Source organism: Tauraco erythrolophus, chromosome 6, assembly GCF_009769465.1.
Source record: "Tauraco erythrolophus isolate bTauEry1 chromosome 6, bTauEry1.pri, whole genome shotgun sequence".
Taxonomy (NCBI): Eukaryota; Metazoa; Chordata; class Aves; order Musophagiformes; family Musophagidae; genus Tauraco; species Tauraco erythrolophus.
In genome coordinates, this window is record NC_141470.1 from 67651692 (window position 1) to 67791531 (window position 139840).

Here is a 139840-nt window from a genome sequence, read left to right on the forward strand (position 1 = left end):
TTTCAGGTCTTCTAAGATTGAATCAGAATAATTAGTTACTGTCTGTTTATACTTTCTGTTTTTGTTGCAGGGTTTCTAAAGGGCGTATTTATCTTCCAGAACGCCGCCTAAGTGTCGCTTAATCGTTAAGCATCTGATTTCCTCCAAGTTATCTGTCATGCTGCTTATGTAAGTAAAATAAAAAAAAAAAAAAAAGAAGAGAAGGTGGGGATGGTGTTGATGGATTCTGTTTGGGAGCGGGTTGTAAGGATTTTTTTCTGATTGTCACGGGTTTAATTGCGAGCTGTCTTTAGTTCCTGGCCCGTCATGTGGCAATCAGAGGACTTCGTGTTTGGATTGGCGCTTAATGACCCAGCCAGTTTAATGAAGTTACTTTCAGAGAAGCTTTCATGTATACCCCACTAAACTGGCAAGAGCTGTGTTACTCCCTGTCATTTCGGAGGAAGGGAAAGGAAAAAAAAAAAAAAAAAAGACTTTATTTCCATAAAGGGCTTTTGCTTTCACTTGTACGGTTACACCTCTGACTCCTTAACCTGGTGGTATCCCTTATAAAAATCACAGCTCTGCCTGGAAATAAATTACCACTATAAGTTTGCCAGGATTGGAAAGTGGGTGTTTTTCAGCCTGTATTTGCATGTTTGGTCCAGGAAGAGGAACTGCTGACGCACACATTTCCCCTCCCCTAACATGGGAGATGAGAAAGATGCAGAAAAAGCACTGCAGAAGAGGATGGAATGGCTGGAAAGCCTTGCAGGGAGACAGATGTGCTGAACCTACCCCTGGTTCATGCTTGGCAGCTACATGAATCGCATGATATTCTCCCTTCAATATTTATCACCGAGAGCAGCTGAGGGCGGTCGCTGTGCTGATGGCAGCGTGGGGCTGAACCATTTGCTTTTTTCCCCGTGGTTTCCCATTCTTCCTGTGCCGGGCTGGTAGGAGTTGGTAGGGATGGGGAGCTGGGATGCTGGCTCGTCGACTGCCCTCACCACCTCCATTTATCATGTCAGATGTGCAAACTCTAGGGGCGAGAGTTCGGAGTGTATGCTGCTTCCATGATGGGTTTAGATCCTTTTAAATCCAGAAGCAGCCGTTGCCATCCGCTCCTCTGCTCTCCCGTGTGATGGGGACCATAAATTTTTGATGTCAGAAACTTCACGTTAGCCCGTGTTGGCGATTACGGATGCACAGCGGGGCTTTCCTCTCCACGTTTCCCAGGAGAAGCTTGTTACAGGGAAGGGGCCAGGACGAGGACAAGATGGGACTATTGGGATCTACGGGGCTTTGATAGTTTCAGTAGACCCAGCAAAACATGATTGCATGGGTGCTAAGGTTGAAGTCCATCTCCTCTCTGCATTTGCTTGGGAGAGTGAAGACGAGCCACAGCACTGGGGCATGTGTTGGACTTTGTGCCATGGCAGAGCTGACGCCAAGCAGTTTTCCCACAGCCAGTCCACCTCACCCAGCTCCCGAGCAACATTTTGGGGAGATGCCAGGAAATCGTCTGTCCCCTCTGGGACCAACGTGGCAGCTGTCACAGCTGGCACTGGGTTGCCAGTGGTCCCCGTTCTTTCTGCTCCGGTGTGCGTGGGAGTGGGAGAAGTCTGATTTGATGGAAATAATATTAAGGAAGGCTGTCAACCTCACTTTTTCCTTGATGTTTACACAGCTGGAAAGCTGGTGGAGGTTCAGACACCACCTCCTGAAGTGCTAGGGATGTGCGATGTGCAGCGCAGCGCGGCCGTTGCTCCTGCCTGGCATGGCCCCTCCAGCCGCAGCGAGGAATGCCAGAGGGGGTGGCAGGTCTCTAATCCCCATCCTCCTGGCACGTGCCTGCCTGCTTTGCTCAGTCTTTCACAGATCTCCTTGGTTTGGGCAGAGGGAGAGGTGAGGAGGAGTAGAGTAACTGGGAGCTGAGGAGGGTGAAAGCACGGAGGAAAATGAAGGTGGGCAGCATCAGGGAGATGGATGCTGCGAGTAAAAGGAGACAATGTGACTCGTTTGCCTGGTGCTTTGGAAGCTGCTTAGTTAAATGAAGCATTCACTAGGAAGCTACTTTTGGCTTTTAAGTAGCTTTGGAGCATGTGAATGCTCCGTGTTGCTCTCTTCTCCTTTCTGTGGCAGGACTCACCTCCTGTCCCCGTCTCTCTTTGAAGTACATCCCACTCTTAGAATTCCACCTTGGGACATGGGAGGTGTGGCTTGGTGGTCACGTGCTTTCAGAAAGCCTTTCCAGTTCTTTCCAAGCTCCTTGTCACTCCAGACTATCTGTCCCTTGACTTCTCCCAGTCTGACCACTGTGAGCCTTGGCGAACGGGACTGACCACAAGTCCCCTCTGCTGCCGAGGGCACTGCACGCCAGGAGGTTTGGTGCTCACCACGCGGCACTGGCTGGTCTGGCCTGAGCTGGCTGGTCTTCCATCACCTCTCTTTGAGCATCCCGCTTAAGGCAGAGCTGACTCCCCTTTGGCTTTCCTATGCTTCTGCAAGGCTGTGTGTTTCTTCTTTCCTTTCAGCCGCCTGAAACACTCCTCCAAGAGACTGGAGAATTATCTTTTTCCTGGAATACCTTATTTCCCCAGTTGTCTCTTGGTGCAGAACTTCTTTGTGTGCTTGGATGTCCTGCTACTGGTAAAGGAAATTCATGGCACTTAGTTTTATTTAATTCCTGTAGAAAATGGAAGTATTTCAAGCTGTTTCCGCTTCTTGGGCCTCAGAATGACGCACCCATGTGATGGAGGATGACAAAGGCTGACACAAATCCTAAGGATGGGGATGCAAAAGATGCTTATTCTCCAAATAATTCATCATCTCAGTCAAGGATGGGGAATATTCCACCACACCTTAGCCATCCTGGGAGGACAAGTTGTGTCTGCCCACGCAAGTGGACCATGAATTGGGTGCCACTGAAGTGCTCCCAAACACAGTTCCCCCAGGACTGGGGCCACTTCCCTGCTCTTACCCTCCACCACGTGCCCACCAGCGACTTCCAGACGTGGCAGGGGAAGGTTTGGGAAGAGCGCACTCCTTTTCCTCATAAGACTCTGAACATGAGGGTTGGCCTGGTTTAGATTTTAAAAATAACTTGCACATTTGCAAGCTGAAGTTTCAGAAGGGCTCTGAATGGGATAATGGCTTTGATTGTGGCAGTCTGAGATCAAGGGAGGGCCTTTTAAGTTTGCTAGATCAGCTGGAAAATATATTGTAGTGTCTAGACTTTATCATCCTTGAGCAAGGTTGGTTTTTTTTTTTTTCAACTCTACAAAAGGTCTAATCAAAAGCCCACATAGAGCTGATAGGAGGGCTCCTGTGGAGAGGAGCCTGCTCTGGGTTTTGATTGTGTCCAGAAGCAAGTTGAAAGAGGTGGAGATCAGGATTGGACTTTGAAGGACCTCTGAGACTCCGTTTTACAGGCACTGCCATTTCTGATGAGGCCATTGGTGTGGGTGGAAGCTGCTGTGTCAGCAGCGGGGTGAGGAGGCTGGGGACGAGGACCTGCCGAGGTCCCCAGAGCGGTTGGCTCTTACAGCTGAGCATTGCTGAGGAGACCTCACTGCTCGCCCTTTGGCTGCTGCGGTTGGAGTCAGCTGCTAAGACCAGCATCTCCCACAACTGTCTCAGTTTGGCTGTGTAATAACTGTAAATGTTCACCTTTGTTGGTGTTTGGACAGAACTTCAACGTTTCTTACTTAAGTGTAGAAAACGTATGTTTTTCTCTCTCTACTTTCCAAAGTGGGTTTATTTAAATAATTTCCTGAGCGATTTCTTAAGGTGCTTGGAATAAACTCAAAAGCCTGTGTGAAGGCGAGGACATCTGGCCGTGTGCATTCACTGTCTCTCTCTTCCTGAAAGCCCACGTAGCGACCGAGCTGCGTCGCATTGGAAGATGCCCCATTGAGAAAGAAGAGGCAGTTTTTCATCAGAACACTGTGTTTTCTGCACAAGGGTCTTGGGTGTGTTTTGGCACGTGTGTCATTGGAAAAGTCATCGCCAACCATCTCGTCGGCACACTGCAACGCACCGTGATGCCGCGCTCAAATAGCGGCATGGGCTGCGACCGTAGGCCAAGGCTTTGGTGCAGTCACAGCCTAGCTGTGAAAGCTTCAGCTGGAGGCTTTGGAAAACATTTGGAAATGTTTTGGAAAACATTTGGATCGAGGATGTCGTAGCTCTGCATCGGGTTGTTTTCCTTTGCTTTATCCTAGAGAGAGGGGACTCCTGTTGAGTTTCAGGTTTTTTTTTTTCCATCAATTACTCTTTTAGACATATTTATTTCCAGGGATGAATCGAGTAAATGCCAGCATGTAAACAGTTTGCAGTGTAAAATGGTATTAAAATTGGGCTGGAAGGGATCTATAGAGGTTATCTTGTCCCCAAGACAGGGTCAGTTGAATCCATACGTTGAACAAGAAGGCGATCGTGTTTGCTGGGAGTTGTTTTCTTGTAAGTTATCTGAGGAGCAGAGGCGAAAGTCTACCAAATAATGCTGTCAGTACGCGTGCGCAAGCCTCCCTCAGTTTATTCAAATTGTTTGCTGAACAAGTGTTGAAAATGAATGCTGGGTTTGTTCCCAGAGCTATTCAAAGTAATATTCCAGAGCAACCTTTTCCATCTTGGCATTTGCCAAAATACTGCAACTTTCATGGATGAGATGCATTTAACCGTAGTCTGTTTTTGACGTGGAGCCATCCCTAGTTTGCCCCATTTCTGAAACAACCAGACCCCGGAAGCCCCGCTGGAACAAAGAGCAGTTTTTAATTTGTTTCTTGTGAATTAGATCTGACTTTTCAGTTCTCCACATGATCCCCGCTTGAGCTGGAGGGGCAGCAACAGAAAGCCCCCAGACCCACCTCGACAGCACCGAGTAGCTTGGGATGCTGTGGAAATCAATGGCAACCTCCCCCCTTGACGTCTGCAGGTTCAGATAAAGCTGCAAGACCCTGGGCAGTGGTGGGAGAGAAGCCTTGGTAAAAATCTTTGTCTGCTTTGAGATCAAGAGCCAAGTGATGACTTTCGATTAATTTCTCCTGCGTCTTCCTTTGTCCCAGCTTTATGTCTTGAGCGATGGGTCGGTGTGATAGTTTGATGTGTGGGGGGGTGTTCTGGTGGCAGGGGAGGGGATTTGCTCCCTGTGCCACCAGATCTGAGTCCCATCCCCCCCGGGGGAGGTTGAGCCAAGGCGGCGCCTCTGCGAATTGCCCTATTTAAGTTGGGACAAAGGGGCGGGAAAGGGCTTTTTGCTCAGGAGCGAGGAGAGAGCAGGAGGGCGCGGCCCCTCGCTCCCGGCTCCCGGCCGAGCGGCCGCTCGGGCCCGGGCCCGGGCCGGCGCCATGTGCTCAAGATGGCGCCGGGGAGCCGCATGGGGGACTCGGTAAGCGCCCCACTCCCGGGGTGCCCGCCGGGCCGAGCTCCCCCAGAGAGGATTAATATCTAAGAGAAGACAACCACAACGACCGGGTCAGCAAAGATGGAGCAGGAGGAGGTGTACTGGAGCTGAGGCTTCCCTTGCAATCGGTGTGAGATGGCAGGCGGCCCCCCTGCAGCCAGGGTGTACTCGGCGGAGCAGCGGCCCACTCGTGGCCTGTGGAGAAACCCACGTCGGGAAAGAGATGCCTGAGCCCAGGAGAGGTCGTGGAGCAGGGGATGCGCGACCAGGTACTGTTGATAATGGGGCATGGAATGCACGACGAGGTCGTGGAGGCATCTGGAGACCGTGGGAAGACCCACGCCGACGCGAGTGGCAGCAGCTCCCTAAGAGACCGAGACTGGTAAAGCCCGAACTGGTGCGATCCATGGGGAGGATTGCAATCCTGCGGGCAGGACTTACTTTGGAAAAGTTTGGGGACTTTTTCTTTGTGAGTAGGGGATCCACCGAAGCAAGGGAAAAATGGTGTAAAGACTCCTCCTCCTTTAAGAAAGGAGCGGCAGTGAACAACATGGATGAACTGACCTGTACTTCCCCATTCCCTGTCTCCCTGCGCCGCTGGGGGGAAGGCAGAGCCAGGAACGAAAGGAAAATAGGGGGTGGGGAGGTGGTGTTTTAAGATCGGGCCTTGTTTTCTCTTTTCTCCTCTCAAGTAACCGGTTTTCTTGTTCCCTTGTGTCTCTTGTAACTGTTAATAAATTATTTCGTTTTAAGAAGTAAGCCTGAGTCATGTTTTGCCCGAGACCATGTTTGGTGGGTGCTCCCTTTTCGGTTCTTGTCTCGACCCTCAGTCCAAAAAAAAAAAAACCACGACAGTCGGAAAAAACTATATGCCAGAGCCCTAGCTTCAACTGCTCGCCTTTTAAAGGTGCTGCAGAGGTCCAGTGAGTCTTTTTTTCTTCACTTTATAGCTCCCTATTTCAGTGATAAAAGGTTTTGAAAGACGTTCACCTGTAGCCAGCTGGATGCTGGCTTGCTCCCCAGCCAGCGTTCCCTTGGTATTAGCATCCACACAGCCCAGACAGTGACTGGTTTTTCTTCACCTGGTCCCTTTCCCCAACCAGTTTATAGAAGGTGATAGCAAAATTCATCCATCTTTGGCCATGTGGCAGGCTCGGCGAGTCCACCCCCCAGCCCATCTGTACGTTTAAAGTCAAGATGACTGGCATTAGCGTTACCGTTTGGCCAAACGTATGCAGAGATATCACGGCTTAGATTTGTTACAGATGGGTTTCTGAATATAGTCTAAGGCATTCTGCCAGCCAATTTTGTATCCGTGTAAAAGTGATTGGCATCCCTATAAATAAAGCTGCTGTGGGGTTATAAATCTAAATATACTTATTCATTAAATTATTTTTACATCTCAAGCGGGTTGCCATCCTGGGTTATCATAAGTGAACCATGCTCTTCACATGTGTGTTATCCACAGCTCCAGAAATGCAGCTTCTGAAGCTTTGAAATATTTTTTTCCCTCGGAAATGTGTATGTGTGAAGTGTCCGTGAGTTCCTGTGCCACAGTGGAATGAAAGACCTCAACACTGGGGCTTCTTCACAGTCATCAGTGAGAATGAGCCTGTCCCGGAGACTGATGTAGACAGAGCTCCAGAAGTGGTAGTGGCTGTAAATATGAGAACGTGAACTCTTTCTTTTTTTGGCTCACAAATGAGCATGACTTTGCTGGAGTATTTAGTCCCTGTGGACAAGTAAATACTATTTGCCTGGCTCCTTTAATGCTAGGAAGGACTCCCCCTGCTAGCATCTCCATCCACACCCTCAAGTAGGGAGTCTCAAAAAGCTTTCTTCCCTCTGTGCCATGGGCTGGGCTGCATGCGAAAGCAGGGCTTTCCACCTCATTTAACCATCCCTGCTGTTGTTTTGGCTACAGGAGTGAGGAAGAACATGCCCCAGACCCGCTCCAGGTGCTGCCAGGAGCTGGGGAGGTGCAGAGCCAGAGGGAGAGCCCAGCCAGCCACCCATGCAGCTGGGCGGCGATGCAGGCACTGGTAAATCTGGCCCAGTCTTTGAACAGGCTTATGAAAGCACTGTGAGCTGCAACCTCCGGTTTCTTTGGGTTTGCTTTCCTTCCCCTTTCAAAGCGTTTGCATATTCATTCAGTAAATGATGAAGGATACAGCACACGTGCCTGAGAGGCAGAATATCAGCCGCCTCACTTCCCTCAGTAATAATGTGCATCGTTGAAAGTTAACCGACTATTTTGGCTTGTTTCCTAATGAAAGGAAGCTTTAAAGTTGATCTGTCCATCTGCTCCTTGTCTCTCATCACTGACAATTCATCAAGTCCATTGGCTGGTTTTGTCCTCTCTTCCGGACTGATTTTTGTCTCAAAGATGCGGAGCTGCTACAAATTTTGACAAAACCGACACCAGGTAGAAGGATGTTGTGGAGTTTTTTTGTTAAGGGAGAGGTTGCAATTAAACCTCAGTCTGTGCCAGACACCAGGGAATACACATAAATGTTATGAACATCCAAGCCATAAAGAGTGCTTTAGTTGGATTTACCACGTTACGAGACACCAGAGAGCCCACGCTGCAGGACTCCGCGCAGACGCGTAGGTGTTACAGGGGGATGTTCGCCTACGTGAATTCTCTGATGCCCAATAAATGTAAATTCATTCTGCAGCCTTAATATAAATGTAGCTTATATTGCTTAGGTTCACAGAGGGAAACCTCTTCCTTGTAGCGTTGGTATTCCTAGTGCTGCTTACCCCACCAAGCGTGGTTTGTGTACCGTAGCAGGGTCCGTGCAGTCCTGTAGGGTCTTCAGAGGCTGGTAGCAACATTCTCATGTCTTGACCCTTTGCTGGAGCTGGTTGCAGGTCTGTGTGCCATTCGGCGTTGTGGAGGCAGGGGGTGACAAGGTGCTGGGATTTGGAATCCTGAAGATTGGAGCTGGATGACAGTGTTGAAAACCTCACTGTCTTCCACTGCTGGAAAGCTTAGCGTAGCAAATGAGCAGCAGATGGAAAGGAGAACCTGTCAAGCCTGAGCGGTGGGCCCTTGTGTCCCTGCCTCAGGGTTATTTCTGATGCGTGGTGGCTGAGTTGTAGCTCCATGGTGGAGGTGAAAGGTTGGCATCTGGGTTGTATCCTGGAGGTAACATGGTTGGCATATAGCTTGGACAGACTGACTGTTTGACAGACTTAGAAGTGAAATGAATCACCTTATTTGGAGCAGGTAAGAGCAGAGATGACCTTGGCCAGTGACATGAGCCCTGCTCTGTGGCTAGTGCCAGCAAAAAGGGAGGTGGTGGCCTCCAGGAGTGATATTCCCATGATCCCTGTGTCCTGCTGGCAGACCCTGATGCAGTAAAGGGACTCCTTCCTCCCCAAACCAGCAGACAGCTCCTAGTTGGCACGTGCTACCCAGGCTCTGGAGGTCCTGGCGTGGGTGTGAAGAGCATCCATAAGGTAGCTTGGAGATTATTGCCTGACCAGCTGTGCTCGGTGCTGCTGGGAGCTACCTACTGGTAGATGGGTCCTACATGGGTATGTGAGATCCTTGCATCACCCTGTGTCTCACAGGGGGAAGGGAGAGACTCCAGAAGACCAGCCACCTACTTCCCTGCAGGGATACGATGAGGTGTGAGCAGGACTCGACATTCGTTGTGTTCTTGGTGAGCTGCCAAATGTTTGCATATCTGCCTGGCTTTTACTGGTAGGTGTCAATACTTTTTTCCATGCCTGGTTTTTGTTCTCTACTTTCCACCGGAGCTTGAATTCTTTGCAGTGTTGTGTTTTTTTTTCTCCCTCTCTTTTTTTTTTTTTTTTTTTTTTTTTTTTTCCATTTAGTGCCTTAGTAAGAGCACAGCTGAAGTACTGGGAGCCCAAACAAAACCTGTCTATTGTGCATTACCCGATTAGACGCCATGGTAATAAGCATTTGAATGTAAAGCTAGATTAGACAGGGAGCAGTCTGGGGCTGGATTTGCATAGCACGAATTCCTTCTCCGTGTGACGTGTTGGTAAATCTACTGAAAGTGAATTTATAAAGCGCTGGCATGCTTCAAGTGCCCCTGTTGATCTGCACGAGGCACTCAGCTGGGCGAAAAATGCCTGTGATTGCCTGGAAGATGCTTTTTCTCTCCTCCCCCTGCTCTCTCGGCTCATGTTGCAGTCAATGAGGACAGGTAGCTCTTGACAGGTCTAAAAACCTGCATTAACGGGGTTTTGAAAGTTGTTGTCTGTAGAGGCAGGTAGTTCAGAGTGTTTTCTCTTCCTGTGGCATCTCTGGCAGTAGTGGAGTGAATCTGGAGTTTTCAGGTACCTAAATCCAGTGTGCAGCTTCTTCAGGCTTTCGCTGCAATGTTACAGGTCTTGTACTGGAAAATGCTGTGAGGATTTGTTATCCAAAAGCTATTTAATTTCCTTCCCCTGTGGACACTCATGAGGTTGTAGGTGACCTCAGAGTCACTCTCTCTTTAAGTTATTTCATTAGTGTGTGTTTAGGGTATCCAAACTGCAGAGTTAATTTGGAGCGATGGGCTACCAAGGTTAGACAGGGAGGAAAATGTTTTACAAGGTTTAGGGCAATGTCTACACAGCAAACCTGCAGGCTCTCCATTATAGGGAGGGGTTTGAGATGGAGGTTGTAGACGTTGGAGGTTGTAGACGTTGGAGGTTCTGAATGTCCGTGTTCCATTGTAGAGAGGGTTTGAGATGGATATGCTTATGCCAAGAGCTAAGCCCGAAACAGCCTTACCCAGCTCATTTTCATGGCGACCTCTGTCTTGTGGCAAAGCATAGAGCAATGGTACCTTTGGGTATCTCAGCAGAGATGCTCTGACATTGTTGCAGTTCTCGAGCCAGCAGCTTGGCTTTGCTTTTTTGTTGTCAGGGCTCTGCTTAGCTACTTTGGGAGCCCAGTTGAACATGCCTTGCCCCACTTGAAGCCTTTGCTTGCCTGGCTTGTGGCCCTTGTAGCATGGGCATGAGGAAAAACGAATTGAGGAACACTTAGCTCACTGGGTTTCAAGCTGGGTTAGACCTGCTGGGCTCCGCTTTGTTATCAGTGGTGGTGTCAGGGCCATGTTGAAAGATCTGGCGAGCTGATTAATGGAAAGCTGCAACCCTGAGTGGCTCCTATCAACAAATTTAGTCGCCACCTCTGCTGCTAGAGGTGTTTCAGCTTCAAAGCTGCTGAAGGAAAGGGGGGATGTTTAGGAGTAGTGAGGACGTGCTGTGTCACTGGAGAGCTGGGCAGACCTGATGCTAGTCAAATATATCACCTTGAAACCAGGAAAGGAGGGGAGCTTTGAAGGAATGTCACGAAGGCACTGATCACCAACAGTGCCATGAAGCCTTGCCCAGGTGGCAGATGTGAAGACCTCTGCAAGACCCTGCCACCACCAGGACTTGGGAACCCTCAAGGAGGTGAAGTTCTCCATTGCTTCGGATTGTGAGTAAACTGGACCAGTGGCGATGGAGAGAAGTACTTTCACTTTGCTGACCTAGAGTGGTGGACTCCAACCCCAAACAAGAAATCACCTGCACAGAGTTGTGAGCTTGGAAAGGGCCAGGAGCATTGAGGACTGGTTCAAAGGCTCAGGAAAGCAAGCGAAGTGATGGTGTTGAACCGTGGAGCATATCTGCAGTGATAGGAGTGGGCATGTGAGAGGGAGCTGGTGGATGGAATTGGGCAGAGTGTGATGCTGTACTCCAGCAGGAGTGGGCTCAGAAAGCTGCAATGTCACCCGTGTCATGTCTGTGATGGCCACTGAGAAGGTACGTCTGTGCTTGTGGGTGCGTCTGGACTGTGGCTACTCCCAAATATATGAACATCCAAACTGCGCTCCTGCAACAGATGAGATTAAGTTAAAAACTTCAAACCTGGGTATCTTCTCTCAGGATCCTCTTGGGTCACTTTTGCGAGGCTGTTTTTTTCCCTCTTTTTTAATGAAAAGAGGGATCATTGCATAAATATCTACAGGGATGGGAAGTTCCTATTGCAATTTGCGGTGGGTGCAGTGTGAAAACCTGCAAAGCAGAGGAAATCGCTTCTGTATGTAGCCCTGGCAGGGAGGTGGCCACTGTCGCTGCGATGTTGCACCTTTGAGGCAGGGTTTGCTGCAGCGGGGTGCAGAGAGGCTCATTTTTTTAAGCAAGGTATAGAGATGGAGGCAGGCAAGATGCCCAAAGCATTAGTGATGCTGCAGATGCCCTCTTTGGACTTCAAAGCATCTGGGGAAAAACAGAGTTGGTTAAATAAGTGCACAAAAGAAAAAATAAAAATCCTGTCCGTGTGCTTGGTGTGTTTAAATTTGGTTTATATTGATGCTGCTGATGCTGCTGCTTTCCTGGAGTAAGTATTAAAATAGCCTCTTGGTTTTTAAATGCATCCTCCTGGGATCTCCACTGGACAGACATTCTCCTCTGGATGCTCCTGCAGGGCAAGAGGGATCTTCCTTCGGTCCCTCCCTGGCCGCAGTGGGTATTGCCGACTTCGGAGCGAGCCCCTCCTTGCTCCCAGCCGTTGGTGGGAAGCAGGATGGTTAGGCGATTAAAACGCCATGCCTTCATTAAGGCAGCTCCCCCAAATTGCTGGCGGTGGGTTTGAGCAGTTCTGCTGGGAAAGCCAAGTCTCGCTGCCCGGTGGCATGGGGCTGGGCAGCTCTGTCCTGGTCAAAGCGTGGCATCTGCCGTAAGCAGCATCATGTCGTATCTACGTAAATAGAACTATAATGTAGCGTTGCAATTAGTCTCGCCTGCTGCGCTCGCCTGCTTTTCTTTATTAAGTTTAAATGCAAACAGTCTTTTAGTGTAACGTGATAAGAATTGCTGCTTTTTCGCAGGCTGGGTGGGAGCAGGCGTCGCGTTGGAGCTGTTGGGATCGCGTGTGCCCGATGTGAGCTCGTGTATACTGGTTTTCAGCGTTCATCTGCTGAGGCACGGGGAGGTATTAGTGTCATACTGGAAGGAAAGCGGCCAGTGGGCCATTTCTGCCATCAGATATATTTGTCAAGGAATTCTCAACCCCAAGTTCGTACTTTTAGGGGGAAAAAAATCACTCTAGATTAACATCAGGGTTTAAAAATCTTTCAAGCGAAATCAGCCTTGCAGATGGGTAGGCCAGCTGAGAGATCTGACAAATGTGTTTTATTTGCTTTGGCACTTTTTGGACTAGAAGTTTAATGATATCTTGAAGTTTAATGATATGGACCTATCAGAGGCCCTGTTAGGAAGGACTCCTATTTTCAGCAGCCTCCTCCCAGTTTCCATTTTGAAAGAGATAAAAACAACTCGCTGAACGCCACAAGCTGTGTGAACACTCGTGGTTCCAGTAGCCTCACCTTAAGCATGGATAATCCTAAAAATCTCCAAACACAATCCAAAACTAGCCTTTTGGGACTCTGCCGGTAGCTCGTGGTTGCCTTGCCGTGGTGGTGGCCCCACAGCAGACGTTGCTGTGCTGATGGGCTGGAAGCATCTGCTGCTGAGCAACTTGGAAACTCCAGTTTGCGAAGCCGAAATAATTAAGAGACTTTAAGAGTGGAACAACCTGCCTGCCCACCCCCTCGGTTTTACCTTCGGAGAGCCTGTCTCACCCCGGGGATTACTGCTGAAATGGGGAGCAGTGAAATGGAAAGCTCAGCAGTGAGGCTTTGCATATGATAAATAAGTCAGAGCCCAGATACTCACTGGAGGAGCAGGGCTTGAGGCTGGTGGGGGTGGGTAGGGGGAGGAAAGATGGAATTAAAATAAAGGAAGGTTTTTATTGAACTATTGTTCTCCAGGAAAAGGCTAATCTGCAAACAAATATCCTCCTCCACTGGGAAACACACCTCCTCTCTCGCAGCTTGCCAGGCTGTTGAGTTTTTATTGACAAAAGCTTTGCGTAGTCAAAGGGAGTAGTGGAAGCTGGGAATGATCTTGGAAATGAAGCCGCTTAAATCCACATCCTTTCAGATGGAGAGGGAAATATTGAGAGTAGAGGTCTCCTTCCAGCAGCTGGGCTGGGAGGTGGTCCCAGTGCTACATCTTGGGAGGTTTCTGATCACTGGAGCTGCTCTTCCTGGCTAATCGTATGTAACTTATGATGCGCTGGGGTTGGATTCACAGCTCGGTATTATCAGCTTCTTAGAGGTGTTTTGTGCTTTGTGGGAATGTTTTCCCCCTTTTGGGGCCAAAACCAGTGACAGAAATGGACTGAGGCTGCGTATTGACTTGTGCTTGTTGCCGGGCGATGGAGATGGAGCCAGGATGGAGGAGGATGCTCGCCCCGGGATGCTCGGTGGTGCTGTAGCAGCCCCCTGAGCTGCCCATGGCATCTCACATCCCTCTCTTGACTGTTGTTGCCCTTGAGGGCTGCCTGGCCAAGGCTTGGCCTTGCCCAGCCCGGACACCTGCAGAGGCTCCCTGAGAGACCAGGTTCAAGTGGCAAAGGACAGCTTTTGTGAGGGTCTTCTCTGCAAGGCTGCAGCCTTTCAGGAGAGCCCCGGGTCGGTGCTAATCCCTCCTGGCGCGTGACCTCGGCTCTGAAAGGGCCATTTCTGCCTCTTTGAGCCCCGCCACAATGCAGTGCCGGCAGCTGCCACCCCAAAACAAGAGCAGGGTGAGGGGAGCGCCGGGAGGGATGGCCCCTCACGCTGCCTTTCCTTTCTGCTGGGTTTATTCTGTGCTGCCTTTTGAAGCCGGGCCGGGGCACGGGGAGGGCAGGGGGATGCTCCAGCATGCATCCCTGAGAGCCTCCCACTACTTCTGCCTCCCTTTGCCTTCCTGGGAAGTTTCTTGGGCTTAACCCACCTCCAACAAGTGTTGTGCCTGGGTTTCGGAATGCAAATCATTTAGGGTATCTTAGGGTAGGAAAATGCAAGTTGAAAACTCTTTCTTCCTCCCACCACCAACCCACCTCGCTTTTTAGTTGCTAAAGAAGGACCACAAATCCGCCCGGCTGCTGGAAAAAAAGGCACGTGTGCATTTTAGAATCGGGTCGTTTAGCACCCTAGTGAGTATTAAGAAATATATATATATTTTTATATAGGTTCTCAAACTGGGTCCTGTCTGTGGTTCCATCCTTGTTGTCCTTGTTCCTGAAATAAATGGCATTTGCCTGAGCTGATCTGCTGGAGCTCCCGTAAGAAGCGGTCTGTAGTGGTTTAGCGGATCTGGCGCCGGCGCTTAGCTCGTCACCGATTAAGTTCACCCTTTTAATGGAAAACTCGTGACCTCCTTCAGTGTTACTGTGCTGCTCGCTGTCTGACTGACTGGGAAATTTCCAGCAAGGTTTGTTTTATTAATTTTCAAAAACTAAATAAAGTTTTACTCCAGCAGCATCTTTCCTGGTTGGATTCATCTGTGCATTGAGCTGTGCTGGTCTCTGTAACTGCAGGAGTTGAAGGGCTATGTGGGGATTGCTGGGGCAGTGGGATGCTGCAGTGTCTTCTGCTTGGACCCAAGCTTGTCTTCATGCCCTGGGACAGACATGGTCCTGCAACACGTTGGCAACCATCCCCTGCTCTGGACTTTTGCTGGCTTGCCAAACTGAGCAGCGCTGCTCCAAGGATTGATTTCAGCTGGAAAGCACTAAGACAGATCCCGTCTTACCCTGCTGTGCACCACATTCTTCCCCCGAAAACTGGATTACACAGTCAACAGTGCATGTGCTTCCCGTGACAGGGAGCTCACTCGTGTGCCGGAGATGTGAACTGAAGCCGGGCTGTGATATTCTTGCAATGCGATGGAGGTTGTTGCTCTTTTCCCTGAGTAGCGTCATCAACACCTCCAGCTAGAAGCCCCATGTAGACACGTACCAAAAAGTGTCTCCCAGCGCTTTTGCTGCTTCGAGTAGGTGTAAATTTTGTTAAATGGAAAAGGGAGGACTTTTTCTGGCGTGTTACAAACTTGTGAGATGATATTTTTTCATGCTGGTGAACATCCAAGTGTTTACTGGCTCTGTGATTAAACTGATTTGAGTTTTCTTGCTGGGTTTCACCATTGAGCCACCGAAGCTCATGTGCCTTTGAGCGATGTAAAATGCCTTCTTGCAAGACAGCAGGCCCAGATGTACATTTCAGGTTGTGATGAATGCCACAATAAAAGGAAAGAATACAAAGAGGAGGTGACACGTTTTAGGCGAGCAGTGGGTTTTTGACAGTGCTGGCAGATGGGACTTTCCAGGAGCAAGCTGAGAGCCTGCGACTGCAGCCAGCTCCTGCCAGCATCTTTTGGGTACCGGGCAGCCCGAGCAAGACTTGGAGATGTAAAACCCTCTTTGTTGGGTTCATGGAGTATAACAGAATTTCTGGGAAGAGGAAGGAGGATCTGGGGTAATTCAGGATTTGGCAGATGTATTTAGAAATCTGCAAAACTTAAGTCTTTGAGATTTGCTTACGCTGAGAATTGTGGCTCTTGTGATTTAGTGATGAGTCAGGCTCCTTCTGGCAGCTGATTCTCCTGAGGCATCGCGGGAAGGGTCCTGTCCCCATCCCCTTTTGCAGCTGCTGTTTCATGGGTGGATGGAGGGGGAAAAGGTGATCTTCCAACATTTTAAAGCCTTTTATCTGAGCGCTTTGAGGTTTTTTCCCCCTCCTGCCAATACGCACAGATTTCCACCAAACGCAAACATTCCTCTCCTGTGCACCCTGTGCATGAAAACAGCTTTATGCCGAAGAAAAAGGGGGTTTTGGAAATCTGCGTGTGAGCTAAGTAGTCTTGTTTGCTTTTAACAGGAATGGCACCCTGCACAGCGCGGGGTCTTTGCTGGAGGTGCTGGTGACGGGCTCCGGGCCTCCAGGCTCCTTCTTTGGAGGGAAGGTGGCTCCTGCTTAGCAGAAGGCAATCATGTTTCTGAGCTTTTCATCCCTACAAGGGCTTCATTTTTGAGGTTTTATTTTTAAAATTAAATAACGCTTGGATCCCCCTCATTAAAAAGAGTTTCTTTGCACTGGATTTGGTGCAAACATGAAAAGGAGCAGCACTTCTCACTCTGGAGAGGGATGAGCCCAAACGCTGCTGCCTGATGGGATGGGCAGAGCACCGCGCACACGTTTTGGAGGGCTCGTGATCGGGACCGAACCCGAGAAGAGGTCGGGGTAGCCGGTGAGGCTGAGGAGGGTGTCAGCTGTCTTGGGTCCATAAGGTGAAAATGAAAACACATCCAGGGAAGGCTTTGCTGTTTCCCAGGGGATGCCTCAAACATACAGCTGGTCGGAAAAATGCCATGGGAGCACCTTGCTTTTATTGCTGTAGAGATCTGGACAAGAGTTATTGTGGGAGGAAAATAATTTACAATTGTTTGTTTAAAGAAATGGTGCAAAGTAATTAGTGGCTTTGATGCGTGCTTGGCTCTGTGCCATGCGCTGGGTGTTATAGGCTTGGGCAGAAGCACCGAGGGAGGGTGCACCATCGCTTAGCAGTGCCATGCCAAATTTCTGCCTTCTACACACTGTAAAAAGTGGTCCAGGACACCCGGCTCTAGCACTTGGTGGGGGCGACAGTGTCTTCCAAAACTACCCACCGAGACAGAGTGCCTCCTGACCACTGCCAGCCAAGGAGGTCACTTCATGACAGTGGAAGAGAGTCAGAAAACTTCCATTGATTGGGAGCATCCCTGGCTGCGCCGAAACTCTGTGGGGTGAGAGGGGGCAAAGCTTGGTGTGGCCCAAGATGCTGAAATTGGTCAGGGCTTGGAAGAGATGGTCAGTGAGCGTTACTGCACTTGCGCAGAAGTCCTCTCCCCTTGTGCAACACGCTGAAATAAAGCTCCCTGTTGAGAAAGAGCTCGCTCGGGATCTTGCATCCTTCTTTTGGGAGGGGATGGGAGAGGAGCCAGAAAAACAACACGCCAGTATTCATATTTGAGGATTTAGCTCCTGGCTTCTGGGTGGGTTTGGAGGCGGGTGTGAAGGGGAGCGTGCCCGCTCCTTTGCATGCGTTTGTACCCTCGCTGGGTATTTTTAGGTTGCAGACCGCAATGCTGCGATACCAGTGCTGGCTTTAAACCAGCTTGTTGGGGCATCGGCCACAGACGGGCTTTGGCAGCATGTTGCTCCACGTGGGCTAATTTAGCTTGCTGAGGAGGCTGTTGAATATGCAAGCAGTAATTGCTGCTCTCCTTTCCTTAAAGCAAGGCGGAAACGACACCAGGGTCTAATTTTCTCCTAATGACTGATTTCATTTAAGCACTGCTCAGGGCGATGGAGGCTTGGTGGTTTTTTTTAGGGCTGGGAAAAACAACGAAACTTGTATCTCTCTTCATCGCTGAGCTGCAGCCTGTGGCCTTTGTCCTGTGTGGGGACCCTGGCCGGTCTTGGTGGCACACGTGGGCTAAGCTCCTTCTCCTCCTCCTTCTTCTCCTCTCCCTGGGCTTCCAGGCTGATCCTGTCACACACACATTTGCACCCTTGTTTCTGTGAAAGAGAGGTTGTTTAGGAATGATTCAGCCCCATCAGTCCTTCCTTGGGATTTGGGATTTGGCTAGAAGTTCCCTCAATGGCCCTTCCCATCCTATATTCCCTGGCTCTGTATGTACAGAGGCAATTAAACTTAAATTAGTCTGGCCCGCTCCGTAGTAAAGGCCAGAAGACACCATTAGATCACAATCTGGCTTAAATTTATTGATCTAATTAACTCTCAAACGTAGAAATGGGAGGTGGGAGCAGGACACTTAACATGTGATGCTGCGTGGAACTGGTCCCTTCTACTCTCTGTGGCACAAGCTTCCAGGTTGCCAGGGTCTGTCAGTTTTTCTCCATGAAGAAGTGATTTCTGTAGGATTTGCAGGGAAGGAGAAGGCTGTGTAGCTGGACTTTGTTCTGATGATGCAGTCTGTGCTGTCTGCAGCTCCCGGTGACCTGCCAGGGAGCCATGTTTTGATTTGATCCATCACATCAATGAATATTCATCAGCCTTCTGAAGGTTTGATGCTATTTGTCTGGTAGCTAACGTATTCTTTCTCTAACCCTTTCTAGACTTGGTTGCTAATAACCTACAGCCCACTCAGCCTGCACTATAGGGTGGTTTGGGTTTTTTTGATTGTTTATAGATGAAAATTAGGAAAATTAGGAACCTCTATAGCTCCAAAGCTGGAAGCAGCTCAAAAATACCTCGTCTTGGTTGCTACGTGACTGTCTGCTTTAAAACTCAGAATAAAATCTTACCTTTTGGTCTGTCATTCAGACTCCTCGTAAAACATTGTCAGGAGCGTGTATCTCTGAAGAGCAGGTGTTCTGATAAAAGCTTTCCATACATTTTTGCAAGCCCAAGTCAGAGCTTGTACATAGCAGGAGGTTTCAAGGACAAGGTTGATGTGGTGTTGAAAAGGGAATGGAAAACGCCCTATGGGAGAGGAGCACGGGTCCGTTTGCTCCAGGCTGTGAAGCACTCTGGCTGTGGGAGCAGGATCAGGCCCTGCTCTGGGCATGGCATGGCTGTACCCATAGACTGGGAATGACCAAGCCACCAAACTATGCACAGATGAAGACATGCAGATTAGGACCAAGCTCCTGTGCCAGGCACGAAGCGCTGGGCAGCCACCAACATCTCCATCTGCACCCTGCTTCTCATGGGTCTTTAAAACCCAAACCTGCAACGTTTTCCTCCACGTTGAAGGGGATAGAGATCTGTGTGCCTTTGTTTTTTTGTTTCCCTCCCTCCTTTAGAAAAGAAACTTTCCAACAGGTCCCCAAACCCTCCTAACACTGAAGGGATGCCAGCAAGCTGCTAATGGATTTGCTGTGCTGCTGGCTGCTGAGGAGCCGTGATGAGAGACATTTCATGGCAGCTGAAATTCCTCCAGCGCCTGCATTTTTTCTACGTCTAAGATGCTAAAATGTGAAGTGAGATTTGGTGCTCTTTGGGAAGGGGGGGGACCTTCCGTACTGGGCCCAGAGCAGTTGCGCAGCCTGGGATTATCCCATGTGAAAACCCAATAGCTGTTTCCCATCGTTTGTGGTTCAGCAGATGATTACATCATGTGCTAAAAACATGCCATTGAAGATAATTTCAAGGGTCAGACCCTCCATTATAGTAATGTGGGTAGACCCTGAATTTTCTGCAAGGACCCTGTTTTGGGAGGGCAATGTTTCCCATTGAAGCAGTGGTGCAGGTCCAACCTCAGGTCTACCCCCGATCTGCCTCCGGTGCTGGCTTTCCGTGGAGCACGGCGGCCATTTATTTGGGTGTATAAATCCATAGTCAGACGGGAATGATTGGCTCCAGGGAGATGAGATGGTTCTCTCTAAATACTGACCTTTTTTTCCCAAGTCTCTTCATAGCTTTGTTGATAAATCTGAGTCATCCATGTTTCAACCTTCTCCATTGACCTTGGCTGTTTGTCCTGTCTCTTAACATCCTGGCGTTGTGTTTCACCGAGATAAAATGTGTGGGTGTGCGACTTTATAAGACAAATGTTTAGGCTTTTTAAAAATTTCCCACTTTGCTGGTCAGTTTTTCTCGTTAGGGTGTTTCTCTGCTGTCCTCGTTCCTGGTAGGTGGCCCTCCTCTTGTATTGTGTTGACTTGACGGTCCAGATTTTGCCTGGTCCTTCCCATTATTGGTTGAGCATGTGTCTCTGCCCTGAACTTTGCTCCCAACCTGAGTTTCAGAAATCAGCAAAACCCAAGCAACCGCTGGCGCGAGCAATGCCCCACGTAAGCGCTGCGTAGGAGAAGTCTGAGCTACCAGCACCGTGTGATTTTTATCAGCTGAAATTGCGTCTTGTAAATATTTACTGGAATTTCAAGTAGGGTTTATCTAATTAAAGCCAAGTAAAAATTTCCATGAAAAAGAGTCGCCCAACCAGTGGTTGCCAGTGGATGTTCAGAGCTGGGGGGAGAATATAGGATATTTTCTCGGCTCTGCTGCTGTCACATGAGGTCTTCAAGCACCAAGTCACCCATGCTGGGGACCAGGTATCTCGTGGCCCTGAGCACATCCAGCTGTTCATGGCAGCAGACTCCCAGATTCGACTTATCCTTGGCTGGACTGAGACAGGGATTGGCCTGGCTGCCATGGCACGAGGAGGTCAGTGGGGATTTGTTGAGATTTGCAGTAGTGGTGGAGGTCCAGTACCCACAGGGAATGGCAACGCATCCCCGTGCTGCTGCCGGCTTCAGCACTAGGCGAGCAAATGCATCTTTCTAATTTTCGCAGTCATCGAGGTTGCCAGGACCGTAAATGTCAAATCTGAGCAGAAATATTTGGCACGTAAACCCTCTCCGCTCTTCCCCTCCACGCCGAGTGTGTGGGTGGCTTTGATTCCTCCTTCTCTCGGTGGGACGAGAGCGCAGCGCTGAGGGGCAGCTGCTCGAGCCTCCTCCTCTCTTCTCTTCCCCCCAGGATCTAGTGCCCGGGAGGGAAGGACGCAGAGGATTTTGGCCATGGCCCCAAGGAAGAGGAGCAGTCGGGGGATCTCCTTCATCTTCTGCTGCTTTCGCAGCAGTGACCACCCTGAGATCACGTACCGGCTGCGCAATGACAGCAGCTTCGCCCTGCAGACCATGGAGCCTGCGCTGCCCATGCCGCCTGTGGAGGAGTTGGACGTCATGTTCACCGAGCTGGTGGTGAGTAGGATGCTTTTTTTTTTTTTATTTTCCTTGTTGTTTCTTTTCCCCCTCTCTCTTTCTTGTCTCTCCAGGCTTGGTTTTGAGTTTTCAGGCAAGCTTTGGTGTGAAGGGAGCATCAGGGGCTGCTGATGGGAGCAGTTCTGCACTGAACCTTGAGCTCTTCTCCTCCCTGAAGTCCTGCCAGTTTGGGGTGGTTTCTCTTTCTCATTAGAAAGCCTTGATTACTTAGAGCAGGGTTTGGGGACTGGTCTGGCTTTGTGCCCCTCCGGGATGATGCAGGGGTGTCTGAGCTAGTAAAACAGGTTGTCCTCTGTAGGTGTGAAGTGACTTTACTTGCTGGGTGCTCTGCTTCACAGAAATCCTTGATTTTGGGCTAAATGCAGGTTTGAAGAGTCAGAATATTGTTTCTCTGTCCCTCAGTATCAAAACTCTGAAATCAGACATCAAAAAATGTAACAAAATCAGCCAAAAAAATGCTTTAATTTCTTCTAAGCAAAACCATCTTGGTGTAGCTTGTTGGATGGATCCAAAAAGCTTCACCTGGAGTTGATTAAGCAGTGAAATGGGGTGTCTCTACAGTGTTTTGATGTACAGAGAGAGCTGGGAGCCACAACGCTGGTTGGTCACACCTCATGGTATAACATGTCCCATTAGATGCCAGGCAGCATGGTTTTGGTGAGCCAAGCCACTTGGTAGAGGAGAGCTCCAGGTTGTATTACGAGAGCTGGTTTTGCCTAGAGGTCCTTCTCCGTGGGTGGGATGATATGGTAGACTGGGACACTCGACGAAGGACACTGGAGTTGAGACATCCCTGCAGCAGGACCCTTTCTTGCAAAGAAGCAAAACGCTGCCAGTCAGATTTGGTTTGTTCAGGTGAAGCGAACGCTTCTGTTCCACGTTTTTCTACACTGATAACTTGGCCAAATCTGATTTTCCTGTGGAAATTCTTTCCCATGGAAAAGTCCCGCTGTGCCCTGACCAAAGGCGGTGTAAGGGCTTGTTGCGCTGCGGCTCGACATTGCCAGCTGGGCTGAAGGAGGCAACCACGGTGGCTCACATGCTGGAGCCCCATCAAACCTACGCACCCGTGGTGCTTTCCTCAGCCCGGGATTTTCAAAGCTTCTCCCCCAAATTCAGCCGGGCGCCTCGTGCAGAGGCCGTGCCGCAGGGGACCGCCGCATGTGCGGCGAGGCAGGAGCCCCGCGACGCTTGCAGGGACCAGCTGTGCCTGGGCAGTGCCCTGGTGTGGCCCTTCTGCTCTCCATCCCTTGCTCCGTGCTGCTGAGATTTTGTTTTTTTTTTTCCCCCAGCCAAGGGTGAGAACAAGGCTTGGAGGCAGCTGCTGCTCCAGGGCAACAGGAGCTGTGCTGGCTCCCTGGGGAGTGAAGTCATTTATGGAGGGGGATGGTGGGTGCCCACCGTGCTCCTGTGTGAGCAGCTGCAACCCCTTGGCTCCCCAAAAAAACCATCAGGCAGATCTTGACTCCAGCCAGCACCAGGCAGGAGGAAAGGGGAGGCCGAGCATCCCTGTGGATGCAAGAGGGCAGATTCCCATTCAGGGGTGTGAAGTTGCAGATCCCCCAACCTCCTCCATTACAACAGCTCCTTCTTGCTCTCAGTAACCTGTTGGTGTCGGGTATTAAATTTCAGCATTAGTGAAATGGTTTGGAAAGCATCCTGCTGTTTCTGTATAAACCCACTGTGTCATGTTTGGAAGAGAGACAGAGAAAGCGCTTGGAGGCGCTGGGCTCAGTTTTATGCCTGCGGGAGCTGATGCCACCCGGCCCCTCGCACTTGACTGTCCGGAGCAGGGTGGCTTGTGCCTGCTCTGTGGGACCAGGGCTCCCTCCAAAGCCCTCGGTTGTCTCGGTCGATCAAGTTGAGGGAAGTCAAAAGGACTGGAGAGGATCTGGAGGCTTTGCCAGCTCGGCTTGGTCCTTGGCCAACTCTTCTCTCGCAACTTAGTAGTGACTTTTCTGGCCCATTTGTTCCTGTTAGGGACTTGGAGTGACAGAGGTGGAAGATTTCAGGCCTGGGATGGGCAATATCTTTGGGGATATTGCTGCACTGGGTTTGGTCACCGGGATGGACAGTCCTCCCACAGAGACCAACAATCCAGCAGCGTCCCTGCTCCGCAGATCCCAGCCTGCTGCATAAATGAAAGGGCAAAACCTCTTTCTTTTTGGAACCATCCCACAAAGTATTCTCTGGGTTTTGTGTGTTTTTAAGCGTGCCTGTTCGTCTGAGTCAGGAAACATCTGTAGCGTGAGAAATCAGTGACTGTCCCGTGGCAGAGGACGAGGGCCTGAGCTGCAAAGGGACTTGGAGAAGCTGATTCCAAGGTCAGCTACAGGCTTGATCTGCTCTCCTGGTGCGTGTTTCATGGCCTGCTACGTGTTATACAGCCACTTCGGATTTTAACTAGAATAGTTCGATAGAATAGTTAAATACTTTGGGTTTTATTCTGTGGCCGTGCAAGTGTTTCTCAGGAGGAACAACAGGGAAACAGACGATGGTTTTTTTTTTTTGCCTGGGCACAAACAGAAGCAATTAGGCTGTAAGAAATGCCCGATTTCCATCCTGGGCTGCAGGGATGATACAGCCTGTCGCATCCAGCGGTGCAAAGCAGGCGATGGCTTTTTCCTGGCGTAAGGCAATGCAGGTGGTGTTGCTGTGATCAATGACTGATCACTGCATCCTCCCAGAGGGCCTTTTTCCCTTTCCCTTCCTTTCCTCTCGCCTGGGCTGAATAGGTTTTTGTCAGAGTATTGTTGGGATGTCGCTCAAGCGGGCACCGGCCCCGTCTGAAAGGCTTTTCTTTGTCCTGTGTCCCGCTAGGGCTCCGGCCAGGCTCAGCCACCCAGGGAGGAGCAGGTGCTGGCAGGGAGGCGCAGACAAAAGTGGAATATTTCAGGAAGATTTACTAATTTGTAGCTCCCCTGGCTGGGAAGAGGCTTTGTGATTTTGTGCACCTCTCCTTTCATCGACACCAGTGCGTCCCACCGGCTCGGCTCGGCTCGGCTCAGCAACGTTTGCTTCCTGAGGCTCGTGAAGCGGTGTGGTACCTGCCAGGCAACTCCATTGGATTTAAGGAGTTTCAGGAGCCGTCAGTCCTCCCATAGGATGCCTCAGGAGGATCTCTGTGCCGTGGGGCTGCTCAGCCCCAGCGAGGGGGAATATCTGGGGCTGCACGAGCTGCCTGCAACCCAAGAGAACAAAGCTGTGCCATCTGCCACAGCTTCTTTCAAGAGGCTCCTGTGTATCCAGGCTAACAATATGGCGTTTCTTCAAAGGCTGAAACCTTGCTCGCACGCTCAGAGAAAGCACTTGCAAAGCTCCACATAATGGTGCCATATGGTAGATCTTGCCGTAACAATCCTCTCTATTTTCTGCCAGCAACTAGACTTTCCACCAGATGGGTAAATGACTGATGTCTTTTATATCTCCTTAACACTCCTTGTCACTCCGAGGTTTGTAATGAAATGCTCTGTGTGTGATGGTGTGCGTCAGCCCTGCGGGACTTACACCAGGCAGGGGGGTGGGGGAACAGGGAATTTTGGGCCAGAGAGGGCAGCGGAAGCCCCAGAATGACCCAGAACCCCTCGCTGGCTCTCTTCGTGGTGGGGCAGGTCACAGCAATGTCACCATCACAGTGGTATGAGAGCGATGCTCCGATGGCTCCTCAGACTGCCTGGGTGCTTGGAGGAGCTGCTGGGTCCGGCATGGCTTTGCTTGCCCCTGGAGCACGAGGTGCTGCCTCTCCCTGGTCCTGCACCTCGCTCCTAGCCTGCATCCCCACCAGGGGAGGGATGGACTCAAGGGAGATGCTGCCCCTTGAGGCTTGTCGTCCCAAATACCTGGGCTTTGAGGAAATTCCAGTTACTGCTACTGGTGGGGCTTCTCAGACTTCTCATAGAATCATAGAATGATTTGGGTTGGAAGGGACCTTAAAGATCATCCAGTTCCAACCCCGCTGCTGTGGGCAGGGACACCTTCCACTAGATCAGGTTGCTCAAAGCCTCATCCAACCTGGCCTTGAACACCTCAGGGATTGGGCATCCACAACTTCTCTGGCAACCTGTTCCAGTGCCTCACCACCCTCTGAGTGAAGAGTTTCTTCCTTAAATCTAATCTAAATCTCCCTTCTTTCAGTTTAAAGCCATTTTTCTTTATCCTATCACTACATGCCCTTGTCAAAAGTCCCTCTCCAGCTTTCTTGTAGGCCCATTTTAGGTACTGGAAGGCTGCTAGTCGATCTCCCTGGAGCCTTCTCTTCTCCAGGCTGAATAAGCCCAACTCTCTCAGCCTGTCTTCGTAGGAGAGGTGCTCCAGGCCTCGGATCATCTTCATGGCCCTCCTCTGGACTCACTCCAACAGCTCCATGTCCTTCTTATGTCGGGGACCCCAGAGCTGAACGCAGCACTGCAGGTGGGGTCTCACGAAAGCAGAGTAGAGGGGCAGAATCACTTCCTTTGACCTGCTGGCCACACTTCTTTTGATGCAGCCCAGGATATGGTTGGCTTTCTGAGCTGCCAGTGCACATTGCCAGCTCATGTTGAGCTTCTCCTCAACCAGCACCCCCGAGTCCTTCTCCTCAGGGCTGCTCTCAATCCGTTCTCTGCCCTGCCTCTATTCATGCTTGGGATTGCCCTGACCGATGTGCAGGACCTTTCACTTGGCCTTGCTGAACTTCCTGAGGTTTGTACAGGCCCACCTCTCCAGCCTGTCAGGGTCCCTGTGAATGGCATCCCTTCCCTCCAGCATGTCCATCCCTTCACTCCTGACTTGTCATTAGCCGTTCAGAAGTTCAAGCAGCCTCCACCTAGCCCTGCATCTTGTTTGTGGTGTGCAGCAGCCCATTTTCGGCCTATGAAACTAGAGCAGGTAACTTTCCTTTTGCCCGCACTCCAGCAGCCAGCAGATCTTAGAGACCTGGGGAGGTGACGCCAGGAGGTGGGTGGCTGCGCAGTGTCCCCAGCCCCCTGGGCTCAGGACGGATGCAGACCCTTGCCTGCTGATGTTGCATGGTGCTAGGGGCTGCCTTCGCTGGGATCTGCCAGAGGGGAGATACTTGCACACAGTCTTCGAAGGGCTGGGCTTTATGCCTTCCTCTCCCACGACATGGAAGGCTGCTCCATCCATCCCTGCTGCTTTATGAAGTAGTGGAAACTCAGGAGCTCAGAAAACCGAAAGAAAAAAAAAAAAAAAGGCCTCTGGCAGCTTACAAGATTTATCACAAAGTTTGTTTTTGCAGTACTTAGGGCAGCTCATGCATTTCTTCGGAGCGGCTCTTTGGATGCTGCCTGTTAGGAGATAGCACCCGCTGTCGCACAGACTGATTCTGTGTCGCCTTTGAAGCGCTTTGCGGCGGGCGATCGGCCTGTGGCTCCCTATGTGGGATGCTCCATGTGTTCCTGCCTTGCAGAGCTGTGCCTTCCCACCTTCTCAGCATGCCAGGACGATTGCTGTTTTATATGCTGCTCCAACGGGGAGCAGAGGACAACCCCAGTGCGAGGAGGAGGCGATAGCGTGGTCAGCGTGAGCACTGGTACGTGTTGACAGCAGCACTGGGTTGGGAACTCATTGCTAGCGATAGCCAGTTTTACTTAGGAACTTAAGCAATGTGCTTTTCCCTGTTTCTAATTGAATAAGGAGAAAGTATGAGATTTTGGGCTTTGCAAAACAACGCGGTTTTTAAGTAACAGCTGAGGGATCAGCTGCAAAGCCAAGCTTTGCATTTCATGCTTGCAGGTCAGCTGTTGTTTTTTGCCACACGGTCTTTGCAGCATTAAAGATTTCAGGATTTTGGGAACCACTGAACGGTGGCCGAAGCCATTTTCCCCTACACCTGCAAAGAAAAGCATGCAGTTTGGACGCAGAAAAAAAATAGGATTGCAATAGCCCTTGTGTCCTGGGCAAAACAGCCCTTTCTGCAGAGACTATCCAGGGCTGAACATTCAGCACGGGGGTCTTGACCCTGTCCCACCATTGTCTCCCAAGACCAAGCTCCCTTGAGCTGATGAATGGCTTTTAAGGAAGAAAACCAAGGGATTTGATAATGTCTGCTTTAAAATTCACTCTACACGGAACCACGTGGACTCTTGTACCGGGCTGCCCAGGTTCTCCTTGTTCAATGTGAACAGCCTGGACCTGCCATGCTCCCGTCCCAGCCCGCCGCTCACAGCACTTGTTTTCGTCACCTCGAGGCGTTACGCCCTCACAGATAATCTCTTAAATGTGTGTTTCGATAGGTAAGCATCAGATGTAGAAGTCTCACACCTCCTCTGTGTGAAAACAAGGATTTTCTGCCTACACACGTTCCACCGAGGAACGCTCTATTCAGCTGCAGCGTTCGTGTAACTGCGATATCTGTTACAGCTGCGAACCAGTGCAGGGGCTTGCCCAAAACCCATGCTGTTCCCGACCCGTAGTTCTACGAGGAGCCGTGTTATAGCACAATGTGAACCTCAGCTGAAGGCAGGGAGCAAATAAGAAACCCCTTTGTTTCCAGGAGAAGTACAGCTGAAGTGGAAAAATTACATGGTCTACCTGCCAAGTGCTTTCCACTTTGCTCTTCATAAAAGAGGAGGCCACATCCCTGGGAGATGCCTGGATAGCTCATTCAGTAATGCGTCGGTGACCTTCACTGAGGCGTTCAGGTTTTTGGCTTGTGCCAGCTCCAAGTTTTTCTTGCACAGGTTTTCACAGAGGGTACTGGTCTCATTGGATGGACAGCTGCTCTGGCAGTGGTCTTCTCCTAATTGCTCAGTGGTTGGGTGGTGGCGTTGGAGTTGCAGGCAGGATTGAGCAGCACATGGGTTGGTCTTCATCACCAACCTCAGGCGAAGCATTCCTGCTGGAAATAGCCCGTGCCTGCCTTGTATCTGTTTACAGATGTGAGTAGAAGCTGGTCATACTGCTGCAGTATCTGACGCCAGCAGGATCTGGGCATTCCTCGGCATGCAAGCATCACGGAGGTTGGCTTTTGACAGCTGAGGCTTTCTGCAGCACTGTGGGCAGGATCCTACCTGAGTGCCCAGCGGTCTTAATTCCCATCAACTCCAGTGTTCAGATCAATACTGTTATTTACAGGGATCAGCTTACCTTCCCCCACAACACCTAACATCTATAAGCCCATCTGGTGCCTGCTTGTTCCAGGCATCTTGCTGAACGTCATACCTCGGTCAGAAATTGCCTCTTCACAGGGTGACTCTCTGGCTTGCACTTGCTCAAGTTTTTAAAAATCACCGTAGGATGACAGGTGTGACCACAGCCAGGACTGTGGGGAAATGAGGACCACTTGTCCCACCCAAGCCATGGGTATGCAAGGAGTCCATTTCCATCATTCCAGCAGTCCAGGATGTGGAGCTGTTGGCGTGGGTCCAGAGGAGGGCCACGAAGATGGTCTGAGAGCTGGAGCACCTCTCCTATGAAGACAGGCTGAGGAAGTTGGGGTTGTTCAGCCTGGAGAAGAGAAGGCTCCAGGGAGATCATCTATTAGCCTTCCAGTACCTGAAAGGGGCTACAAGAAAGCTAGAGAAGGGCTTTTGACAAGGGCATGTAGTGACAGGACAAGGGAAAATGGCTTTAAACTGAAAGAGGGGAGATTTCCATTTGATCTAAGGAAGAAACTCTTCACTCTGAGGGTGATGAGGTGCTGGAACAGGTTGCCCAGAGGAGTTCTGGATGCCCCATCCCTGAGGTGTTCAATGCCAGGTTGGATGAGGCTTCGAGCAACCGGATCTAGTGGAAGGTGTCCCTGCCCACGGCAGCGGGGTTGGAACTAGATGATCTTGAAGGTCCCTTCCAACCCAAACCATTCTATGATTCTATGATCTTACATTGCACATCAGCATCAGCCTTTAGCTGTCTCCTGCTTCCATCGGCTGCATCCTTCGGGTCCCACGCACAGAGTGGTAAATCTTGGGAAGCTTTCAGGATCGAATTGGCGTGGGGCCACTATTTCCCATCTAGCCATTTTTGGAAGCCCTTCCCAAGGTGTTATCTGTGGAAACCTTGGAGCGATTTAGCCCCAGACCAACCATGAACAGTTTTCCTAAGCTGTTCCTCCTTCCTATCGGGCAGGAGACGTCTGACGCCACTCTCGATCCTTCGGCTTGACTTCCAACTTCAGTAGCTGTCAGGGTGCCAGCAGTAGAGGTGGTACATAAAAACACATTGAAAAGGGAGCTGATTCTTTGGGTCCATAAATAGGTGGGAAATCCACGTCTGAAACCTTTTCTTATTTATTTGCCAGCTGTGCTTTATTATGGTACAAGGTGCACCCACCAAAGAACAGTCATTCCCAGATGTGGTTGATTAAATTCTAGTCAATTTTAGCCATCTCAGTAGTAAATAATGGGCCAATACATCTCTTTTTTTTGTTTGTTTTCAGGGTTTATGTAAAATTGTGTGGAAGAAGCACATTGGTGATCTGTTTGCAGGGCTTCTCGATCTGAGAGTGCTCTTCAGGGTAAAACCACATAGATCAATATCTCAGGCTGTGAAAATACCCTGTCTTTAATTAAAATGGGAGAAAGCTTTTCCAGATGATGTCGGTGAAAAGGTCACAGAAGACCGGGCTCAATAAATTAAAAAAATATATTTATGTGGTTATAAGTATATAATACAGCAAAAAAGATTGAGAAACCTAAGTAGGTACTTCTCTTTTAAAATATATTAGTACTGGAATATGAACACCTTTAAAACCTTTAGCCTATTAAAATAATGAATTAAATGAGATAATATTGAAGCAGTACGTGCTATCTGTCTCAGTTAGGTGTTTGAACTGATGGGAGCATGAACCAGCTGCAGCTAGAATTTATTGAGGAGCTAAATCAGCTATTGATGGCCGAAATCTTTCCTGCAGAAGAAGAAAGGAATACGGATTTTATTTACGTCTGTTGAATGTGTTCAGGTCAATAACTGAAAGCTGTAGAGCAGGGCGGATTGGGGTCTTTCCTCTTCCAGTCTGGGACTAAAAATTCAGTATGGGAAGAGGTCGACTAGGTGTAAGCACTTCAAAGAGCTTACATATCATTCCTTGTTGGTGCTGCTAATTCCCTTGCTATGGGCCATTTCCTTTATTAAAAAGATTCGTTACATGATAAAGGCAAAATTAATAAAAATCTTCTATCTGTTATGCTTGTTCATTAAGAAATATGAATAGCTGGGTTTTGTTCATGTTCTGTAATTCCAGCTGCAGGTTGTCATGAGTAAATTAAAAAAATACAGTGATAATATCAGCTGGGGTCAGTTTAGGGGGTTGTTTTTCAGTTCTCAGGGTACTACAGCTGAAAAGATGTACGCTAGGGAGGAGGTATTTTTATTACTAATACTAAAAATAAAAGACTTCATTCACTACCTTCCTATTCAAAAAAACCCAACAAGATAAATCTGCGTATGTGAATAATTTTAATCGCCTAAATACATGTTGCAGATAGAGGAGTTCCTCCTGCGGTGGAGGATGTGCTTCAGGGCTGTTGTTGCCTGCACTGTAACAGCTGCTGATTAATAAGTCCATTTCTTGAGGAAAACGGCTTAAAATGAAAATAACGAACTAAGTAGGATCGACTGTGAGGTGGAGGTTTGTCCTGCACTGGTGGTGGGCAGCGCCTTCGCCCAGCGGAAGGAGATTAGATGAGGGACGCGGAAGAAAATGCCGATTGCCGTTTCCCTTCACGCTGCAGCCTTCTGGGATAAATCAAGTGGATAAACTTGGAGAATAATGCCTGGAAGAGAGTGAAAAAGCGATATGACCCCTGAGAAGGGAAGCTGATGCAGGCTTCAATAGGCCATTCTTGATTTAATTTTTAATCCCTGTGCTGTACCAGTTAATGCCAGATGTACCAAAAAGTTCCTGCTTGTTTCTGTGGTTTTTTTGTTGTTTTTTTTTTTTTTTTTTGAGCAATCTTGGATCTCTCCTGCTTTGTTTGAAGATGCAGGAGATCTTGCCTTTTCGTGCCGTAGTCTCACTGGTGTCCTTAGAGAAGTTTCTAAACTCTGTGCATCCATCAGGAGTAAATTCACTTGCTCTTTATTATGTTGGTCATTTATTGATCCAGTGAGGTCTTTCTGTATGTGCATGTGTGTGTGTATGCACACCTATGTATGCCCTCCTTTCTGAGGGCTGGAAGACAGGCTGAGAGAGTTGGGGCTGTTCAGCCTGGAGAAGAGAAAGCTCTGGGGTGATCTTATAGCAGCCTTCCAGTACCTGAAGGGGGCCTACAGGAAAGCTGGAGAGGGACTTTTTTACAAGGGCATGTAGTGATAAGACAAGGGGCAATGGCTTTAAAGTGAAAAAGGGGAGATTTCGATTGGATATAAGGAAGAAATTCTTCACTCAGAGGGTGGTGAGGCACTGGAACAGGTTGCCCAGAGAAGCTGTAGATGCCCCATCCCTGGAGGTGTTCAAGGTCAGGTTGGATGAGGCTTTGGGCAACCTGGTGTAGTGGAGGGTGTCCTTGCCCATGGCAGGGGTGTTGGAACTAGATGATCTTTGAGGTCCCTTCCAACTCTAACCATTCTATGATTCTATATAAACCCAGAATAAGACAGCAAATTTTAATTAATTTTTATTTCAATTATGACAATGGACAACCTCCACGTGTTACGGTTACATAATTTATCAACCAGAAAGGTACGTTGGACTGCAAAGTTTTTAATCTTTTTTCCTACCCTCTCTGAAGATATTTTGGAGGTGCAGACCCCTGTAAAGGGAATTGTCCCTTAATATCTACTCCCCAGCTGCTACTTGCAGGATTTTTGGTGGCCTGCAGGACCTGGGAGCTATAGGGGGAAAACCAACGGTGGTTGTGCTGGGACATTGCAGCCATGATTGGGCAGCATGGGGGCTCATCCAGCTCCGAAGTCCATCCTGGAGCGTGTTTCCGAGGTCAGAAATTTGCAGCATCCTGCTGGCTTTCTGCCATTGCCTCTGTTAAAGCCCATGGTTCTCAGCCTATGGAAGATCCTCATTAAAACATCCACCACGGCATGGGTGAAGCAGCAGGGACAGGAGCTTGCACTGGAGGACTGCATCATTGTGATGTGAGTGTCCCTACAACAGCCTGGGGCTGGGCTTGATGCCTTCTCTCTGGAAGGGTCAAACATTTCTTCCAGAGACAGTGCCTCGCTTTTCTCCTTGATCTGGCTTTGCCTTTAGAACGTGGTTGGCGACTGCCTTCACTGCAAACCAGAGAGGTGGTAGACAATGTCAGAAGCTGTCTGGACATTGTCCTTGGTAATGGCTCTACTTGGCCTTTCTTGGGGGTTGGACCAGTGGCCTGGGCTCCTCATACCACCCAGTTGCCAACTCGGGGAGTTAGGGACTATGAGAACATCACTGCTCTGAGCGCCTGAAAGGCAGAGGTGTAAGGAGGGATGAAAACTTGTTTGGCCCATGGGATCCTGCTCACAGCGTGCTGAGCTGAGCCACGTATTTCTAAGGTAGCTTTAGGAGAATGGCCTTCACTGGAGCTCGTGCTGTGCTTGGAGAGAGGAGGAGGTTGGTTTGGCTTGAGTGGTGAAGCCATCAGCAAAGCAAGGCACACGGAAGGGTTTTACCTCCTAGAGGTAAAATACACACTAAGAATCAAATCTCCCCTATGAGTTTTTTCAAAAATCATATTCAAATGAAGATTTAATGTTGAAACATGTTTCCTGATCTAAAGGTGAATAGTTTAACTGTAGGGGATAAATATTTAAGAGCAGTGTATCTCTCTTTCCAGTAAAAACACTCTGGGCAGAGACTTCCTTTTGGTAGCAAAATGAGGCTGTTATTTTACGTGTCTTTGACCTGATTCCAAAAAAAATACTTAAAATAGCGAAGTTGGCAGATGCTGCTGTGGGAGGCAGCCAGGTGGAAGGGGCAGAGCTGTGAAAGGTGAGGCTGAAGTAAGGGGTGAGGGACACTGATTCACTGGTTGTTTCCTCACTCTTCGACAGTCGCCAACATCGCAGCGCTGTAGCGGGAGCGCATGGCTTGCAAACGGCCTGTAAAATTAATTGGCAGTTGCAATCACCTAATTATTGAGCTCGTGGTGATTAACTGAAGGTGCATATGGGTTTGAGGTTGCGCGCAGCGTCTCTGCCGCGTTACGACTCCACCGTGCAGTTGCGAAAGGCTCTGCCAGAGCTGTGTTTGTACGGCGGTCCGTGAGCCACCAGGAAATGACTGATGTTCCTGTCCTCTCTTGATCTTTTGGAGTTTGAAGGGCAGTTTCTGAGCAGCCTGCCTGGGGCCAAGGAGTACCGAGATATCCATCAGTGAGAGTAAACGAAGGGCTGGAGGTGGGTGCAGGAATCTCCATGCACATAAAACCAGCGAAGACGTGACTCTTCACGGTTAAGTCGCTGTTACAACTGGGAATAACTGTCGTTAGTCACTGTTTGATTATGAGGATTTTTGTATTCACTGGGTGCCACGTAGTGTTTATTTAAACACCTCTCCCAAGCATCCTGCAAGACGTTAGGTAAGTGTTGCTGAGTGATGCAGGGCTGTGATGACTGAGCATGTTGGAGCCGGGGCACAGTGAACCAGGCTGTGTGGGGCCCAGAAGCGTTTCTGCACCATTTTTGGATGTGTTTGCACGTTATCATGTACCAGCACCTAATATGTTCTTCTGCTTTATCCCTTCTTGCTCCCATGTAGGCTTCAGCTCAGTTTAGGTTTTTCTTTGCTTGCTTAATAAATCTTCACATTTGCACAAGTTGTATTTTTAGGGTATGGATATTTTGAAAGTTTCAGTAAACAATTTTCTAAGAACCTAAGTACAGATGTGTGTGACTGATGCTTTCACGCCTGAATCCCAGATTCAGTGGCAGGGAAGCGGGGTCACGGTGGAAGCATGTTCCTGCGCTCACTCAGACCCTCACTGCAGAGGTAAATGGTCATCAGGAGACCCTCGTCCTCTCCCATGCTCCCAGATGTACTTTTCCAACGAGCTGAATTTCAGCCGGTCCCTGTGTCAGGTGTCATCCTGTTGGCTGCTGTTAGACCTGCAGAACTGGGACTGAAGCAGAGCTTGGGTGTCTGACCAGCTCAGAGCCCGAGGAGACAATGGTGAAGGACATTGAATGCAATTACTTACATGTTTTGAGGCATGGAAGGGTAACAAGACTAGCCCAAGGCTGGGAAGGAGATCGATTGCTGAGTATGAATCCCTGGCCTCCCAAATTGTAAGGACATAGGGAAGTTTGAAAGCAGTGCTCGCTGGAGGAGTCTCTAAGGCAGGTTCTCCCTGGGGAGGAGAGGTGTCTCAGATTTGGCTCAGGCTTTCTCGGTCCTTGCTTTTTTCCAAGCCTCTGTCACAGCAGCACATTTATTTCTGTTGTAAAGGTGTCTTGCAAGTCTGCTTCCAAAGCTGCACCAATGTCAGGTCTGTGCAGCACTGTGGTTTGAAGAGTCAGTCGATATGGGGGGAAAAAGTCAAGGAAGAAGCAAAGCTCCTCCGTGCGTATGTAACGGAAGAAGCACCATGACACCTTTCCTTTCGAGGAGTAATTTTGTCGAGAAGTGAAATTAATACCTGAAGTGGATGTATAAGCCTCTCGGAGATGTTTAGGACTGCCAGCAGCCCTCTGTTGCTGCGAGTTGTGCTGGAGAGCCCGTGGGTTTGGGTTACGAGATGGCTGAAGGCTTTCTTCCTTGGCTACTGGGTGCCACATGAGCTTTCAGTAGATCAGCTGAATTTCTTGATGGCCTGCGGGCTTGCTGATGCAGGGACCCATCTTTCCCCATAGGCATCTTTTTCAGCCTTCACCAAATGGGGCTTTTACCTTTGATTGGGGTACCAGGGGCTAGCAGCTTTAGTTGATAATTGTTATTATTCAGGCAGGGAAACTTTAATGGGTCTCCATGTGGTTTCTTTTTGTTTTTTTCCCCTCGTTTTTTAGTTGCTGGAACTAAGTGTGTAATTTTTCATGGAGATCCTCTTAATTAAATCCACTGACTGGGTGGGATGAGTTGGCTGGAGGTCATGGCAGGGATCTCCTGTGACCTTCTGCAGCATCTACAGCACTCCCACCGCTGCACCAACACCCCTCCAGCACGAGGGTTTTTACCAGCGGTGGTGATTTTAAGAGACACCCATGGTTGTGAGATCAATGTTGACTTTAACAACGAGCCTCCCAGCCTTGCCTGAATGTTTTATTTGGTTATTTCTCTGATAAAAGCTTTGGCCTACATCTAGCTTCAGGAAGCGACGAGGCTTTGATAATACTCAGGCGTCCCGGCGGAGGGCACGCTGCTAACCGAGCCTCCTAGTCAAAAATGGATGTGTCCTTTAAAATAAAATCAGATAAACCAATAAAGGTTTCAGTCAGTAAACAGCTTTATCTCTGCCAGGCAATACGTGGTCCATGGAGAGGATGTAGCTCTTCATGAACTGTAGATGTTAGGAAAAGCACTTTCTATTTTTAGTTATAGGAAAACCAACCAAAAGCCAAAAAAACACTGGAATTTTTGATGATACGAGAGTGTTGGCAATGGAAATGGGCTGGACCACTTGAGGTGGTGAAGCCGTTATCTGATGTGGTAAATAGGAAAGATCCTATTTGAATTTTTGTTCACTGTACATGTCAGATGGGTTCCATCATCCAGAGCTCTCAGTCCTCTACACGAGGCTGTCTTGCAGGCAGCTGGACCAGCATCATGGATGTCCTTTCTAAAACGCTTGCTGCTTTTAAAATCAGTGAAGGCAACATCTGAGGAGGAGGAAAGGAGGAACGAGGCAGAGAGGCTTTCAGCCTTGTCCTCCTGGCAGCCAGCTGTAGCCCAGGAGTCGGGGGGAGGTCAGCGACAGCAGGATGAGAATGAGCATCATTGCCCTGACAAACCGATAGTCACGGGGCGATGCTGCAGGACCACCGCTGCGCTTGGTGTGGCCCCACATCAATTTACACCACTTATCTGGAAGGGTTGTGTCTGTGCCATCAACCGTTCGTGTACTCATGGCGCATGTTTTGTTTTTTTTTTTTTCCCTTTCTAGGATGAACTTGACCTCACGGACAAGCACAGAGAGGCCATGTTTGCGCTGCCAGCGGAGAAGAAGTGGCAGATCTACTGCAGCAAGAAGAAAGTAAGAGACCCGTCCGTGCTGTGGTCAGGGGCTGAGCCCCTTCCTTCCCGTGCAGGGTGGGGAGCAGAGGGGGGGAGGGACACAGCTCTCTTGGGATGCCAAGGGGTATTTAGGGTACCCCAGAAACACATTTGTTTCCCAGGGTGGCCCTGGAAAGCAAGGTCTTCAGTCTCCAAAATACAGAGCCCTTCCTCCCGAGCCCATTCAGGCTGGAGGAGGTGTCCCCACAGCCTGCCTGGGTGTCCTGCACCCCGTGCTCGTCCCTGCCAGCACAAGCAGGGCCATGTGCAGCTCTGCGACCACTGAGGTTGGCATCCAGTCACCATCCCTCGTGGCCCCGCTTTTCTCTGCCAATGGCTGAGGTCTTGATTACAGCCTGCCCAAAAGCTGCTCTCTCCCCTGGGTTTCCAGTTCGCTGCCGTAAAACAGGCTGGGGCATCGTTTTTGTCCTCCCACTGGCTCTTCCCGGTGATTGCATCACCCTTTAGACAGAGGTCAAGAATTGAGGTTCGTTTGTGTTTCCGCTGGTGAATCAATGCCCTGGTGGCCAAAGGCCATAGTGCCCATCCGTGGGCAGGTTCACGGTTGCGGCATGCAGCGATGCTGGTGCCAGCTCTCATGGTCGGTCTGAGATGGAGTAGACTGTCTCGCCACCCTTCTCCCTTGGTTTGTTTGCTTTGGCTCCTGGGGACAGGCACCCAAAGCGGCGCGAGGTACCGCGGGCTGGCCACCTGCGAGGTGGCCAAAATCACTTTTTTTCCCCAGTAAACTGAATGGTTTTGCCCCTGTATGTTGGCACAGGAGTTCCCCCCAGCTACGTGTGCTGGGACTCCTTTTGCCTTCCAGCCTTAGCCAAAGCAGAGATCCTGCAGGACACAACACTGTGGGGAGAAACGGGGCAAAAATTCTCAATTGCACAGGCAGATGAAAGGACGCCAAGGTTTGCAAGGGAAATTCTTGCAGTTGGAGACATGAAGCTGTTGGAGCAGGTCCAGAGGGAGGGCCACAAAGATGATCCAAGGGCTGGAGCACCTCTGCTGTGAAGACAGGCTGAGAGAGTTGGAGTTTTTCAGCTTGGAGAAGAGAAGGCTCCAGGGGGACCTTGTTGTGGCCTTCCAGTACTTGAAGGGGGCCTACAGGAAAGGTGGGGACAGACTTTTTAGCAGAGCCTGTTGTGATAGGACAAGGGGTAATGGTTTTAAACTAAAAGAGGGTAGATTCAGACTAGATATAAGGAAGACATTTTTTACAACGAGGGTGATGAGACACTGGCACAGGTTGCCCAGAGAGGTGGTAGATGCCCCATCCATGGAAACATTCAAGGTCATGTTGGACAGGGCTTCGAGCAACCTGATCTAGTTGAACATGTCCCTGCTCATTGCAGCGGGGCTGGACTAGATGACTTTTAATGGTCCCTTCCAACTCAAACCGTTCTATGATTTGGTTCCTAAATTTGCCACTGCATCCCCTGACCTGGCTGCAGGAGTTGGCTCGGTAGTGCTGGCGGTCGCCCGGGCGCTCGCTTCCATTAATGCCTCTTTTCTCCTGCTGTAGCAATGGCACTGGATTTTCCAGCTGCATTTTAGGCCAAGAGCAGGCTTACCTTGCTCATGTAGGATTAAGTTTTAAGCCTCTCATAAATACCCCTGAAATCCCTGTATTATTGTTAGACAGAGGCCTGCCATGCCCGAGATTTAAATCGGACGGGGAGAGGAGATGTTAACAAATTACAGGCGCTGGTCTGAACCAACAACGGGCAGGAGATGCTCGCTCGCCGCTGCCCGTCAGATAAGCAGAGCTGTGCTCTGCTGCGTCTGGATAAGGGGAGACAACGGAGACTTAAATCAAGCAAAGCCCTGTAATTATTATTGTGAGTGGAGATTACGTGCTATCTAATCTCCCAGGGAGAGGTTTAGATGGGGCTGATGGTGCCTCTTTCCCATTCCAGCACCTCCTTATGCTCATGGTTTTTTAAAAGTCATTCTGAGAATCTCCCTGCTCCTGGGGGACGTTGAAGGAGGGAGCCACAGAAGTGCCCCGTTGTATCCTCAGAGGTCCTCGGAGCAGGCACCCAGCTGAGGCTGGATCCTGGTTGCTGTTCTGCTCTGGTCCTCGTTCCTCTGGCTGCTCCCAGCTGCTCCTTCCCTGCTCGTGATGCCGTCTCAGTGAGCTGCAGAGCGTACATGCCTCTGCTTGCTCTGAAGGAGATGTGCTGGGGGAGATGAATGCTTTTCTCCTACTTTTTAATTAAAAATGAGCAAGACCATATCAACGGAAGCTCCAGTAGTGGAGGAAACCAGGAATCACATGAGCTGGAGAACATGTCTCTACGCACAGTAGGCTCTAGGCAGTCCTGCTCTTATGTGTTGAGGACCAGGAGGCAGCAGAAACATCGATGGCTTTCCCAGCAGCTCATGGTAAATCTTACTCATGTTCCTGTGGTTTTATGAGGACAAATCACCTACGTGGTAGCCTGGCATTGAGGAGAGCGGCTGGGCTTCTCCAGCTGAGAGCAATGGCTGGGTTTTGGACAGGGCAGTGGAGCTGGAGACAGGGCACAGGGGTCCTACCTCCCTGCCTTGGCTGCAGATTGAGTGACGGTGATTTGGGAAGTCCAGGATGCAGCCAAACCCTTTGGCCTGCCTGTGTTTAGTAGCAAGTTGTGGCTTGAGATGCTGGTAACACCCAGGTTCACCTGGTGGGTCCCAGTGAGTTGGCAAAGGTGGACATCAGTCGCAGGCAGCTGCCTGACTTACCAAGGATCCAGAATTGTCCCCTGAGCAGTTTTCGCCCTTTCCTCTGCTGCTGCTTCTGCCTTCTGTTGGAAACAGACTGTTCAGAATTGGTTGGACTTTGAGTCCAAAAGCCCCAGTTTGGGGTGTTCTGAATTTTCAGTGTTTTCCCTGTTTTCCTGCTGGTCACAGTGCTCCTCGCCGCAATTGCAGAGTCCAGTTACAACAAGCTCCCCCTCAAAAGAGCAACACGAGGCAGGACAGAAACGCTGCCCAGCCTTCTCCTGGGGATTTTCCTTGAAAATCAGCTTTGCTGGGCTCCAAAATATCTCACACTGTGGCCACAGCTGGAGCACTCCCCTGCCTCTATCAACGGCAAAGATGTGTGCGGCACAGGAAGCATCTGAGCATCTGTCCTTTCAGTGCATTCCCTGCTGCTGTGTGCCGTGCCTGGCACTTTGGCTTTGCCATCAGTGTCACCCACCATACTCAGCTCTCCAGAGCTTGGTGCATGTTTTATATATTCTCATTTTTAAAAGGGCGTGTAGTGATAGGGCAAGGGGCAATGGCTTTAAACTGAAAAAGGGGAGATTTCCATTTGATCTGAGGAAGAACTTCTTCACTCTGAGGGTGGTGAGGCACTGGAACAGGTTGCCAGAGAAATTGTGGATGCCCTATCCCTGGAAGTGTTCAAGGCCAGATTGGATGAGGCTTTGAGCAACCTGATGTAGTGGAAGGTGTCCCTGCCCACGGCAGAGGGATTGGAACTGGATCATCTTTGAGGTCCCTTCCAACCCTAACCATTCTATGATGGGCAATATTTGGTAAAGGGTAACCACACTGAAACATTTTGTTGTGCTGGCTTGTCCTGGAAAGGGACTTGACCATGGCAGTGCTTGTCAACAGGAAATAAGGGAAAACCAGCTATTCCCCAGGCATGTTTTCCTCCCTGGGATGTTACCCCTGGCCTGCAGCCCTGTATCCTGGTTTCTCTACCCTGCAAGCAACTGGTTTTATCCCAGCCCATGGTACCAGCTTGGCAGGGCACAGGGTTTGTCCTCCCTGATTCTCCATCCATGGAGGTGCTGGGTCTGATCCCAGCCCTGACCCTACTCGGAGCAGGGGGTTGCACTAGATGAAGTCCTCATGGTCCCATCCCACCTGCATCGCCCTGCGATGCTTCAGGGGCTGGTGGGGCAGTGCAGAGGGATAAAAAGCATCTCGTGATGGGGGCTGGCGAGTCTGTCGGCAGAAACCCAAGCAGGAACTGAAGTCTTCATGAAATCCAGCAGCCGTGCAGTGCTCGGGTCAGGAGAGAGATTTAACAACTGTTGGAGAGACACCTTCTTTGAAGTCGTCAGCCCCCCTCTACGGCTCTAATAAAGCAGGGCGACGCAAAGGTGGAGATGCATTAACAGCGGGATGAAATCTGCTTTTAGAAGCGGTATTTCTGGACGATGACTCGTTTCATACCTCATCCTGAAACATTTCAGTCCCTGCTGGCCCCGCTCTCCAGGAGAGGATGTTGCTCGGAAGTGCAGGGAGGAAGAAGGAGGGTTTCCAGCTTTTACTGTTTCTTTGGCTGCAGGTTTGCTCCCGTGGAAGAGAGTGACTCAGGATGGCCTTTCTCAGGAGGCCACGCTCCAAAGGGGGTTAATAATTAACGCTTTGTGCTTAATTCTGCTGTACCTCTTAGTTACAGGAGGTTTGGCTCCTGCTAGTCAATGTATGTAACGTCAAGCTGTTAAAGCAGCTCGCCGGGTGATTTTTATGAGCCTCCAAATATGGATGAATAAGAGGTGTTCAGGCAGAAGCTCGGCATAAATAACCATCTGGAAGGGATCAGTAGCGAAAACCAGCTCACGTGAACGTAGGATCTGGCTCTGCCCCCCTCCCTTTCCATTCGGCTGAGCTCTCTGAGCACCTGTAAAGCCAGGGTAGGGGAAAAGCGACCTGGAGGGATACCAGGAGATGCTGCACTCTTGAAGCTTGTGTTGAAAACCCGTTGGCATGGCTAACACTGGATGCGTAGCTCTCGGCAGTGTTAAGCTGTCCCCGGCAAGCAAAGCTTAACATCTAAAATTTCCTCAGACATCAGATATGAAACCAGGATCCCTTCGCATTAGGAAAGGGCAGCAATGGTGTGTTGGCAGGGGAGAATGGGAAAAAAACTTGATAAATAGGGAAATGAGTGATGGCTCTCCAGTAATACCATTTTTCCCAGCCAAACAGCCTCTTTCCTCTCTGACTGCACCTTCCACCCGCTCCCTACAGACAGCTTTGCTTTCCAGCTCACTCTTCCACTTGTAGCTCAGTCCTGCGGTTCATTCATGGGGCTTGTGTTTCCATCTATTGCCTTCATTTAAAAAACATCAGTTATTTAAAAAAAAAAAAACTCAAGCAAAAAGCTGCAGTAGCAGAACTAAGAGCAAAAGCTGACAAAGCTGGCATGCAAGGAAAGGAGGAAAAAATAACTCGGTGTTTTGCTGTGGTCCTGGGTTACCTGGGATGGATGAGGAACGTTTCATGGCCCCTGGGCATCCAGATATACCTGCGGTTGTTGCAGCAGCAGGTTGAAATATCACCTCGAGTGTCATTTTCTTGGGCTGACTGAGAGAAACGGGCTGTTTGCATGGCTGGAGAGAGTTTTTAATAGGAAATGTTGATGGTTTTTATCTTTAAAGGTAATTCCCTTTTTAGTTCCAATCACAACACACTTTTGTTTAAGCAGGGTTTTTCTCCCTCTCTGGCCAAAAAATGCATCTGTTAGCAATCTTTTTGGATTTTGGAGCGAAGCTTTTCAAACAGTGAACCAGCTGACTACGAAAGGCATCTGGTCATGCTGTATTTGCTTATGGGCAGCATGATTTTTAAACCCTGGGAAAAGCATACAAAGGCATTTGTGTGTTTGTAGAGGAGAGGGTATAGGGAGTGTTCACATATGGAAAACCGGAGTGGTTTGGGATGAGATGGTTTGGACCCCGAGATCCCAACTTGGGAAGAATCCGATGAAATGACAGCCCTTCGCGGCATCACTCCGTGAGCCTTTGGCGAGGCACAGGGAAGCGGGGAAGTGGCTTTAGTTGCATCCTTTAGTTTTTGTTGCGGGGATACCTGGGTGAGCCGAGCGGCTGGAGAGGTGAGGAAAGCCTGGAGAGCTACGGTGGGCCAAAACCTCCACCGCTGCGTGCCTGGCAAAGGCTCAGCCATGTTGGCGGAGCTGGGCTGGATTTAAAATTCCCACGCAGGCTGCAGACCCGTCAACTTTGAAACCCATCCGCGCCACTGACTGCTTCTATTTTGACCTTGCAAACAGCATCCAGGTGGATCATCCGCAGCAGGGTTGCCGAAATGCGGTGGGCTGCCAGCCGCTGCCACCTTTCCTTTGCTCCGCTGTTTCAGAGCAGCAAGGAGGGGTGGAGAACACTGTGCAAAATAAAAATGCAGTCAGGAGGATGCACAAAAACAAAGGGGGTTGGTTCTGTTTTTGCAGCAGGTGCCGACTGAACAGGATTTTTTTTAAACCCTTTGCTGTGACTTTCCAGATATGAAGTTCTCCTGGGGCAGATCAGCCTTGCAGGTGGTGCCAAGAGGGAGGTGAACCATAGAATCATAGAATGGTTTGGGTTGGAAGGGACCTTAAAGATCATCTTGTTCTAACCTCTCTGCCGTGGGCAGGGACACCTTCCACTAGATCAGGTTGCTCAAAGCCTCATCCAACCTGGCTTTGAACACTTCCAAGGATGGGGCAACCACAACTTCTGTGGGCAACTTGTTCCAGTGCCTCACCACCCTCAGAGTGAAGAATTTCTTCCTTATATCTAATCTAAATCTCCCCTCTTTCAGTTTAAAGCCATTTTTCTTTATCCTATCACTACATGCCCTTGTCAAAAGTCCCTCTCCAGCTTTCTTGTAGGCCCATTTTAGGTACTGGAAGGCTGCTAGTCGATCTCCCTGGAGCCTTCTCTTCTCCAGGCTGAATAAGCCCAACTCTCTCAGCCTGTCTTCGTAGGAGAGGTGCTCCAGCCCTCGGATCATCTTCATGGCCCTCCTCTGGACTCGCTCCAGCAGCTCCATTTCCTTCTTGTGTTGGGGGCCCTAGAGCTGGACACAGTATTTCAGGTGGGGTCTCACAAGAGCAGAGTAGAGGGACAGAATCCCCTCCCTCGACCTGCTGGCCATGCTTGCTTGGATGCAGCCCAGGATAGGGTTGGCTTTCTGAGCTGCAGGTGCACATTGCCAGCTCATGTTGAGCTTATTAACCAACACCCCCAAGTCCTTCTCCTCAGGGCTGCTCTCAATCCATTATCTGCCCAGCCTTTACTTGTGCTTGGGATTGCCCCGACCCATATGCAGGACCTTTCGCTTGGCCTTGTTGAACTTCCTGAGGTTTGTACGGGCCCACCTCTCCACCCTGTCAAGGTCCCTGTGGATGGCATCCCTTTCCTCCAGCGTGTTAACCACACCGTGCAGCTTAGTGTGGTCAGCAAACTTGCTGAGGGTGCACCACTGATGTCCTGAGCGTTGTCACTAAAGAGCTCTCTGAGATTTGCTTGGAGCTGGCTGCTGCGAGCCAGCCTTTCCTTCTGACTTGGTTTCACCTTGAAGGATCTAACCTGGTGTGTTGAACATCAGACGGTTGGGGAACTCAGCCAGTTGCCCTCTGAGGCTCAGTTATTGCAGAGCAGCTCCAGATCCATCACCATCACCACAATCTACGGATGCGAGAAGGAGGCTGCTGGATCAGACAGAGACATCACCCACAGGCTGGGCACCTGGAGGGCCTTGCCAGAAGCTTGATTTAGAAGCAAAGTGGCATTAACAAAGCACAGAGGAGCTTCATGGACATCTTTCTGCCCGCTCCCATGGGGACATGCTGTGAGCAGGAGGGTGCATTGGTCCAGGTGGCTGCATTCCTGCAGGTCAGAGGGGCAGGAACTTGTGGAGATGTACCTTCCATATTAATAATGGGAAGAGCAAGGGCAGTCTGGCTTTGGGAGCTGCCGACACCCCAAGGGGGAGGCACTTGAGTTGTGGATGTGTCAGGCTTGTAACCAAGACGTGGCAGGGCTGGGGAGTGTGAAATCTTGCTGGGAAGAGCAAAAGGATGGCTGGAGCTGGCAGATCGGTGACCTTCGCTTGGAAAAGCTCCCGCTAATGAGGCATCTTGACTAAGCACTGCTTCCCCTGCGGCATCCGGTGCTGACAGAGGGGATGGAGCTTGTTCGTCGGGTAGCACACCACGACACCCCCTCCACCACTGCCACCACGGTGCAGAACAGCTGAGTGGCAGCGTCCGTCAGCCCCACACATGGAGCCCGGGGGCGAAGGGGTAGCAGAGGCGAGAAGAGGGCACAGCGATGCCAGGGCCATGGCTGATGTGATTTGTATTTTTACCGGGTCCTTGGAAGGAAGACGTGGGTGCTGGGGGGAGCAGGTGGGAACAAAGTGGGGGATGGGGCGAAGATGGCCCTTGGCTGCATGACTTCAGCGTTTCCTACGTTTTGGAGCAGAGCACGTGTGTGGTGGCACATTGGGGCCACTTCCCGGCGGTCAGTGATGGACGTTGATGCAGATGTTACAGATGAGAAGGGATACTCATCCCTGTGCCGTGTGGTTACAGCCATCAGCCTGTCTCTAAAGGAGCAGCTCGTAGTAAGCCGCAGCACGGCACCGGGCTGTCAGTGGGGTCCGGATCAGCCCTCGCTTCTGTGCTTCTTAAGAGCAAACACAGCAAAGACCTAAACACAGCCCAGATAGGAAGAAATTGGGAGATATTTGTTTGCCCAGTGCCAGCTGGGCAGGACATGATGGAGCAACCTGGAGAGCTGACGTTGGCAGTACTCAGCTCCGCGTTTGGGCATCCCTTGTCGAAGGCGGGCTGCAAAACTCACATCCCCAAACCCACCCTGGGTGCTGGGAAACCATCTCACAAATTCACCCTTTCAAACTGTGATGCCCGGAGAGGATCCTCCTCCCTCCTCCTGGCTCTGAGCGAAGCCTTGTGAGTCACTTCCCTCCGGGCTCGTCGCTTTGTCCGGAGATTTCTTTACCACCACCGCACGCACTATAGGACACGTATCGGTGTGCTGTAGACCATTAGCCACAGTAATTACCACTGAGCAACTCTTGCAGGGAGCTGAGGGAAGGCTGTGCCCTGATCCTTGCCTGCTTTATTGTGCAGTCCCCCTTTGCCTGGGAAGAGCTGCTTCCTGGCGAGCCTGCCCGCCTGCTCATCTGAATTAATGAGGTTCTGCTGCACTTAATTGAGAGCGCTCTCTAAATTGGGGGTTTCAGGGAGGAAATGCAAGAGCCCGAGGGAGCCGAGCAAAGGGAAATATTTATAATGCAGCATGTTAATTATAAATGAGCAGTTTAGCCAATTTTGTTGTTCAACCTTCCCTCCGCCCCCCGGAGACCTTTAGTTTTTTGCTCCACCGCTTCCTTTCAGCCCCAGACGAGCAGCAGGTCCGGATCCCTGCCCACCTCGCAAGCGTGTGCATCATGCGGAAAAGCCCAGGGATATAGGATGACCCAGCCTCGCTGCCTTCTCACCCCATTCCTCAGCATGGGTCTTGCTCCCTTGCCCAAACCTTCTGGCTGGGTACAGCCCATCATCTCTTGGTGCTGTGTAGTGATGGAGACCTCACCACTCTTCCCAGCCAGTGTTGCTGCTGGGAGCACTGGTGGGAGAGGGATACTCCTTATAAGAGGTGCCAGTGGTACCCTAGGGTGATTGAGAGGACCTCCAGTGACATCTCCAGGAGGTGAGTCACAGGAACTGGTTCCTTTTTGGGCCATGTTCAAGGCACACATGGGTGCCCCAACCCTGCTGTTGCTCAGGGCACCGTTTGTGTTCCAGCTTCTAAAGTGAGTCAGGAAACCTGGGAAAATCACAATCTTTGCCCCCAGGCTTTGCAGGGTTTGTGCAGAGACTTCCCGTGGCAGAGCGTAGGATGGCTTGGAGGGGTGGGTTGGCAGACATCCCCAGCCTCCCTCCCTTCTTCTGCAGTGCCATTGCCACGTGTACGTGCTCTCCTGTTTCTGTCACATGTAGGTGGTGTGCTGCATGTGGCCAAGTGTACCAGGGACGGGTGTGCTTCTGCACACATGAGCACATTGGAGTGTCCTTTAGGAAGGCGTGTGATGTGAGCTGAGAAACCGGAAAGACCTGGCTGCCTGGGTCAGACGGGATGGTCACCGAGCAGGAAAGTGGCCTGAGACTCAGCCCAGCTGCTTGACACCACTGAAGAGCCATGGGGTCATCCAGCAGGACAGGTGGGCGGCCCTGAACAGGGCTAGCACCAAGAAAATGTCCTTTTGATTGCAGGAAAATAAAGCATGGGTAGGACAGCATTTTTTTTTGTTGTTTTTCTAACATTTCAGAAAAATTCTTGCTTTTTGCTGATTCCCACTTGATTAAAAAAAAATGAAATGTGGAGGGCAGGTAAATCAAGTGTGTCATTCAAAACCTCGGTTCTTGGCAGGAAGAGAGGAGGCGAACCCAAAGTATTAAAGCAGAGGGCAGGGAGGGCTGAATGCAGTCTTCTTACTCAGGAAAGTCATTTTATTTGCTTTAAACTGGACCAGATCTATAGAAGATTAAAAAAAAGTGGGGCTCACAGATGTACTTTCATCAGCGGGAAGTGTCCTAACCGCACGCATGGGCAGCCGTCACGGAATGCTTCTCGGGGTGAACTGGTTACTGCCAGGCTGGACCATGGCCACTCGGAGAAGACTGGAGGTGGCCACAAGGGTGGACAAGCAGCTTCTTGTGGCCCTCAACATATCACAGGACATGCCTGAGAGTTTGCCAGGTCCCTTGTTGCTCTGAAACTTCTTTTGTTCCCACCACAAAGCCAGGCACAGCAAAGGGTCAGGTTTGTGGGGATGGGCCACACTGTCCTTGGAGGAACTGGATCCCATCCAAATTATCTACGCTAGCTCCATGTGTTCTCAGCTTGGCAAGCTGCAGCTTAGGAAGTTTGGATGCACAAACGTTTCCCACGTATGCCTCTTGAACTGTAGTAAATATTTGGGACTCTGCTTCTTGGGCTTGCTGAAATCAGACAGAGCATTGGTAGCTGTCTGCATGCACGGATGTGGGAGCAGAGGAGTAGGTCATCTAGCTCCCACCATTGCAGGCGATTGTGGGGTAGGATGACCTTTGAAAACATATCTTAAAGTTCGGAAGGGGGCAAAGCTGGGCAGCAAGTCAGGCTGTGAACTGAAGGTGGTTAGTGAAGAAGATGCCTGGGATTTGTGTAATATTGGTTGACTCTACAGCCTAGACCTGGGTGGCATTTCTGCTGTGAATCCTTTTTCTTCTTTTGATATAACTTTTTAGGAAAATGCAGTGGGGAAAAAGGTTGATTTTGAAGTATTCCCTCAAAGCCTGCTTACATGCCCTGGGGACATGCAGCGTTATTTATCTGAGCTGGGCTCAGAGGTACTTCGGTCATAGAATCATCCTTTAGATTGGAAAAGACCTTTAAGATCATTGAGTCCAAGCACTAACCTAGCACTGCCAAGTCCACCCCTAAACCATGTCCCTAATCACTGCATCTACACATCTTTTAAATACCGCCAGGGACGGTGCCTCAGCCGCTTCCCTGGGCAGCCTGTTCCAGTGCTTGACAACCCTTTCAGTGAAGAAATTTTTCCCGATATCCAATCTAAACCTCCCCTGGTGCAACTTGAGGCCATTTCCTCTTGTCCTATCACTTGCTACTTGGGAGAAGAGACCAACACCCACCTCGCTACAACCTCCCTTCAGGTAGTTGTAGAGAGCGATAAGGTCCCCCCTCAGCCTCCTTTTCTCCAGACTAAACAACCCACGTTCCTTCAGCCACTCCTCATAAGACTTGTGCTCCAGACCCTTCACCAGCTTCACTACTCTTCTTTGGACACATTCCACGTACAGGGGACACCTCCCTAGTCCTGCTGGCCATGTCCTACAAGAACATGGCAAAACCTGAAAACCCCTTGTGCGTCCCGCCAGGCGCAAGGTACTGTAGACTGGGATGACCAAAGGAGGCTGTGCATCATTCAGTGTCATAGATCATGGGCCCAGGGGTGACATCCTTTAACATGGGCATTGCCAGGTACATGTTCCATCCTAATAACTAATGAAGCCTTCAGAGGAGTTGTGTGTTGTGCCTGAAGTCTCTCCTAGGACATTGATAAGTCCTGGTCTTGCTCCAGGAGTGGAGCCTACTTCGGGTCACATTTGTTCACTCTTCTTTACTTGTAAGAGATTCTTTTTTTCCCACCAGAACACATTCAATCAAGGCTGTGAAGCCAAAACTTCAAGGGCACTATAGAGTCAATACAAGAGAAATCTGGATGTAAAATTTCAGTCTGGTTTCTCCGAAGCGGATATAACCACAAGACTCATGCAGTATCCTTGAGGCAGAGTTTGGTCACAGGCAAATGGTGAAACATAGATCATATATAAAATACGCTAGTTCAATAAATCAGGTAATGTTCCTGTAGCTGGAGCTGTTGGTGGTGAGCTCAGAATGTAGAAAGTGGAGCTTATATTTATATAAAGTAAAGCAAGAGCTCCAGGGCGCTTCAGAGGTGGCTGGTCATGAAGGGCAGGGGATGTCAATACTATTTCTACTAATCTGCTGTCTTTCTTTCACTTTTTCCGCCCTCCATCCAGGACCAGGAAGAAAATAAAGGAGCCACCAGCTGGCCGGAGTTCTATATCGATCAGCTGAACTCAATGGCTGCTGTAAGTATTTCCCCAACGCTTTGGTACTTGTGACCCCCGTACGGTGGGTCACAAGCGCAGCGGTGACAGCCTGCGGCACGGCCAGCATCGTGCCAGGAGGGCAACGAGTGGTGTAGCCACAAAGGTGTGACCTGGCCGTTTTCAGCCTTTCAGGAGTTGGCAGTAGCTTTCAGTTTGTCCCAGCAGTTCAGAAACCCTCAATGGAAGGATTTAAGGATATCCTCCACTAGGCCAACAGATACAGCTGGAAAACGGAGGCGTTTTCCGTGGCAGGAAGGGCATTTCATCTTGCCTCGCGCTGGGAGGCTGTGAGATGGATGACGAACAGCAGCTTTCGGTATAAAGAACCAGACTGGTTTTTAAAGGCCCCGTTTGATTGTGCAATGCTTGTGGGGCACCAAGCTGCTGTGGTTGCTTTGAAGCTGATAGTTTCAGTGCTTTTCCATGGATTCCTTCTACCACCTTGCTCCTGAGACACCCTTCTGTGCTGGGCGGCCGTGACAAAACACGACGCTGCGGGTTGTCTGTCCGACGAGGGATGTGCTTAGATATAATTTTATTAAACACTTTCTTTTTGATGTCGTGCCAGGTGAGACAGAAATAGCACCGTTTTCTGTAGGAAATACAGTTTATTTCCTGCAAAGCCGCGCAGTTCAAAGCCCCTCCATCCTCGCTCTTGCTTTCAGAGTCTGAAAATGCTGAGGTTCTTGGCCACTGCACTAGGGATGAGACCTGCATGGAAAATGAAAAAGAAAATCATCATTTTTCTTTTCTGTTGCCCCTATATTTGCCCTGCTGTTACAGGGCCAGGTTGACAGGGGAGGTAGGGCTGGGTGGGGGAGTGGGGACAGAGGAGGGCAGCATGCTGCTCCCGTTCAGGAAGGCAGGGATGCCCAGGGCTGGCCACGGGCTGCCAGCTGGGCAAAGTCCTGAGCTTGAGCAGAGCTTGTAATCAAAGCTTGCCAGATGCCTGGAGGGTGGTTTTGATCTCCCTAACACGCTGCCGAAGAGGAGCTTGGTTAAATGCGGGGCTCAGTGCAGCCGTTTATATCTGCTGGGACCCTTTCTCCCTCCTTTCCTTTGCCTCAGCTGGTGCTGAGGCAGACACCTCCAAGGGCCCAGCACCACTGGATGGTGCAGGAGGCACCAGGGTGTTGCTTCAGCTGTGGCCTTGGTTGCATGAGTTGGGTTGAGCAAACCGTGCCCCATGCATGCCCAGGGTAGAGCCGTGGGAACCAGGATCCCGGTCCCCAGCACCAGCCTGACAGCAAAATCCAGTGTGGGAGATGCCAAGGGCATCCCGTGCGCACAGCTGCTGTCTCCAGCCGCAGTGATGGGGTTGGCAGGACCCACCCTGGCTGACCCCAAGTGTGGATGCAGCATCCCATCCCCTCCAGGCTGCAGGGTGTCCCCTGGGCCCCCCACCTCCTCTGCAGAGGCACGTGGGTGCCTGTCGAGATGCATGGGTGCCAGGGAAGACTGGAGGACCTCTCCGTCTCCCCTGCCCCGGTTTAACACCTTCTCTCTGTAGATACCCCAATTAATGTTGGCTTAGTCCCCTGCGTCCTCACAGCCCTCTCGGGCCCTGGGATCGTCCTCTGGAAACACATCACGATTCACGTCACCCAGGTGTCACCTGCAGCATCTCTGAGAAACCTGAGCAGGGAAGCAGGGTTCAGCCGGACATTTTCTTATGGGATACTGTGATGCACTTACCTCTTCCTTTTACAAAGTGTGTTTCCTGGAGGGTTGTGGGCTATGGGGAGCATGCCAGGATTTACATCCAGAGCCCATGGAGTAGGTGTGCTCCTTGCCTGAGTTGCAGCCTTTTCTTCTTGCTGCTCTGAGTCTGAGGGTTGCAGGGGACAGTCATGAGCATCCTCCAACATGGGCTTGTCTGAATGAGTTGACAGGAGAGCAATTTGGGGTGACACCACTCTTGCCTGCAGGCGTTAGCTCTGGAGCTTAATAATCACACAGGACAATGCTAAATGTGTCGTCTCGAGGTGATAATCCAGCTTTCCCAGTCATTTTGGGGCTGTAGATCCCAGTGCCTTGCCAGGACTTGCTGAGGGGTGAGGACGAGTTTGGGGAAAAGGGTACTGGATTCCTTTGGCCATCACCAAAGCATCAGCTGATGTTTGTTTTCTGCTGCTTTGAAACAAAACCCGAGTGGCCAGGGAGACACAAGGCCCTCAGCAACGCTGCTCCAAAGCATCCAAAGTTTGGGGTGTCGCTCACTTGAGGACGCGGTGAGGCAGCGGGTGCTCCTGCTCCTCAGGCATGAGGTTCACAGGGAAACCTCCCCTCTCAAATCTCCCTTTCTCCTTTTGCAGAGGAAATCGCTGATCGCTTTGGAAAAAGAAGACGAGGAGGAGAGAAATAAAACAATTGAAAGTTTGAAGACTGCACTGCGGACAAAACCGATGAGGCAATTCCCTTCCTTCTGGCTTTACCACCGCGGTCATGGCTCTTGATTTATGTCCTCTGTTGCAGGAGGGGTTAAATAGAAATATAAGTGGGGGCTGCTCAGGACAAGGGGGCAAGGACCCGGAAACGCCACTTGCTTTTTTTGATTCACCTCTTGTCATTTTGTTCCTTTTCCTCGGTCCTTTTAGTGGCCGAGAACCACCAGGACCTTCACATCTGTTCAGGCAAATCAGGCAACTTCTTTTTTTTTTTTTTTTTTTTTTTCAAATTTGCTTTTGTTCTCGTTGGAACAGAATGTGAAAATTGAATGTAAAAAAAAAAAAAACTCCAATTTTTGTTAAAGGAATAAAATCATATGAATCTTCAGGATTTTATGAAAGGCAAAAAAAAAAAAAAAATGTTGCTGGGAAGTTTTGATGGGGAGGATAAAGAAAGGGTGGAACTCTTCCTGAATGTCTGTAGTTTTTCCTAAATTCAGTTTCTCTGGAGTCTGCATGCACACATCTGCAAAACCTTTAAGATGCCTCAGGTCAGCATTTTCTGATGGGAAAACGTTTCATTGAGAAATGCATGACCTGTTCTGGTTATGGAAGAAACAAATTTGCTGTTGCTTGCAAATACATTCCCCTCTTGCGTTTCTCTTCTACAACGGTTGATGGTACTCGGTAAGAAATTCCCAGGGTCGAGGGTGAGCACCCAATTTCTGTGAAGCCTGAACCTCTTGGGTGCTGTCTCCCCACAGTGCCCTGGGAGCAGGGCTGATACCCAGCCACGAATCTTTGCAAAGTCCTTAAAAGTGGTTTGTGAGTGTCTCACTGCAAGTCAGAAGGATCCAGCAGGCTCTATAGAAAATTTTACCTGTCAGACCTGCTTTTGCTTCCAGGGACGTGAACATCAAATTTCCTATTGGTTTTGGCTGGAAGAAGAGCAGGCTTTGAAGCAGAGAAATCAATTTTCCCTGAACTCGCAATTACCCCTTTTGTTGCTGCGCATCGGCACGGCTTGTTTCGAATTAAAATCATACCAGTGCTGGGATGTTCTTGGCTCGTTTGCTTTCTGAGCAAGTGCCTTTTGCCAAACCAGAATACACCCAGCCTGGATGGCATCGGACAGGGAGGTCCTAAAATGCTGGAGGAGCGTGCAGTGTTATGTCTGCCTGCTCTAGTGAATCTGCCTGGGGCACTGCTGTGCGTTCACTGTCTGCCTTCTACTTAGTGGCGTTAGAAGTCATCATAAAAACCCGAAATCCTTTTAAATTGGTGAGATGTGCCTAAGGGAGGAGAAGGATGTGGGTGATGAGGCAGGAAAGGTAGCACGAGGCAGAAAGCCTGGCAGGCAACATGGGCTCAGCTAGTGTTAGGCTGTCTGCGGCTGAGGAGGAGGCAACTCCAGGGCTTGAGAGCTTCTTCCAGTGCTGTGCAAAACTTGTCCCAGGCAAGTGAGATTTAAGACTCAGGTTGGGGACTGGGAAGGTTTTGCAGCAGCGTGGCTGCAGACTCCTAACCTCCGCCCTGGGGCTTGTGCTGGCGGCTGGGTTAGCTGGTCCTTTTCCAAATATCCCAGCTCTGGACAGCCTTGTGCAGATGATGCCTGGTTGCCTACGCTAGTGGACACCTATTAAGTTGCTAAGATTTTCACAAAGTCAACTCTGTGCTCTAAGCCTGCAGGCATTTTGCTATCCAAAGTCCAGGAAAAAGTAGATGAGACGGTTCTGGGTTTACAACAACAGACAAGTCAGACCTGTTTGAAGTTACAGGAGTCCTTCAGCATTTGGTTTTAAAGCTAAAAAGCCTCTTTCCTGCAGGTTTGTAACCCGGTTCATCGACCTGGACGGCTTGTCGTGTATTCTGAACTTTCTCAAAAGCATGGACTACGAGACGGCAGAGTCTCGAATACATACCTCGCTCATTGGATGTATAAAAGCACTAATGAACAACTCCCTGGGCCGGGCTCACGTCCTGGCTCATTCGGAGAGCATTAACGTAATCGCTCAGAGTCTGAGCACGGAGAATATTAAGACGAAGGTGGCAGTGCTGGAAATCATGGGCGCTGTGTGCCTGGTTCCCGGGGGCCACAAAAAGGTACTGGAGGCGATGCTGCACTACCAGAAATACGCCAGCGAACGGACTCGTTTTCAGGTAGGTGGGGCTCAGCTCGCCCCTCGGCTCCTGAAATTCAGCATTCTTGTCCCTTCCTCTTCCTGGATATCCAAATGCCGCTTGCAAATGATTTATTATGGCCGTTTATAACTTAGATACTCTGAGAATTACCCCAGAACCATGTCTGATGAGGTCTGCAGCTGAGCAAAGAGTGAGGAACCAGTTAATTAAGGCAGCACCCCCAAAAAAAAAAACCCGCCAACGCTTGCTTGTGCAGGGTCACTGGGACTGCAGCTCTGCAAGGCTGTAGCACATGTGAGTGGGCTGATGTTAGCTGAAACGGGTGCTGGGGTGAGCTGCGTTACACGGGACAGCAACTGATGGTCCATCCCCAGCAAGTTGCTACAGGGGCTGTAGGACCATCACGAGATGTTCCCGCATGTGTTCTCCAGCCGTTTGTGCAGCTCTGGGGCTGTTGCTGGGCATTTAACTGACGTTGCGTGTTTGGCAGACGCTGATCAATGACTTGGACAAGAGCACAGGGCGGTATCGGGATGAAGTGAGCCTCAAGACAGCCATCATGTCTTTCATCAACGCAGTCCTGAGCCAGGGCGCAGGAGTGGTGAGTGCCGGGGGCTCTTGGAGAGGGAGGTGTTTTGGTGGGTTTGGGGTTGTTTCATTTCAAGAAGGTTTCTGAGGATGTGCATCTTGCTGTGTTGACCCCACAAATGTCCATTGCAGGAAAGCCTGGATTTCAGACTCCACCTGAGATACGAATTTCTCATGCTTGGGATCCAGCCAGTTATTGATAAACTACGAGAGCATGAAAATTCAACCCTTGACCGGTGAGTGGTGACCCATGGCCTGCCATTTGTATTCGGCCTTCCCTTACATCCTTGCCTTCCAGTTTTTGGACTTGGCCTTTGGGGAAAGCACGTGGGTTTAGGCTGTAGATTTCCCTCTTGAGGAAATTCTTTGCCAGAGAGGGAGGAGAAAAACCCCGGCGCTGTTTCACTGTGCTCTAACGTAGGGTTGAGCCGAGAAGGATGTGCCATCAGGGGCCTGGGGAATGCTGCCAGCCCTCCTCCTCCTCTTCCTCTTCTCATCCCAAAAGGCTCCTTGGACAGGCTGAAATGACTGGAAGCTTGAGACTGAAGATCCCGTTGATGTTTCAAGCCCTGCTTGTCTCTGGGCCGCTGCTAGGCTGGCTGCCTGCAATTTACTAGTTGTCGCATTTGTATCTGCTTTTAAGAGTCTTTTTTTTTCCCTTTCTTCCCTCAGGCACTTAGATTTTTTCGAAATGCTTAGAAATGAAGACGAACTAGAATTTGCCAAAAGATTTGAGCTGGTGAGTACGAACATTGCTGATGCAGACACTGGCACTCGATGTCACGATTCCTTTTAAAAGCACCCATGTGACCTGGGACAAAGTGTGGTCTTTGGGATAAAATTTAGAGGTTAGAAATCTGTCTCCTGTTGCCCTGCTCTGTTGCAGCCTCCATCCTACAGCCTGCTTCATCCCTGGCTGCCGACCAATGCTATCTGCCCCTTGCAAGGCAGCGGAGCTTGTCTCTCCCTCAGGTGTGGGGTGGCTCGTGGGGTTTGGAGCTCAGGCTTGGTCTGATGGCCTGACCTCTCTTCGCTCCCATCCGCAGGTCCACATCGATACCAAAAGTGCGACTCAGATGTTCGAGCTGACGAGGAAGAGGCTGACGCACACCGAGGCGTACCCGCACTTTATGTCTATCCTGCACCACTGTCTCCAAATGCCTTGTGAGTGCAGGGGGAGGCGAGGACACCCACGGCTTGGCAGCCCACATCTCCTCCCCAGGCGCAGCAATGACCTCCCTGCTGCTTCCCTCAGCCTCTCCCCTTCTTCCCCTCCAGATAAAAGAAGCGGCAACACTGTCCAGTACTGGCTGCTGCTCGACAGGATCGTGCAGCAGATCGTCATCCAGAGTGACAAAGGGCAGGACCCCGACGCCACTCCCCTGGAAAACTTCAATATTAAAAACGTCGTCCGAATGTAAGTGCTTGCCCGCCTTCCCTGGTGCTGAGCAGCACCAACACAGGTGTTGTGGTTCAGCTATGGCTTTGCTGCCTCCCACTTTGGCGGGCAAGAGGGCCTGGGCTGGGGGTTATCCCTGCCAGGTTGGCATCACTTGGACCTCTTGAGCACAATGTGCAGGTGTATTAAGCTCAGCCTCTGTGTCCCCAGTGAGCTATTTCCCCTGACTGCTGCTGTCACTGTTCCTTATTCATCACTTACTGTCACCCGGTGATGTTTCTGCTCCTTGGTTGGACATGCCAGCATCCCTGGAGCTGTTGAGGCAGCACTGCATCCATCCCAGCCTGCAGAACCCTGCCAGGGGAAAGCAGAGAGGAGGTGTTAGAAATACCAGTTTGGGAGCCTTAAATCCCACTACCTAGGCTTGCTCAATTGTGTTTCTTGCTGGTGAGGGTTGCTTGTTTGCTGCGGTAGGATTGTCTCATCGCATTACTTGTCTTTTCCTTTTAGGTTAGTCAATGAGAATGAAGTGAAGCAGTGGAAAGAGCAAGCAGAAAAAATGCGAAAAGGTGAGGGACGGAGAGAGATACAGCGTTAACTTCAGCCTTAGCGTGCACAGTAAACCGAACAGATAAGGTGTACATGTATTTAGCTGGATGGACTCTGCAGGCTTCACTGAGTGGCTGAGATAGTATCACACTATGGGGTCACAAGGGAAATAAGCAAAGCAGATGTTAATTTTTTCATGGGTTAGCCCTGGCCGGGCCATTAAGGCACAGCACACGCTCTCCTTTCTTAACTGTGCAGCTTCTCTGCAGGGCAGCGCGGGAGTTAGTCCCCCGCACGCTGCCATTTGCCAAAAGGGAGCCTTTGTTGCCCAAACGTGGTCTCATGGGGCTGTTTCAGAGCACAGCGAACTTCAGCAGAAGCTGGAGAAGAAGGAGCGAGAGTGCGACGCCAAGGCCCAGGAGAAGGAAGAAATGATGCAGACGCTGAACAAGATGAAGGAGAAGCTGGAGAAGGAGTCCAGCGAGCACAAGCAGGTCAAGCAGCAAGTGGCAGATCTCACGGCACAGCTCCATGAGATGAGCAGGGTGAGGCCCCGAACCTCCTCCCTGTTGTGGCCCACTCCCAAATTCCCTGCAAACGCCACGGGGTGATTTCTGGAGGCTGAGCTGCACAGCTGGCTGAAAAAGGTGCTTGGTGGGAGGGCTGCCACGATGTCCATCCCTGGTAACAGGGTGATTTTGCCTCTCCAGCTGCATCAGACCTCTGTCAGGAGTGCTGAAGCCTTTGGGTGCTTCCTATACTGGTTAAATTTTGGAAAAAAAAAAAAAACATTGGCATGGGAGCGTTTTTTGGGTGGTCTTCCCCTGCTCCGTATGTCCGATCCCTCTCTCTTTCTCTCCCAGAGGGCGATCTGTGCTGCTGGCCCCGGAGGACCTCCCTTGCCACCAGGAGCTCCTGGTGGCCCTTTACCCTCTCCAGCTCCAGGATCCCTCCTTCCCCCTCCACCACCACCGCCGCTGCCAGGGGGTTGTCCCCCGCCACCTCCCCCACCGCCACCCCCTCCAGGTGGCCCTCCGCCCCCCCCTGGCCCCCCACCCTTGGATGGGGTGATGCCTCCCCCTGGAGCACCGCTGGGCTTTGCCCTCAAGAAGAAGAGCATCCCGCAGCCAACGAATGCCCTCAAGTCCTTCAACTGGTCCAAGCTGCCAGAGGTAAGCCGGGCAATAATTCGGGTGGTGAAACTGGAGGTGCCGGACAGCCACCTGGTGCCACAGGGGCAGGTGATCAGGGGACCCCGCAACCTGCAGTCCTCCCGCTGTCTTGCAGAACAAGCTGGCAGGCACCGTGTGGACCGACATAGATGACACAAAAGTGTTCAAAATCCTGGACCTCGAAGACTTGGAAAGGACGTTCTCCGCCTACCAAAGACAGCAGGTAACAGCTGACCCAGGGCGCGCACGGGCATCTGGGCAAGGTGCCGCCGTTACGAGATGGCGCGGTTTCTCTTGTGGTCTCAAACACATCTCCCATCATTATTTCATCCCAATGCCTTGTTTGCCAAATGGACTCGATCTGCTTTATCCTCTCATCCACGCACCGGTGCCTTTGCATTGAAGTGGCCATTGGCGGCTCGGTGTGCCCCTGCCCACGCACCTGCCCACATGTGTCATGAAGATGGATCACCAAAAAAAAAAACCTACCCCAAAAAAGACAGGGAGTTTATGAAAATAGCCCCCAGATGTGGCCACAATTGGGTGATATTTTTGGATTGCTCTTAACAGCAGTCGCTTTGTGTCTCCGTATTGGGTGGAAAATTTGTATCCCTCTCTGGCCAAGAAGGACTAAGTTTTGCCCACATCTACCATGGGTGGATCTCTTCTTTTATTTTTGTAGTGAGCCCAGAGCAAAATGTGAACTTTGAACAAAAAAGCAAATCCCAAACCAAAATAATGACACTGCAGGCAAAAGTCTCTGCTTTTTAATCTCCTGCTCAAGCAATATGGCCCCACTTTGGAAGGCATCAAAGCACATGAAGAAAATTAGACATTTATTTTACCCCAGGCAGGACCACAAAGGACAAAAGCAATGAGTTTTTCAAGAAGGCAGGAGAAAAAGCAAGGAGAGAGGCTGCAAAAGTCATGTTCACCTGCTGAACGTCTGTCTTGTATCTGGGAGGAGAGGACAGCTTGTTCCGCTCAGGCACAGGGATGGTGCCGGCAAGGAGTGGACCTGACACATAAGCTCCTTAGGCAACGTGAGAGTTTAATCTCTTCCAGAGGCTAATCAAGGGAAAGATCAGGGTGGATTAAAGCAGGGCAAATATCAAGAGTAACCCACCAGACGTATGTGCTGCTCCAGTGTGTTTCGGGAACGCACGGTGCTCGCTCTTTCCCCTGGTGTTTTTGGAGCTTGACTCATACCTACTGAAGGACGTGTCTGAAGACAAGAAATGGAAGTGGAAGAGGAGCAAGAATAGAAACCTGGTGTGTCAGCGGGACAGTTTGCCCTCTGGCTTGCCTGCCCGAGTCCATGAATCACCTGGTGTGCTGTGGATTATTGCCAGGCAGGAGTTTAAAAATAATTTGGCTCAGCCGAGCTCCTGCTGGGTGAAGTGGCTGGTTAGGTTCGGGGCCAGCAAGAAGGAGGAGATGCTGCAAGGAGAGCTGCACGGGCTTTCGCCCCAGGTGGGATGAGGACTGAAAGGGAGCTGAACGTGGGAGCTAGGGTTTGGGGTGGGACTGGCAGAAGATGCTGCGAGAGTGTCTGGAAGGGAGATTGGGAACGAGGAGGTGAGATCCCAGCCGTGAGATGCTGCTGTGGCTGGAGCCATCCTTGGGAGCATGACGCACAAGTTCCTTGTGGCTCACCCAGGCTTCACGGTAGCAGCGTTTTGTGGGAGTCGAGTGATGGCACCCATGCCCTGGGACCCGAGAGCACATGCTTGCTCACCTGCGAGTCCCCGGGGTGCCCCCACCTGCAGCCCCAGCGTGGGGAGGGGCTGCATGGCTGTGTGGCCCCGCGTTGCCGGCAGCACGGCTCTGCGGACAGCTGCTGTGCACACACCAGCACGTGGGGTTGGATACCCTCCTGGAGATAACACGCACACACCACGGGGCTCTCGGCACATGGTGGGACTGGGGGAGCTCCGTGCGAATGGCCTGTCCCTGCAGGGAGGAATGATGAACTAATGCCTTAATAACTCGCAGCGTTTTCAAGCTCTAGTAAAAGTTGGTTTCTGTCCTGAGCAAGCAGGGGAGGAGCAGGAATTTCTCCTCCCTGCTCCCTGCCTTGAGCCCTTGGCCAAAAATCACTTGCTCGGTGATCACACCTCTCACTTGTCCTGAGACATGACATCTGCAGGACCTGGGGCATCGGGGGCTGCCTGCCTGCCCGTGCCCCGAGCAAACTGGGGCTCCGGAACTACATGGCCAAGCGGGGCATCACCGTGGCCGGTGCCCCAGCAGGGTCTGGGGACAGCGTGCAGAGGTGGGCATCTCTGAGCCCCCCAGAGTGGCTGTTGTGGGGCTGCTCTTGATGGAATTTGGCTGGTTTTATTGCCATAGTGCCTGGGAATCCCTAAGTAGTGCACAGACCCGACACTTAACGATGTACTTAATTTTAAGCATCTCTTTAAATGCTTTTCCTACATTGCAGGTTGAAAAGTAAATGTGTAAAGTGAGCTCTGCAGCTCTCGGGAAAGGCCCTTTCCCCACGGGGAGGACAGGAGCTCTCTGGGCTTCCCAGGGACTCTGCCTGGGAATGTCCCTGCCCCGTGCTGGGCAAGGCACGGGCGCTTGCCTGAGCTCTCAGCAGAGCCTGTATCCTCCTCGTCCTCCCTGCCAAGGCTCTGCAGATGTCCCTGTCCCCAGAGGAGGGCTCAGCCCCACAGCTGTACACAATACCAGCATTTACCAGTCTTGCTAGATGTAACAGACAATCCGACAGGAGCGTGGTGTGTCAGACTGTGGTGTGAGAACCCAGCAGGACTGGGGGTGGCTGCTTCAGGACGTGCACACGGTGATGGAGGAGAGCAAGTCCAGAGCCATTAGGGCTTGCATGTGCTATGCAAGGGTCTGCACATCCGTTGGAGATGTTTTGAGAGCCTGCAAGGGGGAAGAGGCTGGGAGTGATGCTGCCAAGTGGCAGTAACACAATGGGGGCAGTCCTGGCAGGTCCCACAGCAGTGAGTGATGTAAAAGAGCCAGGGCCAAGTGGAAAAAATATGTGCTGTGGGTTTAGCAGCGAGCTGGGAAAGAATCCATCTCCAAAAAACAGGTGAAAGAAGAAAAGCCCCCAGCTCCTCCATGCAAGCGAGAGTGACCTGTGCAGGGGCCGGGGGCAGCAGAGGTGGGGAATGTTTGTGGGGCTGGTGACAGCAGATCTAAAGCTACTCCTTCTTACACCACCATCCTGCAGGAGAGGCTGGATCATGGTTCACGTGAGGGAAGGGGGCAGGGATGGGGCTGGTTTGAGGCAGAGAAGGAGTGGTTTTGTAATGAGCCTTTTCTCTGTCTTAAGGCATAAGGAGCCTTCCCTCTCCTGGAGCAGGAGGCTGCAGGAGGACCACTGTGTCCTTCTCTCCAGCAGTGTGGAGCAGGTCTGAGCATCATGGGGCAGGTCTGAGCATCAGGATAGAAGGAAGGCTTCCTAATTAAGGAGCAGTTAAACGAACAAGAAGATACCCATTGCAGCTTGTGGGTGTGCTTTGTGCCTGTCCCATGAAGGAGCCTGCTGGGAAGAGGTTGCTTTATGAAATGGTGATCCTCAACCTTGACTGATCCACGGAGTTAAATTCTGCCTTTGCAACAGCCTCATGTCCAGCTAAATTGTACTGGTTTTCATCTAACCTCCCTGAAGTACAGCAGTGGCAGCTTGGGTGTCCTTATTCAGGGTCTGCAGGTCCCCTTTTCCTTGCAAAGCCCCTGGTGTGGTGGCATTGCCGAAGCTCTGCTCCTGGTGATGGTCATGGCAGCTCTTCAATGCGTGTTTCTACGCAGACAGGTACAACGCTGCCTTGGGGAACTGCTCAGCGCCACGCCGGGGTGCCCGTACCACACCCCGTGGGCACCCATTTCTCTGCCGAAGGGTCGGTCGCTCCTTTTCTTGGCTGCTGTTTCTTGGCCTCCTGGCACGTCTTGTTCTGCTTCTTGGCCGCAGCGTTTCTGTGGGCTCAAGGAAAGCCTGACGCGTTGGTTTTTAGCCACAGGGCTTGTGATTGGCACAGCTCAGTCCCCGGTGGGTGCTGGACTCCCAGCCTCGAGTGTTCAGTGGCATCTTATGGAACCCTTTCCCATCCTCCTGCCCAGAGCCACATGTGGGTCCTGGACTGATCCAGCCTCGGCAGTCGAACAGGGGAAAACCTGTGTAAACAAGGTTTCCTTTAAAAAGGCAGCAGTGGTGGGACTGTGTTTGAGGATGCCCGACTGGAACCAGGCACGTGCGCCATCAGCTGCCTCAGCACAGAGGGGCTGGAGGGAAGCACCTTTGTAATACAACCAGCTGCGTTTGGACCCACCTACCTCCTCTGCTCACTGCCTGCCTTCTTTTTTATTAAAAAAAAAAAACACAAAAAAACCAACAAAACCAAACTAATCAGTTTTGCACCTTTGAAACCTCCCTCCCCATCATGGAGGTGCTGGATGGTCACTCCAGCCAAGCACACAAAAAAAAGGAGATGCAGCCCAGGGAGCGTGGAGGGAAAACCCTTGTGCGTGTGTGCACATGTGTGCAGTGCCGGCTTTGCTTCGCTTGCTTCCAGTCTGGTGGGGGAAGCCTGGCAGGACAGCCAGGTCTTTGGGGGAGTGTGGTGCTGGCAGGGAGTCGGGGTGGTGTTTGGTGGGCACTGCCAAGCCCTAGAGAAGGAGGGTTGTCCCTGTTGGAGGAGAAGTCAAGGAGAAACGTGTTGCGATGGCAAATGGTAAAGTTTTGCTGCGGCCAGATTTGCTCCGAGATGAGCCTCTCGTCTTTTCCACTTGAAAGCCCTCTTTTTCCTGGCAGCAGCATTGGCATTTTGGTCTCTCAGATTCGCAAAAGCTGGCGACTTTCTTCCCTGGCACAGCGGGCTGAGCGGTGCTGTGCCCTTGGGCCAGCACTCGCCGACTCTCATGCCGAGCAGCAGCAGGGCTCGGCCAGCGTCCTCCCACCTCATCCCATGTCCCCTCCTCACCTCCTTGCACAGAAGCAACCTTGTGAACCTGATCCACTCATGGAGCTGCCTCTCCCTCTCCCATCTCCATCCCCTTCTGCGCATCCTTTAATCCTCAGTGCGTTTTCCCATGCATCCCCCCAATTTTGGCACCGGCAGACCCTGAGTGCCTCCCTGTGCTGCCAAGCCCCCCGTGTTGCGCCTTCCCCTTGACTGTGCTTCGATTCCTTTTGGTTTTGCTGAGATCACTGAACTGCATGTGTTTTTACTGCCTTTTCCATGCTTCTGCTATGGCCGTAGGACTTCTTTGTGAACGGTAACTCCAGACAGGTAAGTGAGCATCTGCAGAGCCCAACAGCTGCAAGCGGCGAGGGCACAGGGCGAGCGCGGGGCTGGGGACGCGGGGGACACGCACGGTGCTGCGGGGGGTTAATGTGCGGCAAAGTGGGGGTTAAATCAGAGAGGTACAAAGATCACCAGGATGAGCAACCTGAAAGTTGATACTGGGGAGGCTGGTAAGTACCAAGTTACCCTCTCTGCTGTCTGGCGGGACCTTGAAGCCAACGTCTTGAAGTTTCAGATATAGTTTAACACAGAGAAGCTCCTGAGCGTTTTTGGTCTTCAAAAGATGGAAATAAATGAACACATACCTATGGGCTGAAGCCCTCTGTTTCATCGCAGTCAGAGGCACACGAGAGGGGCAGCTGACTGTAGGTGACTTGGGACTCACCTTCCTTCACCTGCCACTGCCTTCACTCGATGCCACCTGTCCCGGCAGCTTCCCGCTTCTCATAGCTGGTGGGTTTCTTTATTCAAACGAGAAAAAGAGTGAAAACTAGGAACTCCTGTGCTTGCTCTCAACCCGTGCAGTGGCTGCGTGCCAGGACTCCTGTGCTTGTAAGACATTTTGTGTGGATCTGTAGCGCGTGGGACCTTGCAGCCCCAGGTCGCGTTCGATCCAGAAGGATCGGATAGCCGGCTTTTAATTGATTAACTGTACTAAAACATGCGATCTGGTAAATTAAAACCAGAGGCAACATGAACCCCTTGGGCAGCCCTGCAAAACGGCTGTCGTGTAGATCTGCCCATTTGCCCGCAGCTGCAATTTAGTATATTGTTACTTATTTGAGGGTAACATATTTAAGCCGCTTAGGAGATGTAGGTGCTCATGCCACACCAATTCCTGCTTTCAAATCCCGTATTTGGGGAGAATTTCCCTGAAAGAGCAGCAAATGCTGCAGGTTTGCGTTTGCAAGTCTGGTAGCTTGTATTGGTGAGCTTGCTCGGGAGGACTGATGTGTGAAGGGCGACTGCAGATGTTTGGAGTGGGGGTGAAGAACAAGAGTGATGCTGAGTGTGTGCAGCAGCCCGTAATGAAATATTTCAGGCGAGGATTTAATGAAGTATCACAAATATGTATACTAAGAAAGCCCGGCTTTATTTATTCAGCAGCGCCTGTGTGTTTGCAGATTCTTAAATCTTCCCTGTCTGAGAAAATATTTACATTTCTAACCAGTGGCTTCAAAGCCAGCTCTGGTTTATGAAATGGCTTACTGTGTTTCAGTTACAGGCGATGGGTTTTACCCGTAACCTGTGGTGACACTCCTGATTAATGGGGGCCTGCTGTGTATCACGCTGCTATGTGCTGAGAGTACTAAATGTCTTTGCATCTCCACGGCTTTTCTCCAGGGTTTTCTTTTTTCTTTTTTCCTTTTTTTTTTTTTTGTAGAAGGAAGATGCTATCGATGACACTTTGAGTTCCCGGCATAAAGTCAAGGAGCTTTCCGTCATAGATGGCCGGAGAGCTCAGAATTGCAATATCCTCCTCTCCAGGTATGGTTAATGCCTTCTCGCCCTCCAGGGAGTGGGGGGATGCTTGATACCCTGCCCTGGGCTGGGAGGATGCTCCTTATCCCCAGGAGGGTTTTAATGACAGGAGCCAGCACGGGAGGAGAGCCAGCAACACCTGAACCCAGCTATAGCCTTACACTGTTCATGGCAGGGGGGCACAAGGTGGGGAGATGTGTTTAACCACAGGTACGTGGCAATTCAGCAGCTCTGGAAAGCCCCAGAGGGACTGGGGTACCCGGTGAGCCTTTATAGGGGATGAGAGGGGGATTGATTTCACCTCTTACCTTCCTCAGCCTGGGCTTTGTTTGCTCTTTCATGGCAGTTGAAGAGGGTCTCTGTGAGGCTGGGGAAAACACTGGGTATCGGTGGGGTGCGGGGAGCAGCAGCGTAATTCGGCCAGGGCTTGGCTGCCCGCACGGGTGTCCTGTGCCACGTCTGGATTTCGGGAAGGGAACGTCCCCCTCTTACAGCTGCCCAGCCCCGCTGGGATGGCAGCCTCCCGCACGCCGCTCACTAGGCGGGCTCAGCACTGCTACCAGCAATTCAATCCCATTCCCGGCTTGCTGCAAAGAGGATAAAAAGGGCCTTTTTTGGCAAGATAAACCACGCCAATAAGACTGACTCCCGAGAAGGGAGAAGCCAGGCTGAGGTGGTCTGAAAGGATCAACCGTCAGCAGAGCTGCTTGGAAAAAAAACCCACCCAAATAGCAGCAGATAATGCCACTTGTTTCTGACTCATTCGAAGGAAAAAAAAAAAATTCCTAAGAGCAGTAAAATATAGCTCCATTCAGAAATGTTCACTCTGCTGCCTGGGAGTGCAGAAGGTTTTGTCCACTCTGGTCTGGCCAGGATGGAGTAGCATCGCTGGCAGGTTGGGCTTGCAGCTGTGGTGCCCAACTTCTGTTTTCCCAGATCGTGAATCGGCAGAGCCAGTGCCTCGCCTGGACAGCTGGGCTGCTTTCCTTCCCTGGAAAGCATGCAGAGGCTGGTGCCTGGAAAAAAACCCCTCTGGGTGGGTAACTCAACGGTCCTCGGTGCTGTCTTCAAGCTCTCTCGGAGGTGGTCCGCAGCCCCACGGGCAGCGGGAGCGATGAGTGCCGCGAGCCATGTGCCGCGGCGTTCAGTGGTACAATTGCCGTGTTTATGGCCGTCTCTGCTCTGGGTTGCTTCTGGGGATTTCCGTACTTCCTAGCAGTCCGAATAAAAAGGCTGATGATGAAAGCGCAGTTTAAAGCAGCAGGCAGATGAGAACATCTATGGCAGCCAGCTATTAGCAAGTGAAGCGATGGGATTCGTGGCACTGGCTGGTACTTAGGCTGAGCGTAGTGAGAGTGGGTTTAGGTGTAATTCAGCCAGAGGTTTAAGTGTGTAATTGAAAGTTAAGCACACAAATAGCCCCTTTGGTGGGAAGGGGAGCTGCCCAAGCACTTAACTTCAAAGGCATCTTGCGTGTCTTGCTGAGTAAAGGTCTCAATTTCATCTCGCCACCAAACCTTTCTCTTGCAAGAAAGCGATGGCTGGAAACAAGTCACCAGTGATTAATCCCAGAAAAAGGGCAACGCGGGGGCTGCTGCCTCTCTGCCCTCCCCTTTGGGTCGTTCCTTAGGGGAGATGCGGGATCAGACCTGCCCTGCAGGATGGTCCCCAGACCTCTCATATGGCTTTTCCCAGGCACATCCCACATCATCAGGGCCCTGTGGGGACGAGCGGCTCTGGGGGAGCCACAGCTTGTGCCGGCCACTGCTTTGGAGGTGCTTTGGGGTTCATCCCAGGGTGCTCCCAGGGATGCACGGGTGGAGGGGCCAGTTGGGCAGAGCATTTCTGTAGCACTGCAGCAGCAGCCAAATCTGCCCCTTCTCCCATTTCTGCAAGGGACCATAGTCGAGTTTCTCTCTCCAAAATCTCTTTGGGCAATTTACTCTCGATGCCAAGTGGCTAAAAGGAAGGGCCACATTGGGATGAAGCCCAAGCATCCTCCTGGCTCCCAAGAACCTCTTTAAGCTCAGGTCCAGCCAGACTCCGTGGGACCTTGAGCCAACTCTTTCATCTCTGCCTGCCCCAGTTGCCCATCCCTAAGCCAGGCAGAACAGTGAGTCCCTGGTCCCGGTTTTCCAAAGGGCTCGGTTTAACCTGGTCTCGCAGGGCGGCTTGCTGCACCCGGGCTGCTGCTCTCCTGCCTCTCTCGCGCAGCCACCGTGGGGACAAGCAGACTTTCACGTGTGAAAGGACCTGCAAGCTTGGCCCCTTATTTAGCCCAGACATTTGTAAACTCACCAGGCATTGTCTGGCTTGCAGCATGGAAAGATTACGGCCAGCGAGATACTTTATCTCTCTGCAGATTTATTTTTTTGCCTGTTTCCCTTGCTTTGGGAGAAATTACTGCGCAGTGAGATCACCGGATTTTCCTCGGGCTTGTAATGCAGCACAAGAATAATTTTATCGCTTGATTTTTTTCGTCTCTTCTTTTGGAGAATGCTTTGCCAAAGTCAGTGCATTAGTGGGTCTTCCTCGGTGAACGACCGTGTCCTCGCTTTTGCTCCCTGCGTACGTGTGTGTATTTTTAGTGCTGCGTTCCGCAAGATGCAAATCAAGCCCTTGCTCCATCGCTTTCCGCGCGTGCTGGCGGTGAATGGCTCGTTTGATTCCTCTCTCCGGTGAGGCGGCATGGAGCGTTTTTCTCGAATGAATGTGGCTTTTCAAGAGGGCGCGTCCCTTTCCCGGCGGAATTCGTTTTTCCCCTTCACACTTATTACGTCCTCCGCGGGGCTCTACAAAAGCCGTGCCAAACGGCCCCGCGCTTGTCAGGCTGGCGAGCCGTCACTTTGCATCGGCGGGCTGCTGGCTTTAAATCCCTGTGACAGCAAGTCCTGTGACCCCGTTCCTCTCAGACGGCTCGCCTTCGACAGCTGCTGCCAACAATGATAATTATTGTGGTTATAGATAAGCTTCTAGCTTTCACTGGCCCCTTTCCCATCACATCGTCTGAGAAGCTGTTTTCTTCTGGCGCCCCGCGCTTGCTCTCTGCCGGTGCCGGGGCAGGCGCTTGTTCTTGGCACTGGATTATGACGATGCCTGAGAAAAGTCTTTTCAGCCTCTTTCTTTTTAAATATATTTTTACTGTTCACTTTGCTTTTAATAAGCAGGGCTTACAAAAGTCACCCTCATTTTTCACCACCCTCCTGGAGACGATCACGGTAAAGGTGTGCGCTTTAGGTGTTCACTTTGGATGAGGGGTAGCTGCCTGCCCCCTTCTCCCAGGAGGATTTTTGCCTCTCAGGGATCCCTCTAAACATCCAAACCCAGCCAGTGTCTGCTTTTCACCAGTGTGGGGACCAGCATGACATTGGTTGGCGGTCTCAGCTCTCGTGTCGCTGCTTGGATGTAAAAGGAGTGCTCCTGCAGCTTCATTTCCCACCTCAGGTCACGTCCCGGCCACTGCCCTCGTACTGGGCAGGTTGGGTGTCCCCCAGACATGGCTGCTTGTCACTGAAAGCACTGGAGGGGACATTTGCCACGGATCCTGCCTTTGCTCCTTGTGCAGCGACCATAGGAATTGTCCTGGCCACTGCTCAGCACAATCTTTGAGCTTCCTCCCCTGGCTGAGGTGAGATTTTATCTCACTCATTTAACAGACCCTCGCTTGGGAGGCTCCCTCGAGCAGGAGGTGAGAGAGGACCAGGTACAGGACGAGAAACACGGGCTCATAAGGAACAAATATTTACTTGCCAGGTCTGTAAGATCCACTTACCTCGATAAGGCTAACCCTTTGCTTCCAGTCTTAAACAAAAGATTTCGAGCTAAACCAAGCCCTTGCTACCCTGGTCTTAGAGGCCAGCACCTTTCCTGCTTTAGCTTCATCTTCCAAAAGCCAGCTCCACAGTCTCAGTCTGCTCCCTGAAGAAATGCCAGGATGAAAAATACCTTCCTCTTCTAATTACTGAGAGTGATCAAGTCAGCTCCTGATCTTCTTTTTGATCTGCTGATCAGGTTGACTTCTAAGGTCTCGCATCCCGCCGTAGGGTGTATTTCTGGTTTCAGCTCATTCCTTTGAACCACATCCAGTGTTTCAGCATCCCTTGGCAGCGCCAGTTGCCGAGACTGGGGCGATGGGTTTCCTCAAAGCCCACGAATGGGTCTTTTCAACTGTGCAGCTTTTCCCTGCATGCAAGTACAGGGATTTATTTTTTTTTAACCTGTTTCTATTGCAATGGCTCTAACCATCACTGCAAGCTGGGCAAAGGATGGGATGTTGGCAGATGGAGTTGCAGGAGTGTCTGGGCTTTCCCTCTTTTGCATTTAGATTATTTTATCGACAGCAATGCAAAAAACGTGAAGAAAAATATGTGTGGTTTTGCAATCAAAGTCCTTGCAGGGAGCGGTCACAGGGAGTGCTGCAGGCGTGTTAAACTGTAATTAATGGCTGCTGTAGCCCAGGAGGAGCTGAGGGTGTCTTCTGTCTGAGGGTGTCTTCCTATCTATCTGTTGCTGCAGCTCAGTGCAGGCTGCTGCCGAATAAACCATTGCCAGGGAAGACCAGTCTGGTGTTGCTTGCTGTGATATAGTGGTCTGTGGTTTTAGAAATCTCCAGTTTGAGGCTACGTCTTCAATTCCTGTTATGTGAAGTAGAGGAAGAAGAAGGGAAGGAGGGGCTGGTTTCCAGCCTCTTACACTTTGAAGCACGTTGAATCCCCACCCCTCAAAAAAAAAAAAAAAAAAAAGCTGATGGGTTTCCTGGGATGCTGAGCATCCGCTTTTCCCAAGTTTTGGATTGCTTTCTCTTTTTTCCCTAGAGAGAGACTGCAACCGAAAGTGGCTGGGAGGGGTGAGAGAGACAATGTTCAAATCCAACAAAAGCAGCAGAAATTGACCAAATTTTCCTCAGGGGTTGTGGCGATGGGTTCAGGAGCAGCGCTGAGCTGCACTCCTGAGCCCAGGCTGGGGCTCGTATCACAGATTACGTATCACAAATACATATTATTAATAGACATATAATATACTACTTACGATACTTCTATAAAATAGGGGATGGCAGCTGCACTGTGGATAAAGGAAATTGGCCAGTGGGGTTCGACCCCCCGGTTCACAGCGGGGCCGGCGCTGTGCCTTGGCAGAGCATGGTCCTACTGCGTTTCTCTCATGTCCTTCTTCAAAACACGCTATGTAGTGTTATTTGTGATGCTGCTGCTGGCCAGGAGTCAGGCTGTTCGTGTTGCACGGGTGTGTAAGGAAATGCTCCTGAGCCTTGCCCGGTTTCAGGGCTGGGTATAACTCTCCTTCCCCTCCACCTCCCAGGCTGAAACTCTCCAACGAGGAGATCAAACGAGCGATTTTGACGATGGACGAGCAGGAGGACCTCCCGAAAGACATGCTGGAGCAGGTGAGCAATGTGTCTCGTGCTCCTCCATGGTGGCCTCATGCTGAGACCACACTATGCACGGCACTCAGGACCAAACTGCGGCTTTCAGAAGTGTGTTGGGGGCCTGAGATTATTTACCAACTGCATGTCAAAAGAACACCCAAATGGGCTGCAGCACCAAGAAAGCAGCTCAGTCATAGCATCAGTGCTGGGAGCAGCTTGGTCTCCACATGCCATGCCTGTACCCAGGTCTAGCCCGGGACCCCAGGGCTAAGCCAGTTGTCCATTTTGTGGCCGCAGCTTGAGGTTCATGCTCGGTGGTGTTTTATTTCTGAAAGCTTGTTCAGCATTTGTGCAGTCCTCAAAAAGGGAATCCCATTTTTCACCCCCCCGAATCTCTTTAGAAGCATTTTGTTCACCTGTCCTTAAAGCTGAGGTGGTAACTGTATTTTCAGCAGAGACATGGGAGGATTCATTGCACAAAATTTCCATCTGCAAATAGGTAGAGTTATAGCAAATGAGAGTCCCTCAGATCTCCTCTGGCAGAGTTGATGTTGAAACCTCCTTAGAGCAGACATAGTACATCTGTTGTAAAACCAGGGTGATGGCAGGGCAGGAGCAAGGGACGCTAATGTGATGGGGTAATAAGAGGGAAGTTGCAGGGACAGCAATAAGACATTGCACAGGTGCCTTGGGGTCACTTTCTGTACATACTGAAAGGTAGTAGGTTCAAGTGACTAAATCGCCGTTTTGCTCCTGAAAAACTGTGCATGGACCTCATGTCCACCAGTGTGCTTTGCCTTGTTTAGCTCCTGAAGTTTGTTCCTGAAAAGGGTGACATTGACCTGCTGGAAGAGCATAAGCACGAGCTGGACCGCATGGCCAAGGCTGACCGGTTCCTCTTCGAAATGAGCAGGTTGGTGGCCCAGAGGACACACGTTTTGGCCAGTGGCTGCATGGGCTGGTCACGAGGTGGCTGTTTCATGGAGCCTGGTTGGAAAATAAGCCCTGCTTAATGTTTTTCACATCAAAAAGTGAGTGGGCCAAACAGACAGGAGAGCAAGGAAGGTTCACTCGTGATGCTGTGCTCCTAAAATCAGGGTTGTGCTTCCCAGAGAAGCAGCAGCTGGACAGAGCAGGGAGGAGGGATGGGTAGATGGATCCTCTGGAGAGACATGTTGGCTTCTCAGGTCATATCCTGACATGTTTCCCCTCTCATTCGGAGGAGAAAACCCCAGTATGGCACAACTCTGTGAAAGACTGCATCATCTGCATCGCAACCCAGATGGGAAGTACTGTTTGACTGATAAGATAATGCTCCTTTCCCCTTCACATGAACATAACCTAATGAATACTCAAGACTGATGTATGTAAATTTTGCCCCGCTGTGTAGATGAGTCCCACTCCTCACCTCCAGGAATGATTCATCCCTGGGGCTCTGGAGAATATACGAGACAGAAAGGGAATGTCATATCTTCCTACTCCTGGTAGCAATCACTTAAGGCTTAGAAGTCTTGAGGGATGAATAACCTTATCTTGTGCATGCACATCCTCTAGAGGTGCTGGTTTAAAATCTTGAAGCTTCTTATTTAAATCCAACTGAGTATTGAGCTTTTTGAATTTCTTAGCTGAACTTCAAGCAAGTCACTTGTTTGCAAAGTCAGTGAGTTCTACAATCTGAGATCGTACTGGGAGATCAAAAATAGAAACGCTCCTGTCCTCCCTGAGAAATGCACCGATGAACACCGGGGCGATGCACCGTGTAGTTGCTGAGTGTCAAAAACAGGCAGGATGGAGCTGTGAAGTTCAGACCTGAGCCCTCGGGGCTGCGAGATGCTCGCAATTAGCTTCCCTATCGTAGGTCACCTTTCTTCTTCACAGTCTCTTGCCCAAGCGTTGCTCCTGTGCCTTCATCTTTTAGAGGAATATTTTCCTTCATTTCCATCTATTTGCTGATGCAAATATTTTCCTTGATTTCCAGCACGGCTTTTTAATTTGTCCTGTGATCTGTAACCCAAGTGTGATGTCTTTGTCACCTCCGATGAGTACAACAATGACATAGCCCATGGCCTTGTCTGTGACCACGTCTCCCGTGGGTCCTTGGCCCACATGACTTAAATCAGACTGCCATTTGCGTACAAGTGAGATCTTCTTTAGCCTAAGTAGAACTGACATGAGCAGAGCTGTCCCTAACTCGCCCAGGAAAGGGCTAGATTGGACTGTGTTGGTGGCTTTCCAGCCCAGGCCATCGTTTTGAGGATCTGAAGGTTCAGTTTTGTTAGTGCTGGTAGTTGGTGTGCCCATGTCCAGCCACAGCTCATCACAAAGCTGTTGGGAGCTCAGACCTCATCAGCGTCTTTGCTAAGGAGTGGTCATAAATGAACTGTTTGTTCATAGCAATAGAGTGTAAAAATGCACTTGTTGAACTTGCTGAGTTGATAGGCTTAAGCATGTGCCTAAGAGCCCACCTGGATCCACCCCAGGACGGCTGTAGCTTCAGTTGTCATTTTTTCCCATCTCAGCATAGTTTCAGGGAGAAATGCGGTCATTATGTTTTAATCACTGTGGCTCGAGCGAGCTTTGTGAGCACAGCTGCGAGCACCAGAGCAGCTGAGCTCTGCCTGGAGCAAGCAAAGCTCAGCCTGCACCTTTTTTTTCCCCAGGATAAACCATTATCAGCAAAGGCTGCAGTCCCTCTACTTCAAGAAGAAGTTCGCAGAGAGAGTTGCAGAAGTCAAACCCAAGGTGGAAGGCAAGTGACTGGACCTGCTAAGGTTGCTAAGGGGCTCTGTGCTGGCACAGGGAGTGTTTGTAGGAAGAGCATCCCTCTGTGGAGGCTGCAGTGCTGCAGAGGAAGGGAGGGAGCTGGTGGCCACTCTTTGGCCATGGGGGCACTGAAGGGGTTGCTGCAAGGAGCCGGTGTGCTGTTGGGGCAGGGGGTAATGTCCCACATCTCTGCTTTCAGCCATCCGCGCCGGCTCCAAAGCAGTGCTGCAGAGCAGCAGCCTCCAGCAGCTGCTGGAGGTGGTCCTGGCCTTCGGGAACTACATGAACAAAGGCCAGAGGGGCAACGCCTTCGGGTTTAAGATCTCCAGCCTCAACAAGATCGCGGACACCAAGTCCAGCATTGACAAGTGAGCAGCCCCTGCTTTTGTACTCAATAGCATCCGTGGCCCCCGGGATGCTGGGGGAACGGAGGGCGCTGCCTCTGGGACGTGAGTAGGTGGGAGCGGGGCACATGTGATGATGCAAACATCTGGTTTTGGAACAGAACAGGTTTTGAGGGGAGCTGAGCTGCAGATCAGTATAGGGATCGATGGGGGCTTTCTTTCCTGGGCTGGCTAAACAGCAGCGAAGGCTGATTGGGAGGAACATCCTCTAAATGCTTTTTTCCCCCTTTGAGAAGCCAAGAGCCATCATGCTGTGGTGCAGTGGCTGGAGGAGGGGTCCCAGGGGTTCCTCTCCACAGGAACCCCTCTGCAGCCCCCCCATGCTGCTGCAGCCGTTGCCTGGTTCAGTCTCCCCCACTGAGCTCCATGCACAGAGCAAGAGGACCTGGGTCAGGTCTCAAACCTGGCTGGTCTTATCCATCAGTAAAGACAAGAGAAGACGGGAGCAGTGATGCTCAAGTCACCTCCCCTGAGTCTCTCCTGTGGAGGACCCTTGCTTGCAGAGACCAGACTGCTTTGCACTGTGGTTGTGCATGGGACAAACCCATCCCATGTCCTCAGACAGGAAGCAAGCAGCATCCTTGCAGAAAACCTCAAATTTCATTTACCGGGGTTGGGATTTAACCAGGGTTTTTGACTGACCTCTCGGCTCCCCATGGTGCCACCACACTGACCTCACTGCTCCTCTGTCCTAGGAACATCACCCTTCTGCACTATCTCATCACTATTGTTGAAAAGAAATATCCCAAAGTCCTCCGACTGCACGAGGAGCTGCGAGACATCCCGCAGGCAGCCAAAGTCAAGTAAGCAGGGATTCAGGTGGCATTTGGGGAATACTAGGAATCCCTCTTCCTTCACTTCAGCCTGCCTTTCCATGTCACCCTCCCCTGCTCGCACTCCCAGCTGGATCCTGGCTGCTGGGCTGGGTCCCATGCTGCAGCCATGCTGGCCCCACAGGCAGAAGCAAACATCACCTGGTGGCTTTAAATCTCAGCCCTTGTAGCAAAGGACTGCGAGCCTCCGACCAGGAGGGAGGAGAGCTGCTTGGAGCAGCCGTTTCCTGTTGTTATCTCACCACAGAAGCATTTAATTAATTTCTAATGGTACGTTAAGTAATCCAGGAGGAAGCGGTTGCGGTGTGGCTGCAGATAAAGGGCAGCTGTTTATCTGCGTGGGGTGGGGAGGCTTTGCCTGCAGCACAGGCAGGACCAGGCAGTGGCACGAGGGGCTCACCTGCCTCCGGCTCCTGCCTGGCCCTCGTTTCACCACCAATGTGGAGCTTCTGGTGTTTGCAATGAGCTTTTAAACCCTGCCTCCCGGTGACCTGTTCAGAGCAGGCATCTCTTTGCCACCAGCGGCCCCCATTCAGCAAAGCCCTTAAACTTTTAAATGCAGGAGGAATCTGCTGTTGCCCTGCAAAGCCCTCAAGTATGTGCTCAAGTCCCTCTGAAATCAAGGAGGTTCTGTTTCGGCTTTTAAAGTTCAGCAGGAGCTTACGGGCTTTGCTGCTTCGGGGACCTGAGCAGCAAAGATCACACGTTTGTGCAGTCAGCACGCGTTGGTGTTAGCCGTGGACATGAAAGGACCTGAAACTGCACCTTTTTAGAGAGGGGGTGGTAAATATGTGCGGCGTTTACTGCAGCTCGAGGGTCTGTCGAGTTTCAAAGCACTCTTGTAGCAATAGTGGCTTCCCCACTGAAGATCTAACGTGCAAAGCAAGCGTCCTCGCCTTTAAAATGTGACATAATCGCCAGCCATAGGGATTAAGCAAAGTGACGGGACAAACCTTGGCGTGCGAGGAGGAGCGTGTGGCGGCTGCGCTCGTAGGCATTGGCGGAGAACAGGGTTGAGCAGGGCACGCTCCTCACCGGCGGAGGCTCCGGCTTTCTCATGCTCGTGTGTCTGCAGCTGTTGTACAGATACACGTATGGGAAAGAGATCGTCGGCATAGAGGGCTTTTTTCCCCCTTAAACTTTATCATTTTGCTCTAAACTGGACACCATATGTAATATTTGGGTTTGGTCCAATCTAGAGCGAAACCAAAAAGTTTCTAAAGCTTTGGAAAACCCTGAATTCCGCCAGCCCTGCAGCTGTGAAGCAAAACTGCCGCCTCTGTCAGTCCCACCGCTAGCAATGAACTGCTGGAGCACAGGACTCCCAAAACTGTGTTTTCCCAGACTAAACCTGCCAGGAACGCTTGCCCCATGACCCAATGTCAGCGTTTCCAGAGACCTCAGCCTCAGGACAGACACCCGTAGAAAGACGTCAAGCCTGTGGTCATCGAGTCTTTGTGAGAAAGCTTCTGCTCAGATGTAGTGGTAGAAACCCGTAAGCACTTGAACTTGGCGTTCATCAGGGGCTTGAGCCTTGTGTAAACACAGTCAGTGTCAGATGTGATAGTTTATTTTTATTTATTGGGTTGTCTCTCTTTATGAGAGCCTTGCTGCTCGGAAGGATGCTTTGCATGGCATTCACCTAACCATGGTTCCCTGAAAAATTGTCCTCTGTGCAAGGGGACAACAAGCCTGTCTTCTGCTGGCCCTCGAGAGGGGAAGAGAAATCTGTGCCCAACAAACCCCTCTCCTGAGCTCTCCTTTCACACAGAGAGATCTGGAGGCTGCTGAGCTTGCTAAGCCTGCGCAGTCCCCTCGATTCAAAATGCAGAAAAGTGCTTTGCTTTAAAACAGCCAACTGCAGCCCCTTTGAGATGGGTGGTTGTCCTAGCTTAGAGGCTGTCAGCCTGATTTGCTGCTGGAAACATGCTCATCCGCAAACAGGGGGCAATGTGTGCAGTGCTGGGGTCTTTTCAGTGGAAAAACACAGTTGAGTTGGTCGGATAGTGGTAGAATTTACTAAGAAGGCTGAAAATTAACATCCTACCATTTCCAACAGCATGACTGAGCTGGAGAAAGAAATAAACACTCTGAGGAGCGGCCTGAGAGCAGTGGAGACTGTAAGTATTATTTAAATCAAATATAGTCCAGCCTGGCTCTGAGCACCGCAGCATCCCTCCTTAGGGAGACAGGCGGGGGAGCTCCCAGCAAAGCTGCTTTTATCTCACATCCTGGAGATCTGTTTGTCTTTCCTTCCTGCCCTGCACATGCGCCTGTCCTCTTAGGGCTGTTTTGGCACCGAAGTTACCGTGTGTGGTTAGGCACACGCATGGTTTATATCTAATACGCCAAGGGAGGCTGACTAAGTCTAGTGATGATGCCCGTGGAGGACCTGTGATGTGCCGAGCGGTCTCCCTTGGCCTGTAAAACCGCAGAGGGCTGGGGCTCAGGCTGGGAAGCACTTCTGCAGCCCAGCTGGACTGGTGATGAAATGGTGAAGGTATCCCGAAGGTCTCGCCGTCTTGCTAAAATTGTGCTGCTTCCACGATCTCTTCTGCAGGATTTGGCCTTAAAAGCGTGCTGCAGACACGATATTGTAAAACGAGGTAATCCGTGTCTCATGCATGGCAGGAGGGAGCAGCGGTGGCAGTGCAGCCCGTACCCGTGGCACTGATGCAGGCACACACCCAACGGCACTACCAGAGGCCCAATGGTATTTGTGTCCCTCATCAGCCAGGGCCTGACCAGATTTACATTTTTTTTCCCCAAAGGAGCTGGACTTCCAGAAGTCTCAGGTTCAACAAACAGGCGACAAGTTCGTGTCTGTCGTCAGCCAGTTCATTACGTTAGCCAGCTTCAGCTTCTCGGATGTCGAAGATCTTCTGATGGAAGCAAAAGAGCTGGTAAGGTTACCTGTGTCCTTGAGATCTGGGTAGCGTTTCAGCCTTTCCTACAGCAAACAGTGGGGGGATGTTTGGCCTTCCCAGAGCGTGTGCTGTGTGTTAACATCTCAGATACCTCCCCCACAAGATCATACGAGTGTCCTGCTGAGATGCTGACATGACAAAGGTGCTGGGCTGCTCTTCATGGTTTGTTTGGAGTGGGTGGGTGAGTACATCCCTGCCTGTCCCCAGGGCCTTTTTCCTGCTCTGCAACTCAACATGCCAGGGGACCACAGGTCAGGCCAGCAGACTGCTTCTGGGGTGCAAGATGTGCTGTAGAAAGCCATGAAATACCTGTCTATCTTTTGGAAGTACAAGGCAGGGGATAGCCATGGGAGAGATGTTCATCAGGGAAGGACATGATAGGTCATTTGTGAGGATCTGAGTTTTGGTGAAGAGCTTTCACTCAAGCCTAGAGGGCTTGTTTCACTTTCCGTGTCTTAAAATGGAAATATCCCAGTTTTGGTGGCTTTAGAGTTAGGAGTGTGGCAGCTGGGGCATCTTGGCAGGCTGTTCTGTCTGGTATTGATGGAAGAGAAGGAAAAAGTGCAACCAGGTCTTCAGGCAGGACATGAGGTCACATAGAGGTTGAAATCAAAGACAAGCCAGGCTGCCCAAGTGACCCTACTTCTATAGGGCAAAATAGCATCTGATGTGTAACTTCAGTCTGAGACCTGCCCAGCTCTTCTCTCCAGAGAAGAGGGATAGGAGCTCAGTGATATACATTGAGGCCAACCACAGTCCTGCTTAGAGAAGTTACTTAAAAGGTTCGCCCAGAGTAATGCCTTGGTGAGTGGCTTGCAGCCGCATGCAATGATCTCTTGCCACGTTGTCCTTTTCTCCCTACCAGGCTGGTTTAAGCAAAGGGGTGGCTGTTGGCTGATATTTGTGATTCCGAAGGACCTTTTACTTACCCTCTTTCAGCAAAGGGCCACACAGTTGATTTCCATTTCCTCCAAGAACAGTGCTCCAGTATCTCCTCCATGGCCTGGCCTTCATCTTGATTGAAGTGGCAAGTAGATTGTCCAGCACAGGCCATTTTAGAGGTCCCATCCTTGTCCCACTGCATGAGCTACTTCTCCAAAGACAGAAGTTACCAAGTGTTACCACCTCCTGCTCTGTGGTTATACCAATGTTCAGTTGGCACTGTCCTTCAGATCATCCACCCATGCTTGGGTATTATGATTGACCATTGCCTTCCTGAGGCCATGGCTAACCCAGGCCACTCTTTTAAACTGTTGACAGTAATCTGGTAGATCTTGCCTGCAGTGAGTTAGGACTGTGGCAATGATGCCAAATGCTCTGCAAACTGTATCGTCTTCTGCTGATTTGGCTGGATCTGGAGGAGAAGGTCTGGTCATGGTTCCCAGAGCCCATCCAAGTCCACTCTGAAGCAATGCACAGCTGTTTCCATGGTTATTGGATAAGGTGGGCTGTGTGTTTCTCTTAGGAAAGCAGAAACATCAGCATTTTATAAACTTTATACCCTGTGAGGATAACATTTTCAGCCTTTCCCCACACCAGAATCTCCCATAACATGGCAGAGAATCCAGTATCTTCAGGAAAATCAACAAGAATAACCTCAATTAGTTTGACTTATATAGTGGCACCTCTCAGATTCCTCCCTGCATCTTGAAGGGCTAAATCTCTTAAGTAAACAAAGAAATAAAAATGCCCTAAATGTCTTTTGAAGAGCCTGGGGCACCCCTGCAAATAAAACTAAGTCATACAGGCAGGCTTTAAAAAAGTTCCTCTTGGTCTACCCAGCAAAATCAAAGCAACTAATAAATCTGTTTGTGCTTTGATTTTGTTTTTCTTTTCTTTTAAGCATGCTTATCTCCAGAATGCGCCGTCACAATTTTAACAAACTTACTGTGCACAAAGAGTCTCCTTCAAACTGGAAGTGAGAACAAAGAATGTCAGTCCCAAGGATGACTCAACGGGCTCCTTGGGGACCACGACACATCAGCAGATTGTGAACGTCCTGTCCTGACCTTTGCTACAGCCTCATTCGACTCCCTAACATTAATGGTGTGCAAACAGCGCGGAAGGCCGGAAAACTCCCTATTTTCCAACCCAGGGCTGTGCCTGAGCCTGAGCAGAAACATCTTTTAGAAGTTTCACCAACACATTTGGTTTCAATAGCAGAGCATGTGGCAATGATAAATAATACCCCCAAAATACTTCAAAGAGAAACTTAAAAGTGCGAGTTTCCCTTCCCCTGCCGTGTTTACTATTAGTTTTATGTCTTTGGTCTTCGGTCCCACAATATTTTGCTTCCTTATTTTTACTGCTGCTTAGTTAATAAAGTCGAGCTGGAGCAGGGGAGGCTTGGCAGAGCCAGAGGCAAGAAGGGAGAGGGGGCTCGGGAGAGATCCAGGTCGGCTCTTGCAGGGCAGCAGGTAAAATGTCCGATGTTTATTTCATGTTTAAGTCAAGGCTTGATGAAACAAAACCCTGCTTTCTGCCATGGCTGCTGGAAGCATTTCTCTCTGCTCCATCAGGTCAAAGGTTTCCCATGGGGAGTTTCGCCAGAGTGGTAGGTATCTCCAAGACTGACAGACCCCTGTCTTCTCTCTCCCAGTTTTCCAAGGCTGTGAAGCACTTCGGAGAAGACACAGACAAAATGCAGCCTGATGAGTTCTTTGGCATCTTTGACCAGTTCCTTCAAGCTGTGACCGAGGCCAAGCAGGAGAACGAGAACATGAGGAGGAGGAAGGAGGAGGAGGAGCGCCGGGCACGCATGGAGGCGCAGGTGAGTGGGCACTGATGAGTCCAGCAGGACCCCCGGGGCACCTGGGGATGGCAACCATGCTATGCTGTCCCCAACAGCTGCCCTTGACCATGGTGGCACAGGGAGCACTGAAGGCTGGGCAAGGAGCTTCTGCGCTCTCAGACCCACCTGCTTTTTGCTCTTGATTCCTTAAGTAACTAATGACCTTGGGTTGGTGAGATCTTGAAGCTAAAATGTGCGGCAGAGCTGCCAGTGGCCTGCTGTGACCCACCAGCACCAGCCATGAGGCTGTGGACCTTGACCCAAGGGTTGTATCAACCCTGACCACCTCTCACACGCTAAGCGCCGGGGTGGGAAACCACTCTTGTTTCATGGGATTGGGAGTCACCACGTGTCTGTTGGGCACCCCCACAACCACCTGCGATGAGGCTGAGATGTCTCCTTTCCCCCTCCTGCCACGGCACACAGCTGAAGGAGCAGCGGGAACGAGAGCGCAAGGCAAGGAAGGCGAAGGAGAGCGGGGAGGAAGGCGGCGAGTTTGACGACCTCGTCTCGGCCCTGCGCTCGGGCGAAGTCTTCGACAAGGACCTCTCCAAGCTGAAGCGCAACCGCAAGCGCATCGCCAACCAGCTGGCCGACAGCGGCCGCGAGAGGCCCGTCACCAAGCTCAACTTCTGAATAACAAACAACGACAACAAAACCCAACGAGAAACCACGGGTCAGTCTTTTCGAAGTGGCTGGGGTGGGGGGTACCCCCATTGTACTGCCTCGCGATTCGAAGCGGAACAGTGGCACGCTCTTTCTCCCCACGGGCGAGTGTGTGTGTGTGTATATACTGTGTATATAGTCGGGTCGGGGGCCCGGGTGGTGGTGTGTGGGCAGCCCACCTTGACGGGTGACAGAGCCGCCGCCTCCTCCCCTCCGACCCCCTCTGAAAAGTAGTTCTCCCCATGCACAAGCACAATGTCGCGTCCGCCGAGCAAGAGAGGACCCAACCCAGAGACGCCAGCGGTCCCCATGGTCCCCAAAGGCAATGGGAAGCCGCTCCCCGCCGCTCTCCTGCTGGGATCCCCCCGGGCCGTTTGCGGGGGACACCTTGCGCACAAGCCAAGCGGTTTAAAGAGGAAAAGAGAAAAAAAAAAAAAAAAAGTTGACTCAACTTAATCTGGGTTTGAGTTGGTTTTTTTTTTTTTTCTTGTTGTCGTGATTGTTCCAAAAAACTCGCACATCCAGGCTTTCATGCTGGTTCCCAAGCTTGGCGCCGTGGACGCTCCCGGCGATGCTCTTCCCGTCGTCCTTGGGAAACGCTCTTTTTCCTCTTACCGCCACCTCGCTACCGGAAAAAAGTGTACCCCAAAGTGCTTACCGCTCTAACGCCACACAGGTGTGTTTATTTTCTGGCCCAGGATGGCGGGAAAGGTCAGTTCTTGGAGGAGACGAAGAGCATAAACTTTTGCGTTGTAATTTTCATTCTTGCTTTCTGTTCAATGGGACAAACTGTATCCTCTGTAAAGGCGGGTCAGGACCGAGGGTCTCTGATGTACAAAGGGGCTGGTGCAAAACCCACCGGCTTTCACCCACCTTCTTTTCTTTTTTTCTTTACCGGACACACAGAAGCAGCGATGCCAAGAAACACTCGTCTCTTAGCCAGGTCCTTTTTCGTCTGGTTTGCTGTTCGTTGTCATTGCAAATTTGTAAGCAGAACTACCTGTCAAATGTCAGTCCAAAAAAAGACAAAAAAAAAAAATAAATAAAAATAATTCAAAGCTCTCAGGGAGTAATAATTTAAAGGTTTAGAAAATTAAGAATTGGAGAATAAAAAGTAACCACCATTAACATATTAACATTTCTATTCTTAAATTATGCTGAGTATATAGAGGACTGTTACTTTTTACTTTTATTTATTTGTGCTGTGTTTTTTAAGAAAAACAAAACAAAACCTTTTTATACCACCAATACTTTTGTGATCCTTTTTTTTTTTTGTTCGTTTATTTGTTCTTTTTCCTGTGGAGAGATGAGTTTGTCCCTGTTGCACTAGATATTAACACTATTTGAAATAAGGTTGGTTTGGGTTTTTTTTGTCAGATAATCGGTATTACTGGTGGGGTATGGGATGTCAGTTAACTATATGTACTGTATAGCAAAAGTGCTGTTTAAACTAATTTGTATTAAAAAAATATGGTTCTAAGCACCTGAAGGCCGGGGGGTCTGCGTGCTGAGTGAAAGCTGTGAAATCTCTCTCTAACCAGAGTTGTCAAGAGCTGTGGTTTTACCATTTTGTTCTTTTCTTCATTGCAACTTTTGACGCACTGTAGATTTAAAAAAAAAAAAAAAAAGAAAAAAAAAACTTTCTGAGTAGCATTTAAAGCAGTAATAATTAAAGCAGGTAAGCATATAAAAAAAGTCCAGCACCTCGTATCCAAGCAGCTGCAAAACCTGCAGATTATGTTCATAGGTGGAGTTAAGCACTTTGCTTTAAGAAGGAGGGGGAAATAAAGACAAAAGGTAATGATAATACTATTCCTTAACTAAAGTGCCTCTATTTATATTTTTTATTTATGGCTGAAAAAAATGGGGCTGATACAATTGAGGGAATGGACTTGGGGGGGAATTTAAAATATAAAAAAAAAGAAGAAAAAAAAGGTTAAAAAAAAAGAAGTCTGGCTTCTGATGGTTTAAGGAATGGTTGGTCACACATGTTTAATTCAAAAGGTGGTGGGAGTCAGAAAGGGCAGTCGCCTCCCGGGGTCCCTGGGTGCAGGGCTCAGCCGCCAGCACCCACCCCCAGCTCCTGCCTCCGCAACCCCAGTGCCACATCAGGACCTTTCCTGACAGATTTCCTCTTGCCCTTCCAAACCTAGTTGGGTTTTTTTAATTAATTGTTTTACAACAGCCTGGTTGTCGGGCTGAGTTTGCCATTTCTTTGTTTTCTTTCCAAAAAAAAAAAAAAAAAGAAAAAAATATTATATCTCTATAAATACATACAAAGGCTGTGTGCAGGTAATTCCATGTGCCATTGTCGAAAACTACTTTTAGATTGGTGCTGGTGTAAGTAGCCACTCTTTTCTCTTGGGTGTGTATTTTAAAGATGATTTTTTTTTTTTTAATAATGCCAAAAAGGAAAAAAAAATTAATTCCATAATAATTTGTAAACTGAAGTATATGTCTTGGACCTTATTAGCTTCATAGTGACCGAGGTAGTCTGTTAGGTGCAAGGATGTTAGTAGTCTTAGCTAGCAGGAAATGCTGTGTAATGTTATGAGACTGTACATTTTCTAAGATGGCCATATGCAATAAAGAAAAACGATTTCGGTGAGTGTACACGGCAGAGCTGCGAGTTATTTTTTTCGGGGAAAAAAAATGGGATAGTTGGGGATTGAGACAGGTGTTGAAGAAAAGGCCCACTGCGGGTTTTTCGCAGTCATCGCTGGGGTCGGCTGGTAACTCCTCCGCTTTCCTGCGTGCTGGGTTTTAGGCAGTCGGGGGGTTTTCCACCCTCCTGGCTCACAGCATCCTCATGGTCGCCCACTCGTGGGCTCTAAAACGGCTCCCAGTTAACGACTCCGTTCGTTTCTTCCCGCTGCGTTGTGGCTAATGGTGGTTCCCACCCTACCGACCGGCTTTTCTAGGAGCCTGCATTGAGGCAGTGGCCAGTTTTGCATCATGGATGGGATCATTTCTCATTCTCCAGCTGATGGAGTCAAGCCAGTGCAGGCTGGGCTGGCCAACGTGCCTCTAGCAAGCCTATCTAGAGGGTTGCTATCTAAACACCAGAGATATTTTCTTGGCAGTAGCCCAGACTCCTCGACCTATTCGCACTCCCTATTGCCTTTCCCACACACCTTCCCATCTGGGCTCTGTGTTATTTTTCTTCTTCTTCCAATGCTCTTTGCATTGAGTGACCTTCACAGCACCCAGCACCCCCAGACTGTGCTGTCTGTGGCGACGGGAGCACCTGCATCATGGTCAGACCCATATGCGTTCCCCTTTGATCAGGGCTTTCCCCGGTATAACCAGTAAGCGGGCACCGAGCCAGCACAGATGGGGCATCTAACAGGTCCCTGGGCTCATTCCTCCTGTGGTGCAATCCCACCCAGCACCAAGGCTGGCAGACACAGCAGCTTTCTGCTATTTATATCCCATGGCCAGTGTTTCCTACCATGGAGTGTATCTATGATTCACTATCGGTCTGATTTGGGCTGGCAGAGAGTGCGGGGCAGTGGTGAAGAGGATGACTATCATCACAGCGCCCAGCAGTTGGATGGATTAGTGATGACATGTGAAAGCTGTGTGGGCTGTGTAGCAAAAGAGGAATGACTTTGTCTGCTGCTTATAAATCCCTGTGTCCCGTGCATGGGGTGCATCCATAAACGGGTGTGAACGAGCCAGCCCAGTGAGGACCTGATGGCAGATTGCAGGTTTCACTGCAGTGACACAGGATGGTTCCCAGCATGGGGACGGGGTGGTGGTGGGAGATGTGAGCAAGGCCAGGGCATAGCTTTTTATTCGACTGAGATATCTGAGGGGAAAAAAACAAAACAACTAGTAACATGCAAGCTTAACATCCCACACACTCTTCTTCAGGGCTGAAATAGCAGCATCTATGGCTCGAGAACGTAAATTTGAGATACAACATTTGTCATCCCAGAGGAAAGAGGATTGGGGTGACCACCGTGTTGGATTGTATGAGGCCATGTCACGAGGAGCTCTTGTCCACCGATGGCCCAGCTGTCTGGGTTTTCACCTGAAAAAGGGCTTTTGTGCCCTGAATCTTGGCTGCTCCCTCCAGCTAAAGCCTTGAAGAGGGTGTGCTGGATGGACTAAACTTGCACAGACCTGCCGGTGCCAGGGGAGCTGCTGGGCATGGCACTCCCGGAGGAATTGCCCCATGGGGCCACCTGGGTTGGTGGCACTAAACCTGCTGAGCAAGCCTTAGCTGTGATCTGCTCCAGCTCGGTGGCCTTCCCTGTTGCCAAAGGCTGGGGTGACTGGGAGCCCCACCGGAGCGAGGAGTGTCATTCAACCTGTTGCATATCCTGCATTCAACCTGTTATCCCTGGCATCGCGCCCCGCCTTGGAAAAGATGAGTCAAGAGGTTGGGGCGATGACCTGATGCAGACACAGCATTGCATGCAAAACTCAGCTCAGCAAGTAGGGCAAACATGGCTCAGTGGTGAGACACCGGGCTCCCAGCCCCACTTGCAGCACTGCTGCTGTAGTGCCACTGGCAAGGGGTCACAGGGTGCCAGGTTGCTTGCTGGACTTCATGTCCAGAAGTATTTATTTACTCTCAAAGGAGGGTACAATGGCACCGATGAATTTGTCAGGCTTCGACGTCCCTCCTGGAGACTCTTGGGAAAAGGTAAGCAAAGCAGAGATGTTACCAGTCCTGCTCCCACCTGTGTTGCAGCTGGACCTGGCTCTGTCCTTGATGCCAGCACCTCTGTCACAGCTCAAGCAGATGTTCTGGGGTAAAACTGCACTTTGCCAATGTCACAATCTCACACAGCCTGATCACCAACTTTGTGACCCTTGTGCAGGGCTGGCACTGTTGGAGCGCCCCAGGGTCATCCCTCAATGCAGAGACCAGCACAGCAATAAAAGCCCATAAAAGCACCTGGGCATTTCTGTACCAGCCCGTGCCACGGGGTGAACATGGCCTTCGAGCTGTGCTTCTGGCAGGGTGATGGGAGAGACCAAGCTGACACAAACGCTGATGGGTGCACAAGGGAGGCTGTGAGCCAGCACCATCCCCGTCCCCATCCCCATCCCCTCTCCTGCAGCAAATCCTGCAGGCATCTCCTGTGAGCCCTCTCCCTGGCATTGCTCAGGGTCCTGCGATACGTGTAGGTGAAAAGGAGAGTTCTCTGGTTTAATCAGTGGAGCTCTGACCTGAAACCTCTGAGTATTTGATATAATTTTTAGCCTTAAACCAGGCTTGATGAGTGTGTATGGGTGAGCCAGGGAGCAAGGCGGCAGCCTGTGTCACCAGGCCTCAGTGAAGCCCCAGGAAAGGCAGCACCACCATCTGCTGGCATTTTACAGACTTCAAGGTTTTAGAGCTGTCTGGAGTATAAAATCAATCCTGCCTCTGCTTTCCTCTGTCACATCTCTACTGTGGTCTGAAAAGTACGGTGTTCTCTGGCTGTGGAACAGTCAAAATGCTGTATTTTATATTTAAGTTTTACCCAACATAGTTGAGGAGGGATAATTTTAATTCTATCCACCATAATTCATTGAGTCAAACAGCCAAAGGTCACACACACCATGTGGCTTCACTGGGACTTTCTTCACTGCCTGAGCTTCAGGTTGGTGCACTCCGTGTGTGTGCAGGCAACACAAATGCATGTATGTGTAAGATAAAATAACTCAAAATGCTTTCATGGGTCCTCTCAACTTACCTCCACTGCTTTTGAAATCATGGACTGCCCCACTTCACTACAGTTCCTCCCAGGACTGTTGGCTTCCTGCAGGCTCCCTTGCTAAAACTCAGCTTTCTTTGCATTCTGTTGCATAAACTTGGCGTTAAGGTGGAGTCTCCCAGTCCCCAGGGCAGCTCTGTGAAGATAAGTCATTGAATTGTCATTTTTTCCATTACTGTCTTGCAGCATTTGCTCACGTGCCCGTGCTCTCAGTTCAGCCGTGGCTCTGCAGGAGGGGTAGGACACATGCACTGGGTGGGCAACAGCAAGCAGAGCTGCCCTAAACCAGGATTATCCTGGGCACCCCAATAGCAAGTCTGGAGGACACAGGACAACATAGTTGTGTTCCTGCTGCCTAACCCAGCCTTTGGCTTTCCAGGGTGTTGCTGTAAGCAAAGCCATGCTGGGATGGTATCCATGACTTTCCCCGGCCTTTGAGCGCTGTGGGATACCGGGAGCTTTTCCATCTCCTTGAATTTACACTTGTGTATGTTCCCACGGATTTACTCGGCCAAGCTCTGTGCAGAGCATCCCCTGGGCCAAAGGAAAGGTGAGGAAGCCCCAGCCATGTGCTTTGCCCAGCTCCCAACCTCTGCCTGGGACTCTTTTTACTGTGAAATCAGTGTGAAGCACTCGGCCAAGACCTAGTTTCTAGGGCAAATCTTTCCAATTTAACAGCAAGGGGTGATTACTGTTTGAGTTACATTTTCTGGAAAGAATCCACAATTCAGATGCTTTATTCAAAACTTGACATGACCTCAGGGATGGTATATTACCAAATGTTCTGTAAAATGCACCAGATTGAGCACAGCAGCCACAGGCGCAGGTCGGAGAGGAGCACAAGTGCCATGGCATGTTAGATTTCACTGGAGAAATAAGTGACCTGGTTACTCAGGGCATTTTTTTTCCCTGATGCTGAGATTAGTTCCGAGTATGTTGCTAGGTCAGGTAAGCAAATTACATTTACATAGTTGTGAGGGAATTGCTGGGTGAGATATTTAAGAGAAATTTCTCTTGATGCTTTTGTCCATGTCTATGACCCTGAGGGTTTTTAATTTGTAGGACTCATCCAGGGGCTTTCGTTCTTCACCAGCTGCAGCACTGACGTCTCCCCGGCTGCCTGCTCTCTGCCGTGGTGGGGTGGGGTGAGATGGTCCAGTGCTAGCCGTCAGCCTCACCTAGAAGCCAAGCCAGTTCCCACGCACAGTGCCAAACTGGGGATAATTTCCACCTGCTCTGAGTGTACACACTTCGGTGAAGTCCTCTGGTCAAGCTCCTGAGCATAAACCTAAGTGTTTAAGCCTGCTCATCAGTACTGCTGGCAGAAGCAGGTGGAGATTCCTGCTGCCTCCAGCCAGACTTGCTCTGGCCGCTGGGAGAAACAGGGATGTTTCTCCAGATGTGGAAGGGCAGAGCTGAATATTTCCACCCTGGGAGCTGAGCAGTGTCATCTGAAGTGACATCCTCAAAGCCATCCCTGCTGAAATTTTCTGCTTTTCCTTATGGTGGCAAGGAGAGGGTATCCCCATATCTGAAGGGAAAACAGACAACGTGTGAAGCACTGAGGTTTGCAAACACCTTTAACTCTTCAGCGCACACAATAAAAACCCTTCTGAGAAAAGGTGCTAATCCCCTTTTCAGAGCAAAGCTTAAAAAAAAATTTTAATCAGTTTATGAATCTCTTTAGATGCTCCCTTCTTTATTAGTTTCTAAGCTGAAAATTTATGGATGAGATGAGGTTGAAAATAGTTTATAAATGCAAGGATAATGCATGCATAAAATTAAGGATCTCAAGTATTTGGAAATTGCTCCTCAAACAGTTTTGTGGACTTTTGCCAGTGCTTGCCTTTCCAAAACCAGCTGAACCTGGAGGAGCTCAGTGCCAGCGAGACAAGAAATAGCACAAATAACAAATGGCTCCTCTCAGAGTGAATTTATTTCCTCTGCTGAATCATAGCTGGATCCAGCTCATCTTTCATGATCACCCCAGAAACCTGTGGGCACGTTGCTGTGCTGCTTCACCTGGTACAAACAGCTGGAGCAAGGCTTCAGAGCTTGATTGCTGCCTGAGCAGCAAGTACCAGCACAACCCCTCCAGCTGGTGTGGGAAGATGAGTGCAACGATCTCTGCAGAAAAACACATGGATTGCTCTTCAGTTGTGGCTATTACAGCTTGTACTAGAAGAGCCTGGGTTTAAGGCTCAACCAAAAACCCACCCCTGAGCAAGAGCTGGTGTGTGAAGCCGAGCACAGAGTGTGAAGCCGAGCACAGAGTGGTGATGCTCACAGGAGCAGTGCAGGGCTGTGCAGATATGGTCAGCCTGGCCCACGGGCCAGTCAGCACAGTGCTGTCACCTCCCCAGGACAGAAATGCTGGAGGATATCACCACCTGCCTTTCTTCTGGCACAGTGGTCTGATGAGGAGGGGTCTTTGTGAGTGAATCCCATGCTGGCTCTGACTCCCAGCACACATCATGCTGTGCTGGTATTCCACTTGTCTTTGAGTCCCCTTTGCTAAATTTCTGGCTTCTATCACAGCCTCCCGGGGCTGTCTTGGCTGAGCAGATCATCTATCCCGCTTCAGCCAGACTAATACGGGCCTGGTTTTGTGTCTTGGGGTTTGTGCTACTTTCGCTTTGATCTCCCCAGTGACTCATCCGTTTTATGCCACTTAGAGGGATTTGCAGTCTGTCTTTCCATGTCACTTTTCCTCCTGCTTCTCACAGTGGTGATTTGCTGGGGAAAAAAAACACCATGAAAAGCAGAGCTGTTCCTCAAGTACTTCAGCTGGGGTGAATAAAGATACTTCAAGACTCAGGCAGTGTGCTGCCAGCAGCACGGCATTAGCAACCCATTGCTCCTTTGCAAATTCGGGACCGCCAGAGGGCTGACCACGTTATGGGTAGCGTCTTGTCCTCCCACATCCAGCCCCAGAGAAGCTACTGGGACTCACCTCGCTGATCCTGGCAAGCTCACGGCTTGCAGTAGCAGAGCAGCACAGCGCACCTGGGCATGGGTCACCCAAGCCTGGACCCCATTGGGGGTTACTCCTCCTGCAGGATTTAGGACCATTTTATTCTTCCAGCACTTAGTTACTACTTTGCGCCTGTGTAATGTTTTGCAAGCAGATCTAGAGGCTCACCCATTTATTATTAATAATGAGAGTCTCTATATAAAAATACAAATGTAGCTAGAGGGAAGAGGCAGCTCTGTTTCCGAACTAAGTGCCCTGCCAGCACCAGGACTGATCTCACCAGGCATCCGGGCTGCAGCTTTTGCAGCTCTGGAGAGCGCGCAGTGCAGACATTAGCCGGTGTTGCACAAAATGCCACTCTTCTGATGTCCTTTCCAAATTATTCATTTCAGCCTCTATGACAAACCTTCCAAAGAGCAGCATGTGTGGAGTTTAATGGTGACTACTGAATCCATCTTTGAAACTAGGTTTCAGAGAGGTACACTTAGGGCTTGGGCTGCATTGGTCGCAACTCTTGCTCTGAATGTTTTTATTTGGGACGTGGCAGTCCTGAGGGCAGAGTGGTAGATCTCATTAACAGAAGGAGGCTTTTCTTAGGATCTTTGGCGAAAAAGCTGTGCTGGCTGCTCAGATCTCTGCTGGCATCTACTGGATACACACATCAACACCAGTGCTGAAAGAGAAGCAGAGATGGTGGATCACATTCACGTGAACTATTCGGATCTGGTGATTATTACCAGCTATTACAGCCCATCAGGCTGTCACTTATAAACTGCTAAATCTTCATACTTTGTAAGTTATGCACAAAGCATTTGCTTTGAACCCGGACATCACTGGAGATTAGGAAGGGAGCGGAACATAATGACTTCAATGAATCTGATCATTAAATCAATGGCAAAACTGCCACTGACATCAGGTGGAACAGTACCTTTCCAAGTGCCTTTCCAAGTGCTTTTCGTTCATCAAGACTTAATGTTTCCTTTCTAAAATATACCAGTGCCACGTGTATCATTGCTAAATAGTATGGCACTCTGAAACTGAGGTGAAGTATGCTGGAAAGTAGACAAGGGACTGAAGAGCCCAAGGACTAATGTTTAGATTTGGCTTTGACTAATGTCACTGGTGTCCAGGGCTGAACTGGTTTTCAAATCATGTGAACTGCTCTCTCTCTCATGCTGAATATCCTGCACTGAATCACTCATGATTTTTTGAATTGGGGTGCTAAAAAGCATCCCAATGTCCTTCAGAGAGCCCTTGAGCAAATGAGATTACCATTTGCCCTGCATCCAGGCTCATCTCAAGGGAGGAAGAAGGAAAGAATTACTGCAGAGTCATGGCTGAAGGACTGGAGCCTCAAAGCTAGTTTGCAGTGTCTAAACCCTCAGCAGCTTGCTGCCTTCTGAGTTCCTCTTCAGCTCAAAGAGCATGGGCATACAAGAGGTGTGGAGCTGATGTCCCCATAGAGGCTTTGCCAGGAGACACCTCATGCAGTATTTTCTTACCCGGGAATAAGCAGCTGCAACCATGGGCAGTGCTTTCAGAGCTAGGGTAAAAGAGCGAGGTAACACTCAGGTCTCCTTCTCCTGGATGAACCCATGGAGCTAAAGTCTGGTACAAGGACAGACTGGCACACTGGCTTGCGTGGTGGCATAGCCAAGACCTTCTCACCCACTCTGCACTGTTGGTGAGAGCCAGCAATCTGCAGCACAACTGGGACACAGGAGCGCTTCAGGTATTGTTTCAGCAGGCAGCCTGCAACCTTTGGTGTGTTTTATGTGCACCTCACGTGTGCTTGTGTGCGCCTCTCTCCGCTGTTTGCGATTTATTTAAGACACTTCACCCTTCAGTTGTATTTTTGCAAGCACATTTTTAAAAATGCAGCTGTAGACAATCCTGTAGCTGACTTGCTCAACAGTGCTGTGATTATGAAGAGTGCAGGACAGGCACAGCTTTAAAACACAGGCTGGCTCTCTACTGGAGCTGCAGCAGGTCCATGTCAAAAAAGGTCTGGTCAAGATCCAGCCCAAGTTAGTGTTTAACAGAAAAGTGCTAGTTTGTGAAGGCTCAAAGACCACAGCCAGTTGCCCTCATTCAGTGCTGCACATACAAGTCTAACGTGCAGGGTCTGGCTAGTGCTTGCTAAAAATAAGTTGAAATCCCAGTCCTGCCCTTGCCAGTAGCAACTGCCACAAGGATGCTTACCTGGCCTGAGGTACGCCAGTCAGGGCATTAAACCAGTAAAAAACTGAACCAGCACGCAAAAGAAGAAATTAAAGGTTTTCTGTTGTTTAGTGCCTGAGCTGGTTAGCGAGAGCCAGCTGGGGTAGTGGGGCAGAAGAGGCTGGGAAGGTGGCCAGAACAGAGCACCAAGGGGAGCAGGACCACTCTTTTCAGGGGCTTTTAGCCATATGATCAACGCAGTCATGGCACTGAATGGCATGCCACGAGTCAGGCACAACAGTGCTGGACTTCCACCTTCCTCTTTTTCTTAACCCAAGAACTATCCCTTGGATCATTTGTGCTGACCAAATTTGTTCCAACTGGCAGAGAAAGCTCTTCTTGCATGCAAAGAGCACAAAACCTCCCTGTAGATCTGTGTGGTGCTAAAGACAGAAAGGCTCTACACGATCACTTCTGGTCAGCGTAGGCTCTGCTTCAGAGCTGCAGAGAAGCCAAGCTACAAACAGTGACATCCTTTCTCCTACAACATGGACTTCGTACTGCAACAAGGATATGTGCCAAACACGCTATCTGTACCATGCCAGATGAGCAGAGTTAGAGTGCCAGAGTGCTGCTCTGAACTACAAGCAGTCTGCCTTTGCCTGCTGATGGTCAGGTTGATGCTTGCTTCCGTTCTCCCCATGGCATTACAGAGTACAGGAATGTACAATGGCTTTAAACTGAAAGAGGGGAGATTTAGATTAGAGATAAGGAAGAAATTTTTCACTCTGAGGGTGGTGAGACACTGGAGCAGGTTGCCCAGAAAAGCTGTGGCTGCCCCATCCCTGGAGGTGTTCAAGGCCAGGTTGGACGAGGCTTTGGGCAACCTAGTATAGTGGAGGGTGTACCCGCACATGGCAGAGGGGTTGAAACTAGATGATCTTGAAGGTCCCTTCCAACCCCAACCATTCTATGGTTCTATGATTCTACGACTGTGGCTACACGTGATGGAGACATGTCCTTCTGGGAAGGCAGAATCCCATGGGTTTTGTTTGCTACCTATCTCCCGATTGCAGTTGAATTTTTCTATACATAATATAATGAGTCAATGACTACTGGGACTCGAGCAAAAGCTCTTGAAGCTGTTCAAACACCAGAGCACTCCGTATGGCAAATTAGCCCGCACCAATCTCCTTGTTGCCACCTGCCAGCTACCTAGGTAAGAGTTAAATCTATTCTCATCGTTCACAATGTCCTCTTTCACTTTGCACTAGCCATACCTTGCTGCGGAAGGGCAGGTATGTAAGAAATTCCTGTCTTACCCTTCTAACAAGTCCCTAGTGTTCACCTGCCATCAAACAGCTTCTGTGAAAAGCTGTGGTGTTTCCATCCAGCTTCTCTCTGAAACAATGCAAATACACTGCTCCACTTGAAAAATCCAGGATCTGCAGGTCAAAGAATCAGTGCTGAGAAGCAGTCAACGGTCAAATCTTTTCCTCGTGGGCTTCAGGAGCATCACAGAAGGAAATTACATTAACGTTCAAAGCATGAAAAACAGCTGCATTAACATTTCATGAACAATTAGGTCTCTCATGTGGCAATTTTTTACAGAAGTTCCCTTCTCAAGGCTCGGCTGAGAATGACACCAGGCTGAGACACTTAAATCTCCTGCATAAAAGACAATTTATTTCTTGTCTTACTTACAAAACAATGATACTATGTTCACTTGGGTCACAAACAATTCAAAAAGCCAGTAAAACAGTAACATTGCATTTTTAAAGCCTGTACAAGGAAAAACACTGCCTTTTACATCTAACACTCTATCTCAAAGATAAAGGAAGGCCTGATCTTAATTTCTGATTCAAAATACTAATTTAAGGCTTTAGACCTCTGGACAAAAAAAACCTATACTGACAAATTCATATGAATTTATGCCATGAAATCACACTTCCATTGTGTTATTTTCCTTTTTTTTTTTCAATTGTATACAGAGCTGGTTTTTAAATATGGATTGCTGCCATCAATACAATAATATCTCTTCTCTGCATATACACATTTGCACATGCTTAAGAGCACACAAAGAGCGCATGACATTGTTTTACCTCTCCTTTCAGAGACTCACCTGTCTTCCATGGCTCCTCTAACCATGGTTAAACTCTCAGAGATGCGAGACACTTCAGATGAGCTTAAAAAGAAAACACACACCATGTGCACAAACTCAGTGATAACCATAGTCTACATCCACACCCTTTTCCTCTGTCTGAAGAACTCTTACTTCTCATATTCATAGTATTTTAAGATGACTGTACCTGCAAAAAAAAAAAGAGCTGCTGAAATTCTGACAGCTGAGGTTTCATCTTCCTTCCCACCTGGTATCATACATCTTCCCTGTCACAACAATTACTGGTTTGTTATGCTTGGGAGTTTGAAAAAATAAAATCAAATCATCTTAATAGATGGCTGGTTTAGCCTGTCCTACAGTTTATGACTTTCTGACTATTTCTGACTTTCTGAGCGTTTCCATATATAACGGGTTAAAGCAGCGTTTTCCTGCCATGATGCGATTTTCACAGTGTAGTGTTTTCAGAGTGCCTTCCAGCTGCCGGTGCTCAGCTTTCAATTGCTTTTTTGGCGCTCTGTAAGCAGCTCACACAGTCAGTCGGTTTGGGCTGTGTCAGTGTGTCTGTCTCTCAGCTTTACTGTGGCACTTTCTGCAGGGCTGGCGCAATCACTGTTTTGTTCTTGCAGTCGAAAACTCCTTTACTGTCTGGGCTCGGCAGCTACCATCGGTGTGTCAGGACTGCTGAAAGGGTGGCTTCCTTGCCTCATGGCTCTCTTGCTGCTTACAGACTGGGTCACCAAACTAGAGCTCGCATGATGGAGAAGAAATAACACTGTGGGTGGTGCAGTCCCATCCCTCCGATTTCCAGGTAGTCTGGCTGCAAAGAACTCAAAGCACCAGTTCTTCCTGCATTTCCTCAGGGAGACAGCCCCAGAGCCCAAAGCCTGCATCCCAGACCCTTATCGCTTCAAAGGCTGGTGTCAACAGTGTCTGCTTTGGCCTGCAAGGTGACCTCAGAGATGGTGTCTGGATGCCCATCCCGGCAGAAGAGGACGGCGGGGTTCTTGCAGGCCCACATGGCCACCTCTCCCCCACTTGCTGGGCTGGAAGAGGACAGGGCACTGCCTGGGGGGCCGCTGTGCCGATTGATGTAGCGCTCCCGGACGCGGTCAGCCCGGGTCTGGGGCTCTGGACGGCGGCCTGGGACCGAGAGGTAGGCTGCCACGTTGTTCCTAGTCCTGTAGCCACCCTCACGGCTTCGCCGCAGCAGCACGGAGATGTTGGGGTTGCGGGCAGCATAGATGAGGGGGTTGATGGCACCATTGGCCCAGGCCATCCCACTGGCCACGGCGTCCATGGTGGGTGAGAAGGGCAGGCGGCCGGCAGCGGCAGCCAGCCCCAGGACGCAGTAGGGGCCCCAGCAGCAGATGATGGAGACGATCATGATGAGGACGGTTGTGGCTGTGCGCATCTCCCCGTAGGCCCGCAGCAGGTGCCCGTACGTGGTGAGGGGCCGCACGCGGCTCTCGGCCAGCCGCACCGCCCGGCAGATGTTGTAGTGGCAGAAGCACATGAGGGCGAAGGGCAGGAGGTAGCAGAGCACGATGAGGGCCGCGCCATAGGGTGGTCCCAGCCGGGAGGAGCCCCAGGGCAGCACGTAGACGCAGCGGTAGGCTCCGGGCCGGGCCGCCCGCTGCCCCTCGCCTGCCAGCCCGTACCAGGGTCCAGCCAGGGCCAGGGCGGCCAGCCAGACCGCGGCCAGGAGCTGGGCAGCGCGGCGGCGGCCCATCTTGTGCCGGGGCTGGCGGACGATGGCGCAGTAGCGGTCGAAGGAGAGGAGGGCCATGGTGAGGGTGGCGGCGATGCCCAGGCCGGCGTGGAGGGCGGCGCTGGCCAGGCAGAGGCGCTGCCCGAAGAGCCAGGCGCCGGGCGGGCGGCCGAGCAGGCTGAGGAAGGCCAGGGGCAGGCAGAGCAGGGCGCCCAGCAGCTCCGACAGCGACAGCGACAGCACGAAGGCGTTGGTGACCGTTCGGAGCTGCCGGTGCCGGGCGATCACCAGCAGCACCGCCCCGTTGCCCAGCGCCGAGAGGGCGAAGATGAGCAGCAGCGCCAGCGCCTGTGAGGCCAGCGCCGCTGCCGACCACCCCGCCGCCGCCGCGGCCGCCGCCGCCCCGCCGCTCTCGTTGCCGCCGCCGCGGGAGAGGTTGCCCGGCGCGGCCGCTGCCGGCTCCATGCGCGGCCTCACGCCCCGGCCCGCGCCGCGGCTGCAGAGGCGCCGCCCGCCCGCCGCGCTCCCCGCCCGCGCCGGGCCGCCGGCCCCGGCAGCCGCTGACGTCTCCCGGCCGCCGTTGCCCGGGGAACCGGCCAGCGGCGCCCCCCGAGCCGAGCAGCGGGGCCCGGCTGGCACGGCCGGGCTGGGGACAGGGACCCGCCCCTCACGGCACACGGGCAGCGTCCCCATCCCAGAGCTGGGAAGGGGTCCCCGCAGCCCCCTTCCCCTCACGGCCCCTCTCTCCATCGCAAAGGGGCAGGAACCTGGCTCCTCCCGGACACTCCCGTGGAAGCCAGGACCACTCCTCGCACTCTCCGGGCTGGGGGTCTCGCAAGCTCAGAAATCAGACTAGGGGCACCCGCACAGGCAGCAGGACCCTGTCCCCTCCTACTCCCAGCCATGCCGGAGCCACCTGCCCCGCTGTGAAAAAATTTCTTGGGGATGGGGACAGGGATGGGATAAGGCTGCGACCCAATTAGTGCCTGAAGAGCTCCTGAGCTTTCTGTGCTGGGCTCCGTGACTTGCTGACTCAGCTCTTCCCCAGGAGCTGGGCTGGGGTGGATGATCACAAGGGAGATGCCTGGAAGCTAGAAGCACACAGAGTTTGCTCCTGCAAGCACGGAGGATGTGTGTGTCACCTCTTGCTCCCCCAGACCAGAGGCTGTACGGGATTTATCCAGGGATTACAGGGAAGCTGGGCGCAAGAGCCCCAGCACCAGCCAAGAAAACTTCCGTCGGCAACACAGCCATTCCCTGAATGCGGGGATTTTTCCAAAGTTATAATTTTCAATTTGATAGAAGAAATTCCTCCCAGGCTTTTTTATGCCAAACCTTTTCCCAGCTCTCCAGGATGACTTGCTCCCTTCTGCTGCATGATCATTCTCATTTTCACGTCTCATTTTAACGAAGCACACTCCCTCGAGTGTCTCCAACAAGCGAACACCGTTTTCTCCGGAGACACAGTGGAAATTACAAGCCCCGAGTGGTCTCCAGCTCTGCTTTTGCCACAGCAAAGGCTTGTCTACAGCCCAGGGCTTGGCTTGGTTTTTCCACCGGCAATCCTCCCTCGAGGGACTCTGGCAAAGCACATATTGACTGCAATCTGCTACACAAGCTGCCCCCGGGCTGAGACAAAATCATCAGCAAATAATTTTGCAATCAAAGGTCATAGTGGCTCAGACCTTCAAATACAACCTGTTGAAGGTTAACCACAAGGTATTTGCAGCCAATGGTTCAAGATTAGCAAGAGAGGAAGGTTTAAGGAAGCAGCATGGCATGGACGAGCAGTGGGGACTGGATGGTAGGAAGTTCTGAGCAAACACTTGCATCCAGCCCCAGGGCGCAGGAGGGCTCCAGCAGGGGTGAAGCGAGTGCAGTGAGGAAGGGGGTGTCTGGACAGGCCTGAACAGGGCAGGACAGCAAAGCCAGGGGGCATGAGACAGAGCAGCACAGCTGGCTGAGTGGGAGGCATCAAGGAAGAGCAGACAATCCAAACCAACAGCCGTGACACACTCGGCACAGTCCTGGAAATGACCTCTGGGAGTGAAAACAAGAGGAGAAAGGCAGTGTTTCCAGCTAGCGTTTAATAGGAATCTGGTTCTGAAATTAGCAAATTGCTGACGTAGAGAAGGCACATAAATTTGAAGACAGCTCTCCAAGATCAGCTCCATTTTCTGTGAGTAATTATTAAAAAAAAAAAAAAAAAGAAGAAAAAGATTATGGCTTCTCAGAGCAGCCCATATATGCTAATCACATTGCACTCACCATGCTAATCACAACAGGGGAACACAGCCTGTTATCTGGAAAGGCAGCAGGTACTGTCACGCCACCGAAGGCTGTTCCTGTTGCTTTGGCACATTGCATCGAGTCGTGTTGAAACGCGTGGGCAGGAGCAGCACAGCACCATCGGTGAGACTTTGCCACCAGCCTGTGGTTCAGGTCACTTGAAGGAGAAGCCGTATTTCAGCGGGTCCTCCTCTTCGACAGTGAAGGTGGCTGTACCAGTGTAAAAGGCTTCTCCCGAGACTTCCACAACGACAGCGTTGTACTCCCCAAACTTGGCTTCCTGCAGAGGGATGAGGATCAGGACAGAGGTGACAGGAGGTTCTCCGCTCTCCCAAACCCACGAAATGCCAGCACTAAGCACTACCTGGCGCTTAGGCAAAGACACCCCTCACCGAGCGCTCTGCCCTGCCCAGGCACACCCCAAAGTGTGCAGCAGCCCTTTTACTGCCTCACCTTGCCCGCAGGAGCTCCACACATGCACGACGGCTGCTGAGCTCGCGAGCCCCTGCACTGCCACGACCTGGGTTTGCCTCAAAAGGAGGCTGACAAGCTGCCGAGGTGGCTGCCTGCATCCAGGGAGCGAGAGCTCCCTGAGGCACGTCCAAACCTTCACACTCACGTGCTGTCAGATGCCATGAGGCCAGGGCTGGGCCTGGAAACCCGCATGCACAGACACAGCTTCTACATCTCTGAACAATGCGCTCTTTAAGCAGGCAAGAGGGGGCTAAACCAGGAACCCACCCTTAGCTGCCACCGAGAATGGACCAGACTGAGTTCTCTACATAGAACATCGGAAACATTTCTCACCCCAGTCCTTTCCTGAGGGCTGAGGGAGGACTTGAAGGGAAGCCACGCAGTAGGACAAGGTCTTACTGTTACTGACTTCCCTAATAACAAATCCTGAAGCATGAGGCTTGTGGGAAGAAGAAACCTCCAGGCACCTCCCTCCTTACATATGCCCTTCCCTAGGCACAGAAACGCTCCTCTGCTTCTCCACTGAGCTGAGGCAACAGCACTTTTCCAGCAGTCCTCAAGACAGAGGGGAAGTCCAGCACAAGCCACTTGCCTGCACCGCCTTCCCAGTGAACAAGGACCCTGTGGTGCTGCTCCGAAAGGTTCTGGTCTGATTCAGCTGGATGAGTCCCTTATGGTACTGCAAGGCGATGCGAGCTGTCACACCCGACCCTGTCGGGCTTCGGTCAACCTACGTTCAGAAAAGAAGATGAACTTCGTCTGTTATTTTGTTTTTTAATAGAAAACAGTATTGCTCCTCTCACTTCTCTTTGTCACCTTTATACTGCACTCGGGGAAAATCCCCCTAGTCCAGAGGCTTGTACAGAATCCAGACATGTCACAAACGAGCAGGCAAAATAAGCAGGTTTGGTGTACTTTTGGATTCTAATCACCTTCGGCAAACTAGTAGGGATGAGTGATCTCGTACATATTGAGGCTATTGAGGGAATGCTTGAAAGCGTCGCATGATAGCAAAGGAAGTGAAGGGGGCAGAAGCCACCTTTCCCATTCTCACATGTCAAGGTAGGATCAGTTCTCCTTAACGCTAACCGAGAGAGCTGCTGGCCAGCCTGGTCTTTAAAATCTCCAAAACACAGCACTGGCCAGCTTCCGAGGCAATGTGTCCCAATGCTCCACACTCCTCACTGCTGGGAAGTCCAACCAAAACTTCCCCTGCTATTTATGTGATACCTTATCCACAGCAGACAAGGATAACATTTACACTCCCTCTTTTCTCTCCTGCTCTGTTTGTCCCCACCAAGTGTTCCCTAGATTGGGACTTTAAGGACAGGCACTATGTTGGGATCCCACCTCAGCCCCTCAACTCCTGGGACATTCCTACCTATGGGACATGGGTATGAACTTTTTTAAAATGCAGCCATCTAAGACGTGCAGAAGTATTTCTGTCACTAGGAACTAAACCAGCACGTGTTAAGTGACACTCAGCTCTTCAGAGACATCACTGCAGCAGAAGCAGCGATCACTGCCCAAAACGAGAGAAACACAACCATCTCGTCTCTGCAGTGGATACAGGAACAGAAAAAGGTGGTGCCTTGTGTGCCCGAGAAGAGCCCGCTTCTGTACCTGTTCATCTGCAAACACACAGATGTTGGTGGTGGGCTCCTCACTAAAGGCATCTTTCCCATCTGTCAGTATGGTGCCGTAGAGGAAAGCCAGGTCTTCACTTTCAGGGTGATGAAGCTTGAACTGGGAAGAGCACAGAGAGGTTCACCAACGTGCACAGCAGCTGGGCAGTCAGCAGTACGTGCAGTCCAGCTTCCTCAACAGGACAGAGGAAGGGGACAAGGCCCCACTGCTGCGTTTCCACCTCTGCTTCTCCAGTAACAGAGACGGACTCAGCAGAAGGAAAGTGAGCTCCTTCTCACGTCCTTGTAAGGCTTGAGGAGGACTCTGAAATTCAGCGTGGGGTGGGGAGGATGGGACTCCCTCCCATCCTGAGCATCTCAGGGGAATAAAGGGCCCGAGTCTGGTGCAGACAGCCTTCCAAAGGGAACACGGTGGGTACTGCAGCGCTCCACCATACCTGTTTCTTCACTGCTTCCGTCACCGCACTCGCTGCATTGACAAGGTCTGTGGTCTTTGAAGAGCACACATGGAGACCCAGCTGCTCAGCACTGACAAAGGCGTAGAAAGTGCCACCATAGCCTATGTCGACCACCACTCTCCCGTGACCAGGGACGTCGACGGCCAAGTCTGGGCAGAGAAAAGGAGGGCTGCGATGAGAGAAAACCACGCCGAGCAGCGCGCTCACTCGCGGAGCAAGGGAACCTGGCTGCATGCAAGGGGGGTATGGGGACAACTCGAGTGCTCCCATGCCGGAGTGGCACACGACACCTTAGGCCATCCCCGAGAGCCTCACCCTGCCTCTGGGGAGCCTTGGAATCAGGGAGGGATTTGCAGACACCCCTCAGCCAGGTGGCGAGCCCCCACCCTGGCACGGCCAGCACCAAGCCCTCCCCAAAAAACAGCGTGGCAGGCTCGGTGCCCACCGGTGGCGGCAGCGAAGGCGGGCACGCTGTGGAAGCGGACGGGGTTGCCGCTGCGGTGGCCGTCCCAGGGGACGAAGGCGGTGACGGGCCCGCAGGGGCAGCGCAGGCGAACGGCGGTCTCGGGGCGAACGGGCGCCGCCACCAGCCCGTAGTCGAGGGCGAAGCGGCCGAGCGCCAGGACGGCATGGCCGCACATGGCGCTGTAGCCGGCTCCGTGCAGGAAGAGGGCCGCCAGGTGGGCGCCGGCGGCGACGGCCCCGCCGCGCACCACCACCGCCCCGTACATGCCGGCGTGGCCCCGCGGCTCGTGCACCAGCGCCCGCCGCACGCCGTCGTGCGTCGCCGCCATCTCCCGCCGCAGCGACAGCAGCGACAGCCCCCTCGCCGCCGCCGCCTCCGCAGCCTCCAGCCGCGGGACGATGCGCAGCGGCTCGCCGCCCGTGTGCATCTCCACCGTCCGCAGCACCGGGCCCGCGGGAGAGTGCGGCGGCAGCCGCCGCTCCCCGACACCCTCCTCCGCCGCCATGGCCCAGCGCCGGCGCGGCGGGGACGGAGCGGGACACGCCCCCGCCCGCGGCCGCGCCCCCGAGGCGGAGCAAGCCCGCCCGTCCGAGGCGGAGCAAGCCCGCCCGTCCGCGGCACCTCGCCGCCATTCCCCGGGGGTGGAAGCGGAAGTGACGGGCGTGAGCGGCGGTACCGCGGCGGAGGCGGAGGGTCTGTTGCCGGGTTACCGGGATGTACCGCTCCGGTAGGACGGGGCAGGCCGGCCCCGCCAGGCGGCACCGGCACCGGGCTGGGAGTGGGAGTGGGGGGGTCGTCAGCGGCCGGACCGGGCCGGGGTTGGCGCTCGGTGCCTCTCAGCTGCGGCAGAGCCGCGTGTGCGGTGCAGGGCGAGGCGGGCCGTGTGGGACGGGAGCGCCGCGGTAACGTGGGCTGCGCTCTCCCCGCAGCTGTGGACATCCAGCCCGCCTGCCTCGGGCTGTACTGCGGCAGGACCGTCCTGTTGGTCAACGGCTCCGTGGAGACCTACGGGGACTGCGGGGTAAGAGCGGCGCGGGCGGGGCTCGGCCTGGGATGGCGGCCGTGATGGCCCCGCTCCCCCACCCAGCGTTGGCAGCGCGGCCCGAACGGCTCCGGAGGCGGACGCGGATCCCGCTGTAAGCGGCCCCGAGGTGCCTCGGGGAGCAGGTGGAGATGAGGGCTGCGAAGGGCGGGCAGAGCTGCCTTACCGAAAGCGGGAGCTGCTCGGTATAACGTTCCCCGAAGGAAGTGCTGAAGGCTCGGTGCTAAACCGGAGCCGAGCGGAGGGGCTGCGGAAGCTGGAACAGAGCAGGGTGGTACGGAGAGCTGTGCTGGAATCCCTCTGCGCACTGGATTTATTGAAGTACTAAGGGAGGGCAAGATCCAGGAAGGGTGGAATGAACGGGCAGCAAGAAACTCGGGGCGGGCAGTGGTTGGGAGAGACCTGGTGAGTGAGCTTAGTGATGAAAGGGAGGGGGAGCGGCAGTGGGAGAGGAAAACAGAGTCTTGGATGAAGCCGTTTGAACGTGCTTCACCTTTGTTTATATGAAGAAGCAAGAGACAGAAAGAGCAAGGCCAGAGTGAGCTGGGAAATTGCTGAGGTTAATGGTGCAACTCTTTAAAACTTTGATACGTTTCTCGCCCCAGTACGACTCCAAGCTGTTTTTCCAGGAACTGCAACGGCTCGTTATTGGTACTCAGGTGCTTTGTCAATACGGTCTGTGCTTTTTGTAGGTGTGCCCTAGAGGTCAAAGAACCGATGACAACAAAATCTGCCGGGAATGTATGGGATCGCCAGACCGCTATGACTGGCTGTACCTTGGCTTCATGGCCATGCTTCCCCTGGTTTTACACTGGTTCTTCATCGAATGGTATTCAGGAAAAAAGAGGTTTGTGTACCCTTTCTTCAGATCAGTTATTTAAAAATGGAAATCTCGAATCCATGAGCAGTAGATCTGATATGCTGAATTGAACTGTCCGGCAGTGGACCTTGGTGGAGCTGATAGAGTAGCACGTAAACTTTGGGCAGCTGGAGGTGGTTTTTTTTTCGCAAATGTAAGATTGATGGGCACTGCCCTCAGGACATGGTCTGTATCTCTTTAATGTGGTGGTGCCCAGTGTGATTTGGGCTGGATTGGGTTCCCCGGTAGCAGGCAGGAGCAGCGCGTTGTGTCACCCCCTCTCTCCTGCGCCAGACCTGCCACCCACTGAGGCCCCAGTCAGCGGGGCTGCGCACGTGCAATGGAAGAATGGGTTTGAGTTTTCTCTTCGGGAATACGTATGCTGGGTTTTGGTCCTGACAGCGTAGCTGATGTAACCTTTACGTCAGCATGGCGCATTAAAGAAGTTCTGTAAAACAGGGATTTAAAACCACAGCTGGCTATTAGGTGCTGGGCTGGAACTTTTAAGAAGTCATGACTCTGGAGTGTACTAAACACTGAAAACATAGGGGACTGAGAGAGTTTAATGTATGTATATATACCATCTTTAACACGGACTTTTGAAAATTTCGCTTGTATGTAACAACGTTATCCCTTCTGAGACGTGCGGTGTCTCATCCTTACTGCTGCTTTCTTTGACACTGCAACAGCGTGGGTGGTGGTGTCCTGCACCTGACTGGATGCTTATGCTACAGCAAGCTTCCACTGAAGAAGCTGGAATGCTGTTCAGTTACATTTTACGCACTAAGTCGTCCGAGATTGTAAATGAGTTTTCGTTTTCAGCTTCAAATACTTAACTTTTTATTCAAGCAGCATTGTCCTATCCTTGATCACGGTGAATACTAACTCTGTAGAAGGCTCTGTACTGCACGGGCCTCCGCTTCCCAGTCACTGTTTAGATTTCCTTTAGCGTTCGCAAAATAGTAGTAAATCTCTCTGTCTCGCCTTCCACAGTTCCAGCGCGTTGTTGCAGCACGTCACGGCCTTGTGTGAGTGCAGCACTGCGGCACTTGTGACGCTGCTCGTCAGCGACCCCGTTGGCTCTCTGCGGATCCGCTCCTGCCCGGTGAAGAAGCTTTCGGACTGGTACACGATGCTTTACAACCCAAGCCCTGACTACATCACCACAGTGCACTGCACTCATGAAGCGGTGTATCCCCTGTGAGTGTAAAGGTTTTCATACTCCTGTCTGTCCCTTCCTTTGACACAGGTGTGTTTCTGTCTGTGCCTTTTCTCAAAGCAGCAAAAAATGTTCAGGTAGAACTCGGACCGATGACCATCCATCCGAGAAGTCTTTTCGTGCCTCCAGCTGTTTTATTCGTGAAACACTTAGCAACAGCTAACGACTTTCTGAGTCACCAAAGAAGGTGGCATAGTCCTGGCTATTTAGCTGTGAAGTGTAAGACTTCCATTTTTTTTCCCCTTTGCTGCATCTTGACCGTTTCCCCTGGGGAAAAAGCGAGCCCATCGTTCTGTGTTTACATCCTTTAATTGTAAATTCTTTAGACTTGACTGACTCTAACCCCAAGCTCCCTGGTTCTGAGTTGAGTCTGCAGGAGAAAAAGACCTGCACATTTGAAGGTATTTCTCTTTTTTCAGGTACACCATTGTGTTTATTTATTACGCCTTCTGTCTTGTGCTAATGATGCTACTTCGGCCTCTTCTGGTTAAGAAAATTGCCTGTGGTTTAGGAAAGTCTGATCGATTTAAGAGCATTTATGCAGCGCTGTACTTCTTCCCTGTCCTCACCGTGCTTCAGGCTGTTGGAGGAGGCCTGCTCTGTGAGTTCTCTCCTAATAACACTAATAAACATACCTGTAAACACACAGTAACAAATTACTGACGGGAGGGATGGAGGGGACATGACATTCTTTTTGCTTTGGGAATAAGGACGTTGTTTAAGGTTACTACTGTGAGGAGTCTGGTCTGGAAAGGTGGCTCGTTAGTAGCCCTGTCCTAACCAGGCTCCTGACCAACACTCGCCTCTGCCAGTGCTACTGGAGGCTGTCCCTTTCCCAAAAAAGGACAGGTGTGAGGGGGTATGAGAGGAAACACTTCAGAGGGAGGGAGTTTCATTGTTTGCCAAGGTGGTTTGTCCGAGTTCAGAGATGGATTAAAGTCTAAGTTTGGGGAGATAAGCTTTTTTCAGTTTAGCTTCCAGCATACTTGTCACATGAAGGGGACAGGTGACGCAAAGTCCCCACTCAGCCTACTTTTCTCATTTTCTGCCTTTTCCATTAGTGATTTAAGTGTACAGTAACTCCACCTAGAAATATTAGAAAAAGTTTGAAAACCTAAGGCAGAAGCATTGAGTAGTTGTGCTTGGCTGACCCTTAGTTTAGTGCTGTGCGTGTTTGAGGTCAGCTTACTTCACACCCGTGGTTCCATGCGGGAAACTCCCTCTGCTGAAATGTATATCATGCATTCTTTTTCCTGCTAATGTGTTCAATGTTTGCCTTTAGATTATGCCTTCCCATACATCGTGCTGGTGTTGTCTTTGGTTACGCTGGCTGTGTACATGTCTGCTTCTGAAGTGGAGGTAGGTGAACAAACTCATATTACAAAATACTTGAATGAGCAGAGACCACTTTGTCTCTTGCCTTTTCTCAGCGATGTGTTCTGCGTTTAAGCCTGTTCCTATATGACTTCTCCACTTAGCTGGAGGAAGCTCCTGCAAGTCTTCCCTCTTGTGGTGCACTGAGCAACTGTGTTGTGCTGGAAGGGCTCAAACCCAGGAGGCTTCATAGAGCCTCTGTGCACGACCTATAACATTTCTTAAACATCAGGTACTAGGTAACGGGCTGAATACTCACAGGATACTGTGTTTGTTTTGCAAGTCTTTCAAGGATCTTCTTGTCAGGAAGAAAAGGCTTGTCGTCCTCTTCAGCCACTGGTTACTTCATGCCTATGGAATCATCTCCATTTCCAAACTGGATAAGCTTGAGCAGGACCTGCCGTTGCTTGCCTTGGTACCTGCACCTGCGCTCTTCTACTTACTGACAGCCAAGTACACCGAGCCGTCGCGCGTGCTCTCAGAAGGTGGCAATGGACATTAGAAGGAGCCCGTGCTGACAACGCTGTCCTAACAATCTGGATTAAGCAATTTTAGTGCTTGTTACGCTTTGGAGACTTCTGTTTTAAAAGAAGTTAGTTATGTACAAGACTTCTGGGTGAAACACCTCTGAGAGAGACTGTATAATATTAAAAAGCCGCACTTGGTAATCTTCTTAAATACCAGGTATACATCAAAGGGAATGTCTTTGTATTTATTCATCACTGTGAATCTGCATAAAAAGCTTGTGCCACATTCTAGTACAGTAATTTGCTTGTGTATGTTTATTTCCTAATACAATGCTTTAGCTGTTGTTTGAATGGAACAATACAGCCTGGTTTTCCATAGACTTTCAATCAAACAAAAATGCCATAGAGCTTGGTGTTCTCATCGTGTAGGCTAGCTTCTATCCCCTGCCAGTGGAAATAGACTTTCATCTTCCTTCCGTCAAAAAATAAAATATGTTGAGCATCTTCTCATTTATTCCTCATGAGGCTTTAGTCTGACTGCTAGGAAGAAGGAAATGTGTTGTAAAGTTCTCTAGAAAGTGTAGTTTATGGTCCACGTACTTCATGTATGGACACCTCTTCCTGGAGATGGTTAAACAGTAGTATCCTTCCCACTAAATCCATTCTCTTATACCTGGACTATAAATTTCCATCTCAGATCAAAGACTTTCTTTCCTGGTAGTTGTCAGCAAACCACTTGCTGCGGATAAGCCGGTGAAGCATCTGTTAACTACATATGGGTGAAGCCACCTCTGCATCGTGCAGCACAGCCACTTTGGCTTCCTCCTGTGGGAGCGCGTCGTGCCCGCTTCATCCATTTATCCGTGGTGCCAACAGCTCACCTCTCGTGTGTGTGGCTACAGCTGTACCCATACTAGAGCAGGCAGACAGGAGTGCAGTGTAGCAGCTGAGAAAGGAATAGCTCTTTATGCAGCATCTCCACTGCAATGAGAGAAATTGCTGGAATGACTGAAGTGCAAAATCAGCACGTACTTCATGAAAAGAACTGGAGATTCCTTATCTCCATAGAGAGATACCATTATCTCTGCTCTAAATTCATTAAAATCTTGGTATGAACACCTTGATAAGAATTGCTAAAACTTCTGAGGCTGTTCAGAAGTGAGGCTTTGGCCTTGCCGAAGCCAAATGTCCACCCAAAGACTCCAGTCTTTTCTCCATATTGTAGTGGGAGATACCCAAAGTGTGTGTCCTGTATATTAGTCACCAGTAACTTAGTGCTGTAGAGAGTCTGTAAGAAGATGCGGAGCAGCGCTGAAAGTCTAAACACAGCAGGAAGAGTAACAGGAAGATCTTCTCAACTTAAACTCTTCCTACTGCTCTGGCACTGCAAATAACAGTGTCTATTTCTGTATTTCGGTGTGACAGTAACGCCTTTTTTATTCTATTACCTGTCACGGTTGCTAAGGATGGAGCCTGGCAGCAGCTCAGGGGCTTTCAGGGGTGTCATCTCAGCCAGGCTGCCTCGAGATGTCGCTCTCTTTCTCCACAGAAGGTTTGATTTCCTTACATCTGATATGCCTCTGCTGATAGCTTTTTTTCTGTGCAATGCCAATTGCCCCCTCAAAGGGGCTGCCCACTCTGATGGCTGGCTGCAGCACCAGGAAGAAACTGTTCAAGAAGAGCAATCAGGTAACATGGAGGAAGTCACAGCCAGCCCCTTTGCACATGGCGCTTGTTGGCCAGATTCTGCACTGGGCACAAAACGCTCTTTTCAAAAACCATGCCTGAATCGCTATGATCATAGGGATCTTCTTCACTTTCTTCCTCCTCTTGCCCCTCACTCCCTCCTCCTCTTCCTCCTCTGGCTCCATGTCACTAGTGGAGCTCTCCTCCTCACGCTGTTGACATCTTCACTGCTCCTTTTCCTGAGCTGCCAGCAGAGCCCAGAGAAGAGGATTTGGACTAGAGGAAAGGCCCAGACCTGCCCCCTGCTGCAAGTCACCAAAGAGCAGGGTGACCCAGGCAACGCTGCTGTGATCCTGGATCCTCTGCTCCTGGGTCCTCTACTCCATCTGCTGCACTGGACAGATCAAATTCTGTCGTGCGCAGCTGTACAGGGTGACGAGTTATTGTCACTGCCCCAAAACAAGAGCATGGACATGCTGGGGAGCTTTAGTTACAGAATCAATGAATCAAAGGTTCGTACTGCTCCTTTGGTACTGCTCTCTTTTTATGAATATTATCATTGTTGTTACTCTTTTCTCGTTTTTTAAATCGTCCTTATCCCAACCCACGTGTTTCACCCTATTACTTCCGATTTTCTCCTCCCGTTCCACCAAGGGGGAGGAGGGAGTGAGCAGCAGCGTAGTGGCTGAGCTACCATCTGGGCTAATCCACCACAGTGCCTGAAGACCTCTTCCATTGTCCATAGAACAGTAGTCTCATGAGCTGATCTTGCAGATCCATAAATTCACACAGTGCCTGAGCGTGGGCATCTGGATGCTGTGCCAAACACTGGAAGAGGTTGAGTGGCTCAGCTGTTCTCAAGGCTAGGAGCAAGATTATCTCATCAGGCATGTTTTCGTTGCCAAAGAAGAAGTGGTTGAGGCATTTGTACTCCAGGCAGCAGCACAGGTACCTCATGATATCCTGCAACCATGGCAGGAAATCCCTCCTGCGCCAGCATGACACAGGTAAAATGATCAGGAGATGCATCACAACGGTCTTCAAGGTAGAGATGGAAAAGGCTGAGCCCACCAGGATGCAGGCAAAGATGTGCATTTGAGGTGGCAGCTGTTGTGTGGGGTCCTCCTGTCCACGTGCCTGAAGAACTCCACCTCTGCCACAGCATAGTGCTCTGGCCACATCGTGCTTGAGGTGAAGGTATCCACTCTACTCTGGTTGCTCAGGAAGATGTCCGAACAACCTTACTGCACCCCAAACATCATCTCAATGATGAGTCCAAGGAGACCAGTTGAATGGTGACTGTGGTCACAGGGTGGATTGTGTGGCAGATGCACCCGCCCTGACAAAGACCTGACAACGAACTGACCAAAGCCTGCAAAAACTTGCCTCCACAACTATTGTTACACCCACACAGTGGTTGTCAGCACGTATGCATTACGGTCAGAGGGTGAGGAATTCAGGGTCCTGAGCCAATGGGGGGCCACAGGACCATATTTGACCCCAGATTGGAATCAATTAGGGTATAAACGGAGCCCCACTGGAGAGCCATTCTGAGTTGGTCCTCCTCAGAGTAGCGGGTCTGCAGTGGAGGACTCTCCCTTTCAGTCGGAACGCTCCCCAAAGAAATGCCTCAAGGTTGAGAGCCCTCCCTTTTCAGGCCAGGGATTGGACATTTTGGTTCGTCAGCCACAAACCTTAGGAATTCTTAAGTCAGTTGCATGGTATTAAGTCCCGAGTGATGTTCTGAATCTGTGGATGGTTGATGTTTGTTGCAGCCTCAACGCAGTTTCAGTGACAATGAAACTTAGCTTCTGGTTGCAGTAAAGGACTTCTGGATATGCATGCACAAATAGCAAACCTGCTATCCTTGGGGATGGAGCTAGAGGGAAACCGAGCCTACATGCATACACTTCAGAGGAGACAGCATGACAAAGATGAGGTTTCCTGGCAACTTACCCACCCTGATCAAACCTCTGCAACTGAATTCAATATCAAAATTTTCACCATCTTCCATGATTTTCATGGTTTTTTTCCATCCATTTTCCCCTCAGATGTATTGAGGAAAGAATCAACCTGTGTTATCTTCACGTCTGCTGTGCAGGCACGGAAATGCTGCATTTGTACATGTAAAGGGTTTTGTCTTGTCTCTCAAGGCTGGGACCCTGAGAGACACAACGGGTGAAGCCATAGGTGCCTTTATTTATATGGAGATACTTTAAATCTGAGGAAGAAACATGCCTTCTACACCCTGTAGCTTCAAAAGAAGTGAGAGGAAACATGACACATCCTGTTTCTACAAACCCTTTTCCAGTAACTCTAAAGAAAATCTCTACACTTTCAAGGATTTGCAAAGCTACTTACCTTCATTCATAATGTTCCTGTTTTCCTCTGAGCTAAAACAGATTTCTGTGTGAAAGGACAACCTGCACTTGACAGAGTGAAGCCATCTGCCACTCCTTGTTTACACCAGTTCCGCAAAGCTAATCTCAGAGCCTCTTGGGGCTCAGAGTCTCTTGCTCTTTCTTGTATTTTGAAACTCAATAAGAACACAAGGAGCAGAATGGGTGGCACATTTTAAATGCTTCTTCAAAGGCTGATTTGCTTCAGTGTTTTCTCATGATTAAAGTATGGCATCTGCTGAAATAACAAAGAAATAGTGCACAAAGCAAGTGAAAATGCTAGAAAATCTAAGGTCAAGCAAGTTATTCTGAGTTTTAAGAATGTCCATGGTATAGCCAAGCTCAGATCTGTTTGCCATCTCTTCCAAAGTCAGTATTCAAGACTTTGCTCTCTCACCCTACAAATTTTTCTCAATGGCAGCCAAATTCTCATTGAATCTGATAGGAACAAGCTCTGACACTTACATAAGTGACTTCCCAATGCATGGGAACCGTCCTCTTTCCTCCAGTGCTTCATTCCATGGTACTCTACCAAGCAGATCCCTTAGGAGGCCGAAGACTGCTCTCTCCTGAAAGCCAGAGTAGTGAGCTTGCTGAGTGCCCTCCTTGCCACTCTAAGGATCTTGAACTCAACCATTTCATGGTCACTGCAGCCAAAGCTGCTCTTAAGCATCACATTCCCCACCAGCCCCTCGTTGTTGGTGAGAACAAGGTCCAGCATAGCACCTCTTCTCGTTGGTTCCTCTATCACTTGGAAAAGGAAGTTATCATCAATGCATTCCAGGAACCCCCTGGATTGCTTCTGCAGCTGTTTGGCTCTATGTCCAAGGTTTTGCTGCGAGCTGTTATGGCTGTGCAGGGCTGCAAGACTCTGCCCTGCGCCGTAAGTGGTCAAGTGAAGCCCAGGAGAGCAGCCCAGCTGCATTTCCCTGAATCCGCCTCTGAACACAGGGCAAGAAGGGGCTTCTGGAGTCATCGAGGCTTGCCCTGGAGTCTACTTCTTAGAGTTAGCAGGAGGCAGAGGAGTGAAAATAATGTTTTTCCAGCAAGGTCGCCTGTGGGCCCTTTGCGGGCTATCCTTACCTGTCCCCAGAGGCTCTTGAGCAAGAGATGGCCACCTGCCAGCTCCTCACATCCTGATCCACTTTTCCTGAGAACTCAGCAAGGCAGAGTTTCACAGGCAAGAGGAAATCCCTAAACGGCATGCAGCCCAGAGAATGGAAAGTTTTTTTCAGGGGGGTTGGGTTTGTTTGTTGTTTTTTTTCCCAACATCCCCATGAATGTATTTACAGCTTGCTGTCCCCATCAGCGTCAGCGCAGAATCCCAGCAGAAACCCGGGCTGGGAGGGATCTTCCTGCCTGGAGAAGGCTTCCCAGGAGCACGAGGGATTTACCAATCACCACTTTTCACCTCCCATCCCTTGCCGTGTCTTACCAAAGGCCATGTGCAGCAGCAAGCTGCAGACAAGTTTGCTGGTGGTCGGCTACTTTGTCTACCTGCTGGTAGGTGCAGCCGTGTTCCAGGCACTGGAGAAGACTGCTGAGAAGCAGGAGAAAATAGCAGCTGCCCAGATGAAGGAAGCTTTTCTGCAGAACTTCACCCATCTCACGGTGGCAGAGATGGAGCAGTTCATGAAGGTGAGTGGCAGCCCTGCGGAAGCCCTTTCTCTCTCTTGTTTCCCCATCAGATGTTGTTTCCTACTCAGCCTTGCTACACAGATAACCTTCACCGCGTTCCTACTGATGTGGTCGTTTAGATGTTAGCAAACCCCAAGCCTGCTCCCCGGTCTGAGCAGGCAGGTCACATTGATGGTAAATAAAGCTTCTGTAGCTTGGCAAAACCTTGTGTGTTAGCTATTAACAGTCCCCATCCTGCGATGCCCCAGTTCTTTGGGGTCTTGCCTTCTGTTGATTTGGCTTTCGATAGGGCTATGCTTACCTACAAGGGGTGGCATGGCAGGAAAAATGAGGCTGTCTGAAATGAATGGGCATGGTTGCCACTTACAACTGTGTCACAGATAGCACAAAGGAACAATATGGCAGAGTCCAAAATAATCTGCTGGGTGAAAAAAAGAAGCCTGAATCACTACGAGGAGGGTGGCATAGTCAGGGCTTGCTTTCTGAAGATGCTGCAGAAGTGAAACAGATAGCCTGGCCAAAGGAAAGCTGTTTCTGGTCACAGCACAGGAAGCTGAGAATGAGTCTGGTTATCTCTTCCTCCTTGGTTATTTCCTAGCTCAGTCTGCTACAACACAGTGGAAAATGGGGAGCACAAATAGCCTTGCTGTAAGCATTTCTGCTTGGGAAACTAACGGAGCTCTTAATGGGCCAGTTCACAGAATAAGGAAAGGAGAGGAAGAACCGGGGAAGAGCGACCAGTGATCCAGACCCCAGTTCACATGTGCATGCATCCTCTTCACCTTGAATGATTTTTTTTTTCCGCAGGGAGGGGAGGAGAAAAAAAAAGAGCAACTTTTCAAGACAATAAAATCGTTGTGCAAAGGCTGTGGAATGATTTCTGTTAGCCTTGACTTTCTGGGACACCAGCAAAAAAGATAGTGAGGGAGGAAGCAAGGGGGAAGACTTTTCTGGTGCAGTTTTTTCCAGCTTGGGTCTTGCCTTTGGCAGGGCTCAGCCCTGGATTTTATCTAGGCTATTTATGGACAAATCAGCCTGCCTTCCAGATGTCCAGTCCAATGTTCTCTGTTTGCGAAAGTCAGGGACAGCTAGATACCGTGTTTGATTGTTTGTTTGTTTGCTTGTTTGTATTTTTCAATTAAAAAAAAAAAAATTAACAGCATTTAGAATCAAAACCAAGGAGGAGGGAAGAGTCTGAAAATGCATAACATGATAGATGACAGGGCTGGAGGGCCTTGGGAGAAACATCTAGTCAAACCCCCTGTGGCAGGGCAGTCTCAACTTAACCCAAATCATCTCTGACAGATGTTCATCTAACCTCATCTCAAAGGCCACATTGTAAATATATGCGTGTGTGTTCATGCATGCAGTTTGGAGAAGAGTGTATATGTCAGGCTGAATTCTGACTGTGGTCACACCAAGTGTAATGCTTTGCAAATCAATGGACGCTCTGAATTTAAATCTGTGATGCTAATCAGAATACAGCCTTAAAATGAAATCCCCTCTATATGTCATGTGTACCCTGCTATAACTCACTGATGCCCTCCTGGGAGGGATCAGCATCACTGCTCAGTACACCTGCATACAGGTGGGTGATTAGATCCTGGATCCACCACTGCTGTCTCAACGACAAACTTAAAACCAGCAATCAACCACTCTGTCATGTAAGCCAACGGGCTACCTTGCTCTGCCACATCCTAGTCATCTATAGGATCATTTTTTTTCCAAAGTACTTAGCCTAAAAGAATTGAGGTACCTGGTCGCATTAAAAGGAACAGGTTCTTCTAATGCACACTAGAGCAGTCAACATAAACAAGGCAAAAGATTAATGCTCAAAAACGCTGGCTGGCTGCTACCCAACCTTGGAGGTAAAGTTATGGATAGTGTCAGAGTATCGCTGAGGACAGGTGAGTGATAATCACAGAAAAGGAGCAGTAGTTGGTTAAATCTGTAGTATTTTTGCAGTAAGCACTTGAGAAAAGCAGCTGTGTTGATACCAAACTTTGCTGTCCCTCCTAGAACCTGACTGAAGCCATTCAGAATGGAGTTTACCCTGTTGGAAATGAATCACAGATTGAAGACAGCAACTGGGATTTCAGTAACTCCTTCTTCTTTGCAGGCACGGTCGTCTCCACGATAGGTAGGTCTAATGCTTTCCATGTATGTGTGTTTGTGTGTGTGTGGTGCTTATTATGTCTCATTATTAGGACCTGAATGGATAATAATTTCAAGGATAAAGGCTCCAGCCCTTCATTGTCATGGATAGGAAGCAGCAACGGACTTGGTCCTGAGACTTCACCACTGCACAGCTCTTCGTGCATTATTTTGGCTTGTGAAATACTGGTGGCTTTTCATATTATTTCCCACGTGTTTCTTCTTTTCGAGCCATCTGTTAAAATGTTCGTTCTGCTGCGAGTTGTGGGCAAGAGATAAACTTCACTTTCCTCATCTTTATTCTAGGGTCAAATATGCTTTAAATCTGAGAGTGCTGTAAAGCATGAAAGAATGGCAGGAAAGAAGTGAACTCTGCTGGGGCATGAACACTGTCTCAATATCCGGTGCTGAGCTGTTACTGCACATATTGAATTAGTGATATGTCAGGAGGAAAAAAATGGGAAGAGAGCAAGGCAAATGCTGAGACTTTTACACTGCTAGTTCAAGCTGTTCTGACCTTTTTGAGGGCTGCCCGCCCCTGCCTGCCTCTCCCTTTCTTTCAAATACGCATCCCAAAAAGTGCAGACCTGTCAAATTTAAGTGTAAAATCCAGTTGGCTCCTGCTTCACACTCACATCAGCAGTGAAAGTCAAATCTATGTTTTTGCAGAGGGTAGCCAAGGCCTCACTCCCACTATACCCTAGGAACAGCAGCTCCACTGATCTGTGAGTGTGACATGTCACAAGGGCCCCAGTGGTGTCCCAGCATCATGGCAGGTGTGTAGGTGTTGCATGAGCCCATGTGGAGACCTCCTGCTCTAGAATAAAGAAAGGCTTCTGACCCATCACATCAAAGACAAATGTTCCATGGTTACAACAACGTTCACATATCGATAAAGCTTCCCTAGTTTGTCAGCACCCTGCTACTAGCCGATCCATTCCTTGCTCCTACCTGCATTATTGTATTTTTTCATTACAGCATTCATCTGCCAAACAAATCTATCACTTCCTGTCAAATTTTTTTCCCTAGTGAGGCAGAAAGATTCTCCCAGGAAAAGTGCAACTTTGCCTGATTCTCTGCACCTTTGCCCCTGAGGTCTGTTGGGAAGGTACATCAGGTACTCCCAGTCATCTTCACCAGGTTTTGTCATGAAAATGGGATGTTTCTGTGACAGGGAGCATAAGACAGCATTTGGGGTCTAGTAGCCAATAAATCACTCAGGGTTTGATTTTTTTGGTCTTTTCCCTGAATAAAACATTGCATTTTCCAAGTAATGGATGCCTTGAGATGACCTATGCTTGGGAAAGTGCCTTTTCTCAGGGTCACTGATAGAGTAAGGACATACACAAAGTACAGCACTCAGGCACGTACCTCATAGGGTCTAAGAGGAACAGTCTCCAGTCCATTAAAGGACATGTTTGGAGTTCTGCAGCCATTATTGCACTACTTAGATAAATCCTCTTTCGTAGGACTTTAAGACAAATATCTCTCTGGCACAAGTAAATCAGTCACCAGTAAGGTCTGGACTAATTAGCACCATCTATTCTAATGCACACTGCACAGCCTACAGGACTGGAGCCAGTATCTGGACATACCAACTTATGGGCATTTAGCCAGGGAGGTCACTAACACACAGGCAGATCGACAAGAAGCTAGAGATGGCTGTATGTGATTCTGATATGGCAAACAGCCTGGGACTCCAGCCATGATGTCTTCCAGGTCCTCAGATTTCTGGTTTTTGTCTTTCCATGTATTTGTCACAGGACAGAGCATGTTTTCCATAACTGCTTTTCAGTTGTGCTTTTATTCCCACTAAGGTTGGGTTGGGAGCACACAGTGCTCTCTGCATCCCCCAAAAGATGCGGTTTCTTAATCTGCTTACTGCCTTTTTCAGAGAAAAAAGTGTGAATGTGACCGTGGACTGCTCCAGTTCTCTGGAATATCTCCTCTGACCCATCTTTTTTTCATAGGCTATGGCACGCTACATCCTAAAACTGCTGGGGGCCAGATCTTCTGTGTCTTTTTCGCTCTGTTTGGAATCCCATTGAATATTGTTTTTCTGCACCGTGTTGGTAAGATGCTCTCACTGCTGTGTAAAAAGCTGGGGAAATTCCTGTATGAGAAAGGAATGAGAAAGGTAATTGGTTTTACTTACTCAGGCAGGTTTATATGCTAATTTCCAGTGTTGGGTTTTTTTTTCTCAAGATATATGGTAGCGTTATCCTCTATTCTGTTTGTTCTCATGCTGTGTTAGACGTTGTGCGCTAGGAGAGGGGAAGAGGCATTCTTCACTTGCAGAGCTAAATAGACAAGGCAACCATGGAGGAGATACTCAGAGAAAAGGATGCATTTTGTCTATCCATCTAAATGGCAGACATCCAGCCCGCTTCAGCAATCAATGGAGAGAGTGGGCGCCTCATCCCACTTCTCTAGATGCTTATCTCAGGAGCTGACACTCTAGGGAAGTACCTGTCTCCCTTTGTAACTCTAAATAGAGAGATGATTAAGCATCTCATCTTGAGGCAGCAAAAAGCAGGTGAGTTTTAAAAAGCTGTAAAAAGCAGGTGAGCTCTAAAAAGCTGTAAAAAGCTGTAAAAAGCAGGTGAGCTGTAGGGGTTTCAATGGGTACTGACTCAATGCCTAGTGTGCCACCCCTCCTTATTCATGATACAGTCCTTCAATCCCTCTCCTCCCTTGACTTTGACAGAAAGGCAACATCAGGCTGAAGTTGTCCATTTGAGCCCAGTTGCTGAAAAGTGAGGAGATATCTGTAAAGGGCTAGAGACAGGATGTATCTTGCCTGATTAGGCCTCAGGTTATTTGCAGGTCCTCTCCTTTTCTCACCACTACTGAGGAAGTGAGAATAGCTTTTCTGTAATTCTGTGGTTCTACTGTAATTCTCCTTCAGGACAAGGTATGAACAGACAACCCTCTTCAAATTGCTAAATTTCTCCCCATGTCTGGCGGCAGTAGAACAGATACAGGCTCAAGCACAGGCACAATGCACAAAGGCATGAAAAATCATCCAACTGTTGCCATTAATTTCCAGACAATCTGGACTTATAAAATTCTATACATAAACTATATGTGTGTCTGGCTGATAAATCTTAATATATAACAAGTCTTTTTCTCCAGTCAAGGCTTCTTTGTGACTGCTAGGAAACAGGATGGTTTAAAAATCACTGTACAGGCACTTCTTCATCAGGAGCTCATTTGTTAAAAGTCTTCTTGTAGTAAGATATCCACTGGGTAGGAGCCAAGTTGTGGCACTCATGCAATGAGAAATAAAATCAACAATCAGGACTCTTGGAGATAGTACTGTCAGAAGTAGTGTAAATATTATTATTTTTTTTTAATTCTATTTTCCCAGGCAAATTTGAATGTTCTTTAGGTGCCACACCTAAATATCTAAAAACTAAAAGTGAAGTTGTCTGGTGAAAAGTGGAAATAGGAAAAGTCATTGGATAGGATACTTATGGTCATTGGAGGTTGACACAATCAGATAGAAGACTACCTCTCCCCACAGGGCTACTGTGGACATACAACACCCATAATACATAGCTTCCCCCTGCTTCAGAGCAAGGCTAGGATACCTTTAGAGGAAGAGCACTCAATGCAAATCATTCAGTTGCTGTGGTCCTAGTAGGTATTCCTAGATAGCCACTATTCTATATGGCCTGCTAGCATGTCAAATCATGATTATGATTGTATTGGTTTCTTTTTCAGAAGAAGATCAAATTTCTGACGCTTTTGTTCTTCCTGGCAACGGGGATCCTTGTTTTTCTGTGCTTGCCATCACTCTTCTTCCAGATAACAGAGGGCTGGTCCTACAGTGAAGGAATTTACTTTGCATTTATCACCCTTAGCACCATTGGCTTTGGAGATTATGTTGTAGGTAAGACTGATCTCAGAGAGGAGGCACAGCAAAATGCCAGGGTTATGACTGTAATTACCATGAGTTGACTTTACAGGCGACCAATGTACTGTAGAGACAAATCTTCTGTCTGAGTCTTTGACTAGTCTTTGTCTTGTACAGTTCTGGGGGAAGTACTCATTTCTCTGGGATTATGTGTGCTGACAAAAGCACAAAACTGTCCGAATATAATGAAATGTGGTCTTTTGGGGTGCAAATAAACCCTCCAAATTTTGAAGAGGGAAGGGGAAGTGTAGGGAGAGAATTCGAGATGCCTAGGAATTTGCATATACCAAAAGAGAACACACTGTGACAGTCATACAAAATAACACATGTATCCCTGCTTGTAGTGATAGGACAAGGGGCAATGGATTTAAACTGAAAGAGGGGAGATTTAGATTAGATATAAGGAAGACATTTTTCACTCAGAGGATGGTGAGGCACTGGCACAGGTTGCCCAGAGAAGTTGTAGATGCCCCATCCCTGGACGTGTTCAAGGCCAGGTTGGATGAGGCTTTGGCAACCTGGTGTAGTGGAGAGTTTCCCTGCCCATGGCAGGGGGGTTGGAACTAGATGATCTTCGAGGTCCCTTCCAACTCTCTCTGGAAAATCCCAGTCATGAGAAAGTGAGGAAATCTACTCACTCTATGAGAAGTGGGGCTTAAACATATATATCACTTCAAAAATGGCCTTCTCTCATCTCCTGTGCATGACTGGAGGCTCTCTGTCTTCACAAGCTGGAGCTTAGGATTGCCTCTGAAGATGAACTGTTTAAGCTACACTCCAGTATGCTGGAGTGCTTCTCAAAGCACTTCCATGGATCTCCTGACCAAAATACACTCTCCATGGAATAAGCTTCCAGAGAAACTCCAAAATTATCACCAGGAGTCTAGTCAGTGTTTACAGAAGAAGCAATCAAACACCTGTACTCCATGGAGAATCAAAGATTTCTCTTCAACAAGTTGTCCTGCCAGCATCTTGCCAGCCTGAACTTCTCTTCAGTGGGAATATGAGAAGGAAGCTCTGAAGCACTACTACTTGAGCACCAGTGCTGTCCCTACACAGAATCTGGAAGCCTCACGTCCCTTTCCAATGGACAGATATCCACCATGCAACAAATCCTAGGCTCTCAAGCTTTGTAGAGATGCAAGAGGGGCCTTGGAGACTGGCTGGCAGCCTTGCTGTGTGTTTGAAAAATTACTTACATCAGACTGAGGACTTTGGCAGAGGGACTCCACAAGCTTTTCCAGACACCATCTGATATTCCCGGCTGACCTTAATATCTCCGAGTCTGCTGAAGAAGCGGAGTAGCGCTTTGACAATCCAATCCAGTTGACATCTTGTTTGTTTGCATGAATTTAGTGATTGTAATGATCTTGTAGACTAGCTGATGGTTAATTCATGCAATGGCAATGAGTTGATTAGGCCACATTTCCCCAGGTGATCCTAGCCAGCTAACTGCTCCCCCTTGCTTCAAAGCACAGGAAAACCAGTGTCGCCTGAAATTCCCCTTTTCACATAATCCAGAGAAAGATTCTTTGTCTCCAACAGTGGTTAAGCAGTATTGCTATGAACATGACATGGAACTCAGGCATCAGGAAGGAGTCTGTATCACACAACAGTGACCTCTTTGCTCACTGTTTTCTGCAGCCAGGGCCAATCTTTGTCACTGCAGTGGAGGACAAAAGGGCACAGGCACTTCTTTCCTAACCCTCTGTGGGACTGATAGCCCTCACCTGTGTGATGCTGTGCACCTTGAACTTCAGTGATGTGGAATACAGGAAGGTGGAGAGTGGATGGTGCCATGCAGGAGAAAAAGTGGACGTCAAGCTGGTGCATTCTCTTCCCTTCTCTTATTCTTTAAAATACACTTGTTAATTCTCTTGCAAATTAACAAGTGTATTTTACAATGACAACAGCAAGTCACAGCCTGAAAACCACTACCTCCATAGCACTTTCCTCCTCTGCAGCCACATTATTTTACAAATACAGTTTAAAAACAACATTTAGATAGGTCTCCTGGCTCTGTGATTTCATCTTCATTAGGATGACTTAAATGGAGTTGAAATATTTTTCCAAGTGTATTTATCTCGATTGGTCTTAAACAACGGTAATAAAATTATGGGAAGTTTAAAATCTCACACCTTCACAATGAAACAAGAAGAATCAATGACTGCTCTGAGTTATTACGCATTTAGAATTGATTACAGATGACAAATAGATTTGTGCTGGCCAAGTGGAATGGGATAGGTTTGAGTTTATTTGCATTTTAGTAATTCAAAACTGATTTGTAGCTGTTGTACTTCAAGCATGAGCTAAAGCATGTTTTGGGTATGAACACAACCTCAGAAGATGGCAGAGTCTGGATTTAGCTGTTTGTAATACATGCACACATAGATGATACTTCTAGGGTGAAACTCTCCTTGGGCTGTAAACTGAATTTATGCCCTGCTGAAGTCCAGTTTTGAGTTAACATTGCAAAGGTATTACTAGTTGCTTTTCTAACCCCACATCATGAACTTCAGATAAGAGCACAAAAGGACATGCTTTGTAGCAAGGCTGGCATCCCCTCTGCCAACTCAACCTCAGCAGAAGAAAAAGAAACAGCTGTTGGATTTCTATCCATGAGGACAAACCAGCTCACTCCTGCCCCATTTCCAGAGCTCTTGAGTGATGAAGTACGAAAGTCCTGCACATTGAACTATGCAGTACTGAGCACTGCAGGACTTGGAAAGAGTTGCAAGCATCCTGGCTCCTTCTAGGCAGCTTCACAACGGGAAATGATCCACCAGGTTTGTGGTGATCTCCCTGTCTGTGCATTGCTGTGTTATCTGCTATGTGGAGTCATCCTTGACAGTGACTTATAGCACTCAATAGCAGTATCACAAAGTTCTTCTGCAGATGCCAGGGCCGTATCAGCTGTATCATGATGGTAACGTCGTGTGGGACTAAGTGCAGTAGGAGCAAATGCTCTTTATATGTTAGTGGTGGATTGCTGACGTCTGAAGAAACAAACTAAATGACCCATGCAGAAGAGCGGGTGTGCGATACCGACTGATGCAAAGCGGTTTGGACTGCATGAAAGAAGCTTTGGTCCACTGGTTTCCAGCACAGAAAGTTGTGTTCTCGGCATGTGTCAGTGAGTTCTTATCAGTCACCTACTTTTTTAATGGATGGAGCTCCTGAAGCTGTTCGAAAGTCAAGTAGGAATTGCAACTAGTCTCTTTGTGCGATCAAGGGTACCTATAATTTAAAGCAAATATTTACTAGGTTATAGTCACACTTTACAGAAATACACAGAACTACAATAACCTTGATAGTAATAGCTGCGTGGTTATAGTGGCCCACTGTGCTCTGCTTTTTGTGCTTTGGGAGTTTGGGAATATTTTCAAGATAATACAATACAATTTTACACTACTTCCCGTATCGTTGCCTTTACCTGTAGATGCAGAGGTTGACTTGGGATTGATATGCTATAAGGGGAAAAAAATATCGTGCTTTGCTGCTAATTCATCTCAATCCTGGTATATCTTTTGATATATGACAAGCTAACATGTTTGTGCTAGCATATGTCAGTTTATTGCAACAAGAAGAGACTTGCCCAGCCTTAACCTCATGCTGGGGAAGTAAAAGACTCCACTACAATGAAAAAGTCACCTTCAAATACTCAACATAAAATACATTGATTAATCCATTAGGCTGGCCCACTTTACATAAGGAAAACAATTTTATCTTGCTAATTTTCTTCTTCTTTCTCTTCCCTTCTCTGCAGGTAAACAGCCTGGCAGGAATTACTTTTCCTACTACCGAACGCTGGTGGCCATTTGGATTCTTTTTGGCCTTGCCTGGATTGCTCTCCTATTTAATTTATTGACAACACTGCTAGAAGATACTGAAAAAATAATTGTCAAGGATCTCCATCAAATTGGAAAGATGAGTAAGGACAATGAAGCAAGCCAACAAAGAAGATGTTGGCCCACTCAATTTATTCTGGAAGAAGAACTACTACCACCATGTGCTGGACGGGATGCTCAGAAAATGGAGTCATTAGCAGCAGATTCTGAACATACAGAAAATGAAAACAAAAGTTTTTCTTATAGCAAAACTATTGCCATAACATATGAGAGTTGAATTCTTCATTAGAGAGTTGCTAGTGAATTATTCTAAAGAAATTCTGATGGAAATAAACTTTCTCCTACCTTTCGCTGAGATATGACCTTTCAGAACTCAAGACATACAGTTACACAAAGCCTGAATATTAATGGTAAGAAATTTGGTCCTCAATTTGCAGCTAGGTTGTGCTAACAACCTGAGAAGTGCACTTCTTTTGCAAGACATTTTTAAGGTGCTTCTGCACAAATGCAGAGGAGGGACATGGTAGAGCTTGCTGGTTCTATTTGGATTCTGCTGCTTGTAAGAAATCATGTCTCTTCCAGAAACTGACAGGCATAAGCTTTTCTGAGGCATTGCGTAGCACCTTTGGAAGAAGAAATAAGGGTATATAACTGAGTAGATGCCTGATTTGAGACATCATATTGGATAAGCTATTACGATCTGAAAGACACATTTAAAGGACAAGACCTGGGCTAAGTTCAGAGATACTAGAAGCATCTAATGGACAGAGTTAGAAAAAGGTTAGTGTGTTAGAAATGATTCGTTCTACCTCTTCCTGGTTTTGCTAAGATGCATAGAGGCAATTTCACCTTCTATCCCTGTGGCTTTAAAAAACCTTTCTGATGGTGTTTGTTTATAAAGAACATATAAACCCATGTCTTTAATTCAAATTTTATAATAATTTTATTCTATAAGCATTTTATAAGAACTGAGACTTGTTTGGATAGAGGAGTCCTCACTGCATGGGAGCCTTGCTGCTACGTTCATATTCCATAGGAGCTAGAAAGTCATTTAAAAATGATTCTATTGTGCTGTGCTAAGGTAGCTTTTCAAGTGCAAGTGTTGTCTAAACAGTGCAGCCTTACCTTCAATCAGGTAAAAAAAGGATGTCAAATCTGGGCATGGTGTTTCAGATGTACTGCCTGGCATGCAGGCCATCTCTGGGTGAAGACCTTGACCTTTAAAGGCTTGATGTACATGTCAGGTGCCTTGTGTGTGTCAAGAGTGCATGAAAACCCTACCCTGAAGTGCTGACAAAGCAGCTGTGGTTGACACAATCCTAGAGATGAAAAGTTCCGTGGGTGTATATGGTTACAATAAAAGTCAGTCTAGTCCGATATCCTGTCTCTGGCCATGCCTACTAGCATATGCCTCCAAATAGCATAAGAATAAGGCAGCTCTGCCACACTCCCACGCTGAGGTGCAATCCCTCTTCCAGTAGCTGATGGCTCAAAGGCTGCTTAAACAAGAGGTGAGGTCTATGTACCGCAAAGTCCATGTACTTGCCCAAATGTTGAACCCACAGAACCCACCCATTGACACCCACAGAACCCACCCAAGGCAGCCCATAGGATCAGTACACAAAGTGCCTCCTTTTGATAGTGCTGAACGTGTCGCTTGGCAGGTTTTCGTGATACCCTCAAGTTCCTATTTCATCAGACTGTTCTCGGCTCACCCTCTGGGTGTTGTTTGCAGTAAGACCAGTCCTTGCCAGAGCTACTCCTGTGTGAAAGGGAGAATAAATTACAGCTATAAAGCAATTTTAGGCCGTAAAGATGCAATCAGCCTTGAAGTTGAATTCGTAACTCTTTCAGTCAAACAAAACCACACTTCTTGCCAAAACAGCTCTGCTGGTTCAAGACCTGGCATGTAGACCTGACCAAATATGTACTTTCTTTCTCTCCCCAAATTACTTTCCACGGTTGCCCTCAAGGCTGAACTCTGGTCTAATATTTCTCACTCTCAGAAACTTTTCTGAGGCAGCAGGAGCAAGAACTGACTGAAACTGGGGCAAGGTGGCAGGGGTATCATAGGACACCTGATATGGACAGTGGGATTGAGTGCACCCTCAGCAAGTTTGCAGATGACACCAAGTTGTGTGGTGTTGTGGACACGCTGGAGGGAAGGGATGCCATTCAGAGGGACCTTGACAGGCTGGAGAGGTGGGCCTGTGAGAACCTCATGAAGTTCACAAGGCCAAGTGCAAGGTCCTGCACGTGGGTCGGGGCAATCCCAAGCACAAGTACAGGCTGGGCAGAGAATGGATTGAGAGCAGCCCTGAGGAAAAGGACTTGGGAGTGCTGGTGGATGAGAAGCTCAACATGAGCCGGCAATGTGCGCTGGCAGCCCAGAAAGCCAACCGTATCCTGGGCTGCATCAAAAGGAGCGTGGGCAGCAGGTCGAGGGAAGTGATTCTGCCCCTCTACTCAGCTCTCGTGAGACCCCACCTGGAATACTGTGTTCAGCTCTGGAGTGCCCAACACAAGAAGGACATGGAGCTACTGGAACGAGTCCAGAGGAGGGCCACGAAGATGATCCGAGGGCTGGAGCACCTCTGCTATGAAGACAGGCTGAAAGAGTTGGGGCTGTTCAGCCTGGAGAAGAGAAGGCTCCGGGGTGATCTTATAGCAGCTTTCCAGTACCTAAAGGGGCCTACAGGAAAGCTGGAGAGGGACTTTTTACAAGGGTGTGTAGTGATAGGACAAGGGGAAATGGATTTAAACTGAAAGAGGGCAGATTTAGGTTAGATATAAGAAAGAAATTCTTTACATTGAGGGTGGTGAGGTACTGGAACAGGTTGCCCAGAGAAGTTGTGGCTGCCCCATCCCTGGCAGTGTTCAAGGCCAGGTTGGATGAGGCTTTGGGCAACCTGGTGTAGTGGAGGGTTTCCCTGTCCGTGGCAGGGGGGTTGGAACTAGATGATCTTTAAGGTCCCTTCCAACCCTAACCATTCTATGATTCTATGATTCTATGACACAGTGGTCCTTGTGCAAGCCATGACCTTGTTGCTATCACAAGGCGACACCATAGCCAGGCAGAGAAACCAGCTGGATGCTCCTGGGTGGGGATCCCTTCACCTCTCTGTGTTCCCCTCTCACATGCACTGACTCACATTATTACTTTTCCGACATAATTTTTCTCTTCTGTCTTTTCCCAGCCCTTCCTACCTGAACCATTAACCCCATCTCCAATCTAATAGAGGTACTGTCAGGGCTGGTTTAGGGAGAGATGGTCCTGCCTTGGGGTGTGATGGCCATTTTGCACAGCCTCTTGTAGTTCCTTCCTGGTCAGTTCCTGCTCTTTGATGCCCACCAGCCCCAAGGTGACAGGCAGGGCCTCTGGGCCAGCACAATGCATGTCTATTTGCTGTCTCTATTGCTGGCGAGAAAGAAGAGGCTCCAAGGAACATCTTCAAGTCAACACACCTCTGAAGGGTTTTCTTCAGCTTGTTTCCACTGTCCTGCTTGCTCCCTGCTATGACAAATAATGCAACCCGGCCCTGAAACAAGCTAGTAATGTCCCATTGCAATGCAGAGCAATCGAGGATGCTTGTTTAGACATTTCAGGAAGGGCAAGAGAGATGACCCATGGACTCTGACCGTAAGCAGCAAGCACAGAGCCAGGCAGTGGCTCTTTGAGCAGAATAGGACAAATTCCCTGTCCTTCACACTGGTGGGTGCTTAACAGTGAACCATGAAAACCAAACACTTTCCAAAACCCAGTCTGCCCTGTGCAGCTATTGACATAGGGTGCTGGCAATTCACCTTTTAAGTCATCCCCTCTTGCCACGCTCCCCAGGTAAGGATGTGTCCCTCCAGGCAAGGCACAGAGGGACTGAACAACTCACCCAGGGCCAGGGGATGCTGGAAATGTAAGGTGGGAATGGCTGTCACGGGGCTGTCCTCCTTCAAGCATCAGGAACAGGTCCCTTCAGCTGCAGATGCCAGCCTGGGAATAGAGAAAACACATACCCAAGTATAAAAACCATAAAAGCTCTCAGGAGAAATTCGGATAACTGCCCTAAGAAAGCAGACTAGCCATTCATAAATCCTCGTACTCATAGGGAAGCCTTCGGAAGAACGGTCTCAGCTTTGCTTCTCGTGCCCTCTCGTGGCTGTGTGCAGCAGATCCCTTCCCTTTGCATTTCTGCCGATTCAGGCAGTTTTATTTTACCTCCCACTGTGCAGTTCAGCTGATGTGGCTGCTACAGCCCCGGCCAGTGCAAGTCCCAGGGCAGCAGCTTTGTCGGTGTGAACCAGAGGAAGCCATCCTGTATTTTCATGCAGCTCATACGAGCTCGCTAAGGGCTAAAACATGCCTCATTCTCAAGAAAGAGATGGAGATGGGCATCCCGAACTGGTCCAGCTGGGAATCCTGCCTTGTACTCACACTGAAACAGCTTTGTGGAGGTCAGCTGGGGATGCGATGGCTTTCTGTCAGCAAACCATCATGTGAAGGTCCCTCACTGACAGCATACATTGTGTTGACGCCAGGGTATGCTCCTACCACATGCCCCTTCTCCTGCATAACTGCTTTAAACTGAAAGAGAGGAGATTTAGATTAGATATAAGGAAGAAATTCTTCACTCTGAGGGTGGTGAGGCACTGGAACAGGTTGCCCAGAGAAGTTGTGGATGCCCCATCCCTGGAAGTGTTCAAGGCCAGGTTGGATGAGGCTTTGAGCAACCTGGTCTAGCGGAAGGTGTCCCTGCCCATGGCAGGGGGGTTGGAACTAGATGATCTGTAAGGTCTTTTCCAACCCAAACCATTCTATGATTCTATGATAACATCTGCTGCAGGACTGAGGTGCACATTCACACTTTCTTTCCCACAGGGAACCGGATCGTTCAGAAGGGTCCAGAAAAAATCTGCAAAATGGCAGGTTTGGGTGCAGGCTTTGGGGCAAGGATGAGCTGGCCCGTTCTGTGGCAGTGCCTCATGCAGGCAGTGCCTCATGCCGCAGAAGGGGTGGAGATAGAAGCTGCACATACGTGGAAGAAAGAACCAGCACCAAAGGGGGTGTGTCCTCTCCACTGGGAAAGGAAAGGGAAAAGCCCAGGAAAGCTGCAAGCCAGGGTGGGAGAGGAACATTTTTGGATGTGATATTGTTCCTCATGCTTATGCTGAACAACAAAGCTTTCTCCAGAAGGGCTGAGGCACAGCAACAAATCTCTTGAGGGCTGGAGCAAGCAGCCTCTTCCAGCATTATCATCCTCTGAGCACCGCACAACCACAGCAGATCTTGTTCTCGCATCACCCTTGAAAGGGGGAGCTGCTGCTTTCTGTGCAGATAGTAGAGACCTCAGAGAAAATTAGGTGTATCACCTGAGCTCATGTATGAGGCAAACATGTGGCCTGGTGCTCTTTCAACCAGGGCCAGGTTTCCTGGTATTGCTTACTAATAGATCAGACCCAGCTAGTGGTTCTGTAGTTGCTGAGGGATAAGAAAAATAATTTTGAATTGAGAGCAATGTTAGAACAGAGCTTCTTCTCTGCAGCTGGAGTTTTAAAACAGTCCCAAGACTTCTAATTCATGAGTGTAAGCCAGGCTTTGACTCTTCTTCTGCACGTTCCCCTTGCCCAAGGGACAGAAAACAGGAAGAAAATCCATTCTGACATTCCTGTTCTAGCAAGCGACAAGGTGGCAGTAACCCTCCAGAGACCAGACAGAGGGGTTCTTTATCCTGGAGATGCAAGTTGTTCCAGGTGCAACCTGGAGCCTTTCCCGAAAGCTGTTCAAAAGCCCTCACTGTGACCCAGCACCACTGGGCCTCTCAGGGAAATCTAATTTTCATGGAGCAGCCTCCTGTGCAACTGCCAGCTCTCCCACTGCAGCTTGTTTTCAAATGGGAAACATTTCCAAGGCAAGCCAAATACTTTCCCATACATTAAACCAGTTGCTGAAAAACTCCAGAGTATGATCATGAAATATGCTATCTTGGATTAAATGGCAGTAGCGTGTTCCTGCATTCAGTCTGGGCTGCTCCTCATCCATCACTCATGTCTTTGCTGCCAGCTAGCAAACAGTGTGCATTTCTGTGCTTGAAACCAAGGAAATGCCATGAGGAATTATCTTTCCCTCAGGAAGGAGCCCCTCAGAAATTCAATTGCCTCCAGAGAGAACAGGAGAAACTGCACTTTGATCTGTCTTTAATTAGTATATGGGATTGTTTAGGGATCTTTTGAGGTCTCCTTCAATTAATAGCCAGTTCATTTGAAGAGATTAGTTCTTTCTGGAAGCAGAGAGACTACTTAAAGCAGTGGAACAGCTTGGCTAATGTAACGTCATATAGCTAGTGGGATAATTTTTTACAGAAATTACTAAATGTGGGCCACACACGTGCTATTTTTCACTCTCTCACACTTGAACATGTTCCTTCTCACCTGACTCGTGACCAAAATGCACTGGATCCAGCTCAGAACTGGTTTAACAAACATAGCTAATCACTCTCCAAACACCTGTTCTCCATCCCTCCTGATTACACCCAAAGAAACAGAAAAATCAGATTTTGGTGTCAGCCAACTCCCCTTGGAGTTGGATCATTCCAGTAGGATTCAAAGTGGTCTTGGGGATTTCCTGCAAGGTTTTATACCAGCTCTCACACTGTAAGGAAAGGGGATCCCTGTGATCCCTGGCACATGTGGCAGAGGACCAGCCTGGGGTTACATCACTGGTTGCATGCTAGCAAAGTAAATATTTAGCTATTTTGCGGCTAAAAAGTTGAGCGGGAAGCAAAAATGCTGCCCACTAGAGAACCTTGTCCATGGTCTTGCATCCCTGCAGCTGGCCTCATCTCCACCTCAGGACATGAGCTCAGCTCCAAATCTGCTTAGAAAATTCAGCATTTCCTATTACAAGGGGTTCTGGACTTACTTAGGGTAATTCTCTACCAGAAGTTTGGAAAGGTTCATTTTGTTGAGTTAAAGTTAGGGCAATCATTGAATCCATTTAATTACCAGTTCAACATGATTTAGGAGACGTGTCCTGAATAAAGACTTTTCAAATTTCTCTTTCAGTTATTCTCACATATGTGGTTGGAAGCCATAGCTGTACTTTTGTGGTGAGATGCCAAAGCATGAAATAATACATCCCCAGAAGGTGAGATATACTGATAAGCAGAACGACAATAACAACAAGCATGCATCATTGAAAAATGATGGGAGGTACAACATACAATTTAAGTTAATGGCTTCCTTGAGAGGAATTAGCCAGAAAGATGCTGATATTCTCCTAGAACAAATGTGGACTGAGGTGAATCCAGTTTCTCAAAGTAAAAGATGATTGTTCATCATAGCAAGGCATGGAGAAATTCATGCATCAAGACCAGAAAAGAATATAAGTCAGAACTTTTGCTGAAAATCCCCCAGAATTCACCGTTCTGGTCATTTAAATGACTCGTTGAGTGCTTTAACAACAAGGTTAAGATCTTAAATTTAAAATTAGTTTAGACATTTACTAGAAACCAAGGATGAAACCCGAGCAGAGATGTGTCTGTTCTCAACTTCAGAAGTCATCTCAAAACATAGTACACACAGGTTCAGAATGAGAAAGATGCGAGAAGACCAGTATAGGCACCTTCCAATTGCTAGACACCAATTCTCCCTATTCAAGCAGTCTGCCTCTTCACAAAACATGCAGGAGCTATTCAGCATCTCTATTGTGCAAGTCTTGTAACAGAAATGCCGGGGTCAGGGCATGTATATTGCTTGAAAGTAGAATTAAATCAATCAGAGATTGAATTTCCATCTCTGCAGAACTTTGGCCAGTTTCCCAATTGCCAGTATAAAATCCCAATATATAAAATTTTCTAATAGGGCTTTTTTTTTTTCCTTTCTTCTTTTCCTTCCTTATTTCTTTCTGCCTTACAGCCCTCAGGTTGGTGATGGGATGTAGAATGGATGCAGCACAGCTCACTACAGTCCCAGAAATACATGAGCAGCTCCAAGAGAAACATGGCCCAGCAGAAAGGTCTACAAAGTGCTTAAAAGTTGGGTGTAATAGCAGTAGTGGTAGCACAATTTGGTGAAGCCAAATAGCCAAAAATTGCTAGGAGGAAACAAAAAAGAAGAATTCCCAGCAATGGTTGTAGAAGTCTGTTCCTTGCTTGCAGTTGGTCTCTGAGCAAAAGCCTGAATACAAGTTGCCCAGGCTCTTTCCTTAGATGTGCCTCGCTTGTAGGGCTGGGGTTTGGTAATGACACTTTCCAGTTACCAACCCGGAGCCCTCTGAGGGGGCTTAGCCTGCTTTGGCAAACTGACCAACCAAGGTGTAAAACCGCCTCTTAGGATGCTAATGTTAAGGGCGAAGCATGATTTCTGGTGCATGCCAATTTTCATACTGGTATTTGTAGTAATAAAGAGTAATAAACCATACCAAAGTGGGTAGGGCTTTGGTGTAGCAGCCAGAGTGCCTTTCAGCTACACTTCTGGGAAGTTAAAAGCATGAGTGGAAATTTCCATATAAAGAGCCTTGCTTTGGCACAGAGTTTTCTCAGTTAATATGGTTCATGGGCAAAAGCAGAGAATGGCAACCTCATGCTGAAAAAAACCCAAAGCCCTTACTTACATCACAGATGCCAGAAAGCAGAGAAGTGAGTTACAGAAAGGTTGTGACTCCCTCACCAGGGCTACGTGGCCTGCGTGGTGACAGCATGGGGAGGAGAGGTGGCACAGAGGACAGGCAGAGCATTCTTCCCTATGGGATTAATGAGATGATCTTTAAAGGCGCTTCCAATCCAAACCATTCTGTGATTCTATGATTATGGATTGTGGCTCATTTTTGGGGTCAGCCTGGACTGTAGGTGAAACCCTTCATGAACATCAACGATGCTCCAGATGCCCATCAGCTGAGACAGTAAGTCCATTTTCCATCATCTGAAATCCTAATTCAGTTTTCCCTGACTTTTAAACTTGGTCACATCATGGCTTGTCTTGTATCCAGACCTACCTTATTCGATTTTGTGGCTCATGTCTAGTTACCACATCACTACTAGTGACAAGCTGATGTCACTAACAGAAGGAACCAGAGAAAACATGCTAAATGCTACCAAAATCAGTCATAGGATTTCAGCAAATATATCCCAACAACTAGGCGTGCCCCAGGGTCCAACCACCGTGGCATAGCAAGATAGCCAAAAGGTGCTTCTTGCAAAACACAACCATGAAGATGAGCAAAAAAAAAGCCATGTAAAAATAACTATGCACACACACTGGCACGACATAGCCTCCAGATGTCAGCATCAACTCAAGCAAGAATGAGGCACGGCGAAAACGGTGCAGAAAAAGCCCACTTGCAGGCTATGCCTTCCAGAAACGCTCGCCTGCAGTCCTTGGCCTCCTGTCTGGGACAGATGGACAGACAGACAGACAGGAGGGTTTCTGATTCACCTGGAAAAAGTGGTCGGTTCACAGACAAAACCAAGGGATGTATTTTGTAGCTGTGCAAGCGAGCGTTTTACATGGACGCTATACTGATGCAGACCCCATGTGTGCTTCTGTGTGTGTAAGTGCTCATCACCTATATATATGTATGTGATAGATAGATAGATAGATAGATAGATAGATAGATAGATAGATAGATAGATAGATACAACTTTTGATGTTAAGAATAAAAGGTTCTTTGCCAACAGCTTTATATGAAGGCAAAAAGCAAGGCATGTCCTCCAGTAGCTTTTCTAACCATACATCTCTTCCAGTACACATTCCTGTGTGCTGTGCAAGCTGATGGGCCAAGAAACACAGCAATCAGCCCTGGATAAAGGATTTGAGAATGTAAGCACCGTTCAGATTCCCCAGTGATGTAAGGCAGCATGCTTTCAGGTCTGTGTAGTAAGGTCACTGTTAACTGATCGAGGAATAGTTGTCTCCTCTATTCCCCTTGGCCTGTTAAGTTCATTCTATGCCACTCTTTTAGCAATGTAAATTTGCCTATCAGGAAAAAAAAAGGTTTAACCCCCCCTCCTCACCCCCCCTATCCCCCACCCCCTCCGTCTCTACCTCTTCTTCCCCTTAACTCTGCCCTCTTCTTAAATGCATCCAAAATTTATTGGGAAGGAAAAGGCCCCAGATTCTGCTCAAAGCAGGCATTTATGTTGTCCCTGTCACAATGTGGAGCTGTGACACAGAATAAAGTCACACGTACCGCAGCATGGCCCCTGATGCCAAGTATTGAGACAGCAGAGGTGTGAGACCCAAGGGAGACTGCTGATCACCCTTCCATAGGCTGCAGAGGGGTGTGCAGGGTTGCAGAGAGCATCCTCCAGCCTAACCCTCCACCTGGAGATAACAGGGGGAGTTTCAGGTGTTGTTTACTGAAACACAGACTTGCCTTTAACATCAGATTAAAAAAAAAAAAAATGAAGGAGATGCCAGATTCCCCAACTCTTGTAGGACACAGAGGTGTTGATTTTACATGAAAAGGCCCTCCAGATCCTCCTGCACCAAAGTGTTCATCCTAAGAGCAGAGCTGCACACAGCAAAGTTTGAGCAGGTCCAGGGGTGCCCGGGGGGATTGTGAGACAGAAGATTAATGGGTCTCTTCCAGCCATGAGCTGTCAGTTAAGTCAAGCACTGCTAATGCGGGATGTTGTCCCGAGACCTCTGTTAGCACAATGACGAAGCTTTTTTTAAGTCCTCTGTGTAAAAGGCATAATCCTCATATGCCAATGGATCATATCCTTGATATCTCTAGAGAGCAGGGCAACTGTGGAAAGAAAGGGAAAGGAAATCTCTTCTTTCATAATGGTGCAAACAGACATGTCAGGAGAATTACATCAACATGCAGCACATGTGAAATTTAACACTCCTCCTAATGCATTTAGATGAGGCAAAATGCAAAGTCTATACTGCCTCTGGGAATAATTCTGGCAGGAAGTTTTCACCACTAGGAACCAAGGACTTTCTACTTACTCTGGAATCTGAGCCATTGTTTTCAAAACCTTCCTGAGAGACTTCAAAATCAAGTTTGTCAAGTGTATGTTACTCTTTCAAGATCTGTCTTCCGGAATGAAACACCAGTGTTCTTCCCAGCAACACTGGTGTAAAGCAAGAGTAGTGTGCTTGAAAGTCAGCAAAGATTCATGGGGTCAACTATCTGTAAAAGAGGAGTGCTTCATCCTTTGCATTGTAGAAAGCCAAGACATGCAAACACACACAGCCCTATCCTTTGCCTAGTGTCAGCTGTCGTTGCTGCAAGGGTGCATCAGACTTGCACGGATTTCCACCAGATTTGACTGTGGCCCATAAGGCTCTCAAAGGCTTAAAAATGCAAGCAAGATTTGCTTTGGAGTCCTTGCAGACAGGAGGAGTCTGAGATCTTCTGGCTGGTTTCCCTCCCCCTCTATATCAGACTACAGATATGGGATTCAGCAAAGGATACAGCTCGGATGTGGCTTGAATTCAGACAAGTGACTTGAAGTGATGATTTCCCCCCCACCAGGCTGCAGATGATCGATGTATTATGCATGAAAATAGCGCCAGGCACAGATGGGGTGGGAGTAGAAGGTGTGAGCTGATAATGACGGCAGCCAAGCTCTGCTAGAAAAGACTCTACAACACACTTGCATGTTGGGCAAAAAAGAATGCAACGTGCATGAGAGACTAGCCATGGTTGAAAGGGCCAAACAGTTTAATTACCACCAAAACTGAGGTTTATGGAAGGATTTGAGTGGCATGGTTAGAATCATAGAATCATAGAATGGTTAGGGTTGGAATGGACCTCAAAGATCATCTAGTTCTAACCCACCGCCATGGGCAGGGAAACCCTCCACTACACCAGGTTGCCCAAAGGAGCAGGGGATGGTTGCCAGAAGGAGCAGGGGATTAGCCTTGACGATTCAAGGAAGGGTCTCCCATGTTGTGTTCTTGAATAACTGTAGGGAGATGAGTGAAATACTTATTCTGGGTTTCAAAAGCTGAAGACAGTGAATCCAAAGGGGTGACATGGTGCTGCATCAGATATTGCCTCCATCAGGATCCTGGCTCATACTCAGCACAGTGCTGAGAATTTGGCTCCAGGTCCAAAGCTGAAACAAACAGGAATTTCTCTATAGACGCTTCTAGGGTTTGGATCCAAGCCTTTGAAGACCAGCACGCACAGCCTAATCCTGAAGAAACAGTGGCAGTCTGGATGGGCAAGGAGTCACTGATTCGGAGCCAGGTTAATACAGACTTCAGTGGAAGGATGAGTCAAGAGAGCTTCAGCACCATCTGCAAAAGGTCCTGGCACTGTGAGAAAGAACTGAGCAAGTGTGCTATCCATAAAAACTCACGAGGAAGCAGTGATGGTCCAAAGAGATGCCCGCAACTTCCCTGGTCAGCCTTGGAGCCTCTGGAGATCATTGCAAGACCAGATGCTTAAAATAAGCTGCTTCCCTTCTACAATCAAACCACGAGAAGGGGACACTCTGCTCCTTACACAGCTTCTTTGAAGAAGTGCCAGCCTTGGAGTACGCATCTGAAAGCTGGCAAGGTGTCATTGGCTTTGCCAAATCTGACTGCAGCTGATCCCTGATGCAATAAAATGTCAGCCTTGAATCACCAGAGGCTGAGAATGTGCTTGTCTGGAGGATCATCAGGCAAAGGCAGCAAAGACTTGCCAGCAACTTGCAATGCATTTGCCAGTTCCAGGCTCTGTGGAAATCTGACCCTGCACAAAAAGATCCTTGCATGAGTCCACCCTTTGCTACCAGCCCTGCTCACGGAGCCAGTGACATAATAGCTATAGGAAATCTGTGTCTGAGGGATCTAAGATGCGTATTCAGAGACCTGCAATAATCCTTGGAATGCTGAGATGTAACAATATTTTGGGAAGTCAGGTCAGCAAGCATTGCACAGAGGAGATTAACATTTCACATCGCTTAGGGGCTAGAACCCCATGAAATGTAGCTGTTTCACTGCTCAGAAAGCAATATGGTCAAATTTCCTCCAAACAGGGCTCAGACGCTCAAATTTGTCTGTGGGAATAACCATTTCCAATAACACTGCCCGCCTTGAGCTTGCAAAGAAACCTCCCGTAGAGGGAGCATCACAAGGGATAAGGTTTCAACTCACATATTTTCCCACAGCCCAGGAGCTGCAACCCACTTGTGGGTGTGGTAACTCACCTGAGACCAAGAGCAGATGTGTGATAGAAAGGGTGCATTAGGAGACCGGAGAAGGCCAGCATTTATGATGGTTCATGATGTCACATGTTGCATCGTGCTCCACTAACCACTAGTCTGAGTTGTCTCTGCTTACCCTCCATCTCCCAGCTTGGCAAGCCATCTCCACAGGGCTTACTTCACACGTCCTGAGACACCTTCAAACAGGCTTCCCTGTCACCGTGGCCCAACGCAGCCCCCCTAAACTGTAGGAGGACCTGAAGTGCTTGAATAGAGCCAGTTTCATTAGCTTTACACCTAGCCAAGACCTACCAAAGACTAGTAAAAGCCCCTTCGTTCCCACTCAAGTTGGCTTTAAGGTCACATTTTGTGGTGTCAGCACCACCGAGACCTGTGTGTCAGTCCGGATCCGGCCCCAGTCTATCCTGCATGGCTGTCCTTATCTCATACATTTTCAAGGAGCTCAGCAGCAATTTATGGATCGAAGCTAATCGATAATACCAGAGCCCTCTCACCATATTGCTTTCACTAAATTACTGCATCCTTTAAAAAAAGAAATCTTAGCAGACCGCGGTACAATGCCAGACAGACTGTCACTACCAAATTATGTTATTTATTCTCTCTCTGGCTCTTGGCTGGCCCCATTACCAGCATATCTTAGTGTCTCTCAGTCATCAGCGTATTTGCCTTCCCTCCCTTCCCCCTACCCCAAGGTACATGTCTCCTCTCAAGTACAAAGCAGACTGACACGGCAAGTTTTTGAGCCTATTTAACACCGGCTTTATCTGAGGAGAACTAGATTCAGTGACAGAGCCTCAGAATTAATTACACGAAGGTGAATTCTCGTCACAGAGCCCGGCGCGGTGTCACCGCAAACATTTTAACAGCCATTCTCCGGCCCTCGGCTGCCCTTGTGCAGCGTAAAGCAATTATTTGTACCCGCCTGGTGAAACGTGTCAGCCCTCTCAGAGATGCTGCCGTGTAGCAAACGTGATTCTCCCTTTTTATTCACGAGCAGGGCACAGAAAAGGGTGTATGGTGGATCTCGGCTGTGCTCACAGTCCCTGGTGCTGCTGTGCTCAAGCCCTTCAAGGCTGTGAATGTAGTTATTTGTGCACAACCCATGCAGCGCATCCTCTCTTGTAGATGAGATGCAGCCAGGATCAGTGATTTGGCCAAAAGCAGAAATGGGACTTGAGGCCAAGGAAGCAAAGTTTGAAGTGCAAATCTCAAACTCCGGCTCGTCCTTGCCGAGCCCCATTAGCAGGGAGCAAATGAGAGACTGAATGCCCTCTTCTGTCTCCCTTTTGACAAGTGTCCTCAGTCCTTTCCTCTCCCTTTTCACCTTCCCTGCATCCTAAAGTATCCCTGGTGGAAAATCTTTTTCCTCCTTCACATCCCAGCTCCAACTGCTTTCCCTTCCCCTTGTTGCAGTTGACACACTCCTACGAGTCTTTTTTTTTTTTTTTTTAGTGAAAAAAGGGGCATGTTTGAGGGTTTTCTTTACACACCTGTACTACAAATTTGCGGAGTCGAGCTGATGCTGCGGTTATCCTGTGAAGTTCATCGGAGATGATCACAGGAGAGCAAACGGTGAAAATGAGCAAAGTTGCATCTCAGCTTGGAGCAAGGAAGGGAAATCGTGTTTATTCCTGCCACTGCAATGTTCAGTTTTCCTTCATCTTCCTCAACAGCTACCAGGTGCAGGGCAAGGAAAGAGGGATGGAGGGATGAGGGGAGGCTGGGCACAGTGGAGAGCAAAGGGAATTGACAGTATAAAGGGGGGATTTGGGAACAGAGCAGGGAACAAACAGTGGAAGAGACATCTCTGCCTTTCCTGGAGGAAAAGAGCTGTCTGCGCATCACAAACTCTCCCTCCATTGGGACTAACTGAGGCTCTGAGGCACTTTTAAGAAATACTAGAGGCAGATCAGATTTACTCAGGGGCTTTGGAGTTTAATCAGAGCTCCTGGACCTCCCCAAATTGACTGCCAGCTGCGGAGGACCTTGGGGTCACCCAGGGAAGAAGTGCTGAAGAGACCAAGCCACTCCTGGGCAGGAAGTCCCATAGGCTGGTGTGCAGTGGGATCCCCGTGCACAGGGGAACGGGATGAGCTGTCGGCTAGAGGAGCCCACATGAGCTTCAAGAGAGGAAGTTTTCCAGATGATCGGCAGGAAAATGGGGCTATTCTCAGTGAACTTGGCAGCAGCACAAAAACAAAGGGGAGGAATTTGACGAGCCTCACTGGGAGCCAGTGCCACAGCATGCAAAAGGTCAAATCTCATTCTGGAAGCCTTTCCTCCTCTTCTGCCAGCAGGAAAAATCATTTAAAATGTCCCGTAAATAACTCTGCTCCTCATATGCCTCCCCTTCCAAATACAAAAAGGAGGAAATTGCCTCAATCTAGGGAACAACGCTGCGGTGGGGATGGTCAGTCTTCCTGTCCAGCCCATAGGACCCAGATCCCTTTGCCTCTGACAGCTTTGTTATTAGGCAGCCACGTCTAATTAAGAGGGGAAGGAACAAGAGTTACATCCTTTTCCCACAACAAGGCACGCTGCAGACATCGCCACGTCTGTGGAGACCCACACTGATGTTCACTGTTGCAGTGTGGTCGGTTGCATATGAGACTTTCTTAAGGGAAATTCAGCCAGTTTAGGTGTCCCAGTTAGTAACACTTTTGGTGCTGTGAGTGGCCTGGGTTTGCCCGCACCAACTAGTGTAAAGTCTCCCAGCACTCCACTTGCCTACAGAAACGTGCCTCATGGTCTCACCTTGGGGTGAAGAGAAAAGAAGTCAACTCTGGCAATCACAGCCATGTCAACACAAACGTTTCACACCTTCATGACCAGCCACCATCGTCCTCTTCTTCTTCCTGTAGCTTCAGAAGAATCAGATTCATCCAGACCAATGGAGGACCATCTTCATATCCCATAGTACAGTGCATCTAAACCTTTGCTGAAACTATTTTGTGTCCACGTTACATGGGGAAACTGACAACTGTCTGTTGTCTATTGTAATCTTTCTGTACCAGCTCCCTTTGCTTCTCAAATTATTTGTGAATGTGAAATTCCACTTCTGAGATTAAGGCTAATTGTTTGATTAAGATAATTCATTCTTACCCTGGACTCAGCATCTTGGCTCGCTAGTTATACAGATTTTCAAATGAACTCTTAGAGAGCAGTAGTCACACGTTGTCCAAAACCTAGGACCTGAACTGAAGAAATTTTGTTTCAGCTCCCATCAACTGCAGAGATTAAGTAAAATCGGTCTAATCTGGGATTGGAAAACTGTGTCTGCTACATTAGAAGAGAGATCAGATGACAGGTTTGGTCTGGCCTTGTTATCTAGCCATAAAAATGTAAGGGCTGAAGCATTTGAGGAATGGGAATGCAGAGAGCAGGAGGGATTTCTGGAGGATCTCTATGCAGTATTTGCTGTCTGAGAAAATGAGACTAAAGGACCCCCCACCCAAACTGTCTGATGTGATCTCTTATCTCCAATGACAAACTGAAACCAGCAGAATCAGTCTCTTCCTTTTGCAAACAGTTGGGGGAATAGGGGCTCCTGTGTGTCTACAACATTTCACATTTATTTTTAGCTTCATCTATTTGGTTAGTGAGGTCACTGGAGCCCAGGCTTAAACATGTTTTAAGCAAATGTTACCATGACCTGCCAAAGCTCTGAATTGCCTGTAGCTATACATACCCCAAAGAAACAGAGCTAATGGGGCAAGAGAATGTTATGTTAGCATTTTATGCTAGAGTTCAAATAAGTATGTATCCTCATTTATTGCAACACTTTTTTTTGGATATGAAAAGTGTAAAATACACTTCGAGCAGTTTTGATCCAAAAAACATTTGACTCAACTATTTCCTGGCTGAAGTAGCCCCTGTGCCTTTTCCAGTAATTCTGCATTTAGGATTTTATTTACACAGTTCAAGGATTAAATCACTATTTCCAGTCCTCAATATAAAAAAAAACTACCCCAGCCCTCCTTTCCCCAGAGCTGGGAAGCATTATTTGAATCACTGCAAGGAAACAAATGTTAGGGTACCCGGGGCCACCAGCTCCCATCATTTCCAGCCTCATCCAAACTAGAAAATGAGTTTGTGGGGCAAAAACCTTCTCATGGAGCTGCACAGGTCATTAGCAAATAGTGCTTTTTGTAATGATAGCTTGTTCTGAGAATGCAATAAGCTCCTGATGGAGTCTCCAAGCCCTGCGCTGGAAGCACGACAGGACAGAGGTGCAGGGGAGTAGGCAATATCCATCACTGTTCCAGAAGTGAGATGAAGCTGAGGAGACTGCAGGAAGCTTCGTGGGTGTTAGGTAAAGTAGTGTGGCCCTGGGACTTGCAAGGTGAACACTTGTGCTAACAGGCTTTTTGACTGCTCTCCTGGGAATCGTGATCATGCTGGCGTAAACCTGGCCTCTGCACACACTGCAGCTTCTGCTCAAAGAAAAGATGTCCCCCAAGGAAAAAAAAAAACAAACACCTTCAGAAGCATGCATCTATCCTTATTTTTAGCCTCTAAGATGAGTCATTCTGGAAAAGGCCCTTTTCTGAATGCTGATATAACCATCTCTTCCCTGGGGATACGTTCATGTAGCTACAGGTGACCAAATTATGGAAGCTCAGCAAAAGTTACTGTGAACAAAATAAGCTAGGGTGACTGCCCACGTGCAGACTTTTAGCCTCTTGCAAATACAAAACAAAATGTCCCTGCGGGGTGACTGGAGCTAATACACTTTACTTCGAATTTGCAATTGGCTCAGAGTTGCACATGGCTTCTTGCCGGGGCAAAAGTGATAAAGAATCAAGCTCCTGTAACTCAATTGCTTGCAAGTACTTGCTGTCTCTGGCAGAAAAAAAGTTGCAGAAAAGTCACAACTCTTGTTCATACAGAACTGGAAAATTTTAAAGATTTATTTCAGCTCTCCTTCTGGCTGGTTAGTGTGTCTGAAGTACATACAAGTCCGAATTCCCATGTTTCTGTTACCAGAATACTGAACATTTCTGCAAGCAGTTATTCATCTAGGGACGCCACACTCACTGCAACAGCAGACGACATAAATCAAGACACTTAATTCTAGAAAGCCAACATTTGTGGGGTTTCATTCAGACCTTCTGTTGTTCTTCCATTATTTGTATGTCTCCTTTCCTAAATTGGTATGAAAGTTCCTCTCCTTCCCCAGAATGCCAAGAGAATGGCTGCTTATGCCTGATTTGGGGTGCAGACATGGGTATCCCCATGGATCAGCTACTTATTTTCAAATCACTGGCCAAAACTACAAAACATTTGTGATTTATTTAACTATCAAAACGTTTTTATAATCAAATTAGCTACTGATTGACACCATAAATGGCGCATACATGCTGAGTAGTCATTCAGGAAAAGTCACTGTAAACTGTTTAGAGATCCGTGCTAAGGAAAAGGAGTCGTAAGCTATCCAGACACACGCACAGCCACGTACCTGGGCTCATTCTGAGAAGTTTGAGAATGGGCAGAAAAAAATAGAAGCAAATCTCCCGATAATTCATCTGTGGAGGGTAATTTACTGGGTCTAATCAGAGCAAACATCTCTACGGCTGGAATGTTGAAATAAATTAGATATAAAGCCTTCAAGGTCATAACTTGTAAAGCTAATAACGCAGCACTGCTGAAGTCAGGTGGATACACTGTGGGTGAACGCACTGTGCTCCATTGTGAAAAATCTTGATCAGTTGGGTGTAATGGGAATATTTAAGGCAGTGATCAGGCCTGCCTGAAAGAAAATGGAGCAAATAGGGGGTATAGAGGATTAAATCTTCAAATGAGGAAACTCGAGCAGGATATTCAAAGAAGTTTAGATGCTCAGACTGGAAACAAAATGCATGTAAAGAGACATTTGTATTTGGAGGGGGGTTGAGGGAGTGAGGAGAGTTTGGGGGATGTTGCTAGCAAGATGTCAGCTGTGAGAAGCAAACCTTGCTAAAGGGTGGCTGACAGTCAGGCAGGGGGCAGATGCGAGCAGGAAGAGGTGGAGACCCCAGACACAGCAGTGCACAGCCAGCACAGGAGGGGCTCCTGGTCCAGACAAGCGGGTGAACACCCTGGAAGGATCTTGGTGCCTGGTAAAGTCCTGAGCCTTTGAGGTCTGCCTTAGCAGCTCTGGTTATTGTCATCCTGAAATGCCTGGGAGTCTGCCCTGCGCCACAACGTGATGCCGTAAGATTTCGTTGCTACCAGGGTGTTATTTTTTTGCTGTTCTGACGACTTTCATGGCAGCAGAGAATCTTTCCATAGCAAGATTAGAAAATTCCTTTATTTTAATTTACTTATTTATTTTTAATAAAGATACATTTCAGAGTCACCCTCAACTTCACACTCATTCCAGTGAATCTCACTGTTAAAAATGACTGCCTCACTCTAGCTGTTAAGATTAGAGCCTGTATGTGTATACATGTGCATGCACACACACACACACACACACGTGTGCATGCACACACACAGTGCCATGCGCTTTGATTTAGTCTCCTCTGCGTATGTCATAACATGATCTAGAAAGACATGATCATAGACCTGTTCCTCTGCCCTCCATCAGACCCTGCTTTGCTCCGTACACAATGATCCACATCCCCAAACAAGCTGGTTGTTGCGTATTTCTCTCCCTGTTCATCACACAGCCTCTTGTCCTCGTTCACTTGCATATCTCTCAAATGCTGGGCTGAGCTTTCCTGTGAAGTGCTCTCTCTTTGAGACTGAAAACCTCACTAGCACTAATGGATGTATCTTCAGCAGAGCCCTGTGCCACAAAATG

At 49.5% G+C, this 139840-nt stretch overlaps 5 protein-coding genes across 9 annotated transcripts; 3 read left to right on the top strand and 2 right to left on the bottom strand.

Moving 5' to 3' along the window:
• The first annotated feature begins 20757 nt into the window (after positions 1 to 20757).
• On the top strand, positions 20758 to 79250 carry DAAM1 (dishevelled associated activator of morphogenesis 1). 3 transcript variants are annotated; one of them, XM_086612931.1, is made up of 25 exons: positions 20758 to 20940; positions 35934 to 36023; positions 48423 to 48494; positions 50831 to 50925; positions 52729 to 53062; positions 53535 to 53645; positions 53765 to 53868; positions 54305 to 54371; positions 54679 to 54796; positions 54911 to 55049; positions 55542 to 55600; positions 55938 to 56125; positions 56444 to 56752; positions 56868 to 56992; positions 59642 to 59667; positions 63423 to 63519; positions 68830 to 68914; positions 69703 to 69809; positions 71557 to 71645; positions 71859 to 72027; positions 72759 to 72866; positions 74956 to 75016; positions 75668 to 75799; positions 78423 to 78593; positions 79041 to 79250. In XM_086612931.1, the coding sequence occupies exons 1-25, from the start codon at positions 20758 to 20760 to the stop codon at positions 79248 to 79250; spliced, it is 3249 nt and encodes a 1082-aa protein (XP_086469057.1). The 3 variants fall into 3 exon arrangements, with proteins under 3 accessions (XP_086469057.1, XP_086469058.1, XP_086469059.1); XM_086612932.1 differs by lacking the exon at positions 59642 to 59667 and adding an exon at positions 61987 to 62016 and having other exon boundaries at positions 56868 to 56975; positions 63416 to 63519; XM_086612933.1 differs by lacking the exon at positions 59642 to 59667 and having other exon boundaries at positions 56868 to 56975; positions 63416 to 63519.
• Positions 79251 to 93157: 13907 nt separating this feature from the next.
• On the bottom strand, positions 93158 to 94429 carry GPR135 (G protein-coupled receptor 135). Its single transcript, XM_086614046.1, has one exon. The coding sequence runs from the start codon at positions 94421 to 94423 to the stop codon at positions 93158 to 93160; it is 1266 nt and encodes a 421-aa protein (XP_086470172.1). The 5' UTR covers positions 94424 to 94429.
• Positions 94430 to 96401: 1972 nt separating this feature from the next.
• Positions 96402 to 99796, bottom strand: L3HYPDH (trans-L-3-hydroxyproline dehydratase). Its single transcript, XM_086613815.1, has 5 exons — positions 99271 to 99796; positions 98805 to 98974; positions 98345 to 98467; positions 97310 to 97451; positions 96402 to 96523 (listed from the first exon to the last, which is right to left on the bottom strand). The coding sequence occupies exons 1-5, from the start codon at positions 99794 to 99796 to the stop codon at positions 96402 to 96404; spliced, it is 1083 nt and encodes a 360-aa protein (XP_086469941.1).
• Positions 99797 to 99976: 180 nt separating this feature from the next.
• On the top strand, positions 99977 to 104745 carry JKAMP (JNK1/MAPK8 associated membrane protein). 3 transcript variants are annotated; one of them, XM_086613345.1, is made up of 7 exons: positions 99977 to 100018; positions 100221 to 100312; positions 101026 to 101180; positions 102186 to 102392; positions 102831 to 103012; positions 103694 to 103770; positions 104069 to 104745. In XM_086613345.1, exons 1-7 carry the CDS (start codon positions 100006 to 100008, stop codon positions 104285 to 104287), a joined length of 945 nt encoding a protein of 314 aa, XP_086469471.1. In that variant the 5' UTR covers positions 99977 to 100005; the 3' UTR covers positions 104288 to 104745. The 3 variants fall into 3 exon arrangements, with proteins under 3 accessions (XP_086469471.1, XP_086469473.1, XP_086469474.1); XM_086613347.1 differs by lacking the exon at positions 99977 to 100018 and having other exon boundaries at positions 100216 to 100312; positions 101026 to 101205; positions 102142 to 102392; XM_086613348.1 differs by lacking the exons at positions 99977 to 100018; positions 100221 to 100312 and adding an exon at positions 100411 to 100427.
• A 4795-nt stretch (positions 104746 to 109540) lies between these two features.
• Positions 109541 to 120173, top strand: LOC104369847 (potassium channel, subfamily K, member 16). Its single transcript, XM_086613852.1, has 5 exons — positions 109541 to 109975; positions 111995 to 112115; positions 114100 to 114266; positions 115856 to 116024; positions 119815 to 120173. Exons 1-5 carry the CDS (start codon positions 109541 to 109543, stop codon positions 120171 to 120173), a joined length of 1251 nt encoding a protein of 416 aa, XP_086469978.1.
• Positions 120174 to 139840: the final 19667 nt, after the last annotated feature.

Coding starts and splice junctions, on each gene's coding strand:
- DAAM1 (XM_086612931.1), top strand. CDS start 20,758: ATGGCCCCAAGGAAGAGGAGCAGTCGGGGGATCTCCTTCATCTTCTGC. Junction 56,993..59,641: donor CAGGTAACAGCTGACCCAGG/GCGCGCACGGGC, acceptor AGATGTTTTGAG/AGCCTGCAAGGGGGAAGAGG. Junction 71,646..71,858: donor AGTCAAACCCAAGGTGGAAG/GCAAGTGACTGG, acceptor CTCTGCTTTCAG/CCATCCGCGCCGGCTCCAAA.
- GPR135 (XM_086614046.1), bottom strand. CDS start 94,423: ATGGAGCCGGCAGCGGCCGCGCCGGGCAACCTCTCCCGCGGCGGCGGC.
- L3HYPDH (XM_086613815.1), bottom strand. CDS start 99,796: ATGGCGGCGGAGGAGGGTGTCGGGGAGCGGCGGCTGCCGCCGCACTCT. Junction 97,452..98,344: donor GTGTGTTTGCAGATGAACAG/GTACAGAAGCGG, acceptor TTCTGAACGTAG/GTTGACCGAAGCCCGACAGG. Junction 96,524..97,309: donor TGGGAAGGCGGTGCAGGCAA/GTGGCTTGTGCT, acceptor CTCTGCAGGAAG/CCAAGTTTGGGGAGTACAAC.
- JKAMP (XM_086613345.1), top strand. Junction 102,393..102,830: donor CATGAAGCGGTGTATCCCCT/GTGAGTGTAAAG, acceptor CTCTTTTTTCAG/GTACACCATTGTGTTTATTT. Junction 103,013..103,693: donor TGTTGGAGGAGGCCTGCTCT/GTGAGTTCTCTC, acceptor GTTTGCCTTTAG/ATTATGCCTTCCCATACATC.
- LOC104369847 (XM_086613852.1), top strand. CDS start 109,541: ATGCAGCCCAGAGAATGGAAAGTTTTTTTCAGGGGGGTTGGGTTTGTT. Junction 112,116..114,099: donor CACGGTCGTCTCCACGATAG/GTAGGTCTAATG, acceptor TTTTTTTCATAG/GCTATGGCACGCTACATCCT. Junction 114,267..115,855: donor ATGAGAAAGGAATGAGAAAG/GTAATTGGTTTT, acceptor TTTCTTTTTCAG/AAGAAGATCAAATTTCTGAC.